The following is a 144179-nucleotide window of genomic DNA, read 5'->3' on the forward strand; positions in this document are numbered from 1 at the left end:
GCTGCAATCAAGGAAGATGCAAATGGTGAAATGTATGAGAATGAAACTGCCCTTATTTTACATGTTACTAATAATGACTCATAGATTATTGATAGTGGTTCTTCACATCACAAGATTGGGTATCTAAGTAAGTTTGATAAATTTGAAGAAATTGATGATGGTAGAAATGTTAAGTTTGGAAGTGATGTTCCATACTTGGTAAAAGGTAAAGGATCACTAATGTTGAATGATAATATCAGATGTGATATTGATTCATATTGGGTTTGAGGACTTAAATATAATATTTTGAGTGTTTCTCAGTTGAATAATTCAGGTCACAAGTTGGAATTTGAGAAAAGGAAGGTCAAGATCTTTGATGGTGAGGGAAATCTGATTAGGACATGAATGGAAACAAAAGGAAACTTATTCTACATTGATCCTATAGTTGTGACATGTTTATTTGCTAGAGTTGAGGATGTATGGTTATGGCATAAAAGATTATGTTATGTAAATTTTGAGAATATGGTGAAAATCAATAGAAAGAAAAGAGTAAGAAGCCTACCAAATTGCAAAAACTTGAGAATGTTGTGTAAAGAATGTCAGCTTGGTAAGATGATAAAGTCAAGATTTTCTAGAAAGGAACACATGTCAAATGATATTCTAGAATTAGTGCATGCTCATTTATGTGGTCCAATTTGTGTTGATAGTTACTATGGTGATAGATACTTCATATTCTTTGTGGATGATTATTCAAGAATGATGACTATAATGTTCATGAAAGTGAAGTCACATGCATTTGATATGTTCAAGTGGTATAAACCTAGAGTTGAAAAGGAAACATGTAAATATTTGAAATTTGAAAGATCTAATAGAGGTGGCAAGTTTATGTCTACTAAATTCACTAACTTTTGTATTGAGAATGATATTAAAAGATAATTATCTGCACTGAGGACACCACAACAGAATGATATTCTTGAAAGGAGAAATAGATCTAGCATGGATTGTGCAAAGACTTTAATGATTAAGAAGGAGGTCTCTTAGATATTCTAGAGAGAAGCAATCAATACTATTATTTACACTCTCAACCAAGTTTAATTGAAGAAAGGAACAAACAAGACACTTATGAACTATAGTATGGTTATAAACCAAATGCATGTTATTTCAAAATCTTTGGAAGTAGGTGTTACATTCATAAAGATACTAGGAATAGTAAAATTGATGTTAAAGGAGATGAAGGTATATTCTTTGGTTATTCATCTAAGAGTAAAGATTACAAATGTTGAAACAAAGCTACTAACAAGATGATTGAAAGTGTAAATGTATGATTTGATGAGTTTTCAGAGAGGAATGGTATGAAAAGAAAGAAGGAATCTGAAGATGACAACAATTTTTTTTGTCTATGAAGAGACACCTGATACTCTACTTGAGTTACAACACATAGCTACCAAGAACAATACAGTTTATACCGAGCCACAAACATCTATACTTGAGCACTAGATAGTACAACCCAAGCAGGAAGCTAAACCTCTATCGAGAGGAGGAAATATTGAGAATCAAAGAATTGAACTTGTATTGGCCATATATGTGAGGAAGAACCATGCACCTGAAAAAATAATTGGAGATAAAAGTGTTGGCATACAAACAAGAACCAAAATAAGAGAAGGTACTTGTTTACTAACTGATTTTGAACATAGAATAGTAAAAGTTGCATTAGATGATGATTGGCAGATTAATGCAATGAATGAAGAGATTGATCAAATTGAAAAGAATAATAATTGGATATTAGTACCGAGACCTCATGACAAAAATGTGAATGGAACCAAGAGAATTTTTAGAAATGAGATGAATGAAAATGGAGAAGTGGTAAGGAACAAGGCAAGATTGGTTTACAAGGGATATGCACAAGAAGAAGGAATAGATTATCGTAAAACATTTGTACCTATAGAAAGATTGGAAGGAGTGAGAACACTATCAGCTTATGATACATACAAAAAGTTCAAGGTCTATCAAATGGATGTAAAATCTACATTTTTGAATGGAATACTTGAAGATGAAGTATAAGTTCAATAACCTAAAGTATTCATTGAACCTGAAAAGAAGAATATGGTTTGAAAGTTGAACAAAGCATTATATGGATTGAAACAAGCCCCTAGAGAATGATATGAAAGACTAAACTCATATCTAATTAAGATTAGATTTGATAGAACAAGTGAAAATAGTAATCTATACTTGAAAAATGAATCTAAAGATATGGTGTTGATTTATGAAATATTTTTTGATGACATAATATTCGAAGGAAATGACATGTTGAGTAGAAAATTTGATGAACAAATGAGTACTAAATTTGAGATTTTAATATTTGGTGAGATAAAGGTTTGCAGGTTCATCAAATAATGAAAGGTATATATGTTACTCAGGCTAAGTATGTGAAGGAAATATTGAAAACTTTTGGGATGGATGAGTCTAAGCTAGTCGGTACACATATGGCAACTGGAGTGAAATTGTCAAAGGAAGACACTATTAGTGAAGGTGATCAAACAAAATACAAATCTATGATTGGAAAAATATCACGTGTTGTACATAGTAGACTAGATATTGCCCTAGCTACTGGAATTGTTGTAAGGTTTTGATGTAATCCAAGGGAAACACAAATGACTATAGTGAAAAGGATGCTTAGATATCTGAAGGGAACATAATATTATGGCCTATGGTCTAAACAAGAGGATGACTTTAATATTAAAGTCTACACTAATTCTAATTGGGCTAGAAATTTTGATGACAAAAAAAACACAAGTGGTGGAGGTTTTTTTAGGAGAAAGGTTAATTGTAACATCTTGCTTGGGAACCGAAGAGGGATCAACCTACTATGTTACAATGTTTTAGTGAATATTTTTTTAAAATTTTAAACAACATCAAATTAATAATGTGGAGAAATTTACGCAAAAACATTAAGTAAACACATAAGTAATTATAGATACAGTTCCCATTCCTCAAGGGTTTTGTTCATGTTGAGTTATATTTTAGAAGTTATATTAATTAGTTTAAGTCTCAAGTACAAGTTCACAATCATAAAGAAATAATAGAGACATTATCTCATAAGAAAATGCATAAGTACAAATGATACAATGAAAATATATCTAATGAATAACATCCATTGCACATGTTGTAGGGTATGCAAGAATATATACAAGTACTTCAGAATACAAGATACATGATAACACATATACATAAACCAAATAGAAGTCTCCAAGATAGGAATAAGAATGATAGTGGTACAATTGCATCAACAAGCATCCAACATCTAAAAATATGAGGGGGACCCAAATAGTAAGAAGACACTACCTCCTGACCGCGTGATCACCTAGTTAGGTTCCCACTCCCACCGTGCAGGGAATATAATGAGCGATCCACATATGAATAATCAAACCATAAAATAGACCTATGTAAGGAATCCTAATAGATAAATCTACCTCAAGGGTATTAAACTACCAAAGAAAATATAACAAAATAAAAAAGATACTCATTCCAATACCAACATCACATACCAAGTCAACATCTAGATATCAAATACAATTTATATAAAAAATAAGATAAAGTCAATGAGTGATATCTACCTCAAGTCAAAAATTGTGTGACAAATAAAATTAACCAATAGATAACAACCATCATTAATAAAAGTATCTAACAATATGTAGATCCAACAACAAGCACACCACCAGAGGAAAATACAAAATCTATGGACGAGACTCAGGCTACATTCTAGGGAGTGTCATCACATTGTCAAACTGCTTGAGTTACCCTAGACTAATCACTCTAGACTATCATTGGAAACCAAAATACCCTCTCATGAACATGAGGAAATCCAATGATGCCTCTCATTAGGTATCGCCCCATTCCCATCCTTAGCTTATAAAAACACGCAAGACATGGGTGAAGCAATATCTCTAACTTATCTTTTTAGTGTGTTTCCCAAATATTAATTATGAGATTTTCACTTATTACATAACTTACAATTGGTTACCCTATTATTGACTACTTTGGGTCCCAGACCCCTACTGCAAGACACTCCCAGATACATGCACCTAGACAACCTCTTCTAAGCATACAAGTCATAGTTGTGTCCCATACCACAATGCCCATAATGATCAACTCGGTTCCTTAACAGGCAACCAGAAAATAGGTTGGTTTTTCCAACCCAAGTAAGCATAAATGCATCACAAAGAAAAACTCATAAATTTAACTTTCAATTTAAAAATATAAGATCATTACAACATCTAAAATAAATAAGCATCATAGAAGAATCACTAAATCCTCTTGTGTATGTCCTAATTGGCCAACTAAACACTCGTAGGAAAAAGGACCTTCAAGAAAAGAACAACATATAAGTCTAGGTAAAACATCAGGAAGAACTAGACATTCAAACCACATGGTTAAAATCACTTGTTTGCAAAGTTTGGTTTGACCAATAGAACATCATTCTTAATCACCAAGTTATTAAATGATATCCCTGCAATTGAATATTTAATCCATTCAAAGTCTCATTCCTCAACAAAATTAAATGTTATAGGTCAATAGATCATCATGTTTAATTCGATGCATTTAAATACCAAACTTCTTTAGAATAATATTGATATTTAGTTTTAATAATTCTAAGTATAGAGTATACATTTTATAAATCCTAACTAAGCTTAATATAAACTCATTTCAATATTTAACAAATCCAAATTTTAAATAAATAAAATATAATTTGAAATGTATTTTAAATATAATATAACATATATTTATATATCGTTTAAATGACAAAATAAAATAATTTTTAATTAACAAATTTAATATTTAAAAACATAAAAAAGCTTATTTATAAACTTAAATAAAACAAATAAATAAATTTATTTTTATAACCTACATCCATTATGGGGCCCACGTTCATAGCCCGTTGGGCTTGCGTGACCTTCCCTTTGGGGAAGGGGGCTGCTTTGGCAACACTTTCTACCTCGAAAATGTGTGCAAGGGTTGGGGGTCATGGTCCAACCCTATTTAAAAAATTTAAAAAAAAAAAAAAAAAAAAAAAAAAAAAAAATATATATATATATATATATATATATATATATATATATATATATATATATATATATATATATATATATTACTATCTTTTTTTGTACAGTACCCTGATAGATGAGTTTTTCCAGCAACCCCCTCGCCCCTCCCCATCAATTTTTTTTTAATGAGAAGAATATTAAAACATATTGTCAGTTCAATCTAAATAGATTTCAATCAAACCCTATCCCAAAAAATTCGTTTTCTCCCTAAATTTTCTTCTATAGAAACAAAGAGGAAACTAATTTCATTCACATAGTTTCGAGCTAATAAAACTAAATGACAAATCAAGATTTAAGCACCCAACAGACATGTGGCAGATATATATTTTCCAATGAAACACACTATTATGAGTTTCAAAACCCTACCTCATGCTGATGCTAACAACCTGACAATCTGGTGAAACCCTTCAAAGCGTCCAAAATTCCTCTTGCCCAAAATCTAAAAATTGCTCCCCAAGAACTTGTGTGTGAAACAATGACCCAAAAACCTCTAATATAGAGCCCTAACTCCCTTATAGGGTTTTTGTATCTGAAAGCCCTAAAATATAATTATTTAATTTAATTATTCCATTCATGCATTTTTACTCACCTTTTTAATTTAAAATATTCTTTTATTTTATTTTTCACTTTATTATTATACATGCACATTAAAACCAATTTATTTATTATTTAATCAATAAAAATAATTATAATTCATTATTTAAAATCAACTTTAATTTTAATTAATATTAATTAAATAATCACACTAAATGATCTTTTAAATATTTTCCCTTTTTAATTTAAATAACATTTAATAATTCAAATATCAACGATTGGTCCAAATATCATAAACAAGCATTCAACCAAGAAATTAGGAAGTCAAACCACATGAAATGCATATGGAAAATTATCCAGAGCGAAAATCAAACCACATACATACATAAATACTCATGTATTTAAAAAGGGTGGACAGTTAGTCACAAGTCCTCCTTGTAGGAAAATTATTTAGGCTATGGCTGGGATTGGACTTGATCATTATCTTCTTCTTTTTTTGAAAAAGGAGGGGTAAAAATTTATTCAGTCAAGTCCAAGTTATAGAGCAAAGGCCAAAGACCCAAAACACCACTATATACTCTTGTCTTCCAATAACAATTGATCAATGATCTCACAATACTCAGAAGGTAACTCATCCCTACCACTAATATCCCATCTACCCACAGTCTCTGAAGCCCACTTTGCCAAACAATCTGCCACTCTGTTCCATTCGCGAGGGATATGGCAAAAGGAGACAGAGTCCAAGAGACTACAAAGACTAAGAATTTGTTTGGCCAAAGAGGTTAGTTGCCAACTAACATCCTCCAAACTCTAGTTGTTTAGTATATCCACAAAAATTTGAGAATCAGAATCACAGATGATCTTCCTCCACCCTAAAGAGCATCTGCGCTCAACAATAATCTTAATAGCAAGGGCCTCCATCAGATTATTAGAATGTTGAGCCTTGTAAATAGAAAAGAGAAAGATTGAATCACCCTTATTATCTCTACTTATAGCCCTAATACCAGCATGACCAGGGTTCCCCTGAGATGAACCATCCGTAGTAATCTTCAAGATCCCAGCTTGGAGAGGAGTCCACCTCCCATCCCAACAAACCCACTGCTTAACATGGCGAGGTTTTTTTCCAAGAGTGTATCCCTGACAGTTATCCCCTATGTTCAGATTCCTCACAATAACTTGATCACCAGGATCTATAGAAACATACATATCACACTTAGCAAAAATAGTCTCCTGGAGCCTATTAAGAATCAACTTCCAAAGTTGAAAGCTTCCTAATTTAGAACCACAAAAAATTTTGTGGTTCCTTTCCAACCAGAGGTTCCAGAGAATGAAAACCAGTCCAACTATCCAAGCAACCTGCAAGAAAGAAGTCTTCATTGGAGGTCTGCCCAAGCTTTCCCAAAAATCAATTATAGAGATAGCATGAAAACAACCATGACACCAAGCCTTCCACCATCTATGCCATATCTCTCTTGAAAAAGGGTAGAGAGAAAAAAAGTGGTAGGTACACTCCTCATTGTGTGAACAAAGGAAGCAAATAAAAGGTCCCTAAAAACCTCATTTGCAAAGATTCTCCCAAGTGAAGCATTTCTTCTGAGCCAATAACCATTAGAAAAAATTACATTTGGGCCAAGAAAAGGTGCTACAAACCTTCTTCCACTAGTGCACCTCTGCCAGGACATGTAAATTCTCATCAAGTATAGCATAGCCTTGAGCCACAATAAATTTACCTTTTGGGCTAGGACTCCAAGACAAACTGTCCCTCCCATTAAGGGAGCTACATAACCTATTCTCCAAAGCTTCAGAAAGAAGAGCATGATCCTCATTAGAGCCACTAGCAGACCACTCCTAAGGATCCTTCTAGCAAGTCTCCTCAACCTGGCCCAAATGCTTGATAGTATTAAAATGCTCTACCTTAAACCATCTAGCATTAGTAAAAGTATTGCAAAGGGGTTAAAGTTGGGGAAATCTTGAGAGAATGGGAGGGTGGCCATCCCAAGAATTCTGCCAAACCTGAGCATTTGATCCTTTCTTACAAATCCAGAAGAGACCCACCTTAACAAGTTGGGCTCCCTTCTTAAGAGTATCCCAAATATAAGAGCCTTTACCCACTAGAGGAAGCCATGGCACATCAGAGAAATCAACACCAGGAAAATACTTATGGGTAAGAATCTTGGCCCAATATTGATCATAAGTGTTGCACCATTGCTAGTATAACTTGGTAGCCAAAGTTGTAACAACAAGAGCCATCGATCTAAGACCAAGGCCACCAGCATGCTTTGGCCTACACATAGACTCCCACTTGACCAGGCTCCATTTTGAGGATAGAAGGCTACCCAACCAAAGGAATTGCCAAGATAAAGCATCAAAGTCCCTCACAAAATTAAAGGGGGGGACCTGAACACAACACCTATAAATGGGGAGAGACTTCACCATCATCTTTAGCAAGACCACTCTCTTAGCAAAAGATAACCATCTGTAAGTCTAGTGACTAACCTTACTCTAGAATTTATCCAAAATCCCTTACCATTCATCCCTCCGCTGAGTACCCAAGGAAAAAGGGACCCCAAGGTACATCAAAGGAAGAGACCTGATTTGAAATCTAAGAATTCTAGCAATCTTGCTCTGAATAAGCTGAGGAGTATTAACGAAATAAATAGAAGACTTATCATCATTAATTCTCTGACCTGAGGCTTTCAAATAGGTATCCAAAGCTTTCCTGATATTCACTGCCTCACTGATTCTAGCCATTCCCAACAACCTAGTATCATCCATACACTGAAGATGAGAATAGGAAGCATGACCATTTTTTCAACTCTAGCCTTGGATAAGACCTTGCCACACCTGAGAATTTAGAAATTATCCAAGACCCTCTGCCATGATGATGAATAAGTAGGGAGATAGAGGGTCCCCTTGTCAAAGTCCCTGAGAGGCACCAAACAAATCTGAAGGTTCTCCATTAATAAGAACTCAGAAGGAGGGCAAGGCCACACAACTAAGAACGCAATTCAACCACTCCTCGTCAAACCCAAAAGTCAAAAGAATTTTATGTAAGAACTCCCAACTCACTTGATCATAAGTTTTGGCCATGTCTAGTTTAATGAACATAGCTTTCTCCTTAGAAGTAGCCATAGAGTGGACTTCCTCCATTACTATCACAACCCCATCCAAAATTTGTCTTCCTTCAACAAAGTCACCCTGTTCAATAGAGATCAAAGAACCAAGGAGTGGCTTGAGTCTCTCAACAATCAATTTGGTGATGATCTTGTAGACAACATTACATAACGCTATAGGCCTGAATTGAACCAACTGATTAGCCCCTTCCTTCTTAGATATGAGAGCCAAGAAGGTAGAATTCAAAGACTTCAACATCTGTTTATTCCTATGTGATTCTTGGATCACATCTAGGAGATCATACTTTATTATCTCCCAAAATTCTTGGAAACACTCAATCGAAAAACCATCTGGGCTAGGGGCCTTACCTTTCTTCATATTAAACACAACTTTCTCCAATTCAGGTAGCAAGATAGGGCTTAAGAGGGCTCCATTCATCTTAGTAGAGACAAGGTGGGGGATACAATCCAAAATGTCTTGCTCCTAGTCCCAGCAGAAAGATCCTCCTGAGTAAGAAGATTAGAAAAGTAATTAATAGATTCCCTAGAAATATCTTCGCAAGAAAAGATCTAAGCTCCATCTGTTGAGACAAGAGAGGAGAATGAATTCCCTTGCCTCCAGGCCTTAACTGAGTTATGAAAGAAAGCAGTGTTCCTATCCCCCATCCTGAAGCCAATCAACACAAGATTTCTACTTCCAAAAAATCTCCTCTTGAAGCTCCCATTCTTCTAGTCCCTTAAGAGCCAATGACTTAGCTTTAGACAGGTTAGAGGTCAACCCTTGGTCATGAATTTGATGGGTAATATTATCTAGCTTATTCTAAGTAGCAATCTTTTGAGCATGTAGATTCCCAAAAAAATGTTTATTCCATCTCTTAAGCCTAAACTTCACATGTTGAAGCTTCTTACTGAAAGTGAACATGGCCGTACCATGGGCAGGCTTCCCCTCATACCACCAATCCAACATAAGATCAAGTAGAGACAAGTCTCTTAACCACATCAACTAAAATTTGAAAGAGGGATTTTTGGTGACTTTGTAAGAGGTGATGGAGAGCTTAATAGGCCAGTGGTCAGAGCCCCTCCAATCAAAATTTTTAGAATTGGTGATCCACTTGTTGTTCATCCAATAGTAGGAAATAAAAATTTGTCAAGCCTTTCTGAGATAGCCTCGTCACCACTTCTCTGATTATTCCATGTAAAGACACCATTGGTTTGCTTCATAGCAATGAGATTCAAGGAGCCAATCATATCCCTGAGTAGATTTGAAGACAAGTCTAGCCTAGCTAATCCTCCTCATTTTTCATCCATACTAGTAATAGCATCAAAATCTCTAGCCATAATCCATGGGAGATAAGGGTCCAGGGACTGGATGAATCTGATATGAGCCCATAAATGGGACTTTCTTGAAAAATTAGTAGGAGCATAAATATTGGATAAAAGACACCTTTCTCCAGTCTCAAAACTAGAGGCAACTAAAGAAATGGAGGACCAATCTAAAAACCACCATAGCGAGGAAACTTTCCTTGAGTTCTAGAAGTAAGCCACTCCCCCTGAAGTATACAAAGCACCCACCCCCTGCCAAGAGCCTTGGGGCTAGATCCGTGAAGCATAGTTAGCCAAACCATCCATTGTAAGCTTAGTTTCCTGAATAAACACCACATCAGGAGACTGAGACTCAATTAATCTACGAACAACCTTTTGTTTGGGGATGTTGTTCAACCCCCTTACATTCCATGACAAAAAAATCATTTATGGGGTTGGGAGAAATGAGAATCAATGGGTTTCATAGACCCAAACTCAACCAAATTTTCACCCATTATCTTCACCTTCTCTTGATTAGTCTTCCTGCCACTCTTTGACTATTTATCTAATGACCCCTTTTTGAAGGCTTTTATCTGTATGCCCAAGACAGGAGGAGCCTTATTACACTTTGCAAAATCTGAGTTTATGACCCTCGAAGGTCTCCAATATCCTGAATAAGAGGTGGCAACTCAATATCTACTTGTTTAGCCTATTGGTTCCCTGGGGACAATGTCTAATCCTCCTTCTACATATCTTCAACTAGAATTTCATGCTGACCTTTGGCCTTAGAAGAGAGTTTAACTAGATTACCTTCCTCTTGGACTAGGTCCCCAAGAGCATCAAACCTATTAAAGGTGCCATCAATCCGCCTATCTGTCTAGGTTCTCTTCTTACCCTTGCCTTTGTTACGTGACTTAACTTGAACAAATCCCTCACTATCAATAGGTCCATTAGATAAAGGGGCCTTTCCCTTTTCCTCCTTATGGGGGCCGAGGGTAGCCAAGGAGGGGGACATATTTCTGGGACATCTGCAATGTAAATGACCATATTCATGATAAATTCTGCATCTAAATGGAAGGGTCTCGTAATCTAGCTGCTGGATCCAGGAAGAAGAACCCATGCAAATCTCCATAGTATCTGGCAATGGATTATTTAAATCAAATTCTACACAAATATGGGCAAAAGAAATTACCTTAAGGTCCTGAGTTTGAGTAGCCAAACCCATAGGATTTCCAAGAATCAAAGAGATTGAATGAATGATATCTTCACTCTAGAATTTTAAAGGAAGCCTTAGCAAGTGAACCCACACTAGAACTCGCAAGGGGATCTCCTCAGCAAAGTTGAATCCCATGTGCCAAGTCTTGATGAAGAGCCCCATCTGGTTAAAGAAATAAGGGTCTCCTTCAAATGTCTTATTCCTGTCTGTCATGCTTTAAAAGATAACCATAAAATAGTTATTAGCTGCTAAAAAAATCTCCATATCTCCTTCTGGGTTCCACACTTGCCATGCCCAGGATTCCAGCACATGCAAAGAAAGGCGAAGGCCCAAAAAATTTGCAAATAAGAGCATGATTTCTCCAATATTCGACATCCTCTAAGACTTTCTTTGGTTGAATAACCAAAACTGGCCAGTCCTATGATCTTTGCAAGCATCTTTTAACTTTTCTTAATTGAATCATCCCTTTTGGAGAGGAATCACCTTCCCCCAAATGGGGTTTACCATTTAGTTCCTTATTATTGACATGCAACAAAGAAGATGGCTCACCCATTTCCGTATCTCCAATTGAGAGCTGAGATGAGACTATACTTTGGTCCCCCATTCCAAAATGGATTGGGACATAGCAAGAAGGAAAGGAAGACAAAGTAGAAGCCCCACACTCACAATAAACCATGAATCCTCCTCCATGGACACACCCAAGGTGGTGTTTGATGCAAAAAAAGCCCACCTACGGGCTTGAAACTAGCTGGGCTCACCACCCAACTAGCAAACACCCTCAACGAGATTACTCCTACTCCTGTCACAATAGAAAAGTCCCCCCAAATGCCCAAGCACCTCCCCAAACACCCAATCACCTCCATCGTGGATCAGGCTAGGGCACACAGGCCCTAGCGCAGACCAAAGCTACACTCGCCATTCACCTCAAGCTAGATATGTATTTGCAACATTAATTCACTTGATCATTATCTTACCATTATTACCATTGAGTTATTGCAATAGGACATGCTCATAGTGGCAGTTCAGGGAAGTTGATGATCGGTACTTGCATCCTACATAAAAGATGAGCATATATATATATATATATATAAACTGAACATGCAATGGTAGGGAGTGGTACATCATGTAGATCCCAACTAGCAGGTGACTATGACTCCCTCCCTTAACCACATCAGACACGTCAGACAAAAAAGTAAAACATACACACTCACCATACACATGCAAGTATGGGGTAAGTACCATAATAGATCACAAGTCAAATCATCAAATGCTTAAGGTGTACAATTCATCACTATGAATGTAAAATAATCATCATTAAAGAGATATCATATGACATCATCATGAGAGCACTCACATTTACTAACTAAGAATCATTAAAGCATCATTGATGCACAAGTAATCATAATCATTAATCAACAAGTGAAATATAATCAACTAAGAAATCATTACTAATATATATGTAATCCAAGTCATGAAACAATCTCATATAACTATAAATCAAAATATCTCTAAAACTAACACATGCATAAAGTAGGCGTAAAAGAATTTGTGAAATCAAACATAAAAGAAAACTATGGGTGAGCATTACATTGATAATATGGATAAGAAAGAAACAAAAATGTATTTCACAATCTACTATTGAAGTTGAATATGTTGCTGTTGCTATAAATTGTTCAAATATTGTATGGGTCAAACAATTATTGGAAGAAATGTGAGAAGAGGTAACTGAGCCTATCACTATTTACTATAATATTACAAATGCCATAAATATTTCAAAAAATCTGACGATGCATGCAAAAAAAACACACATATCAATCAAGTATCATTACTTAAGGGAGCAAGTACAAGAGAAGAAAGTGAGACTTGAGTATGTGAACTCTAAGGAACAAATTTCTGATATGTTTACAAAGCCACTACTTAAGGATGCTTTTGAGTATCTAAGGGGTAAACTAGGGTTCGTACCCCTCTCTAGAATTTACTTGGTGAAAAGGCATGATGCATAAATTTATGGATGAATTGTTATATCTTTATGGAGTTGATGCATAAGTGTTCACACTTTAAGAGCATTTTTGAAGTTGTGAAGTTGACTATGATTTCCCTGAAGTAATCTATACATGCAAGGTACATGGATAAATACAAGGCTTTATAAGTTTCATATTGAAATTTATAATCACCTTTTCCATTGCCATCAAAGGGGGAGAATATACTAAATGGGGAGAATATACTAAATTCTAAGAGAAATGTATGTAAAAAGGGGAGAAGATTATTGAAATGAGATGATAAAGGGGAGAAAAAAACCTAAAGAGGAGAAGTATGGGAATAGGAAAAGGAAGAGAGATTAGCCAAAGGGGGATAAATACAAAAATGAATATGAGAAAGAAGATTGAACCTAAAATAAGAAATCAAAATCCAAGAGGGAGTAATGTTGACATAGTGCAAGGCAGAGAATCCCCAAAAGAGATGTCCTAGCATCCAGTAATTAACCACACAACATAAGAATAAAAATAATACAAAGATTTAGATACGAACAAAAATATCAATTCTTATACTAGAATCATAAAATTTACATCCAATATGCCCAGTTGTAAGGCCATTTGGGTTAAGACCAAATACATAAGAAAATAAAACAAAATTTTTGCAAGATCCAAACCCTAGCTAGCCTAGATCCATAATCTAGTAGAAACCTCCAAGGAAGATCTAAACTTGTGCTTGCAATCCCACCAATAAATCTCCTTATTTCCCAAGCCTCAGCTACTAGCCCTTCTCAAACTTTTATCCTCTACTCCATCCTCTTCTCCAAGCTGGATGATTTTGACTAAAGACTCCACAAGATACCCTACTTATACCCAACTAAGCCACAGGTTGGCCTAGTATGTTACAAATTAAATAAACCAATACATGTAGAAAAAATAACCAAGATCCAAATAAGTCCACACAATCTCTCATGATCGATCCACACCATGATCATATGCTACACACATTAAATATGCCAAGTCGACCAATCTAATCTACAAGAACTATAGTTGAAAAACCATGCTGCCGAGCATTAGAGAAATCCACCAAGCAATGCAAAGAAAAAACACCATAGCATAAATGGAGCAAGCCAATATGTGCTGAGTCCACCAACAATTGAGCCCCTTCATTGATCAAGATACTCAATCAACACTATAACCAAGCATCACCAAGCTCCCAATGCATACCAAGTACCTTCGATGATTGAGCACCTCTTCTTTGATTAAGTAACACTCCAAGTACTCTCCAAAGCAACTATTGAGCATTCTTCCAAGAAATCCAAAGTAGGTACCAAGAAAACCCATGATGCTCCTACATCAAATGTTGAAGATTGTTTCAATTGAAGATAAAGACCAAGTATTATTTTGAAGGCATATAATTGCAAAGTTTTATTGTTGTCAATGCATACATTTTATTATTCTATGTAATGATTTGTAATATAAAATCTTATGTAATGTGTTTCCATCAATGCCAAAGAGGGAGATTGTTAACCTCAATTGATAATGTAATTGATAGTGGGAGATTGTTAGGTGATGGTGCAATGTATTTCTGTAAAAGAGTCATATCAATTGTTATATTTTCATTGATGTCAAAGTCTTAGTTGGCTAGGTAGTATGCTAACTCAGTAAAGTAGCTTTTAATTAGATTGATGAAGAGGATTTGAAGAAAGCATGATGAAGACAAAAGTGATATGTAAGGTATTCAATGAGTACTTGAATGAGTAGGACAATGATAATGTATTATTGGTTTGATTGTTTTACAATCATGTATTATTTCAAAGTATTGACGAACACAAGCTTAACTAAGTTACAAGGTTAATGAAGGGAGAATGTATTCACTGATTGTCTACATCATTTTCCAAGCGAGTCATATAAAAACTAAGTGTTATGTAGATTGAGTAAATGTTATGTTTACCAAGTGACAATTGGATGAACTAGTTTGGAAAATTGGAATTTGAGGCTAACTTTTGATGGAAATTTAGAAAGCTCAAGAAGGTATAAGGAACGGGTCAAAGTTTGTTGCAATATCTATGGATGAGAAAATTAAAGAAGGATCTAATGAAGCAAATTGAATAAAGATAAAGATGGACACAAAGTTCTATGCAAGTTATATTTTCTAAGCATCTAAATTTATTGTATGAAGGAATTCTATTATAACCGTAAGATCGACGATGTTGATTAAGTGACAAAAGATGGAAGGATATGGAACCATTAAGAAAACCATTTAAGGAGATGTTGGAGATAGTTTTAGATTGTTGATCAAGAGATGATAATGTTGGTAAGGATTTGATTTAAGGTTGTTGTGAAGTGCAAAGTTGTTGAAAGAAAAGGAGTAAAGGGTTGTGCAAGGATAACATAGAAAAGAAAAGAAAAGAAAAGAAGCATAATTGGTGAAAGAGTGAATCAACCAAGTGAGAAAAAGATAGAGGAAGAGGAAGAACATAGATCTGAACAAGAAAAGGTAGTTTCTACTCTAATAGGTCATATTATACTATTACTATTTAATAATTGTAGCAAAAAATCTCAAAAGTACCAAGTGCACCTAAAAAGTATGTGAAATCCTATCTATTAACATTGATTAGTGGTGTTTGTAAGTCCTTTAAATCATACCACTCTTTTTAGTAAAGGATAGTGAGTGATAAGGTCTAGATGATATTTTGGTGAAATCCTCTAAAATGGTTGCATTAACAATGCATATGTAACCTTTAAAAAGGTTGGCTCCTAATAGAGCTCACTTTAGAAGAGTGAAAATTTTGGGTTGTTGGTCCCAAATGTTTTTTCCCTTCACATGGTTTCCACATTAAAATCATTGTGTTAATTGTGTGAATGTTATTTGTGCTGCAAGTTGTTTTACATATTTTTAGAGTTTACTACAACTCAGTAATAACTAAGATATCACTAGGTAATAACTAGAATTTTATTGTTAGTTGGTAATGCAAGGAACAAATTTTTAACAATTTGGAATGAAGTAAATGAATGAGTTAAGTATTAATTTGGATGTTTAAACCAAGTGATTGAAGTTAATATTTATGATGTTTAGTTGGCATTGAAATGATTGAAGGGACTGTATGATAACTAGACATAATTTATTTATCCCCCGTCTCAGTTATCTAATAGTAGCTACCTAGTGCCTTGGTGCTCTTGTACCACAAGTGACCTTTAAGTGCCTGACCTACTTTCCTTAGGTCTTTGTATTTTCAAAAAAACTCTATACTTTGATGTACACTTCAATATTTATTCACCAATCCTCTTGGTGAGGTCAAGAACTAATTATATTTATAATCTGATTGCATCTTCATCTATTCACTCATTGTTAGGACCAATCACATGCTTAAAATATCTATAGCTATCATGTTAAGACCAAGTATTTTGGGTTTTGATTTTTTAGTAGATATCAATCATAACCATAAATTTATATACACATATTTTTTATCTATTTATATAAATTCTATATGAAGTTTTAGTCAACTTTACTAGAATGTGAAAAACTACAAACTAGAGTCCAAAGATGAAGATATCCAAAAATATTAACAAGACAATCCAAATACAATAAAAAATTTGCATGATGATAAGGAATATGAAATTTTCTTTAGTACTTAAAAGCATAGATTATAATTATTTAAAGGAGATACACTGATTTTGTGAGAGTTAAAACCAAAGTGTTGAGCATATCACTAAGTTTTTAAGTATCCTTTTAGATGGAGGAATCAATTAGTATCAACATATGCTCCATTTTTCATCATTAGAGACATATGAGAGGATGTTTTTTAATGAGAAACATAGAATAATCCTTTCTTAGGAAGAAAATTATGGATACAATAAGTAGGAAGTTAGTTTAGGATATGGTATGGTGAACTCATTGACACATGTCATAGTGGCCAATATAAGCATTGTCAAAATTAGCTTTGCATTGCATATAGTTTTTGTTTATAATTGATAATTCATTCTTGTACTATTATGGCTTACCTCTGGTGCACAACACAAAAATTTCTTTTGCCTATATTTGAAACCTCACAACCTTCTTATACTCTATTGGAAACTATAATTGGAGCAATCGTTATGTTGTCATTGATGTAAAAACCTAATGGTAAGATAGAATGACAAAGCTACTGGAGAGACATTTACTAAAAATGAAAAGTGCCATATCATTTGATTAATGAAGAGGATTTGAAATGAAGAGATAGCAAGGTGAGCTAGTATTGATAAGTGATGAGAAAGTTAAGTATCATGGAATTACAATGGGCACTTGATAAGTTAGTCCTCGATAAGATAATGTGTTATTAAATCAACACATGAAGTAAAGAAGACATTTGGATGAAGCTTAGAGTTGGAAAAAGTCAAAAGGATAAGCTTGATTGAGTACCAGTATTGGTTAGTCAAAAGATTAAGGAACTTAAGTAGGAGCTGAACAAAATACTTCAAGCCAAGTGATAGTTATTGCCAATCAAATGTATAAAGAAGTGTTAGTAGTGATTGAGTAAGCCTATTGATGTTGAGTGATACAATATAGTGTATGCCAAGATACATAATAATGATCTAGCATAACAACACAATGATTTCCAAGTGACAACCAAAGTTACAACTTGTGAAATAATTGAATTTGAGGTTGGCATAGTTGGAATTTTGAATTAGACAAAGTGCGTGGATGATAAGGAATGACGAGTTTTCATATTTGATGCACGAGGAGAGTGTTTTAAGAGATCAAAGGTAAGGATTCAATCAGAGGTTTCTAGAAGAAGAAGGAAAACAAATGATGGAAGGATTAAATGAATGTGACCTAACCCTAAGATCAATGGTGATGTTTAAGAGACAAAATATCAAAATTACCTATTTAAGGAGGCATACACAATGTTTTTAAAGGTTGGTTCATTGTTGATTGGTAATTTTAAGAATAATTTGTGAAGAAAAGAGTAGCAGAAGAGAAGTGTGAAGAGTTTGCAAAAGAGTGATTTCTTGAGGAGATGCCATGCAAATTAGTGATGAAGATGTGAATAGAGGCTAGTCAATGAACCTATATTGCATAAAATTGTAACCAAGATTATGCAAACCTCAAACTATGAACAAATGAATAAGAAAATGACAAACAAAGACCATTCCACCTCTACAACTCAACAAAGGCATCCATAAGAAGCCTTGGTGGTGTATCTTAGATGGAGAGTATGTTTGGTATGCTCTTAGGAACACAACAATGGATGAATCTCTTGGATGTGTGAATGCAAGTGTGAGTGATGGAATATGTACCTAGACTAGATGATATTAGAAATCAAAATGACAGAATGATGATGCAATGATAAGAGATTCTAATGGTACCTAATGGATGATAATGACTTCTAATGACTCCTAACCTCGGGGAAAGCTTGAGACAAGCTGTATATTTAAAGTAGATGGAGGAAGCATCTAGAATGTGCTTAGAAACCACTAGGAGATAAGGATAAGGATTGACAACTAAGCACAGGAGATAAGGATAAGGATTGACAACTAAGCACCTTATCTCACATTCTAGATAGATGGATAAGACTGATGAGGTGGCATGTGTGTGTAGAAGGTTCCTATGGTGTAGACAACATGTGCTTAAAAGATATATGGACCCATGTGATGACAACTCATATGAATGCACATACTTCTAGGCAGTTTGGATAAAGATTAAATTAAATGAAATTTAATTTAATCAAGGTCTAGAAGAATTAATGGGAATATGGAGGATTTTAAATAAATAAAATTTATTTAAAAAAGGAATATGATCATGTGTTAATTTAAATTAACACATTAGAGCTAGGAGTATTTAAATTAAATTTAAATACTTAGGCAAAAATGAACCTATTTAATTAAAATAATTTAATTAAATAAGTAGAGGAATGTGACTAGTATTAATTATATTAATATAGTCATTTGGGATGATTTTTGATGTCTACAGAACCAACATATGAGAAAATGGAGATATGAATTTTCAAAATGAGTTTTACTTTACTGATCAAACCTACTATTACATTCTAACCATTATGGTAGTCAAAATTCTTTAACCAAGGTTGACCTAACAATCATTTTATAAATCCTTTAATCAAGGTGAAATTCTAATGAAATGATCCAAAGTCCTCTAACAAGGCCACTCCTAATAGAATGATGAAATCATTTAACATAGTCACATTTAACAATATGTTGTATAACCTTTAACAGGGTTGACTCTTAACCAAACTCACTTCAAAGGAGTGAAAAATTGGTAGCATGTTAATTTGTATTTTTTCTCAAATTGGGTTTCCACATTAAATCCTGGTGTCAAAGTGTTATTTACATGTGTGGATGTTATTTTTATGCATGCCATATTTTCACAATAGTTTATTTTACTAGAAGTTGACACATATAGGAAATAAACAGTTAAGTAATTGCATAAAAAAGTTAAATTGCTGATGATATGTTGTATGAACATAGCTGATTTATGACGATGACTAAGTTCTTTGAGATTGGAAAAAATTGAATTGGTTCAATTGGACTTGAGGATAATTTATTCACCCCCCTCTCATTTATTCAATATCATTATAACAATTGGTATCAGAGCTTTGATGCTTGCAAGGGAAGTTTGAAGGGACTTATAGTCAAAGATCACGATGTAAAAGAGAGAGATACCTAAGTTGAACAAGGAGAGTCTCCCAACATGGAAAACACTAATGAGATTTCACTTATCTAGTATTGGAGATTCCACATCATACTACCTAGACAATGAGTACATTGAGGTTCCTAGACCTATGATAATTGAACAAATGAAAGAGAAGCAAAAGCACAACTAAATGATGATTGAACTTGGTGCAACCCTAAGCTATGCATAATTTGATGATGTGAAGGAATGCATTACAACAAAGAAATGTGGGTTATGTTGGAAAAAAATCATGGAGGAGATAAATTGTATTGAGAGCCAAAGAAAAAATCTTGAGAAGTTTGATGAAATGAAAGAAGATGAAATTGTTGCACAATATTGTGGCCAAAAAATAGAAGTGGTGAATTCTATTAGAGGAGCTAGAGGAGACATATTTGATGAGATTGTGATAAGTAAGGTATTGAGGAATTTAATCCCTATCTATGCAATTAGAGTATCTACAATTCAAGAATTAAGATGTACATCTAGTAATGATTTGATATTGGATAGTCTAATTGCTAGACTCATTGAATTTGAATTGTCAAATTTTAATAATGATTCCCCTACTAGTGTTGAATTTTTATTTAAGGTACAACTAACCCTTGATGGATTTAAGAAAAAAAGAGAGAAAGTATGCAGAAAGTGACAGTAGATTTGATGATGACCTTGATGAGCCTAAAGTATTATTGGCTGAAAGACTGCCTAGAGGAAAAGGCAAATTTACATGTAACAAAGTTGGTCATATTGATGCTGGATTTCTTGACATTGATGAGAAAGAGGAAAGAAAATACTTCAGGTACATAAGAAGGAGAGATAATAGAGACAAGAAAGGTAACAAAGACTACAAGGAAAAAGGTAATAAATCCTGTTATATTGCCAAACAAGATAGTTTTGATAGTAATTCTGATGATCATGATGAAGAAGTTGTTTATGTTGTAATGAAAGATGATTATGATGAGGATGAGAAAACTACATTGATTTCACATGTGAGTTAGAATGATAGATGAATAATTGATAGTGGTTTCTCAAATCATATGAGTAGTGATACAAGTATGTTTTAGAAGCTAGAACATTACAATGGGAGTAGTGTGAAGTTTGGTAATGATGCACCATGTGTTGGAAATATTCAAGATATAACAGTTTACTGAGAGGGGAGGGGTGAATCAGTAAACATAAAATCTTAAATCAATTCATATTAACCAGTAAAATATTTAATCACCTAATCTGCAGTATGTAGACATTCATAACACATAAGCATAGAGATTTTGGTGACCCAGAAACCTTCCAAAATAGAAAGTAAAACTGGGGTGGGGATGAAACCCACAAATCTTCTTTACTGCAGTAGGAAGTTAGCCAGTTAAGGCATACAATGATCACTTCTGGTGATCTGCCCTATTAGGAGCATAAAGGATTGTTATATCCACCTTGTTAAAGGATTTGAAACATACTTCATAAGTATGCACTCTGTTAGGAGATTTAGTACAAAGACTGTTAAGTCTACCCTGTTAAAGGATTTATAAAAACTGATTCACCTGTTAGAATGAAACAGTGGATCTGAATACAACTGATTGCTGATAAGATCCGCTATGCTCTGATTGTCCTTGATATGACAGATAAAACATTTCTGCTCCAATGCTGACCTTGCTAAAAACCTTCAAAATTCAGCTTACATGCTTTCGCACACATTCTTCACATTACATTTAGAATGATACAATACATTACATATATATACCATCCAAGTTAAAATTACATGCAATGGTCGGCTGAATAAAAGTAGACAAAATTTAACTGAGTCGGCCAAATAGCAAAACAAACTCGGTAGAACAAACTTCTTTGTTTATCGACTGAGCTCGGTTAACACTGAGTCCTATGTTAACCGATCGAACTCGGTTAACACTGCATCCGTCTTTACTTAGTTAATATTGAGTTCTTAATTAACCGACCGAACTCGGTTAATGCTGAGTTCTTAGTTAACCGACTGAACTCGATTAATACTAAGTTCTATGTTAACCGACCGAACTCGGTTAACACTGAGTTCTTCTTTACTCGGTTAATACTGTGAGAAAAGTGTTGTCACTAATGGAAAATAACTTTATGCCAACAATCTCCCCCTTTGGCATTAGTGACAAAAACAATTATGTATCAAAGTTTATGTACAGAAATTGACATACATTTCAAAAAGTTTCCAAAATTGTAGATCTTATTAGATGTATGTCTCCCCCATACAATATGCACAGTATTTACAGATCAATACATATATCTTTGCACGGATAGCTCTGAAGTTCTGAAGTTTTGTCTCCCCCTTTTTGACAATAATGCCAAATAACATATATTTACACTGAGATTTCAAAATGAGAGAGAAATTCTGAATGTACCTTGAGAATAAGAGCCAAAGTCTTATCCCAATTTTTTTGCAAAATTTTGCTGGAGGAGAGTGCAATTTGAATTTCTGCAGAAAGTTCAATCATATGATCTGCAACTGAGAAATTGTTGTCATGAATCAATGTTTTGGAATGAGCAATATGCTTTTGCATTGAAGTCATGACAGGAAGAATCATATTCTAGATATCTATGAGAGTAGACCTGATTCTTGCTTCCTCTCGCAGCAATTCTGCCTGTTTCTCCGACAAAAATCTTATTTTATGATGATGGGATGAACTTGTACTGAGGTCAGATTGCAGCACTTGGGCACTGACCTTCATATCCTCATCAATTTTATTCAACTTTTCTTTTATATCCTTGGTATACTTAGTAACATCACAGAGTTTTCCAAAAAGTGAAGTTACATTATTAAAAGAATTCTCAAAATTATTCAAAATTGTAGACAATTCTACCTGATTTAATGCAATATGCTGAGCAATGTGCTCAAGCACCTTATTGTCAAATTTCTTCTCTGCCTTTTCAATCAACTTTTCTTGGCCGGAGGTATCCTCATTGAATTTGTTTACAGCCTCTTCCAACTGAATCAAAATGTGTTGAGTAGAATCTACTTCAACACCTATAGCCTCTGTTATAATATTTTTAGCACTCTCAATGATGCTATATTCCAGATCTCTTTCATGCCGTAGCTGTTTCTGCCTAGCCTTCTGCTCTAATAGCTGACTGAGCATTCTCATTTCATCAACTGATGCTGTATCAAGATCTATTTTAGGAAGGATAATGTCCTTATCCAAATCAATTTCCTCATCTAGTGTCTTGCTGGAAAACATGTATCTTTTTGCTTTTCCAGCAAAGACTTCATCTTGACCCTTGTGAATTGAGACTATAGTTGATGAGGCAGGGCTGGCTGATAAGACTGGAATAGGACTATGTAAAGGAAGACTAAGAGATGTGCAAATGGTATCAAAAATTGATGTTGCTGTACAGGATGGAGTGGAAGAGCTAATAGTTTCCAAAATTTGATTAAGAGAAGTCAAAATTGTAGTATCTGTAGGTACACTTATTATACATTCTGCAGTAGAGGTTGATGTGCATGATGAACTTACTGCAGAGACTGATGGAAACTCGGTTAATGAAGGTGGCTGCAGCTTGGTTAATGAAGTGATTGGCACTTGCATAGATGGTACACGGAGCTGAGAGGACTTACCAGTAGAATCTATTTCCATAGTTGATGTAACTGTCTTGGATGGAGAGTGTGGAAGAGATGCAATGACTTCAGCTGCAATTTGTACTGGATCTTCTTCCACCTTTGCTTGTTCATCTTCTTTCTCCTCCATTTCTTTTTCAGTTTCTTCTTCCTCTAATTCTTTCTCAGCCTCTTCTTCCACTTCTAACATGATTGAATGAAGATCCCCTGGAATATCTTCAATATCATCATCATCTTCATCATCATCACTGTTGTCAATGTCCTTGATTTCAACAGTATCATCACTGGATTTGTGTAGATGATAGATGTTTTTCCACATGTTTGTTGCATCATTTACCACATGCTCAATGTCTTTGACAAGTATCAAACAGGTGTGGAATCTAATCATCATATTGCCTTCGTGATCTTTCAATGATGCTTTCACTTCAGCATTAGTGAAACTCGGCAGGAGATTCTCCAGTGTCTGCTCATAGATGTCTTTTACAGTCTTGGTTGCAGCTTCCCATCTGATTTGCAACCTCTCCAATAGTTCTTTGGAGATCTAGGAGGCTATCTGGTCTGGTGAGTATTTCCATTTACCCATCTTGTTCAGTACCAGTTCCTCAATCTGCATCTTTTCTTGTTCTGTTCTGGTTTCAAACTTCAATGCTTTGAAGTTTGTGAAGCTAGCACCTGCTTCTAATTGCTTCAATCTATCCTCAAATGTGAGTGGAGGCTTAACAAGTACAGGTTCTTTCTTTCCTTGTCTTGTTCTCCTGGAGAAGACTGCAGAGGCTTGCCTTTTAGGTTTGGTGATGATCACCTTGCCTTTCTTTTGTTGAGGCTCCTTTTCCTTGTCTGACTCGGTTTCCTCTTCTTCTTCTTCGTCTTCTCCTTTGCCTTCTGTTATCATAAGAGAGCCAACTTCCGTCTTCAGTTGGGCTATCCTTCTCTTTCCTTTGCTAATGGCCTGAGGGATTTTAATTTGGAGCTCAAATCTGGCCTTAGCTTGATCATATGTTCCAAAAATTGGTTGCCTTGGGTCTACTGGTTCATTCACCAGTGCTTCTATGATATCCCTGGCTTCGTCAATTTTTACCTCATAGGGAAGAGGTTTCACCCATGCTACTCGAGGCCTGGCTGCCTGAATGTATACCTTGTCGCAATCTACCATGAAGCATATGTCTTCCTTGTATTCTTCAACCAGTTTGGGTGGAATTCGGAACCTATGATTCATCTTTTCCTTAAATTCTTCAAAATAGTTATCCAAAATACTATCAAAATTTTTACCTAGTTCTGCAATGAACTCGTTTATCTGATAAAGAATTGGTATATCTTTTCTCCATACTACTGATCCCTTTGATGGAAAAGATTTCTGAATATAGAAGAATAAACAAATCAAAAGCGAACCGAATTTGCAGGGATTGTTCTTGGAGGTTCTAATGCTTTCCATATTCTTATTGAATTGGGATAAAAGTAATTCTGATAAATCAAATTCTAAATTCTTCTTCACTATTTTGTACGCCAGATCCACAACTTCACAGGGTACACTGTTTGGACGGCTTGAACTATAGATTTTGTGAGCAATGACGTGAATGCCAAATCTCAATTCGACGTCAGCTACAGTATTCAGCTTAAGTCCCCTACCATCCCATTCTGCTTGGGTCAGTTTCTGCAATTCCTCCCGACCTAGGGTTTTAGTAGACTTGGCTTTGCTCAGCATGGAGAGTCCAGTAATTTTGTTAATCATTTTCTTTGTGATGAGCACTGGTTGCTCTAACCACAATTGGCCATTGTGAACTCGACTGAGTACATACCTAACCCATTTAACTTGAAATTTCCTTGGCAAGTGCGAAATGTGGGTTAACCCTTTTGTTTCAAGATGCTTATGTTCGAGTTTTAGGTTTCCATCTATGCTCATTTCACCTAGGGCATTATCAATTTCTAGGTTTCCAAGTTCTTGAATAGAGCATTTAAAATGAGATCTTATATCATTGACAAGAAGTACCTTTGAAGGAATTTGAGATTGGGCACCATTAGGGTCCAGTGATTCTGCAATAGCTGGTGCTAATTTGAAGTTCGGCGCCTTCCATTCCTCTCCTCTAACCAGCATTTTTGAGCCTTTCTTAGTCTTAGAGCTTCCACTTCCGGATGCCATTGTTACTTGGTAGGTGTAGAAAAATTCTGAATTGATTCTTTCGCTCTTTTTGAAAAATTCGCTCGGAAATGTCTTAAGCTCGCTCTGAAATTGCAGAAAATACCTTAGCTCTTTGTTCGCAGTAAAAATTTAGATCAAATTTTGCCCCTTTTGATAACAAATTTGCCATAAATGTTTTGGTACGATGGCAGAAGAAATGACAGGTTGTCATCCACTAGCTCGGTAGATATTATCAACTCGGCGATCGAAAGAAAATATTGAAGTACCAACCTTACTCGGTTAGGTCACGAACCGACCTTGCTCGGTTGACACAACATGGTCAATGAAACTTAGTTGTGACCGACCGAACTTGGCAAAGTCTCTTACCGACTCAACTCGGTAACTGCTACTCGGTTAATGAAGCTTTGTTACATCCAACCAAACTTGGTAAAGTATTGAACCGTCCTGGAGTTAGAGTGTATCTACAATACTAATTTGATCCATCTTCTTCCTTTGGAGCTGCACAGGATAAATCTTGGAAGATGCAGTTCCAATGTTTCTTATATGAATACTAATTGGAAATGGTAGAGTCACCCACCTCTTGAGTGACACTCCTATCTGACTTATCTTGTTCGGTAGATTTTGGAATCCATTGCTGCTTCATTTGCTTTCGAATGTTATCTGCTTTGATTTTCTTTTCATCTTCAATTCTTTTGATATTCATGCAATTTTTGGCTATATGACCGAGTTCTGTACATGTATAGCACCTTACAGTTGTGTCCTTTTTCCTTAGGTGATGTCTGGCACAATTCATGCCAGTATGTCCATACTCTCCACAATAGTGACATCTGCACCAGGTGTTGTAGTCCCATCTGAATATGGCTTTGACAAGTTGTTCAGCTGGATTGAATGATTTGGATTTGCACTGGAATGCCTTGTGACCATGCTTTTTGCATTTGTAACAATTGCCTTCAAATTTTGGTTTTTCTTTACACTCATTTGCCTTGTGACCATGCTGATTGCAGTTGAAGCACTTACCATTGAATTTTTCTTTCCCATTGCTCCAGCATTTGTTTGATGTATGACCTATCTTGCCACAATGATTACAAGTGGATCTTTTATTTCTTTGTTCACCTTGCTTGGAGGATTCACCAGCTTCCTTGTATCCAAGACCAGCTTTGCTTGTTTGTTTTTGAAGATTCTGCTCATTCAATTGATTTACGTCTACCTGAGATTTCATCATCCTTTCATTGACTTGCCTTTCAGAGATTAGGTCATTTTCCAAGCTTTCATTGATTTGTCTTTCTGATCTCAAGTCATTCTGTAGACTTTCATTGATTTGCTTTTCAATGTTCAAATCATTCCTTATTCTTTCATTTTGTGCTCTGAGAATCCTGATTTCTTCATTTGCATTGGTGAGTTGGTCTATGAGATCTTCATACTGATGAGTTTGATTGCGGATTTCATGACTTCTATCTTCCAGTTCTTCTTGTGCTTTGTTTCTTTGATCCAAAGCTTCACATAGCCTGATTGACTGTATTTCTTGTTCTCTCTTAAGCTTTCTTACCTCTTCTTGCAGAGATCCATTCTTTTCTAGAAGTTCTTTGATTGCTTGGTCAGCTTCTTCTGAATTGCTTGATGGTAACAGGTCTTCAATCTTCACTTCAACATACTGATGATCATTCATTTGTTTTGCAAGATCCTTTCTTCTTTTTAGGGATTGAGAAAGATGTTCCTTTTCTTCTTTAAGTTGAACCATGGCCATTTCAAGATCTAACTTTTCATTTTCTATAACTTTCTCCAATCTGAATATCTCCATTGACTTTGATCTTTGCTCAAGCTATCAAGCTTTGTCCTGAGAACCAAGTTAGCTCTGATACCAATTGTTGGAAATATTCAAGATATAACAGTTTACTGAGAGGGGAGGGGTGAATCAGTAAACATAAAATCTTAAATCAATTCATATTAACCAGTAAAATATTTAATCACCTAATCTGCAGTATGTAGACATTCATAACACATAAGCACAGAGATTTTGGTGACCCAGAAACCTTCCAAAATAGAAAGTAAAACTGGGGTGGGGATGAAACCCACAAATCTTCTTTACTGCAGTAGGAAGTTAGCCGGTTAAGGCATACAATGATCACTTCTGGTGATCTGCCCTGTTAGGAGCATAAAGGATTGTTATATCCACCTTGTTAAAGGATTTGAAACATACTTCATAAGTATGCACTCTGTTAGGAGATTTAGTACAAAGACTGTTAAGTCTACCCTGTTAAAGGATTTATAAAAACTGATTCACCTGTTAGAATGAAACAGTGGATCTGAATACAACTGATTGCTGATAAGATCCGCTATGCTCTGATTGTCCTTGATATGACAGATAAAACATTTCTGCTCCAATGCTGACCTTGCTGAAAACCTTCAAAATTCAGCTTACATGCTTTCGCACACATTCTTCACATTACATTTAGAATGATACAATACATTACATATATATACCATCCAAGTTAAAATTACATGCAATGGTCGGCTGAATAAAAGTAGACAAAATTTAACTGAGTCGGCCAAATAGCAAAACAAACTCGGTAGAACAAACTTCTTTGTTTACCGACTGAGCTCGGTTAACACTGAGTCCTATGTTAACCGACCGAACTCGGTTAACACTGCATCCGTCTTTACTTGGTTAATATTGAGTTCTTAATTAACCGACTGAACTCGGTTAATGCTGAGTTCTTAGTTAACCGACTGAACTCGGTTAATACTAAGTTCTATGTTAACCGATCGAACTCGGTTAACACTGAGTTCTTCTTTACTCGGTTAATACTGTGAGAAAAGTGTTGTCACTAATGGCAAATAACTTTATGCCAACACCATGTTATGTGAAAGCTAAAGACTTAATTAAACCAAATGATAAGATCAAATGTGACAGTGCATATTGGATTGATGGTTTAAAATATAAGTTGTTGAGTGTGACACAATTGATCACTTTAGGATATAGAGTTGATTTCCAAAATAAGAAGGAAAAGATCTATGATGCTATTGGTGAAAAAGTCAGAAGTGGAGAGAAAACAAGAGGTAAATTTTTTTATCTAGACCTATCTAAAGATACTTGTCTATTTGCACAATGTGAAGATATTTGGTTATGGCATAAGAGGCCATGTCATGTGAAATTTGATAATTTGGTAAGAATTAGTAAGATGAAAAGTGTTAGAGGGTTACCAAGATTAATAAAACCTCATAAAGTGATGGGAAAACAATGTTAAATGGCTAAAATGAAAAAGTCTAGATTCAAGAGTAAGACTTATTCTTTTGATGATATTTTGGAGTTGGTTCAGATTGACTTATGCGGTTCTATTGGAGTACAAATCTATTATGGTGACAAATATTTTATTCTATTTGTTGATGACTTTTCTAGAATGATGAGTATAATGTTTCTTAAAGAAAAATCTAATGCATTTCAATGTTTAAGTGGCATTTGGATAGAGTTGAAAAAGAAATAGGAAAGAGTCTAAAGTGCTTGAGATCAGATTGAGGTGGTGAATTCATATTAGACAAATTCAACATTTTTTGTAATGACAAAGGTATCAAGAGACAAATGAGTGTACCTAGGACTTCACCACAAAATGGTATAGCTAAAAGAAGGAATATATTAATTATGGATTATGCAAGAACATTGATGATGAAGAAGAATGTCCCGCAGAAGTAGTAGAGAGAAGCTATAAGTACTATAGTCTACACTCTCAACTAAGTTCAAGTGAAGAAAGGAACAAAAAAAACACCTTTTGAACTTTGATATGGATATGTGCCTATGTGGACTATTTTAAAGTGTTTGGAAGCAAGTGTTATATATTGAAAGATGCAAGAAAAGGTAAACTTGATGCAAAAAGTGATGAAGGTATATTTCTAGGTTGTTCCACTAAGAGGAAAGCTTATAAGTGTTTGAATTCTAACACTAACAAAATTGTGGAAAGTGAAAATGTTATATTTGATGAATTTTTAGAAAAGAATGAAGAAGAACACAAGAAAGAATCTACATACTACATATATTTTCTCTATATATATGAAGGTGAACCTAACACCTTACCTAAACTAGAAATGGTGGTTGTCAAAAATCAACAACCATACACTGAAAAGGTTCTATAGAAGATCTCTGTGGAGCATCAATAAATTGTTGAGAATCAAGCTATAGGAGCCAATTCATAAATAGAGACTAGTGACTATCAGAAAGAGGAAGCCAAGTTGCAGCCAAAGATAATTGAAGAAGTTGAACGTGCAGAATCCAATGAACAACATAAAGAAGAAAGAAGACTTGAACCTGTATTTGGAAAGTACATGAGAAGACATCATGCACTAGATTAAATCACTAAAGATAAAGATTCAAGAGTCATGACAAGAGAAAGACTAAAAAATGATACATGCTTATTATGTGAGTTTGAGCCTAAATCTATCAAAGACTATTTGGAAAATGAAGATTGGAAAGAGGAAAAGAATGAATAAATTGAGAAAATAAAGAAGAACAAGACACAAACATTGGTACCAAGACCAAAGGATAAGAATGTGATTGGAACTAAGTGGGTCTTCAGAAAAAAGTTGAATTCAAGAGGTGAAGTCACAAGAAACAAGGCGATATTAGTTTGTAAGGGATATGCACAAGAAGAAGGAGTTGAATATGATGAAACTTTCACCCCAGTTTCAAGGTTCAAAGGTGTGAAAACTTTTCTTGCATATGCTTCTTACAAAAGGATTCAAAGTGTACCAAATGAATGTTAAATCTGCATTTTTGAATAAAATTTTGGAGGAAGAAGTCTACATTGAACAACCTGAAGGATTTGTTGATCCAAACAAAAAGCATATGGTATGTAAATTATAAAAAGGTTTATACAGTTTAAAGCAAGCCCCTAGAGCAATGTATGAAATGTTACACAATTATTTGGTGAAGATCGGTTTTGAAAGAACTAATGACAATAGCAATATGTATCTCAAAAGTGAGTTTGAAAACAAGACATTGCTAGCTAATTTTTTTGTTGATGATATCATATTTGGAGGAAATGAATCATTGAGAAAATCTTTTGCTAATGAAATGACGAAGCAATTTGAGATGTTAATATTTGGAGAGATTAAATTCTTTGTTGGATTGCAAGTTTATCAGATGAATAAAGGTATTTTTGTTTCCCAATCTAAGTACATCAAATAAATTTTGATGACTTTTGGTATGGAAGAGTCAAGACTAGTTGGAACACCTATGGTGTCTGTGTTAGGATAAAACCATAGACAAAAATAAAAACTACATGCAAATATAACCAATAACAGAAAAATAATAGATCACACAGAAATGAACACAAGGCACCGAGATTTAACATGGTTCACCCAATCCCTGGGCTACGTCCACCAAACAACAAGTTCGATCTTATTACAATCAAGTGATTACAACCTGATTACAATCCGTAATCCCTTACAACTCAATACCACCATAAGAAGCAATTTTGCATCACACTATTTTACAATCCCTAACCCTAAGCCCTTTTATACAAATATCAAACCACTTGAGGGTTATAACATGTCGGCCTGAATCTACGAATGACGAATATACAAATCCCAAACCCCACTAATTATGAAGTATGTATAGTACTTTCCTAATCAGTCACCATAATCTAACAATCTCCCACTTGGGGACTGATCAGGCTCCACAGTAAACAACAATATATCTCCCACTTGGAGACTGATCTTATAGCAATACCACTACCACATGGGGCTCCCACTAGATCAAACCAACCTGGACTTTGCTGTTCTTTTATTCATGTTCAGTCTAAAAGACCAACCGAAGCTGAAGAGGAGTTCAACTTCTCCCTTGTTACAACCTTTGCCAACATATCTGTTGGATTGTCATTGGTATGTATCTTCTCTAGCTTTAACTGTCCATCCTTCAAAATTGACCGAATGAAATGGTACCGCAACTATATGTTTTTGGTCGTAGAATGTAGAGCTGAATTCTTTGTAAGATGAATGACACTCTAACTATCTGTGAACAAATAATTATCCTTCTGAGGATGTCCCAATTCTTCCAAGAAGAACTTAAGCCATATCATCTCCTTGGCTGCCTCTATAGGAGCAACATACTCTACCTCTGTAGTGGACAGAGCATTAATCTTTTGTAACCTAGAAACACAGCTCACGATTGCCCCACCAACAGTAAAGACATAACTTGTAGTACTCCACCGGGTATCAATATCCCCTGCCAAATCTGAGTCAACATAGCCCTACAAATTAGTAGTAGAGCCCCCAAAGTGTAAACACTTATTGGTTGTGCCTCTCAGATATCTGAGAATCCACTTGACATCATTCCAATGCTCAAATCCTAGATGACTCATATACCTGCTAATGACTCCCACTACATGGGCAATATCTGGCCTAGTGCATACCATAGCATACATCAAGCTTCCTACAACTAAAGCATAGGGTACCTTGGACATCTTATCCTCCTCTTCCTGTGTCTTAGGATACATCTCCTTAGTCAATTTCAAATGACCAGGTAAAGGTGTGCTGATAGCTTTAGCATTCTCCATAAAAAAATGTTACAACACCTTCTCAACATAATCAGCCTGAGATAGTGTCAATGTTCTGTTCTTCCTATCTCTGCAAATATTCATACCAAGGATTTGTTTTGATGCCCCCAAATCCTTCATAGAAAATGCATGTGCTAACTGGCATTTTAGCCCCTTAATATGATCCATGTTATACCTAGCTACAAGCATATCATCAACATATAAACATAAAATAATGTAGCTATCATCATCCAACCTCTTAAAATAAACACAATAATCTAAATGACACCTGTTATAGCCATGCTCATGCATAAACTTGTCAAATTTTAGATACCATTGCCCAGGTGCTTGCTTCAAGCCATATAAACTTTTCTTCAATTTGCACACTAAGGTCTCCTTACCTTTCACCTCAAATCCCCGTGGCTGAGCCATATATATTTCTTCATCCAAATCACCATGAAAGAAGGCTATTTTAACATCCAGTTGTTCTAAATGAAAATCTTCAGTAGCCACAAGACTTAAAATAGTACAGATAGAAGTCATTTTAACAACAGGAGAAAATATCTCATAAAAATTAATTCCTTTTTTCTGTGCAAATCCTTTTACAATTAACCTAGCCTTAAATCTTTGCTTACCTCCTTCCTTTTCTTTCAACTTGTATACCCACTTATTATGTAAAGCTTTTTTACCTGCAAGCAACTTGCACAAATCCCATGTCTTATTCTTCAGCAAAGAGTCCATTTCATCTTTCATTGCAGACTCCCACTGAATCTTAGCATCCACCTACACAACTTCATCATAACTTTTAGGTTCACCAACATCAGTAAGTAAAATAGAATACAAAGAGGGAGAAAATCTCTGTGGAGGTCTAATTTGCCTTGTTGACCGTCTAACATTCACTGTTGTGTGTGGTATTTGTTGTTGCACATCATGAAGAATGGCTGGAACATTAGCTTTTGGAGTATTATCTAGCACTAAATAATCATCTTCTTTCTTCTCATGTTGTTGCAATAGATCTTTGTACAACATTTTCTCATTGAATATGACATCCCGGCTTCTAACAATTTTATGATTTTCAAAATCCCAAAGCCTATAACCAAATTCATTAATGCCATATCCAACAAAGACACATTTATTTGATTTAGCTTCTAGCTTGGTTCTATTTTTAGAGTCTATATGAGCAAAAGCTTCACAACCGAAGGTCTTGAGAAAAGAATAACTCACCTTCTTACCAGTCCATGCTTCCTCTAAACTACCACAACAAAAAGGAGTAGAGGGACCTCTATTAATCAAATATACTATAGTATTGATAGCCTCCACCCACATGTGTAAGGGCAACCCAGCATGCAACCTCATGCTTCTTGTACGCTCCATTATAGTCCTATTCATGCGTTCAGCCACTCCATTTTCCTGTGGAGTCCTTGGAATAGTTTTCTATCTATGAATACCATTAGTGGAGCAATAATCTTCAAATTCATGACTGCAATACTCACCACCATTATCAGATCTGAGACATTTTAATTTCTTACCAGTCTCATTTTCAACCAAGCATTTCCATTTCTTAAAAGTTTGAAATACATCAGATTTCTGTCTAAGGAAATAAACCCATACTTTTCTAGTTGCGTCATCAATAAATGTAACATAATAATGAGAGCCACCAAGGCATGAACTAGGTTAGGGTAAGATCAAAATCATCTACATCCCATACTAATGTATAACAATGTGTAATCTCTTTTCTCTAAATAATGCATTTATCTTCTTTCAAGATTTGAATAAATTTACTTTCTTTTAGCTTGAAGACCATTATTATCTATAAAGAAACATCAAAATATATGAGTCTCTTCAAAGGCTTAGTAAGGTTCCTAGCTTTACCTTGAAATACATAATTATTACTATACTTCCAAATAAGCTAGAGCAAGATAGAAGGTAGTATAGACCACAAAACATTATACCATTTGTTGTCTTTAACAATAGTACTAGGGATAATATTTTCAATAGTAAAATTGTTGTCAAGAATCAATCCAAGAAAACTCCATACTTCCTGTGCATGAATACACTTGAAAAAAAACATGGTGAACAAACTCAAGTTTCTTACACATCGAGAAGACATTGTGCTCGCCCTTGGGTTTCTTGAAGGGTAATTTATGTAAAAGAAGCCTCCATAAGAAACATGACATCTTAAGCTCTTGTACTATACATTGACAAGAAGTTTATTCCAAATGAGTGGCTAGAAGTTTAAGTCCTATTTAGAGTTTAGATGGTCTAATATAACAAAACCAAGAGGTTGAAGTAGAGTATAAAAATTTGGACTTAACACGACAAAAAGGGGAAGAATCAGAATAAAAAAGTTGGAACAAGGTTTAATAGTTAGGTAATCCAAAGCCCCCTTTATAAATAAATATGTCCTCTAATGAGAAGTTGGTAGCTCAAATTTTTCTCTTAGCTTTGACCAATGAATATGATCCCCATTATTAAATATATAATTGAATACACATATATGACTTTGGCCCATTTCTTTGTAGAGCACCCTTTCACAAGGATGAGTGGCTTGTCACCACTCTTTAGATTCCATCAATGGAACCTTGACGACACCAAATATTTCCTTGTTATGTCTTTAATGTATGAGGTCTAAAAAATCCCCATCTTTTCCAAAGTGACTTGAACACATTGGATCCTCCTACATCAGTGTGAACTTCTAGAGTGAGAAAGTCTAGCCTACTTTAGAATTTAGCTCAGCAAGGACAACCCCTTCACAAATTATTTTTGATTAAGACTTTCCATGGCTCTCTACCTTGAATTTTTTTTCCAATTCATTTAATTATCGAAGCAATCCCTTGGGTTCTAAGGTCTTTTAGCCCTAGTTCCACAATCTCCTTGCTCTTGGAACACCAATCCCACCAAACTACATGTGTCTTTTTGCCATCTTTTCCATTAGAGCACAACAACTCTCTAATTAATTTCTAAATGAATCCAAATTTGTTCAAATTAAGTTCAGCCAGGTAGAAGAAAAGAAAATTGTGTGCAAGGAAATATTTTTATGATAAACATGGATTTTTCTAGCCATAGTTAGATAGTGGGAATTCTATTTGTTGAGTTTAACACTGATCTTATCCTTAATCCAAATCCACATATCATTAATTTTTAGATTGAAAACAAATGGAATCCCTAAACACCTTACCGCATGGTTATCCCCTACCCCCCCCATCTAGTTTCATGTTTACCACACTAGACTGGGGGTAGGTCATTCCAACCTAGTAGAGTATACTTGGAGATAGAGATTTTTCTACCTAAAGTAGAGAAAAAGAGATCCATCTACATTAAGTGATTCATATTATCTTTTTCCAAAACAAATAGTATTTTTGTGTCATCAAAAACTTGTACATGAGAGATCTCACCATTACTAGGAATAATGAGTCCTCTGGCTTTAGGAGATAACAAGTTATCCCTAAGGAGATAATGCAATGAATCAACAACTAGAATAAACAAGGTAGGAGAAAGAGAACATCCTTTTTTGATAGACCTAGAGAGTTCAAATGATTTAGACCTATCCCCATTAATTTTCACTACATCTCTAGTACCAACCATTAGAGTGGAGACCATATGACATAACATGGGAGAGAACCCAAGTGCTTGAAGCATCATCAAGATGAAACTCCATTCAACCCTATCATATGTTTTTTTTCATAATCTATTAGAAGCATGCCTATATTATATCTTGAAACTTTATCCCCACTCCATAGTCTCTCAATAGGTAATCAAGTTTTCAATTATGTATCTTGCCTTAATAAATCATATCTAAGTGGGGTTGATAATCATACGTAAGATTCTCTCAATTTTGGATGCCAAGACTTTGGAAAGGATCATGTATGTTCTATTTAGGAGGTTGATATGTCTCTAATACTTAATAAGGGTTCCCCCCATCCCTTAGGGAATATTTTAATGAGCCCAACATTAGCCTCTTGACCCAATGCTAATTGGATATCCAGTTGATAGTTTGGGACATCTATTTTTGGTGTAGGAGCACCTTAGGGTAAGGTAAAACCCTAACACAAATTTTGGTTTGTAAATGGTCTAACTAACCATTTAGTGAATAAGGACTAAATTTAAGGTCCCAAGGTAGGTTTTAGATGTCTCGTTAGGTAAGATTCTAGGTTGAGTCATGTTGTTAGCATTTAGGTCCTGATTGTTAGGATAAACCATGGACAGAAATTAAAAAAACTACATACAAATATAACCAATAACAGAAAATAATAGATCACAAAGAAATGAACACAAGGCACCAAGATTTAACGTGGTTCACCCAATCCCTAGGCTACGTCCACCAAATAGCAAGTCTGATCTTATTACAATCCAGTGATTACAACCTGATTACAGTCCGTAATCCCTTACAGCTCAATACCACCGCAAGAAGCAATTTCACATCACAACATAATGAAAATACCCAACCTTAAACCCTTTTATACAAGTATTAAATCATTTTAGGGTTATAACATGTCAGCCATAAATTAGCCATAACTTTAGTGGCGAATCTACGAATAGTACCAATTTTTTTCTTTTTTCGGGGCAATGCCCCGAATCCCACTAATTATGGAGTATGTACAATACTTTCCTGATTAGTCACCACAATCTAACAATCTCCCACTTGGGGACTGATTAGGCTCCACACTAAACAACAATCTCCCACTTGGAGACTGATCCTATAGCAATACCACTACCACATGGGGCTCCCACTGGATCAAACCACCCTCGACTCTACTGTTCTTTTATTCATATTCAGTCTAGAAGACCAACCAAAGCTGAAGAGGAGTTTAGCTTCTCCCTTGTTACAACCTTTGTCAACATATCTACTGGATTTTCATTTGTACGTATCTTCTCCAACTTTAACTGTCCATCCTCCAAAATTGACCGAATGAAATGGTACCACAACTGTATGTGTTTGGTCTTAAAATGCAGAGTTGAATTCTTTGCAAGATGAATGGAACTCTGACTATATGTGAACAAATAATTATCCTTCTGAGGATGTCCCAATTCTTCTAAGAATAACTGAAGCCATATCATCTCCTTGGATGCCTTTGTAGCAGCAACATACTCTGCCTCTGTAGTGGATAGAGCATTAATATTTTGTAACCTAGAAATCTAGCTCATGGCTGCCCCACCAATAGTAAAGACATAACCTGTAGTACTCCGCCTGGTATTAATATCCCCTACCAAATCTAAATCAACATAGCCTTGTAAATTAGTAGTAGAGCCCCCAAAGTGTAAACACTTATTGGATGTTCCTCTCAAATATCTAAGAATCCACTTGACATCATTCCAATGCTCAAATCCTGGATGACTCATATACCTGCTAACGACTCCCATTACATGGGCAATATCTAGCCTAGTGCATACCATAGCATACATCAAGCTTCCTACAGTTAAAGCATAGGGTACCTTGGACATCTTATCCTCCTCTTCCTATGTCTTAGGACACATCTCTTTAGTCAATTTCAAATGACCAGGTAAAGGTGTGCTGACAGCGTTAGAATTCTCCATAGAGAAACATTGCAACACCTTCTCAACATAATCAACCTGAGATAGCGTCAATGTTCTATTCTTCCTATCTCTGCAAATCTTCATACCAAGGATTTGTTTTGATGCCCCCAAATCCTTCATAGAAAATGCATGTGCTAACTGGCATTTCAGCCCCTTAATATGATCCATGTTAGACCTAGCTACAAGCATATCATCAACATATAAACATAAAATAATGTAGCTATCATCATCCAACCTCTTAAAATAAACACAATAATCTGAATGACACCTGTTATAGACATGCTCATGCATAAACCTGTCAAATTTTAGATACCATTGCCGAGGTGCTTGCTTCAAGCCATATAAACTTATCTTCAATTTGCACACTAAGATCTCCTTACCTTTGACCTCAAATCCCTGTGGCTGAGCCATATATATTTCTTCATCCAAATCACCATGAAGGAAGGCTATTTTAACATGCAGCTGCTCTAAATGAAAATCTTCAGTAGCCACAAGACTTAAAATAGTACGGATAGAAGTCATTTCAACAACAAGAGAAAATATCTCATCAAAATCAATTTCCTTTTTTTGTGCAAATCCTTTTAAAACTAACCTAGCCTTAAATATTTTCTTGCCTCCTTCCTCTTCTTTCAACCTGTAAACCCACTTATTCTGAAAAGCCTTTTTACCTACAGGCAACTTGCACAAATCCCATGTCTTATTCTTCAACAAAGAGTCCATTTCATCTTTCATTGTAGACTCCCATTGAATCTTAGTAACCACCGGCATAGCTTCATCATAACTTTCAGGTTCACCAGCATCAATTAGTAAAATAGAATACAAAGAGGGAGAAAATCTATGTGGAGGTCTAATTGGCCTCATTGACCATCTAACATTCACTGGTGTGTGTGGTATTTGTTGTTGCGGTTGTTGCACATCATGAGGAATGGCTGGAACATTAGCTTTTGGAGTATCATCCAACACTACATAATCATCTTCTTTCTTCTCATGTTGCTGCAACAGATCTTTGTACAACACTTTCTCATTGAATATGACATCCCGACTTCTAACAATTTTAAGATTTTCAAAATCCCAAAGGCTATAACCAAATTCATTAATGCCATATCCAAAAAAGACACATTTCTTTGATTTAGCTTCTAGCTTGGTTCTATTTTCAGAGTCCATATGAGCAAAAGCTTCAAAAATGAAGGTCTTGAGAAAAGAATAACTCACCTTCTTACTAGTCCATGCCTTCTCTGGAATACCACAGCCAAAAGGAGTAGAGGGACCTCTATTAATCAAATATATTGTAGTATTGACAACCTCCACCCACATGTGTAAGGGCAACCCAACATGCAACCTCATGTTCCTTGCGTGCTCCATTATAGTCCTATTCATGCATTCAGCCACTCCATTTTCCTATAGAGTCCTTGGAATAGTTTTTTGTCTACGAATACCATTAGTGGAGCAATAATCTTCAAATTCATGACTTTAATACTCACCACCATTATCAAATCTGAGACATTTTAATTTCTTACGAGTCTCATTTTCAACCAAGCATTTCCATTTCTTAAAAGTTTGAAATACATCAAATTCTGTCTAAGGAAATAAACCCATACTTTTCTAGTTGCATCATCAATAAATGTAACATAATAATGAGAGCCACCAAGGGAAGATACCTGAGCTGGTCCCCATACATCTGTATGCACAAGGTCTAATTTCTCCTTTTTGTTTTCCTTCCCAATCTTTACAAAACTCACTCTTTTTTTTTCCATACATACAACTTTCACAGAATTCCATATTAACACATTTTAGACCTGGTAAAATTTTCTTTGAATGAAGTACTTTCATACCTTTCTCACTCATGTGCCCAAGTTTGTTGTGCCACAACACTATATCAGAATCTATAGTAGCTATTTGTTCTCCCTTCTCAACTAGAACAATTATTCTTGAACATTCATTTTTCTCTGAAACAATCAAAGTAGAAGAAACAATATGACTTGTACAAAGATATAGGGTGCCTACTTTCACACCTTTTCCTACTACAAGGGAACCTTTTGAAACCTTCCAATTTTTATCATTAAAAGTAACTACACAACCCTCATCACCGAGTTGCCCCGCTGAAATTAAATTCCTAATCAGCCTTGAAACATGTCTTACCTCATCTAGTAGCCAATGATTCCCATTCTACAACTTAATCTTAATTTTTTCCTTTCCAACAATCTGACAGGATTCATTATCCCCCAAATAAACAAGCCCAAAATCCCCTTGGACATAATCAATGAAATAACCTCTATGAGGTGTTGCATAAAATGAAGCACCAAAATCTAAAACTCATGAATCATCAACATTTTCTAAAGACAAAAGCAAAGCATCCTCTTTGGATTTGTTACTTACCACATTTGCCTCCTTATCTCCATTTGATTTATCTCCTTCATTTTTCTTTCGATTCCAGCAATCTTTCTTTTTATGACTTGGTTTCCCATAGTACCAACAGTTGTTCGGTCCTCTTGATTGAGACCTCTTCCCCTTTGACTTTCCCCTTGATTTCCCACGATTTCCAGAGTTACTTCCTCTCTCAATTGTTTTGCCCCTGCTTTGTGCATTCAAAGCACTTCCTAATGTAGATCCACTTGAGGATTTCCTACAAGTTTTCTCACTCAAAACAACACTGATCACATCTTCATATTTTAGGGTACTAGATCCAGGAATAAAATTACTCACGGCCATTACCAAGCCATTCTAGCTTTCAGGCAAAGAACACAAAATCAAGAGAGCCCTAATTTTTTCATCAAAATTGATACCCACAAAAGATAACTGACTAGTAATAGTATTAAACTCATTTAAATGATCTTCAATAGATCCACCTTCTGGTATTTTCATATTAAATAAATGCTTCATGAGAAATACCTTGTTTGAAGCAAAGGGCTTTTCATACAGTGTCATTAGTGTTTTCATCAACTCTTCTGTCATCTTTGCTTTTGTAATATTAAATGCCACCGATGGTGCCAAGCATAACCAAATGCTTCTGAGTGCCTTTCTATCCAAAAGATCCCATTTAGCATCTAACATAGATCCTTGATTCTTGGCTTTGCCTTCCAACGACTTCCATAAATCATTCTGATAAAGACAATCTTCCATTTGCATCTTCTATAATTGGAAGTTCTGCCCATTAAGCCTATCAACCCTCAGCTTACGCTCATCTCCCATCACTCCAACTCAACCATGAGACTCCCACTTAACCATAAGACTTTCTTGCAGAGGATAACTGAAAGACAACTTTGGCTCTGATACCACTTGTTAGGATAAACCACAGACAGAAATAAAAAAAACTATATGCAAATATAACCAATAACAGAAAATAATAGATCACATAGAAATGAACACAAGGCACCGAGATTTAATGTGGTTCACCCAATCCCTAGGCTACATCCACCAAACAGCAAGTTCGATCTTATTACAATCCAGTGATTACAACCTGATTACAGTTCGTAATCCCTTACATCTCAATACCACCGCAAGAAGCAATTTTGCATCACAACATAATGAAAATACCCAACCCTAAACCCTTTTATACAAGTATTAAACCGCTTTAGGGTTAAACATGTCAGCTAAATATAACCCTTTTATACAAGTATTAAACCACTTTAGGGTTATAACATGTCAGCCAAATATAACCAATAATAGAAAAATAATAGATCACACAGAAATGAACACAAGGCACCAAGATTTAACGTGGTTTACCAAATCCCTGGGCTACGTCCACCAAACAACAAGTTTGATCTTATTACAATCCAGTGATTACAACCTGATTACAATTTGTAATCCTTTACAGCTCAATACCACCACAAGAAGCAATTTCCCATCACACTATTTTACAATCCCTAACCCTAAGCCCTTTTATACAAATATTAAACTGCTTTAGGGTTATAACATGTCGGCCTAAATCTACGAATGTAAAATCTATGAATCCCAATAAAATAGGGCCCAAATTTTTTTTTGGGCCGATGCCCCGAACCCCACTAATTATGAAGTATGTACAATACTTTCCTGATCAGTCACCATAATCTAATAGTCTGGACATAAGTTGTCAAAGAATGCTGCTTTAGCTAAGGTGAATCAAAAATTATATAGGTCAATGATTGGAAAGCTATAATATATTGTACATAATAGACCTGCCATTGCATTGACAATTGGAATTGTTGCTAGATTTTCTACTAATCCTAAAGAAAATCATATGATGACAGTAAAAAGGATACTGAGATACCTAAAAGGAACAAAAGACTATGGATTATGGTACATGAAAAATAACAAATTTGAGTTGAAGGTTTATATAGATGCTGAATGGGTAGGAAATGTTGATGACAAAAAAAGTACAAGTGAATGAGCTTTCTTTTTAGGAAGAAGATTGATTTCATGGACAAGCAAGAAGCAAAACTATATCTCATAATCTATAGTAGAGGCTGAGCATTTTGCTATAGCAGTAAATTATTCAAATATTGTATGGATTAAGAAACTGTTAAAGGGTATGATGAAAGAGATCACCAAACCTATTGTGATAACACAAGTGATATAAATATATCAAAGAACCTTGTGATGCATACAAAGACTAAACATATTGAGATCAAGTATCATAACTTTGAGAGAATTGGTATAAGACAAAGAAGTGAGATTTGAATATGTGAACACAAAGGAACGATTAGCCAACATATTCACAAAGGTACTACCTAAGGATGCTTTTGAGTATCTAAGAGGTAAGTTAGGGGTCATTCTCATACCTAAAGAAATTTGAGCAGAGAAGCTGCATTGTATCAATTCTTATGAAAAAAATATCTTACAAGATTGATATTGGAGATCACACTTTAGGAGTTTCCTAAGGGTGTGAAAAGAAAGATAATAAACTATGAGTGGATGAAGCTACAAAGAGTTAATGATGAAGTTTCATTTTTGTATCAGTCAGAAGAGTGACATCATGATGTATGTGAATGGTTAATGTCTTTGTGATTATTGTTAAAGAGGAAGAGATTAGTGTGATGAAGTTACCATAAAAATAAAGAGGGATATGTATGGTAGTTACCATTCATATACTAAGGGAGAGAGTATGCAGGAAGAGTGAGAATCTATATGGATTGATTATTGTCAAGAGGGAGACATATGTTGCCAGAGGTGTTGAAGTTATCAATAAGAGGAAGATATGATAGAGTATGTACTGAAATGATAGAGGAAGCATCCTGAGATTACATGGATGAGAATTAGAATTAAACTAAGAAAGAGAGAACATAAACACATAGAGACTTGACAGTACAAGTATTGAAGATTTTGGATTGCATGGTAACTAGTGAGATGTTGCTATCAATGCCAAAGAGGGAGATTGTTGGAAACTATAATTGGAATAATTGTTATGTTGTCATTGATGTCAAACCTAATGGTAACATAGAATGTCAAACCTACTGGAGATACATTTACTAATAGTGTAGAGTGTCATATCATTTGATTGATAAAGAGGATTTGAAAAGAAGAGATAGCAATGTGAGCTAGTGTTGATAAGTGATGAGAAAGTTAAGCATCATGGAATTATAATGGGCACTTGATAAGTTAGTCCTTGAAAAGATAATGTATTATTCAATACATACATGAAGTAAAGAAGATAGTTGGATGAAGGCTAGAGTTGGAACAAGTCAAAAGAATAATCTTGACTGAGTACCAGTATTGGTTGGTTAATAAAGGAGCTGAAGCAAAAGGTTAAGGAACTTAAGTAGGAGCCAAACAAAATAGTTCAAGCCTAGTGATAGTTATTGTCGAGAAAATGTATGAAGAAGTTTTGGTCATGACCGAGCGAGCTTGTTAATGCCAAGAAAGATAGTATAGTGTATGCCAAGCTACATAGTGATGACTAAACATGAGAACACAATGATTTATGAATGATAGAAAAAGTTACAATTTGTGAAAGAATTGAATTTGAGGCTGATATAGTTGGAATTTTGAATTAGTCAAAGTGTGTGGATGATAAGAATTGATGAGATGGCATATTTAATGCATAAGGAGAGTTTGTTAAGCAATAAAAGGAAAGGATTTGATTAGGAGTTTCTAAAAGAAGAATGAAAACAAAATGATGGAAGGATTCAATGAATCTGACCTAATCGTAAGATCAACAGTGATGTTTAAGCAAGAAAAGATAGAAATTACCTATTTAAGGAGGCATAAGAGATGTTTTTCAAGGTTTTTTCATTATTGAATGATGATTTTAAGAAGCTATGAAGAACAAAGAAGAAGAAGAGAAGTGTGAAGAGTTTGGTGAAGAGTGATTGCTTGAGGAGATGCCAAGAAGATCAGTGATAGAGATGTGAATAGAGGCTAGTTAGTGAACCAATAGATGAGTGAATGTAGATCTAAATTTTCAAAGTGAATTGTACTTTATAGATCAAACCTATTTTTACATTCTAACCATTGTAGTAGTCAAAATCCTTTAATCAAGGTTGAACTAACAATCATTTTGTAAATATTTTAATTAAGATGACATTCTAATGGAATGATCCAATGCCATCTAACAAGGCCACTCCTAATAGGGCGATGAAATCTTTTAACAGGGTCACATTTAACAATGTATTCCATAACCTTTAATAGGGTTGGCTCTTAATCGAGCTCACTTCAGAAGAGTGAAAATTGGTAGCATGTTACTTCGTGGTTTTTCCCAAATTGGATTTCCACATTAAATCTTGGTGTCAAAGTGTTATTTACATGTGTGGATGTTATTTTTATGCATTCTATATTTTTACAGTAGTTTATTTTATTGAAAATTGACACATATAGGAAATGAAGAATTAAGTAATTGCATGAAAAGTTGAATTGCTGATGATATGATGTATGGATAGAGCTAATTTATGAGATTGATTAAGTTTTTTGAGATTCGTAAAAGTTGAATCGTTACATCTAGACCTGAGGATAAATGATTCACCCCCATCTTAGTTATTCAAAATCATTATAAAAATTGGTATCAAAGATTTAGTGTTTGCAAGGAAAGTTTGAAGAGACTTATAGTTAAAGATCAAGATGTACAAGAGAGAGATGTCAAAGTAAAACAAGGAGAAATCCCCAACATGACAAAGACTAATGAGATTGCACTTATCTAGTCTTGGAGATTCCACATCACACTACCTAGACAATGAGTACATTGAGATGACTAGACCTATGATAGTTGAACAAATGAAAGAGAAGTAGGAGAACAACCAAATGATGATTGAACTTGCAACAACCCTAAGTTATGCAAAATTTGATGATGTGAAGGAATGCAATACTGTAAAGAAAATGTGGGTAAAGTTGGAAAAAATTCATGGAGGAAATAAAAATGTGTTGAGAGCCAAAGCACAAAGCTTTTAGGAAATTTTGATGACATGAGAATGAAAGAAGGTGAAACTCCTGCATGCTATTGTGGTCAAATCATAGAAGTGGTGAATGCTATTGGAGGAGCTAGAGGAGACATATCTGATGAGACTATAATAAGTAAGGTATTGAGGTCTTTAATCCCTATCTATGAAATTAAAGTATCTAAAATTCAATAACTAATATGTACATCTGGCAATGGTCCAACCTTAGATAGTCTAATTGGTAGAATCAATGCATTTGAATTGTCAAATTTTGATGATTATTCACTTGCTAGTGTTGAATATGCATTTAAGGCACAACTAACCCTTGATGGATCTAAGAAAAAGAAGAAGAGAAAGTATACATAAAGTGATAGTGGATCTAATGATGACCTTAATGATCTTGAATCATTATTGGCTAGAAGACTACCTAGAGAAAGACAAATATAAAGGTAAGCTTCCTATTATCTATTTTACATGTAACAAAGTTGGTCATATTGATGCTAGATGTCTTGATAAAGATGAGAAAGAGGAAAGAAAATAATTCAAGTATAGAGGAAGGAGAGATAATAGAGACAATAGAGGTAACGAAGACTATAAGGAAATAGGTAAGAAATCTTGTTACATTGTTGAAGAAGATGGTTTTGATAGTAATTCTAATGATCATGATGAAGAACTTGTTTATGTTGAAATGAAAGATGATTCTGATGAAGATGAGAAAATTGCATTGATTTCACATGTGAGTAAGAATGATAGATGGATAATAGATAGTGTTTTCTCACATCATATGACTGGTGATACAAGTATGTTTTAGAATCTAGAACATTATAATGGGAGTAGTGTTAAGTTTGGTAATGATGCACCATGTTATGTGAAAGGTAAAGGATCAATTGAACTTAATGATAAGATCAAATGTGATATGTATATTGGTTCGATGGTTGAAAATATAACTTGTTGAGTGTGGCATAGTTGATAAGTTCAACTATAGAGTTGATTTCCAAAACAAGAAGGTAAAGATCTATGATGCTACTAGTGAACTAGTTGGAAGTGGAGAGCAAACAAGAGGTAACTTGTTCTATCTAGACCTATCTAAAGATACTTGTCTATTTGTAAAATATGAAGATGTTTGACTATGGAATAATAGGATATGTCATGTGAACTTTGATAATTTAGTAAGCATTAGTAAGATGAACAGAGTTAGAGGGTTACCAAGATTAAGAAAATCTAAAAAAGCAATGTGCAAACAATGTCAAATGGGTAAAATGACAAAGTCTAGTTTCAAAAGCAAGACCCATTCTTCTAATGATATTTTAGAGTTGGTTCATATTGACTTATGTGGTTCTATTGGAGTGAAAATCTATTATGGTGACAAATATTTCATTCCATTTGTTGATGACTTTTATAGAATAATGACTATAATGTTTCTTAAGGAAAGATCTAATGCATTTCAAATGTTTAAGTGGTATTTGGATAGAGTTGAAAAATAAATAGGAAAGAGTCTGAAGTGCTTGAGATTAGATAGAGGTAGTGAATTCATATTAGATGAATTCAACATATTTTGCAATGGAAAAGGTATCAAGTGAAAAATGAGTGTACCTAGGACTCCACCACAGAATGGTATAGCTGAAAGAAGGAATAGATCAATTATGGATTGTGCAAGAACATTGATGAAGAAGAAGAATTTTTTACATAAGTACTAGATAGTTCTTGTAAGTACTATAGTCAACATTCTAAACTGAGTTCAAGTGAAGAAAGGAATAAACAAAATGCCTTTTGAACTTTGGTATGGATATGAACATAATGTGGACTATTTTAAAGTTTTTGGAAGCAAATGTTACATATTGAAAGACACAAGAAAAGATAAACTTGATGCAAAAAGTGATGAAGGAATATTTATAGGTTATTCCACTAATAGGAAAGATTATAAGTGTTTGAATTCTAACACTAACAAAATTGTGGAAAGTGCAAATGTTCGAGTTGATGAATTCACAGAAAAGAATGAAGAAGAATGCAAGAAAGAACCCAAAGACTACATAAATTTTATCAATATCTATGAAGGTGAACCTAACACCTTACCTAAAATAGAAAAGGTGGCTATGAAGCATTAGAAAAAAGGCATTGATGAGATTCTATAGAAGAGATCTACTAAGTATCAACAGGCTCTGAAGCATTAGGCTATAGGAGATTAGTTATAGATAGAGACTGCTGACCATTAGACAAAGGAAACAAAGTTGTAATGAAAGACATTTGAAGATGTTGAACATGTGGAATCCAATGAACAATAAGAAGAATAAAGAAGTCTTGAAACTTTATTGGAAAAGTATGTGTGAAAACATACTACACCAAATCAAATCATTGGGGATAAAGATTCATGAGTCATGACAAGAAGAAGACTAAAAAATGATACATGCTTATTATGCGAGTTTGAGACTAAATCTATCAAAGATGATTTGGAAAATGAATATTGGAAAGAGGAATTGAATGAAGAAATTAAGAAAATAGAGAAGAATAAGAAATTGACATTGGTACCAAGACCAAAGGAAAATAATGTGATTGGAACTAAGTGGGTTTTTAAAAACAAGTTTAATGAGAAAGGTGAAGTCACCAGAAACAAGGAGAGATTAGTTTGTAAGGGATATACATAGGAATAAGGAGTTGACTATGGTGAAACTTTCACCCTAGTTGCAAGGTTGGAAGGAGAAATAACTTTGCTTGCATATGCTACTTACAAAGGATTCAAAGTGTACCAAATAGATGTTAAATCTGCATTTCTAATTCTTCTTACAAAACTTGGTATATATTCATTGTTTCTTCATCTTAAGTATTTGAGTCCTAGTTTGGTATGAAAATAAATTTATCTAATATAACATGATTAGTCCTGATTGCTTGTGCTTCTTCTTTTTATACATCTTCTTTCATTTTAATTCTATGTGACTTATGCTCAAGGATACTTATAATGGAACTAGAGCTATAGACTCTTGATAAGTCTATTTGGTTCACTCAATTTTTTTGTTTCCTCTTCCTTTTTTCCCTCTATCTGTTCACCTTGTACAATACTAGAAGAAGTAGAAATATCTAGTGGTGGAACTTGAGGCATCTCTTGATATTGTCTCGATGTAGTAACCTTTTATCCTCTTTCTTTTGTTCTTCTAATTGATGTGTAGAGAGTGGATATAATAACATTAAATTGAATAAATAATTTTGTGTATAGGGAGATAGTGATAAATCTTTTGGATTCTTTACATTTTCATAAACTTATTGGCCTTGCCTAATAACTCCCTCACTTGGAGGTCTGTGGGCTGATGCTTCTTCACCTATAGCTACATCATCCACTTTTTTTTCTCTATGGAGAATCCTCTAGTTTGAACATGTTCAACATCAAAAATTATGTTTCCTTGTTCAGTGTTTGTAGTTCTAGTCATTTCTCCCCCTTGTACCCCTTACATTTCTTGAACCTACTACTCGGTATTCACATCTTTTTTTTCTTCACCAGTAATCATAGGAATAGTATCAATAAGTGTATGTAATAATCCAATAGACATGCCATTCTTATTTTTTTATATCTCTTGTGTCTCAAATATAGGATATGGTTTGATTTTTTCAATAATAGGTGGATATCCTAGTATGTACATGAATGCTAGATCAATAGATACATGACCTTCATCCTTCTGCTTAGTTCAAGTCATTACATCTTCATCTTTCTTTAGGTTTTTAGATGGGTCTTATTCAAGTGTGTCTTCAATGGTTATAGTTCTTCCAATTATGCTCTAACTATTTCATGAACATAGTCTGACCATTGTTGTGGTGAAATATTAACAAACTCTTCATTTTTTTTCAAGTTTAACATTTTTCTTGGGCTCGGTGTTGTCAACTTAAATTACTTCTTCTGGATCCTTGATATTATAAACTTGCTTCCAGATCATTTTTGAGTCTTCATCAACTAATTGCAAATTTCCTATCAAAATATAAATAACTATTCCATTCTAAACAAATATATCTTTGTAATTTTCCAATGCTTCACTTATATCTTCGAGACCAAAATTTGGCAATAGAGTAGCCAATGTCCTTCCTCTCATTTCCTTCTCGGTCTTTAAAGCATAGTCCCTTTGATTGTAAATTCTTTGGTATAGTTCATTAGGAATTTGATTTCCAATTTCTAAGGGTGTGTATTTAATTTTAGTCATCATGACTATCATGTGACATATTCAAACTTTTTCTTGTCCTCTTCACTTATAGAATCATACTTGTATTTAAATGTAGAATAACTTATACTATTTTTCATTTTTTGGATTATTTCCTCAATATTATCAGGTCTCTTATTTACAAAAACTCTAAAATGACTTCCTTCATCTAATTTACTTTTATTACTATCCTCTCCTTCATCATCATCATCTTTTAGAACCAACTTTCTTGTCCTTTCTGTGAGCTTCTTAACAATTTTTCCTTATAGACTCGAGGTCCTTCATATGTCTTTTCTTTTCTTTAGCTAATTAAAATTTTTTCTTTCAGATGATCTATTATGAGATGATACTTTCTTTAGCTTCTCATGAATTCTCATAATCCATGGGTTCAAGCTATACAACTTGATTATTCATTGCTTTCACAAGCGTATTGTTGGTGTCAACCAAAAAGAAAATATCATCATGCTATTTTTTGACTAATTGTGGGGATTTTTGTACCTTTGATACATCCTTTCCATAAAATATTCAAAATATTCAATCATCACACTATAAAAGTTGTCTCTTAGCATCCAAATAAATGTTGGAAATACAATAGGGAAAGTAAACTCTAAGAGATGGGGGTGGGGGTGTTGAATTAGTCCTTCAAAAATTTAACCATAAAATCATTCACCACACATCCATCTCACAATTTGTATGTAAACTAAAATAGCTAGGTAAACATATTCATCCATAGCATGAAAGAAAATAACATTTAACACATATATGACACAAGATATTTGGTTACCTAGAAACCCTCCAATGAGAAGGTAAAACTGGGGTGGGGATGATAGCCACAAATCTTCACTACTACAGTAATAAAGTGTATACAATGAAGGCTAAAATGTTTGATCATAAACTATGATCTACCTCATGAAAGGTCTACCTTGTTAAAGGATTACAAGATTATTAGATCTTACCCTATTAAAGGATTTCAACACTCTATTAGAAGTGTGTCTAATTAAAGGACTTCAAACTTACAATGAAGTAAGCACCCTATTAAAGGATTTACAACAACCTATTAGGACTACTTTTTAAAGAGATTTAACTGATTCACCTACTAGAATGTCTCAACAATGATCTTGTGGTTAACACTCTACTTCTTGATAATAGATCACCTCTTTACTTATGTGTACTTGATCCTCTCTGATCAAATGTATCACTTCTATCCTCTAACTCCTTTCCTCTATTCTCCTCTAATTGATTTTGCAATGTATTTCAATCCACAACTCCTTAGCCACAATGAATTCTCTATTTGCACATGCAAACCTCTCTCTTCTCACATTCCACTCTTTCATCTTTTAGGGTTTTTTTTCCTTATGAATACTTAGGTGAATTAGGGTTATGTATGAATCAATGATTGTGATTCACCCATTTTTCTGCTTAAAACATCCCTTCAATTGATTGGTTACATGTAATACATAGGGATCTATAATATAGATATGTCCTTATCATCTTAGAATCACAAAAAAAATCCTTAAGTTAACTCAAAAATGGTTTACATAGAAGTTTGTGCCATTACAAACAACTATGTCCAAAATTGTTTACTCGGCACTTGAAGTGTTTGATGCTCGATATCCACCGTATCTTTAATGTTGTAACTTGGCTTCTAAATAACTCAACATCCATTAATCACCCGACATCTGAATAACTCAACATATACTATCTGCTTGACTCTTGAGTGACTCAACACTTACTAGTTACTTGGCACATATTGCATATCTAAAAACTTACACTCCACATACACTGCTTGTTCAAAATGAACTAAGAAAATGACTTAAGTTTTTGTCACTCATATGTCAAAAGAAATCTTAGATTAATAATCTCCCCCTTTCACATGAGTGGAAAAAATACTTGGTCATGGATGAATAACCTTAGCCATTAAGCATAACTCAAATAATATCCATTTTAGTACTTGGCTTACATATAAAATTTCAAAATTTCAAAATTTTGCAAAACACTTATGACTTAACAGTCATACCTCAAAAATTCTATAATCCCCCCTAAGTTGATTATTTTATTCTGATTCTAAAATTGAATACTCCTACTAATTAGATCACTTTGTTTCTGGTTCTATACTATAGTCTCCATCTATTTTTGGTCTTCCCCAAAATTTATGCTCTTCTTTGGTTCATTCTCCCACTTGCTTCATTCTCTCCCCCTTCGTTCATTCTCCAATCTCATTCTCCCCTTTTGACACTTATGTCATGGGTGGTACACAAATTGTGTGTTTTTCCAATAATGGTTTATGGACCTCCATTATAATTTTTAGTGATGCATCCCAGTTGTCACACACTACCTCCAGAGATTTGACCTAAATGTCTAACTCAACAACAAGGGCGACTAGACCTTCATGAGTAGAAAGATGGGGATCTTTCTTCATCAATGTCTCTGCATAGGCTAGTTCCTTGTGTAAAACCTCCATGCGAGGGGTTAACATGGGCTGGATGTTGATCAATGTAGCCCTAATATTTGCATCTTGATCTTGTAAAGCTGCTAACTAACCTTGTGTTGATAACAAATTTCTAGAATGAGACTGACCTTGACTAGGAGATTACTATAGAATGTTATCTATTTTCTTTAAATCTCCCTCCAGATGGTCAATATGTCTCTACACTTCTTGTGTGAATAGGGGAACATCACACAACTTGGTGTAAAGAGAGAAAATGTTCTCCAACATCTTCTTTACACCCTCAATTTTGGTTGCTAACTCAACCTAGTGGAGTGTAATAGCACTTGATATTTTTTCATTCACCTTAGGTTGAAATTTCTTCTCAAACCACTCCAATAATTTAGCATTAGTATCTAAGTCTTCATCATTGATCTTTTCCATAATATTTGCCAATTGCTCAATGATTGGCTTGGCTTCATCAAGTGTAGGGAGGATGAATGTATCAAGAAATATATGCTTGATGTCATGAAGTGCTTATTTCTGCCTATGCTCCCTTTTGAGTAGTTCTTGGTGTTTCTTCCTTGCTAGAGCATCCTACAATATGCTCATTTGATCTATTGTAATTGATGTAAGATCAAACTTTGGTAACTCAATCACCTCATCTAAGTTGATATCACCATAAGGTGTCACCTCATCAACCTTATATGTGCTAGGACTGGTCCTTGATGCTTGCAACGGGGTAGCTTATGTACTCAACCTATGAAGTGCTTGACTAGGAGTAAAGGTAGCAATATCTGGTAAGGTAACTAGTGTTTGAATAACTATTAATTCCTCTAGTTTTGTAGTCAAGACTAAATATTTAGTCCTATCCTTCTCCTTTACTATAGTTTTTGCTCCACCTTATGCTTGTGGTGTAGATGCAAGACTGGCTTCTTGACTTGTTTGGATTAGTGTCCCTTCTTTCTCAATTATTTTAATTGCTAGTATTGAAACCCTTTGTACCTTGGTGTCGATATGTGAGGACATTGTGTCATTCCTTTGGTATACTACAATAGACATTGTAGGTTGCACCTCTATAGATTGAGGGGGGGAAATGGATAATGCTTGTGTTTTCTCCCCTGTAGATGCCAATTCCGCCTTCTCAATTTCATCCACACTCACCAAAACAAGATGGCTACATAGTTGTGCCTTGGTGGTGGAATTGGTAAATATTTTTTGCAAATCCTCCTCGAGTCGGGGATTGATGTTCTGAACATTGTTGTTAGAGACATCCTTAATCTTTATTATATCTTCTTGTGGACTGGCACTCAACATTTGTACTTTTTTTACACTCTACTCTTGTTGTTGCTCTTCCTCAGCTATTGCCTCTGTAGTGCCTTCCCCATGTACTTATTTTATAGATTCATCATTAGTTACTTCAATTACCTCTTTTTGTTCTTTGACTTGACCTACTTCCATAGGTGCCTACTCAATAGCTTTTTGTATTGTCAGCCCATAAATCACCTTTCATATTTGTGTGCTTTGCTACACAATAGCTTCAATTTTGCTCTATAAAATATCAAAGGCTCTATATCTTGGAGAAAATCTTCCCTTATACTTGTTAATAGCCTTTTTCATCTTATATTTTTCCAAGATTGGCATCAATCTTGCAAGTGTAGTCTCTCTAATGTTTCTCTCTGTCGCGAGACTACATTTCCACCTTTGCTCAACTCTATCATATAGGCTCTTGGGTAAAGAGCTGGCAATCTCAATTGGAGTCATCTTAAAAGTTGCCATCATGACATATATAGAATCTTCTACTTTATCTATATCTAACTTCCCAATCTTATCAAACTCAACATGTGTAAATCCACTAAAATCAACATTATTCTTGATATTTTCACACAAGTTGTCCAAATCAAAAGAGGACTATGACTTCCACATTGAATTGATTATCATCATTTGACTCAATCCTCTCCTCATCTGATTCAGCTAGGGTAATATATTTCCTTCTTTGCTTCTGCTTAAGTTCATCTTCTTTTATAGCTATTCTTTCTCTTTTTCCTTTAGGCTTCTAAACTTCCCGAGTCTTCTTGCAAGTAGCTCTTGTGCTAGACTTGGTAACAGGAACTATAGGATTTTTTTGTGAAGATTTCACAACCTTTTTAGGTTTTCTAGTGGTTGGCTTCTTTTCTTTCCTCTTCTTATCTTCCATGGCAATAGGTGCTTCATTGGCTTCTTCTCCCTCAACACCTTCATCAAATTATTCTTTGAGTTTCTTCACAATCTTATTCTTCTTCCTCAACACAGATGCTATCTTCAAATCTATTGTTATCTTTGAGTTAGCTACATCATAATTTCCAAAAGCAATAGCATCCTTATCTACTTCCTCTACCAGTAAAGTAGTGATGGCTACATATGCCTCATCAACATTAATCTCATAAAGCAATGGTCTGAGACATCTCACCCTTGGAACAACAACTTGTACATATGTGAAATCAACATCAACTAGAAAAAAAACATCATTGAAATGATTCTCTACTAGTGACACTAGGATCCTTTGTCTTTGTTTCATTGACTTCTTAAAGTCTTCACAGTAGCTAATCATCATAGATTCAAAATTATCTCCAAGTTGCTCTATAAATTCACCAATCTACACTACAATTAACTAGCTAGTCTTCCAAGCTATTTTCCCAAATGTGGGAAATGTGTTCTACACATAGAAAAATATACAAAAAAGTATTGAATTGAATTTGCATTGTGCACTTTTTGTCTTTCTTATGGCTCCCAAGTTTTCAGATAACTGCTAGAGTTGTAACTTAGCAACTAAATCCACAACCATACAAGGTACACTGCTCGACTTGCTAGATTGAAAGAATTTTTGTGCAATAACTTTCATTGCAAATGTAATTAGGGGATCAGTAATTGTGTCTATGGTCATCCCTCTCTTGTTCCATAATGCCCCTGTATTCTTCTCAATTTCTTCCTTTGCATCACTCCTCATAGCCTTTGGTCTGTCTAGGGTTGGATACCCTATCACTATATGAATAATCCTAACTAATAGGGCCATCCTCCAACCATACATAATTGTCATGTATTCTACTAAGCACAATCTTAATCCACTCTGTCTTGAATACGTTCAAAAAATCTAGGGCATGGGTTAACCCTTTTCTCTCTACAACCTTGTATTCCTCCTTCAATACTCCATTCTCACATAATTTTCCATATAAATCTCTTATTTCCATGTCTTCAATGCTTCCAACCTTACAAGTGTAGCAACACCTTACATCTTGTATCATTAAAACTTGTGGTGGTATCATAGATAACACACCAGAATAGTCTCCTTTATATGTAATGTTAGGAATTGCCCATAAATGTGGTTGTTTGATCTCACTACTTATTAATTGAATATTCAAAACTTCCTTTCCTTCCCTAACCACAATAACAAAAGAGTTAGATACGATAATGACTAACTGGGGTTTGCGTAAATTCAAATAGCATAGCTCAGCACACGATAAATACCTTGAAAAATCTGATGTTTGGTGTCAAGTAGTAGTTGAATTCAATTTGCAAATGCTTGAATTGATTTTTCCAATTCACCTTAAGCTCTTTGAGCTCTCATAAATCTCAAATAATAGAAAATTAGTCAAAAATTGACCATATAGCCCTTGAAACTTTGCAATAAATGCTTAGTGCTTACACAACTGTAAGCTCAACTCTAATACCACTTTTGACTCACTTGGCTTCCATGTAATTCCTACTATGCTCAACAATCACAGTGTACTCAACCAACACTATCACCTTCAATAGCTTGGCAACCACTAAATTTTCACTTCGCAACAATAGTGAAAGTTTTCATGCATGATAGTAGCATGAAAACTTATAGATTTATTCTAAGCTCTAACCAATACTTTGCATCTTACTTCATGCTTATATGATCTTTTCAGAACTCAATCCTTGGAATTGATGTATAATTGAATTTTGAAATATCAGTCCAACACATACCTCTTTATTGCCTAATTGGGGGTGGTGTGATCACCTAATCCACCAAATGAAGTGATCCCATTTGAACTAGATGTACTGTAATCTTCCTTTTTCTTCCATGTCTTGTTCATCTGCACTCTTAATTCTTCAACATCAACCTTTCCTTTGCCTTTATTGAATTCACTACTATGTGCTCTTGACCTCGTTAGACAATTTTTGCTAATGTGACCAACCTTCAAACAACTAAAACATGTAGTTTGACTCAACCATCTACTATAGTCACTTCTGAAATGTGTTCTATTGCAATATTCAACAACATGTCCATAATCTTGACAATAGTGACAACTAGACCTTGTATTGTAATCCCAATTGTAGAATCTATTAGTATGGTTTACCTTGGCTTGCTTGTTTGATGACCAGTTAGGCTTTGATCTACACTCATATGATCTATGTCCATACTTCTTATAGTTGTAGTAGTAACCTTCAAATATTTGTGTGCTTGATGTCTTGCTCTTGTATTCAAGTGCCTAATGTCCTTGATTATTGCACTTGTGATGGTTACCCATGAATTTCTTCTTAGGGTTCTGATTTACATTGTTGCTCCTACAAACATTTGTTGTATGATCTTATCTTTCCATAATTATGACAAGTGTTTTGTATTTCTTAATAACCTTTGTTTCTTCTTTATTCACCACTTTAGATGATTCTCCTTCTTTAGTGCTAGTGTAACCCAATCCAGTAGTATCACTGTTAGATCTAGGAGATCTCATCAATTGCTCAAAATACTTGATGGCTTCACTAGGTCTATTGAAACTTTCAATAAATTCTCTTTCTCTTTTCAGATCATTTCTTAGTTGTTCATTCTACAACTTTAGTGTTGTGATCTCATATCCTTTCCATTCAATTCATGATTGGCAATCATCATTTGATTCAATGTTTCTAGTTTCATGTGAACAATCCTATTTACCTCTGATGTCTTCTCTTCTAGTTTTTTGGTCAATATCCTTTTGTCATCTTCAATCATGACTTTTTCCTCTCCAATTTTCTTTTTATACTCTATCACCTCACATAGCAATACTTATTGGAATTCCTATTCTATATTAAGATTTCTGACCTCTTCAGTTAAGGCACCATTCTTTTCCATTAGATCTGTAACTACTGCATCAAATTCACTTGAGTTTCCATCTACAAACAATTCAATAGTGTTAATCTCTTGGTAATGTGTGTCATTCTCTTCAATAGCTATCTCTTTCCTTATCTTCTATGACCACTTCAAATCATTGCTTGCTTCATTCAACTAATGTAGGGAAGGCTAGATCTCAATCACCTGATTATCAATAACCTTTCCCAACTTGTAGACTTACATCTTCAAGATCTTTCCTCAAAGCTACAAAGCTTTCCTTTCTAGAGAGCTAGTGCTCTGATACCAATTGTTGGAAATACAATAGGGAAAGTAAACTCTGATAAGGGGGGGGGGGGGGGGGGGGTGTGAATCAGTCCTTCAAAATTTTAACCATAAAATCATTCACCACACATCCATCTCATAATTTGCATGTAAATTGAAATAGCTAGCTAAAAACATTCATCCATATTATGAAAGCAAATAACATTCAACACATATATGAGACAAGATATTTGGTTACCAAGAAACCCTCCAATGGGAAGGTAGAACTGGGGTGGGGATGACACCCACAAATCTTCACTATTGTAGTAATAAAGTGAATCCAATGAAGACTACAATGTTTGATCATAAACTATGATCTACCTTGTGAAAGGTTTTCCCTATTAAAGGCTTACAAGATTGTTAGATCTCACCCTATTAAAGGATTTCAACACCCTGTTAGAAGTGTGCCTGATTAAAGGGCTTCAAACTTACAATGAAGTGAGCACCCTATTAAAAGATTTACAACAACTTGTTAGGAATATTCTATTGAGAGATTTAACTGATTCACCTGCTAGAATGTCTTCACTATTGTAGTAATAAAGTGTATCCAATGAAGGCTACAATGTTTGATCATAAACTATGATCTACCTTGTGAAAGGTTTTCCCTATTAAAGGCATACAGGATTTTTAGATCTCACCTTGTTAAAAGATTTCAACACCCTGTTAGAAGTGTGCCTGATTAAAGGACTTCAAACTTACAATGAAGTGAGCACCCTATTAAAGGATTTACAACAACTTGTTAGGAATATTATATTGAGAGATTTAACTAGTTCACCTGCTAGAATGTCTCAGCAATGATTCCACAGTTAGCACTCTACTGCTTGATAATTGATCACCTCTTTATTGATGTGTACTTGATCCTGTAGACACCTAAAAACCTTTATAAAATAAAGTATTTTTATTTTCTGAAAAAGTCCCGATGACATCATCATTAATTAATTAATTAATTAATTAATTAATTTATTTATTTTTATGCCATTAAATCCCTTTATCTTAATTAAAAATATTTAATTAAGGAATCCCTCCCAAAAATGTTTAAATCTTATTTAAACATTATTTCCATATTTATTAATTATTTAATTAATAAATTGACCAAAAAATCCAAAATAAATAAAAAATTTATTTTTTGCCCAAAACTTAGCCAATTTCCTTAAGACCACTAACCTCTTCCAAAATCTTCTAATCCTTCTTTAATTTTTATTAAAGGCTAATCACATCATTTCCTACCCCTAATCTCAACTCAAAATATTTAATTAAGATTAAATATTAATCCTCATGTTTATTAAATTTTTTTAAATAAATATCTCCTCAACCCAAACCCTTGAAATAAATAAAACTTTATTTATTTCCTAAAAATCTAATTTATCCTCATCCTAAGAAGTTCTAGACTCTTCTAGAAAGTCTTCATCCTCATCCTAAGAAATTCTAGACTATTCTAGAAAGTCTTTATCCTCATCCAAAGTCTAGACTCTTCTAGAAGATGTCTTTAAACCTAATCCTAATCCCCTCCTAACCTTGTCACATTCCCTAAAAATGGGTTAAGACTTACTAACCCAAGCCAAAGTTAACAAATATCTCCTCCTTCGCCCACCCTCATTAAATGCCATCCACTTGCCTATCCCTAAGCTAATCCTAAACCATCCTAATCCATCCTCTAATAATTTGCACAATCCTAAGCAAGCTTAAAACCCTCCTAATCAAGCCCAAGTCAAAATTGCTCTTATCTCCCTCAAAATATCTCAACCATAAAACTTTATGAAGCCCACTAGGCCATAAATGACTCTTCAAAGCCCTTTTATTGCTCTTACAAGTCATTATGAGGGTCTTTATGAAGATTTTATCCCTTGAGCCTCCTTTGTTGACTCATCCTTCCCCTTTCCTCCATCCTCTCACCATGTGACATGTGTCACTCTTTGATTGGCTGTAAAGAAGCACAATTCATGTGCTCTCCTCTCATGCAATCTGAGCCCTCCATGAGCTTTTTCCCATCCTTGCATCTTAGCCCTCAATCCCTCAAGCCTCTTTCCTATAAATTGGATCCTTCCCCTTTGCAAAATAACACAATCCATGAAGTAAAGTCATAATGCCATTTTACATCAAAACCATACACTCACACCCAAATTCCAACTCCATTTGAAGCCCTTTTTGAAGCATAAGCTTGAGCATACATCCTATCTATTTAGACAAAGCCACTCAACAAGAGAGCTTCTTATTGAGAGAGCCCATTAATGGCTCATATTCTCAATTGAGAGCTCATCTTAGTCTATCTTGAAGTTTATGAATTTTGTTTAGTTTGTAGAAGCTTTATTTAAATTTGGTTTCTATTAGCATACTAACATTACTCATATACATTTTGGCACGCCCGGTGGGACCCTACATGGGTCATCTTCATTAGCTTTTTTAGTCAAGTTTTGTATGTCATTTGCTGATTTTGGCTAATTTTGCTTGTTTTTGTGATTGGTAGGATTGTATAAATTGGTTTTATAGGTCCACATGAGCATGAAGAAGACAAAGGAACTCATAGTATATCTCATAGTGTTTGCAAATTTTTCAAGCTTATAGGTGGACAAATAACTTGAAATTCTTCTTTCTCTTCTTGTCTATATTCTTCTTATTCCATCTACTTCTTCTTCTTCTTCTTGTGGGAGATCTTGGCCATTTTTTTTTAAGGAAGCAAAATCATACACACTTCTTTTTAGTGCTTAAAATGAACCCCCAAATCATACTTAAATCCATTAAAAACTAAAAATTTGCCAAAAAAGAAAAAATCTTTTAACAAGTGAAACTAAACCAATCCAATCATTTGCATCCTTGCAACATCAGGGTTTTAGATGCATTCATGCAAAGTTAGGAACACTTCATTTTTGGGAATTTAAAAAGAACTTCAAGTTTCCATTTCAAAAGGTTCAAAATCAACACTAAGTGCACACTAAAATCTAAATCAAACTCAAAGCATCAATCAAGGATAAAATGAACCTCATTTGCAAATATTTTAAAGTTCTTTTAAAAATCTCATGAAAACTAAGAGTCCTAAATGGTTGCCAAAATTGTCCTAAAAAGCTTTGTTATTTGTTCCAAACAAATGTCTTGTTGCAAAATCTTGAATGTTTCTTAGGTTTTTCATGCATCAAAACAATCTAGGAATATCATTTTTGGGCTTAAAATATGCAAACTATAACACAAAATCTTGAATGAAAACCAAAGTCCAAAGAGTCATTTTCACTTTTGAGTCCAAAACAATCTTGAATGATCTAAGGTTAAAACAAATCACTTCAAAGTTCTTAAAACAACACACAAAATCTCAATCTTGAATGCTCAAAGGAAAAAACTTGAATGTTTAATCACTTGTCTTTGAATGCATGTTGCTAAACACACTCTTGAATGTCATGGATTAAAATCAATTTTTCGTTGAATGCATGATTAAAACAACAAATCCAATCTTGAATGCCAAGGATCAATTAACCATTGCAATGTCAAACACTTCATTTGGAGCTTTTAAAATTGAACAAAACAAATCTCTTTTCCACATGCAATTTAGGTAAAGTTTGATTTTTGGACATTTAAGAAACTTTGTTAAGTTAAATACAAATTTGAAAAAATCAATTTGAGTAGTTCCTTGGACTCACCTCTTTTCTAATCACCCATCAATTCAACCATTGGTTGCAATCTCAGCTCCATTTATGGGGATGGGTCTACTTGAAAAAGGTGTTAAATGTTCCACAATCTAACTCACTCACTTGGTCTTTGAACGTTTGCTTTAACTTTATCAAAATTTTTAAATGACCAAAACTCTAGATTAAATCGATCACACTTCAAGTTTGGGCACTAAAATTGAACAACTATTGACGTGGAGAGCCTCCGGGCGCGCGCTTGACAAATTGAGTCTCACACATCTTTGCTTTGGGCTTAAAACAAAATCACACCAACTCTTGAATGCTTTAAAGGAAATTAATCGATACTTGACATGGAGGGCCTCTGGGCGCATGAGTTTTCTTTTGTTGACAAGATCATACTTGTGATCCTTCTTCAGTACTTTGTATCCCAGGTCAACTAGTATGCAAGACACACTATTGGGTTTTCTTGATTAAAATATTTTATATACCATAATATAAAATCCAAATTTCAATTCTAGGTCATCAATTAGTACAACCTTTAATCCTTGATTATCCCACTAGGATTTTGCGTTTGCTTTAATTTAATTCTCGGAAGCTATACACAATGCTTTTTCTTTCTCTTTTATGGTATACTCAGTAACCATAGGAATCACATTTCATGTAATCCTAAAAGGTTCAGCCAACCATATTTTCATGTCATGAGCTTGGTTTAAGACAATGTAAATCTAGTCATCTTTGAATTCCTTTAGGAAATGAAGGTCACATCTGAGACCCTTGGTCTCCAGATGTTTATATTGATGTTTCAATTTTCCATCCACACACAATTTTTCATACACTTCTCAAAGCTCAAAGTCACAAATTTCTCCAATTTGACAGTGATAAAATGAACAAATATCAATCACCAATAAAACCCTAGATGGAATGGAAGACAATTCACCCATCTTATCTATTTGCATAGTGACTTTTGGATGAAAGTTTTACTTTGGTTCCTTGCATGTCTTATTGTAGATCAATATTACTAATTTTATCTTGGCATTTCTCATCATGGTTGTAGAACTTGAAGCCATTGTTACATGTTAAAGTTTTTTGAAAATAATGCTTCAAACTTCACTCAGTTCACATCAAATCCTCCTTCACACTTCAACTCTCAAGACAAATCATATTCACAAACTTCTAAATTTGTCGGCTCTCACAAATTGATCAAATTCATTCTATGCTCTTGAAATGTAGAGTAAACAAAATGAATTACATTTTCCCATTAAATATAGAAAAGTTTACCTTCTAATGTATATTAGGGCATATTAAATTCTTTTTACCCCATTTTCTATTGTCATTAATAAAATTAGTTAAAATATTAACTCTATCACACGCTCAGTTATCATATTAAATTTGTCTTAAACTTGGGTAATACACCATCTCTCCTTAGAATAATTCTTGCTCAGTCAACACTATAGGTTTTAGTTATCAACCATCTCAGTATGACTCAACAACTTTGGAAAACTTTCAAACTTCATAAATTGTCCTTGTGCATGACACAATATGCATATATGGACTTACTTACATTACATTCTAGGAATTGATGTAAGATATATCAATAGTAGTGTAGTTCCATACCTTCTTATAAGGTTTAGTTGGAGGTGAAGGTTTTACCTAATCTATTGGATGACGCGACACTATTAATTGCATTTGATGTCTCATTCTCTTATGTCTTCCTTATTCATATCTTATTCATTTGTTTAAGAACTTCATCCATATTCACTTTTCCTTTTCCATTTGGAGTTTCCTCTTTCGGTGCTGACACTTAGTATCTAAAGTTCCTACTTAAGTGACTGACCTTGTGGCTATGATAACATGCCATACAAGATTTTCTCCAATTACAAGTTCTACCTCCAAAGTGAAATCTCATGAAATTAGAAACAATATGACCATACTTTCCACATGGAGTGCAGGAATACCATGTATTGTAATTATAATTGGTTGTACTACCTTTTTTCTAGGTGTCCAGTTAGACTTCATCTGTGATTTGCATTCTTGTGACACATGTCCAAACTTGTTCCAAGTATAGGAATACCCATTGAATGCATACTTCTTAGGTGACTAACTAAAATTAAATATATATTCATATGCTTGGTGACCATACTTATTGCAATGATAAAAATAATCATCAAACTTGGGAGTAACATTGGTTTTACCAATTTTGCTCCTGCAAACATTTTTGTGTGTATCTAGGCTTTCCATAGTGATAACATGTAGGTTTCTTTAGATTTGGATTGGTATACACATTCCTATGTTTATCTTTCTCTAAAAAATTTCTTTGATTGGTAGTATAATGCTCGACATAGCCTAGTCCAGATGTATCTCTCAGTTGCCTGTATCCTCTAAGTTTCTCATCTAGTATCTTGATGCTTTCCTCTAATCTCCCCAATATTTTTTTCTTTCTTTCTCAAATTTCAGTTCATTTTGTTTTGTTTTGTTTTTCATTCTCAGTTCTTAAGTCAACAATCTCTTCTATATTTCTATTGGTCTCATGATTAGCATTGAGAATTTGATTTATCATATCATAATGATTCTAATTCAGTCTTGAGATTTCTTCATCTTTAGCATCCGGTCTTGTAGTGATTTGTCTCTTATCTTCCTCAATTATTATTTTTTCATCCTCAAATTTTCTCTTTTGTTCCATTACTTCACACATCCTAGTAGATTGTTGTTATCTTTTAAGTGATATATGTTGGAAACTACAATTTGAACAATTGTTATGTTGTCATTGATGTCAAACCTTACTGGTAAGACATTTTATAATACTGTAGAGTTCCATATCAATTGATTGATGAAGATGATTTGAAAAGAGAAGATAATAAGGCAAACTAGTAGAGTTGTTGAGTAAAGAGGCATAGGTATGATGAAATTTACAATGGGGGTAAGTATTTGACAATATTTTGTGTTGTTTGACCATTGTATAAAGTGTAGAAGAGAAGTTTAGTAAAACACAAGCTTGATCGAGTACCAATTTACAAGGTCAATGAAGAAGTTGAAGTAGAAGATTAAGGAACTTAAGAGATAGCCAAGCAAATAGTATTAGCCGAGTGATAGTTATGGATGAGCAAGATGTAGGAGAAAACTTTAGTATTGAATAAGTGTAGTAAAGGCTGAGTGAGCCAGTGTAAGCTAAGAGAGATAGAGAAGTAGAGACCGAGCTACCTAGTAGTGACCAAACTAAAGAACATAGTGATGACATGTCAACCAAATAATAGTTTGTGAAAGAATCAAGATTTGAGGCCAAAAAAGTTAATTCTATGAATCGGTCAAAACGTGTAAATAATAAGGATTGATGAGATGACATATTTAGTGAATGAATGAAGGTTTTTAAGAAATCAAAGGAAAGGATTTAAGAAGTTTCTATAAGTTTCAAGAAAGGAGAAGAAGGACAAAATGATGGATAGATTCAATGAATCTGATCAAACCCAAAGATTTATGGTGATGTTTAAATGGAAAAAAGATCAAAGCTACCTATTTAAGGAGGTACAAGAGATGTTTTATGGTTATTTATTGGTGAGTTTGTGGAAAACATGTGAAGAAAAAAGTAGCAAAGGAAAAGTGAGAAGTTGGTGAAGAGTGATTCCTTGAAGGGTTTCCAAGCAGATCAAAGATGGAGAATGTGATGAAGTCTAGTCAATGGACTAGAATGAGCGAAACAAAGATCTAAACTTGTAAAGTGAGTTTTATTTTATTAGATCAAACCTCACTATTACTTTCTGACCATTGTGGTAGGTAATTTTTTTAGTTAAGGTTGACCTAATAATCATATTGTAAATCCTTTGATCAAGGTGACATTCTAATAGAATGATCTTAAGACCTCTAACAAGGCTACTCCTAATAGGGTGATTAAATACTTTGATAGGGTCACACCTAATAGTGTGTTTTGTAACCTTTAAGAGAGTTGGCTCTTAACCGAGCTCACTTCAAAAGAGTGAAAAGTGGTAGCATGTTACTTGGTGGTTTCCCTCAAATTGGGTTTCCATGTTAAATTTTGGTGTTATACATGTGTGAATGTTGTTTTCATGATGCATGCTATTTACTATTATATATTTTTGTTACTTAGTATACACTAAACTTAGAGAAAAGTGTTGGATGAACAAGTTGAATTGCTGATGAATTGTTATATTGGCCTAGTGGATTTATGGGTTTGTTTAAGTTGTTTGAAGTTGTTAAAATTTTAATTGGTACATCTAGACATGAGGATAATTGATTCCCCCCCCCCTCTCAGTTTAATTATTCTAATAATTGGTATAAGATATTTAATGCTTGTAAGAAAAGTTTGAAGGGACTTGAGCTAGATATCAAGATGTACAAGAGAGAAGTACCCAAGCTAAACAAAGAGAACTTCCTAGGATGGAAATATTTGATGAGATTACATCTATCTAGAGTTGGAGATTTTGCACTATACTACATGGACAAGAATACATTGAAGTGCATAGACCCATGGAAATTGAGATAATCAAAGAGAAGCAAGAGCAGAATCAAATGATGATAGATATAGCATATTTCGTAAGTTATGTTGAGTTTGAAAATGTGAAGGCTTGCACTACTGCAAAGAAAATGTGGGATAAGTTAGAAAAAATCCATGGAGGAGACAAAAATGTGATAAGAGCTAAAGCATAAAGTTTGAGAGGTAAGTTTGATGACATGAGAATGAAAGAAGGAGAGACTGTTTCTTAGTATTATTGCCGAATCAAAGAGGTGGTGAATGCAATTAGAGGAGCTAGAGCTGACATATTTGATGACTTTATGATAAAAAAATATATTGAGGACTTTATTTCCCTTCTATGCAATTAGAGTATCTACAATACAAGAACTGAGATGTACACCTAGTAATGATTTGACCTTGGATAATCTAATTGGCAGATTGTCTGCATTTGAATTGTCAAATTTTGATAATTATACACCTTCTAGTGCTGAATGTGCTTTCAAGTCTCAACTAACCCTTGATGGATCTAAAAGAAGAAAAAATTCAAAAAGTAAGCTTGTGGATAGTGATAGTGAATCAGATGATGATCATGATGATATACAAGCATTATTGGAAAGAAGGATACCAAGAGTAAAAGGGAAATACAAAGGTAACTTCCTATAATGTTTTACATGTAACAAAGTTAGTCATATTGCTGCAAGGTGTCCCAAAAAATATGGGGAGGAAAGGAAATACAAAAAATACCAAGGAAGAAGAGACTACAAAGGAAAAGTTAAGAAATCTTGTTACATTGCTGAAGAAGATGGGTTAGATAGTGATTATGAAAATGATGAAGAAATTGTTTATGTTGCAATGAAAGATGAATTTGATGAAGATGATGTTTAGTGGTAAAATGGAAGCACTTTAAATAGGATGTATAATTCCACTTTACAGGGATACTAAGCCATTTAATTATAATGTGAAAGGGAAAGAGGGGAATTTATAAGGTTGATTCCACTTATGATTTGAATTAGATTAGCTAGGACCCAAAGGAAGAGGGGTTCTAATACTAAATTTGGGTTTTAAAGAGGAATGCAATAAAAATAAATACACTCTCTTAGGCCCTTAATAGGATAACACGAATGTGAAATTAAACTAATTTCTTAGGAAATGTAAATATAGATGCTATGTAAATACAATCAACTCAATTAAGATGCAAATCTAGGGTAAACATATGAAATGAAATGAAATATGAAACAAACCTTGAAATACGTAGAGGAAGATGTGTTTTTGATCAATAACTTTCATATCTGAATCTTTTCTAAATTTCCATCTACCAAAAATCAGAATGAAATGATGAAAATAACAAAACCCATAAATCTCCTTGAAATCCAAGAATGAAGGACTAGGTCGAATTAAAAAGAACATCCTACAACCAGGTTGACATAGTCCATGACTCTAAAATTGACAACTCTAGAAAGCTTGCGAACTGTAGGTTCTAGATCTGCAATTCTTTTTGCTCCCAAGCTGCAAATCAACACAAAAAAAGAAAGGTTTGGGGGTTGGGGTTTGATAAGGGCTTACCTTGGTCAAGCCCTAGGTTAAGGAATTAACCATAATTGAAAAATGTAAATGTAAATGAAATTCTTGCATGTAGTAGATCTAAATAATATCAAGTGAAAGATATAATTACCTTTGTAGATGCAATCATTTTTGATATGTGGTCAAGTATGTAAGTGTAATAGCCTTGACTCGAAGAAACCATAAGGAAATTAAAGAAGCCAAATATTCATGTGTGAAAATGTATGTGACATACCATGGATGAATAATGGAAGAGCTTGAATGTATTGGAAGTATGAATCTTATCCTTAGAGCCAAACTCCACTATGACCTTAAAGGAAGAAACTTGATGCAAGAAGGAGATGCTTATACTTGAATGCTTGAATAAGAATGCCTTGAATACTTGTTTGCTTGAGAGAAGATAACTTGAGAATAATATATAAAAATGAACCCCCCAAGCCTCATTTTATACTATTTTTTGAGTAGGAAAACAACTCAGGCCGACTAGGAAAGATTACAAACTAATTAAACCCTCAAGGCCTTTTGGGCCCAAAGCTCTAAAACTGTTGGGGACTAGGTCAACTTGGGTCAACCTAGTCCAAGAACATGTCAACCTAGGAGGACTAAGTTGACTTGGGTCAACCTAGTCTAGACTAGGTTGACCAAAGTTGACCTAGTCCAAGAGGACAGGTCTTGGGTGCCATAGAAAGCTCCAGAATGTGGTGCAGATGAGACATAGAGATAGTGAACTAAATAGGAGAAGTGGTCAAAAGGGTATCAATATGCTACCTAGAAGACCATGTCAGAAAGTAAGAGATGATGAAGGAGCATGAAATGGAAGAGGAGAGGAGAAAAAGAGACCAAAACCACACTAAGGAGGGCTAAAAGGTCTCAAAATAAAGTGTTTCCATTTCAAGATGATAAATTTAGCCCCCACTTTAGTAAGAGTATGAGGCAAGTCATACTATTGGTAAAGGAAGGAAGACAAGAGAGACAATGTCACATTGAGGTAGATCATCACTAAGCTTAAGGACATAAAACCTCAAACCTAGTATCCTAACTCCATTCCCATGCATAGGGCACAAAAAAAAAGAAAAAAGAAAGCCAAAGAAAACAAAAGGAAAATAAAGCTAAAAAGACACAAAAGGGGTTAGTACTAAAGCCCAAATCAACTAGTTAAAGAGACCTTAGCTAAGAAAATGTCTTATTCACTAATATCATATTTGGAAGGCTATTACAATACATTAGATACCATATAGGAAATGAAAGAGCACCACAAAGGAATGCGTCCCTCATGATTCTATCCTACCAACATGAAAGAATGAAGAGAGAGGGAGTAATTTATTAGTAAGGTTTGTGTTCCTTTCAATCTATCACAATGAGAAAGGATTGAATAGTCTAATAGATTTGTGTGCCTAATATTCAATCCTAAAAAACAAAAACAAAAACATGGATCAAATGGTCTAGTGGGTTTGTGTGTCTGGTAGTCAATCTTGTGTGCCCATTTGTGGCTTATGCATGCATGTGTATGTGTATGTGTGTCCACCCATGGATCAATTTACTTGTATATCCACATATTGAGAAATATGTATGTATTACCCTAGGAAGGATTTGAAAAAAAAACAAAAACAAAAAAAGATACATATCCTCGGGATGGGGAAGTGCCACTCATACCTGTAGACGATTTAGAAAATATCATGCACTACCCATATGTATGAGATTTAACATATGTGGTCATGTGTGAAAAAAGAAACATTAAGTGACAATGCATAGATTTGAGAGTGACCTAGAAATCATATCCAACAACCAAGGCTAAAGTACTCCAAGTCATAATCAAAATCCATTTTTGTACTTCATGGAAAAACTATATACAAAGAGGGTGTATAGAGGGTATATATATGACCCCTTCTTTAGGATGAATATGTAATCATAAACATTGTAAGGAAGATAATCAAGGATAACTACCTCTATCAACAAGGAGATATCCTTTATCAATAATGTATACCATAAACTTACCAAATAGCATGAACTATTATAAGATAATGAAATAGATAAATCATGAAAGGATATGTCACAAATGAGAAGAGACCCTTGAAAGGAAAATATATTATGTACAATACATATACCTTCAAGAGGAGTGTCGTGAACAAAGATACAACTTCAAAAAGGAACACAAATTCACATATTTAACCCCCTATTTAGGTGAAAATAGGGATCCCTGGAAGTAGGATGACAATCTTTAGAGTACATAGTAAGGGTAAATGTTTATAATGAATATAATTTTGCAAATTAAGAAGAGGTGATGATTAAGAACATGCACCTCTTGTATAAGAGAGAGTCATGATCAAAATACAATTCCTTATAAGAAAATAATGTCACATAATATATAAATGCCAATGTACTAAGGAAATATGACCCTTAGGCAAAAATAATAGACAAAGGCCTTGCCCCCCTTGCACAAGACAAGAAATAAAGTCTATGCAAACATTATAGAACAACATCTCATAATATATAAAGATGAATCGTAAGCAAGAACTGATATTTGTGCACAAATTGAAAACATGCCATATCTAACAAGAAGTATTATATGTTAATGCAACACCATAGATGATTAAAGAAAGAAACATCATAGGATACCTAACAACCTAAAATGTTTAGAAAATATATCACTTATGAAGTAAACTATAGATGATTATAAAGTAAGAAACATTACTACCCAAGATATAAAAAAATATTTTTTAGGCAATAGATACATGATCCTGCATGTAACAAAGATTTTTATAGCCACAGATAAAAAAATACCATAAAATAATGCAATTTATAAGGCCAGTAATGAAGATGAAAGGATGAAGGATAGTACATTATTCCCACTTATTTATCATTAAATGAATAACAAAGAAAAATGAACCCTCGAGAGAAGAAATAGAAAAAAAATCTAATATATGTCCAAAATGAGAGATTCTATTATAAACATGCACTTACAAACATAAGATTGCACTTGTAACACAATAAATGCATACAAGAGAACACTTTAAATTATAAGAGAATGAAAGTTCATAAAGGATATTAGAAAAGAGAAGAGAAGAAGAATCACATTACACCTCCCTAAGTGGTTTTAATTTATACTAGACATGTGATCTAAAACAAACATAAGATTGCACTTGGGAGGTTAATCTACAAGTAATCACAATAAATGAATACATGAAAACATGTCATCAGATAAAATGAAAATAAGTCAACAAAGGGAAAAGATGGATCCATGATATAGATAGAAAAAAGGAAATATGGCCCTTTCCCCCAAGCCAAGATACAAGGGAAATGACTATTCTGTTACTCAAAAAATAAGACAAAGAACCCCCAAAAGATAGGCTAGAAATGTCACAAACCAAGGAGAAACATAATAGGGACACATATGTGTCAAGTAAAGTGATCATGAAAAAGATACAATTCAAACTTACAAGTCATATGAAACATAAGGTAAGCAATGAACTGAAAAGAAGGATGAAGCATATATAAAGAAGATCTTTTAGGTTTAATTAAATGGAAATATAGTATAAAGTCAAAAAATGAAAATGTTGGGGTGAAATATAGGGTTTCCCAATCTTTAAGAGTTGATAAATTACTCATAGAGTCAATGTGAATAGGATCTAAATTTGAATTCATAAAAATAAGTTCATATGAATCATGATTTTCAACAAGACCTAGATTGGAGTAAGATATGTCATGAGAAGGAGGATAAAATGTGTGGTCCTCTATCACTAAGGTACTCTTAGGAGAACGACAAAAATAATTCATCAAATCCTCATCAATAGAAGGAATGCCAATAGGATGCAATGAAAGAGGTTGATCATTAAGAGGAATAATAGTATCATCAATTTGTGTAAAAGTGTCCTCATAAGGAAGGGAATAATCCATGTCCTTAAATAAGGGTTCACCCCAAATAGTTGCATTATCATCCTAAGGTTGATCAACATCATCTTTACGAAGATGAGCCTCAATAAAAGAACACATCGAATCATCATCATATGCATAAAATGGAATATATTGAAGATCTTGAAGATAACTTTAAAATAAAGACAACAACCCCGTTGAAAGGAAATGCAATCTAAAAATGAACTAGATGCAATTTTTTTGTATTTTCAAAATGCACATATATGAAATGCAATCTATATAAAAATAATATTAAAGGAGATCTAAATACCACCAATACAAGCAATAGTAGATCTAGATACACTAAAATCTAACATACAAATAATTATAATGCAATCTAACTCTAATAAGAAAGGGGCACAAAGTCAGGTTCACCAAAATGTTTAGTGGTAAAATGGAAGCAATCTAAATAGGATGTAGACTTCTACTTTATGGGTACACTAAGCCATTCAATTGTAATGTGAAAGTGAAAGAGGGAAATTTTTAAGTATGATTCCACTTATGATCTGAATTAGATTAGATAGGACCCAAAGGAAGAGGGGTGCTAATACTAAATTTAGGTTGTAAAGAGGAATGTAATACAAAGAAATACACTCTCTTAGGACCTTAGTAGGATGATGGGAATGTGAAATTTAACTAATTGCTAAGGAAATGTAAATCTAGATGCTATGTGAATACAATAAGCCCAATTAAGATTCAAATCTAGGGTAAAGATACAAAATTAAATGAAATATGAAAGAATCACCTTGAAATTCATAGAGGAAGATGTGTTTTCACTCAATAGCTTTTAGATCTGAATCTTTTATGAAATTCTATTCGTAGATCTTGGAATGAAATGACGAAAGGAACAAAATCTAGAAATATTCTAGAAATATGATATTGAAGGACTAGGTCAACTTGGAAGGACATCCTAAAACTAGGTTGACATAGTCTATGACTCTAAAACTGATGACTCCAAAAAGCTTGAAAATTGTAGGTTCCAGATTTGCAATTCTTTTCACTCCTAGCTTACAAATCAACACATAAAAGAAAGGTTTAGGAGTTGGGGTTTGATGAGGGTTTGCCTTGGTCAAGCCCTAGGTTAAGGAATTAATCATAATTGATAAATGTAAATGTAAATGAAATGCTTGCATGTAGTAGATCTAAATAATATTAAGTGAAAGATACAATTACCTCTATAGATGCAATCACTTTTGATACTTGATCAAGTATGTAAGTGTAATATCCTTGACTCAAAGAAACCATAAGGAAATCAAATGAGCCTTCTCAAAGAAACCATAAGGAAATCAAATAAGCCAAAAGCTCATGCATGGAAATGTATGTGTCATGCTATGGATGAATAATGGAAGATATTGAATGAATTAGAATGATGTATATTCTCATTAGAGTGAAATTCCACTACCACCTTGAAGGAAGAAGCTTGATGCAAGAAGGAGATGCTTGAAGAAGAATTCCTTGAATACTTTCTTGTTTGAGAGAAGATAATTTGAGAATGAGATATAAAAATGAAGCCCCCAAGCCTCCTTTTATACTAGTTTTTAGGCAGGAAAACAACTTATGCCAACTTGGTAATGATAAAAAATTAATTGAACCCCTAAGGCCTTTCAGACCCTAAGCTCCATAACTGCTAGGACTATGTCAACTTAGGTCAACCTAGTCTAGGACTATGTCAACCTAGGAGGACTAGGTTGACTTGGGTTGACCTAGTTTAGACTAGGTTGACCTTAGTCAAGTTGGTCCAGGAGGATAGGTCCTAGGTGCCATAGAAATCTCCAGAATGTGGTTTAGATGAGACAGAGAGATAGTGAATTAATCATGAGATATGGCCAAAAGGGTATCAAGATGGTACTTAGAAGACAATGCTGAAAAGAAAGAGATGATGAAGGAGCATGAAATCGAAAAGGATAGGAGAAAAAGATACCTAAACCACACTAAGGAGGGAAAAAAAGGTTTCAAAATAAAGTGCATCCATTTTAAGACGATATAGATGATAAACTTGAAAAAACTACTTTAATCTTGCATGTGAGTAACAGTGATAAAATTGATAATTGATAGTGGTTTCTCACATCATATCACTAGTGATATAAGTAAGTTTTAAAAGATATAACATTATAATGGTAGTTGTGTTAAGTTTGGATATAATGCACCATCTTATGTGAAAGGTTAAGGATCAATCATATTGAATGACAAGATCATATGTGACAATGTTTATTGGGTTGATGGAATGAAACCTGTTGAGTGTGGCATAATTGAACAGTTTAGGCTACCGAGCTAAATTTCAAACCAGGAAGACAAAAATCTATGATGTTACTGGTGAACTAATTGGAAGAGAGGTAATTTGTTCTACCTACACCTATACGAAGATACATGTATATTTGCATAATTTTAAGATGTTTGGTTATTTTATAAGAGGCTATATCTTGTGAACTTTGATAATTTGGTAAGCATTAGTAAGATGGAAAGAGTAAGAGGATTACCAAGATTGAAGAAACTTGATGAAGTGACTTGCAAACAATGTCAAATGAGAAAAATGACAAAGTCCACTTTCATGAGAAAGACCTATTCTTCTAATGATATTTTGGAGTTGGTTCATACTGAGTTATGTGGTCCTTTTGGAGTGCAAAGTTATTATGGTGACAAGTACTTTATTATGTTTGATGAAGACTTCTCTATAATGATGTTTCTAAAATAAAAATATGATGATTTTAAAATGTTTATGTGGTATTTGGTTATAATTGAAAAGGAAATAGGTAAAAGTCTAAATTTCTTGAGATTAGATAGAGGAAGTGAATTCATAAACAAGGAGTGTAATACATATTGCAATGATAAAGGAATCAAAAGAAAAATGTTAGCACGAAGGACTCTACCAAAAAATGAAATAGTTGAAAGAAGGAATATATCAACCATGGACTATGGAAGAACATTGATGATGGAACATAACATTTCACAAAAATATTGGAGAGAAGTTATAAGTACTATTGTTTATACATTGTGTTGGTCTGACTTTTTGTGCAACAGAGGTTTTTGTTAAATTATAGAAAAGTCAAAATTTTTATTTCTAAGTGAAACATAGGGTTTCTGGATAATCCATCCATAAGAAAAAACTCATGAAAACCCTATGTTCTATTTGTTCATAAACTGTCAGGCGCGAAACTTTTGAATTTTCAAGTGAGACGAATATTCTGTCCCTTTTATTTTCTGTTTCCCCGAGATCCCCTTTTTTCTCAATCTTTCCAACCGTCAGATCCAAGTTGATCTACCGCTGTTGTTACCTCGCTATGAAGAATTGCATGCTTTTTAAGCCATGCGAGGTAGCGAGTGCTGAGTATTTTATGAGGCGGGACCGCAAAGTGAAGATACGGCGGTCAGAGCTTTATTTTTTGAATGATTTATTGTGCAGGTACACGTTGCAACTACCATCCAAACAAGAGAGGGGACCCAACAGGATATCTGAAATAAGAGCCGGAATGATGATTTTTCCGAAGCATTGCCATCTCGTTATCGAAAAAATTAGACACTTCACCGTTAGCAAACTAGCGAGGCCTCGTAAAGTCTGAAGGGGCGGTGACGTTGCATTTTTTGGGTGCCTCGACTTCACCAGGTGGCGTGACAAGTCATAAATGTCATTGTCAAAAGCAGTTTAAGTAACATAAGTTATTATCTTCTGCCCCTTGCATTTTTCGGTACAGAATTCATTAAAACGTCAGAGCTCGCTACCTCGCTATCAAAAAAATTAGATACTTCACCATTAGCGAAGTAGCGAGGCCCAATAAAAAAGAAAGATCGACGGTGACCTTTGGTGATGTGGAATGATAATTAGGACTACAGTAAATTTTTGACAGGCGCCAACTATGCATAGATCTTTGTTTTCATTAATGCCTTTCTGATCGAATGTGCAAAGAGATCCTAAACGTCAGCTTGGAACAAAATCAACGGTCCTCGCTACCTCGCTATGCAAAATTGCATTTTTTTTAAGCCATGCGACATAGCGAGTATGAATCAGAAGACCCCGCGTAGTTTCCTCACCCTTGATTGAGTATGTGATCAACGACTGTCGCCTTCTCACTATGAAGAGTTGTGAGGGAGATAATTATAGCGACATAGCAAATAGGACCCACTGCCTTCTTTCTGAGCAAACCCAGTAGCATATCATTTGATTGATTCCGAATCAGATCGACGATTGTCACTGCTTCGCTATGGCAAGATTCTTGTTTTTTATGCATAACGAAGTAGCGACATGCTGACACGTGTCCTTAGATGTCAATGGGTCCAGATACAAGCACCATCAAGGAAAGAATGATATACGTGGTAAGTTCTCATTGGGTAAAGTGACTGATATGTCAAATGCAACTCCTAGTTGTTCTCTCCATATAACATGATCGTAGGATCTTTAAAGATCGACAGCGCAATTTTAAACACAAAATGTAGTGCCACTCCTTGTATTAATTAGACATGAAAGCATCGTCTGTGAGAAAAAATAGAGTATAATACAGAGATATTTCATCAGTTTCATCTTACGCGAGCAAAGATTTGAAGCCATTCTTGTGCAGAAGCAATTACTGAAGGAAAGTGTGCCAAAGCCTGGTAGAAATTGTGAAGTTGTCTGTTCGCGAAAAGTTTACAGAAATATAGAGGAAAAAAAAGACAAAATTTAAGTAAGTACTACTACCATAATCCTCGTAGGCTTTCAGTTATGTGAAAAATAAGTCCAAGATGCCTCCAAAGAAGGGATTTTCAGGTGCAGTAAATTATTTGGATAGGAATGTGCATGATGAATTGCTTGAGTTGCTTCCTGAGTCTACTGTAGAGACAACACAACTTAAGAGGTTAACCTCATTGAACCCTAGGCTAAGGATAGCTGATGGACTGTATGATAAGGGTAATTGGGTTCAGGATGCTCAGACTTCTCAAACTGGTTTGAGTCTGTTCAAAAAATGGTTTACAAAAAGGAAATTATATGCCCCTCATGCCAATATATGGAATTTTGATCTTGGGAAGCTTGTTGTTCCCAGTGTGTTTATGGATTATGACCTACTTGAAACTGTAGCGAAAAGCTATGATCCAACCACTAAGGTAGTGAGAAGAATGGATGGTGAGGTTTTAATTACCATCAGTCCAGAAGAAATTAGGAAGGTTTTCAGTTTGGGACCTCTCACTATGTATCATGTGCCGATTAATTTGATAGAGTTAGAAAAAGAATATATGTCCAAAAGGGATATAGTTAGACAAGGTGCATTGAAAGCCCACATAGGCAAAATTGGAAACCTACCAACAATAACATCATCTTCTAAAGAACCTTTCAAGAAATCATGCTTTAATGCCAGGGCAGTAGAAATATACAGGACCCTATGCAGAGTCTTCGGAGAGGGTGAAGAAGACTTTATTCCAGTGAGCTTCATGTATATGATCACCCAAATCTCTTCTTTTGGTGTAGAAATATTTTTTGATTTTGCATCCTACTTGGCTAATGAGATTCACAATGGATTAGTGGGGATTGCAAAGGGCAAGGTGGAAAAGGTTTGGGGTCAGTACTCCCTATTGATGCATATGTTTCTTTTTAAAGGGGCTACATATTTTGCTAAAGAAATGGTTTTAAATAGGGAACAAGAGGGGGAGGCACTACTAGTTCAATTATGGAGTGCATACATGACTTGGGAGGCAGAAAATGCTAGTTTTGTCAGATTTGATAGGCATTTTGCTTCTAAACTAAGATGCCTCATATTAGGTGACAATCCCAGAATTCCTAAGGCACTAATGCATCTTGTTAGGCCTATGGATAGACCCCATAGTTTAAAAGTGTCACATAATTGGGGAGATATCATCCCATATCCAATCTCAACTGTCATTAGGGTCTATGGTTTCAAAGGGACACCCCATGTACTACCCTATCAGGTACCTTTAAAGGTAGGGGTAGCTAAATTTTTATGGCAGTTGGGAGGAGTGGAGGAGACCTTTTTGCACAAAAGGGGAACAGGATCAATTTTTCCTACTTGCACTATAGCTCACCAGTTTGTAAAAACTAAAGAAGGGTGGATCTTCCTCTATAAATTTTTGGATTGGTATAAGATGGCAGTATCTCATGCTCGTATTTGTGACACATAAGTCTTCTTTAATTCTGCTCTTAGACATAGAATCAAGCTTCGTCCAAGTCAGCATGAATTTTATTTCCCTAAAGATATAATAAGGAATGAATATTCTCTCCAGGAACAAGAAACAAAGAAAGAAAAATGGAGAGTCTATTCAAAAGTTTTGGAATTTATTAATTGTTTTGACAAAGATTACAGTCCTCTTAGTAATGCTGCAACTAATGCAGATAGGATAAATAAGCTCATGAGTACATTCTCAGAAATAATGGAGGTAATGAATGAAAAGAAACAACATTTTATTGATTCTTTTCTAGATAAAGCCAGAGAAGTTATGAGGAAATTGGGTTTCACCCCTAACATAGGAGTAGGTCCACTGGTTGTCTGAAAGAGGACAGGATATACTGTTATTCGGGAGCAGATGCCCATTGTAAACAAAGAAAAATAGATAATTGAATCTACTGGTACTGTCCTTGAAGAAAGACCCCTTGAACCTTCTCCCAAAAGAAGAAAAATAATAAGGGAAGAGGAATCCCATGATGAAGGTTACTCACCTTTCCAAACTCCAATGAGAATTGAGGAAGAGCAACTCACCAATGAGAAAATTGAACAAATGGGGTCGCAAGGAGGAGTTTTTGTTACTCAAGCAGAAATTGATGAAGGGAACCCCCAGGAACCTCCTGTGCCAAGTTTTGAATTGACTGTAGCAGATTTCAGAGGAAGGGAATTAGACCCTATTTTGGAGCAGGCCAGTTAGCAATTTTTGTCTGATAATAGTTTTGTAAAATCTAGGGCTTTCCATCAGTTTGCATGGAGGGAAAACATGCACATTTTTGAACAAAGGTGTAGGAATATGAAAGCAGAGCATCTAGAAATGGATGAAACCTCCATTCAAAATCAAATAAAAGAACAAATGATACAAGAATTCCAAAATATAACCCCTGACGAGGGTAGACAGATGGTAAAAAATGCAAATATTTTATTATTGCCCAATTGGGATATTGCTGATGCCTTAATTTTTAATTCTGTGTCAAATAATTTAGGATTACAGGATCCAGATAAAAAGGAATTCTTAGGAACAACATTCAGTAATGATCAAGCTGCCCTTGTTATGTGGTCACTAAGAAGAGGATCCAGGACTAACGGGGAATATCATTGTGAGGAGGGTCGCTGATACTTCAAATGTACAGGTAGCCTACATGAATGTGGACTATTCTAAATTTTCCTTGGCCACTACAGAGAGAGAAGAAAAGGAAATGACTGATTTGCAGAATAAGTATGAAATAGTGGTGGATGCCTACAATCAAGAAGTAAAAAAGAGAATTGAGCTGGAAAATAGGGTATCTCAATTGGAGAAGATACTTGGGAAAAGAAAGGTGGGAGAATCTAGTACACTTAGAATTGCATACCCTTCACAGTCATTTTTTGGATCAACCCCTATCATTGAAATACTTGACACCCCTAAAAGGCCCCAATTCTATACTGCAGAGGACTTTGAAGCAGAAAAAACAAAATTGCATGAGTTGTAGATAGAATTGAGAAATCAATATGAAGAAAAGTTGAAACAGGGTATAATATATTTGAGGGATAAAATACAATGGTCAAAATTCTTTGATCAGTTGGCCAGAATTGCAGCCCTCATGGATGAATTGAACAGGGATAAGGATAAGCTGACTCTTCTTGCACAGAAATGGAGGGAAAGAAATAATGATATCACAATCATATGTATATCTGCAGTTCAAATGCCCTATCATCAAGTTGAGAAGATTTTTGATTTATTAAATAAGCTAGAAATTTTGATGATGAAAGGGATTCTTTACAGAGAAGATTAACACTCTGCTTTTCCCAATACATCGCTGAAAATTTCACACTTTTTCCTTGTGCTTTAGAATCTGTGGATATGCTAAAAGAAAAAGAAAAGTGGAAAAGGGAGATGGATGAATTATTAAATGAAAGAATGATAAACATCATGAGCGAGACTGGCCACTGGTTTTGGGCTAAGACTAATGAGGAACTAGTAAAAGTACAGTTATTTTATACTGATAAGGGGAAAGAATTCAATGTTTTAGAAGAAAAAGCAAATTCCTTAATAATGATACAAAGAGAAGTTCTGAGCTTTGATTGGCCAGATGATGATGCTTTTAATAAATGGAAAAATTAGTTTCTAGAACAAATATCAAAAGATGATGAGGAAGAAGGTGAAAAAGTAACAATCACCCCCAAAGTTAATACTGAGGACACAGAGACTCCCCAGGTTGAAGTAAATTTACAAGTAACTGAAGACAACACATCACTTTCAAACCTCATGTCTACTTACTCCAAGGATGAAGATTGATTGTAAGATCAGATCATTTTTATTTGTATCTCAACAAATAAGAAGCATAACAGAAAGGGACCCACCAAGAAATGTTTGTTGTAATTAGCCTTTCTGTTATTTTGTTCCTGTCTTTAGAAGGACACCTATCATTTGTCTAGCCTGAAGCTTGTTGCATCTCACATTATTTAAGTGAAATCCCAAGGCTAAAGAGAGGGTCTGAATTCTTTTTCTTCTAAGTATTGTGCTTAGTCTAGTTTTTGGTCCAAATTTTGAAGGCAAGTTTGTAATGTGTTTCTCTGTCAAATTTTCTGAAAATACATGAAGATAGAATGAACTGTGTTTATTTCTGAAGGCTATTCTGAGTTTATTGTAAAAGATGTACCATTTTTAAAGGAAATGAATACAAACTATGAACTGTCCCCATATCAGTTCTTTCTGAATTTTGTCTCCTGCTCAATACTTAGCTACCTTGATGTTGTATGAGTAAAAGCCTGTGCAATTGAATGCAATCTAGTTAGGTTGTATATCCATCTATCATTGCTGTTAATTCAATGGATTAAGTAAAAGCTTTAATGAATGTGATAAGATTCCTTAAGTATTGAAAAGGATTTTGAATGATAAATTCTGATAAGAATTGCTGATACAATTTGTTGTAAGGCAACAAATTAGATCTTAGATTTTGCTATAGACTCTAAAACCCCAATGGATTAGGCACTGATCAAGTTATTTCAGCTGAAAGAGAAGTATCTTACAAATGGTTGTTCAAATACATCATCAAATAAAATTTTACTTTTATTTCCTGTAGATCTTCAAAGTTGGCCAGCACTTGTCTGCATGAAATCTTTTTAGCTTCAGTTAGCCATTGTTGTTGAAAACGTCTGCAGATCTATAGAAGATTTCTTGGCCATATCTGTTTATGGGATGTGTTTTGGAAAGTTAGTAAGAATTATGTATATATTTGAGGATTTTGAAATGAGAATCAGAATGAAACTAAGAATAATCCTCATACAGTAGTTTCATATTTGAACCATCCCTGGGTATACCCACCCTGGTTGTGCAGAGCCAAAAGAGTAGAAAACCATTTGTGGTTTTGTTGAAGTTGGGTCCAAATACCTTACATATGCAATTTTTGATAAGAATAGGCTAGTCTTTAGATTGTGTATGTACTATCATTCTGGTATTAAGCTTTTTGTCGCTTAGTAGTTTTAGTACCATTTAAAACACCAACACACTGAACCGAGTTCAAGTAAAGAAAGGTACAAATAAAACCCCTTTTGAACTATGGTATGTGTAATAATTTGGCTTAGACCAAAATTCACCCAAGAACTAAATGATTAGAATGATGATATTCATTCAATAACTGTATGAGTGTACACTAGGAGTGCCTATATATAAAGGCCTCAGGAGAGCTTTTAGAATGCATAGAAGTCAACATCATGATATGTCATACAACTAGGCACATGTTCAACAGATATGGGTTATCCTCCATTAAGCATGAGATTAAATGTGATGATGTGAGGATAAGCCTACAATGGTGTAGCACACAAATCAGTGGTGTAGACAACATATGCTAAATGAGGAGTGCGAATAATTGTGTTGTCATCATGACAACTCAATGAATGATGCATAGTCTTGTGTTGTAGACACCATGTGCATAATTAGAGTTGCGTAACTCAATGAGAGTATACAAACTCTTAAGTGTCTCACCTAAAATAATAATAAAATAATGTAAAATAATTAAATAATGCATTAACCTAAGTAAAAATTAAGTAAGTGTAATAAGTAAATACTTATTTACACCAACACCCCCCCTTAAGTCCAACTTAGGGGAATGCCCTTAAGATTACAAAATCTAGGATGAAATACAATATGGGTCCCAACTACTAGGCCATGTTAGGTACCCATGTACATAATGATATGCAATCTCTCATAAAGTGGGGAAAGAGGGAAAACCTCATGGGAAAAACCCTCCCCCAAAAAGAGAGATAAATAGGGATGCATGGATGGATGGATGGAGTAATCAAAACCCCCCCATTATGACATACATCCAGTATATACATAAGAGAATGATGAGAAGAGGTAGAGAGACAGGATGGGCTCCCCCCCCCCCCCCCCCCCAAAGAGGAATGCCAAACAATGACTGCTCTGATGAAGAAGTTGATCCAAGACTGTAAAATGGTGTTCCTCCCCTTAAGAAGAAACAATGCGAAGGGTACAAATGAGATGCTTCCACTGTGTGTGGAAAGAATCCTATGGATAAGTGATGTCTCTAAAACCTACTGAACTGGCTAAAGAACTTGTTCCAAAGAACTATCTGTCTCTACAACTGATGAAGAACCCTGCTGCAACTGCTAATCATAAGTATCCACAATCACTTCAACCTATGATGATTGTTCATGTAGAGAATGAACAAGAGAGTTTGGAACCCTCGTGACAACTAAAGAAGGTAATTCTGCATCAAGAAGAAGAGGCAGATCATGAATACTATCCCCCAAATCTGTCACTGAACCTATATTTGGAAGAGTATATGTACCTTGCTATTCTGGACCTATCACTATGGCGATGTATGCATGTGGACTGAATTGATGAACTGACCTCTCACTACAACTGTCGATAGAACTCCACACGTCTGAAGCTGTTGAAGCACTATCACTGAAATCACTATCAATTTCCACACTATATGATGTGCAAAGAGGAGTAGAGGACAAGCTGGGTGAAATTTCCTCAAAATGTACATCCTTCTCCACAAATATCTGATGTGTCTCAGGATCTAGAAGTCTATATGCCTTTACACCGTCTTCATAACCAATGAAGGTACAAGGCTGAGGTGCCTATGCCTTACATCCCCTGAAAGATGTCTTTGCCCATGCAGGACAACCGAAGACTCTGAAGTGTGTCACAATAGGTTTTCTGCCACACCATGCCTCAAAAGGAGTTTTTCCATCTAAGGTTGGATGAGGAGAATGATTAAGAATGTGAGTGGCACTAGAGAGTGCTTCGACTTCTAATGATGGATCAAGAGACTTGGCATGAATCATGCAACTTGCCATAGACTTAAGAGTGCGAATCCTCAAAGCTGCAACATCTATCTTATGCAGACTAAATGCTATTGGAGTCTGAAGATCAATGCCCTCATGTCTGCAAAAGTCTTTAAGTCTTTTGTTCACATCCATGTTTCCATTGTCCATTCAGAGTACTTTGATGGCTTTCTTGGATTTCCATTCTACATGAGTCTTGAAGTCTAGAAACTTGTCCAACACTTCATTCTTACTATGTAGAAAGTAGACCCAAGTGAACCTTGAAAAGTCATCAACAAAAGTGAGTATGTAGCGACCTTGGCTAAATGCAAAAGGACCTGCTAATACCATGTGAACCATTTGAAGAACACTTTTTTCTCTAGAAGACTTCCCTCTTTGTAAATTCCCCTCTAGATGCATATCCACTGAATCTGTTGAACATTCACCCTTAGAAAAGTTGATTTGAGGTAGACCTTTCACCATTCGGTATGTGTAAAGTTGCTGAAGATAGTGGTAGTCAAGATGACCATATCGCTCATGCCATAATTGCATGTTTGAATTGGATTGAGATAACAAGGCCTTTGAAGGAGACTTGGGTACAAAATGAGAGAAAGAGTACAACCTTTTTTTATCATCCACTTTCCCCATTGCAACCAAGGAATTGTCTTTAAGACTGTGCACTTTTACTGAGTCTGGAAGGAACTCAACTCTATGTCCATCTCCAAGGTGAGTGATTTGGTAGATTGAGAGGAGATTGGAACTTAGGTTTGGAAGATAGAGAACCTCTTGAAACTCTCCATTTTCCATCTCCATGTTTACTTTCCCTTCAACTTCCATTTTGCTATCATTCCCCATGAAGATGTGTGGCACCTTTGAGTGATTCAATGAAGAAAAATCCTCCTTTGAAGAACCCATATGATATGAGGCACCTGAGTCAAATATCCATTCCTTTGAAGAGTTTGAATTTTCCATGAGTGCTTGCCCTTTGCCCTTTGAATATGAAGAAGACCCTTTCTCCTTGTAAGCATTAGGAAATGGAACATTATGTTTCTTCATGATGTTGGTTAACTCATCAATCTTTTTAAGATAACAGTCATGCTCTTCATGACCCATTTTCTTGTGATAAGTGCACTTCTTCTTCTCCTTATTGTTGTTGTCCCCATTCTTGTTGGAATTCAAGGACTTGCCTTGTTGATTGGATTGTGGTGTTGTCTTTTCTGCATCCTCATATTTGTCCTTCTTCCACTTCTTCTTACCCTTTCCTTTATTTGAAGACTATCTAGCTAAATTTTGAGAACCCTCATTGGCCACCAATTCTTTGGATTGAGGTGTTTTGAGAATCCCCATTGATTTCAACTTCTTTTCTTCATCATCCAACAGTTTAACATATTCATCAAAAGTGACTTTTTTGTAGGCAGACCCTAAGGTAGTCTTAGAGGTGTTAAAAGAAGATACAAATGTGGAATACTCCTATGGTAGCTTGTTATGGATGAGATAGATCAGTTTGTCATCTTTGATAGAGCTCCCACAATCAGTATGATTTTTCCTCAGTTCATTCACCTTGATGATGAAGTCTTGTATGGAGTCATACGACTTAGGATCTAAGGATACAAGCTCATCTTTGATTTTGAACACATCCTCTTCAGACACTTTACAATATAGGCTTTCGAGGGTATCCCAAGCTTCCTTGGATGTAGTACACTTCTTGATTTGATACATGATTTTATCATCTACCCCCAAACATATATTACCTAGGGCTTTCCTATTCATTGCTACCCAATTTAAAATTTCACTTGTTGATACATTATCACCTACTAGTTTAGAAAGAGTACCATCTACATATTGTGAAACTCCATTATGCATTAAGTGATACAACATTTTGATTGACCATGAAGCATAGTTATGAGGGGTTAATTTAGGAAACTTAAAGTTGCCCATAATGTAGAATAATGAAAGAAAAGTGCAGAAAAGAGAGAACACAACACCAAGAACACCCCCCAATTTTCACTAAATCAAGAAACCCCCCCAAAATAGATGCTTTGGGCACTTTATCAGTAGTGCAATTACAGTGGGCCACTTGCCAATTTTGGCCTTTGTGGACTTCTAATTTTGCTTGTTACAACCTCTTAATGGAGTACAAATTTGAAACTTTACAATGTGCTACAATTTTGAAGTATTACAAAGCAAAGAAAGGCCCTATTGCTGAAAGTGAAATTTTTGTCCACACAACCCTATAATCTGATGCCAGATTTGGAAAGTAGATTAAAAAATACACACTTTCAAAAAAAATGAAACATGTTTTGGATTTCAGATATGCTCGTACGAAACTTTTGAAGTTGCAAAATGTAGGATTATCTAGGTATAGTTGCCAAAAAATGCAATTTTTGAACAATCAGTGCACCAAAACCAAAAAATAGCTGCACCACTAAAAAATATAGAAAATTCTATGCAATTTCAAGAAAAATTGCACTTGAATTGGAGTCCAAATGTGCGAGTTATGGCTTTTAAAAGTTGGACTACAAAATTTAAAATGAATTTGGAGAGGGGTTGCATTAGTGAATGAAGGGGATAAATTTGACGATCATACGACCGTCACATTAGTTATATTTGACCCATAAATGATGTTAAGACATGCGTCAAATTTAGGCTTTGGAGAAGATGACATCAGCAAAAGCTCACCCCTCAGATGACATCATCATGGTGTTATAATGATGTCATCATAGTATGACATGTAAGGATGGGTGATGTGGCTCCTGGTTAGATTACTGACTAGGTTACCACGTAGGCGAGGTGCTGTATAGGTGTCTGACGTAGACGTGTCCACATGGCAGAGGGTGATTTGATCTCATCATTGCTCACTTCGTAGGTATCTGATGTGGCTATTCACCATGTGTCTTGTCTTTGCACCCACATGGCAGTGAGCAAGAATGACACGTGTCTCAGAGTGGATGTGGGCACAGAGAAAATCATTCCCGAAAAATGAAATAGCGATAGTCGGTATATTCATTGAGATTGATGAGAATTTAAAATGCCTGGCGTAATCCATAATTGTCGATGCCAGATTTCCAAAGTTTAGTCCCATATGCGTGGGGATTTGGTTTACAACGCATTGTAAAAGGAACACCGTGTGGGTTCAAAGGAAATGAAGCTTCTGCCAGGAAGAGAGATGGGACTATCGAAATTGTTTTGGCATCGGTGGTTTAGTGTAGGGCGTGTGCTCGTGAATTATTATAGAGCCGAATGATAATGCCCATGACATAAAAAGCAATAACCCTACAAAATTAATAATTCCAAAATTCCACCACACCAAAATAATAGAGTTGAGCTAGGGTGTCGCTGCCCAGTTGGGCAAATTTTTTATTTTATTTTTCTCTGCCCTGCTAATGAATCCAAAAATAATTTTGAAAATGCCAAATAAGTAGAGATTAATTAATTTAGACCTAGAAAAAAAATTAATTAGATCCGAAAACAATCATACCCAAAATACAGATCGGGGCCTTTGGGTTTCGATTTGCAAATTTTTTTTGCCTCAAGATCAACTTTCACCAAATCTAGGCAAATTTATAGTCATTCTTCATCGAATCAATGCTTCGGATGCAACAACGAGGTCAGATCTGGCTCTAGACTCTCCCAATTTTTGTAGATCCTCTGGATTCATGTCGAGTTGCTGAAGCATGAACGGTCTCGAATGGCTACGTGTAGAGAATCTCCCTCAGCTTTGATACCATGTAAGAATTTGGCTTAGGCCAGAATTCACCCAAGAACTAAAGAACTCAACACAAGAACATAGTAGACCAAAATAGACAAAGTATGATCAAAATGACGATATTCATTCAATAACTGCATGAGAGTACACTAGGAGTGCCTGTATATAAAGGCCTTAGGAGAGCTTCTAGAATGCATAGAAGTCAGCATCATGATATGTCATACAACCAGGCACATGTCCAACAGATATGGGTTATCCTCCATTGAGCACGGGATTAAGTGTGATGATGTGAGGATAAGCCTACAATGGTGTAGCACACAAATTAGTGGTGTAGACAACATGTGCTAAATGAGGAGTGTGGATAACTATATTGTCATCATGACAACTCAGTGAATGATGCATAGTCCTGTGTTGTAGACACAATGTGCATAATTAGAGTTGCGTAACTCAATGAGAGTACACAAAATCCTAAGTGTCTCACCTAAAATAATAATAAAATAATGCATTAACCTAAGTAAAACTTAAGTAAGTGTAATAAGTAAATACTTATTTACACCAACAATATGGATATGCACCTAATGTGAAATATTTCAAAGTTTTTGGGAGCAAGTGTTATATACTGAAAGATGCAAGGAAAGGAAAACTTGTTGAAAAGAGTGATGAAGGTATTTTCTTAGGATATTTCACTAAAAGAAAGGCATACAAGTTTTTAAATTCTAACACTAACAAAATTTTGGGAAGTGCAAATGTTAGAGTTGATGAATTTTGTAGAAAAGAATGAAGAAGAATGCAAGAAGGACCCTAAAGATCATAGAAACTTTGTATACCTCTATGAAGGAGAACCAAGCATCTTACCTGAACCAGAGAAGGAGACTATCAACATCAGTAAATTAGCACTACTGAGCATCAACATACAAGCTTTGCCAAGCCTCAAAAAGCTATTGAGCATTAGGCTATAGGAGCCAAGTCACAGAGAGAAGAGATCAAACACCAAATAGAGGAAGTTAAGTTACAATATGAGATACCTAGAGGAGCTAATCAAGCTGAATAAAGTGAATTACCACAAGGAGAAAGAAGACAAAAACATGCCTAAGTAGAAAAATATATGAGAAGAGACCACACACCAGATCAAATAATTGGAGATAAATATTTAGGAGTCATGACAAGAAACAAGTTGAAGATGTTAAGAATATTAACCAAGATAAACCTACAAGTCTAATAGTAAAGATCGTACTTCCTCTTAATGGTAATATATCTCTAATGTTGACATTTAATAATATATATATCTCTCTTATAGGTGCTAATGATTTCTAATGATCCATCTATTTGATGCCTAACCAAACTAACACTTAATTAGTTAGTCATTACTAATTTGTGTCTTCTAGATTGCTGACTTAGGAAGAATATAGTTAGTGCCAAGTTAGGAAGGGTTATGTACCTTGAGGGACATACCCTTTAGAAAGGATATATAAGTAGGTTTTAAATGCAAATTAAAGGACACACAGTTGCAGTAGTCTACTCCTCTAAGCATTTTATATCATGTGATTTATATTTGAGATTCTCCCTCATGATAAAAGATTAAACATTTAGTATTGGATCTGCATTATAATAAGACTAACTTCGTCAATATTCAAAATACTTAGAAGATCATTCTCAAGATATAAGATTGGATTAAAAGTCTGATTAAGAGATAATGATTTAGTAGAAACTTTACATGGTATCAGAGCTCTGGTAATTGAAACTAGGCTCTACTAAATTTTATTAATCAGACTTTGTACACATCAAGTAACAATATTCTATCTTCCATGGCTTACACAATCAGATCTGAGGACATGTTTGATGGGAAAGAGCACTTTGAAGCTTGGAAGTTCATAATCATGATGATTCTTGAAGAGAACAATGTAAAAAAATTCATTGATGGAGCATCTAGACAACCCCCAATTGAACCTCACAAATCTATCTAGAGTAGAGGAAATAGAAAATCTATTCAAATCATCTTGGATGGAGTTAAAAATGATATTGTACCTATGCTTACAAAATATCAAACTACCTTTTATATGATGAATGCATTATGAAATGCCTATGAAGTAAACAATGCAACCAGGGTTCTTGCACTAAAAAGGCAACTAAATCACATTCAGATAAAGAAAGGAGAATTGATATTTTCTTACTTCCTAAGATTTGTCAGCATTAGAGATGAACTATCAAGCATAGGAACCATTATTAGTGATACATAATTGACACTTATGGCTATAGATGGATTGTTAGATTCATGGGAGACATTTGCACAAGGAATAAGTGCTAAAGATCAACTTCTGGACTTTAACAGACTCAAGAATGATTGACCTCAAGAGGAATCTAGAAAACTAAAGAAAGGAGGGAAACCAAAAGTAGAAGATGAATAACTTCACATTCTTAATACAAACTCCTATAAGGGCAAGAAGAAGCATTTCAAGAAGAAAAAGAGAAATCAAAAGAATGGAAAGCCCAAGAAAGATCTATCTAAAATAAAGTGTTTTAAATGTGAAAAATTTGGACACTATAGATCTAAATGTCTTGAAAATTCCAAACAATAGGAAAATTGTACAAATTTCATTAGAGAAGAAGATACTTATGATCTTGAGAACTGTGTTTTGCATTCCTCTCTATCAAATGAAATCTCAAATGAGGCATGGGTAATTGATAGTGAATCTTCTAGAAATATAATGGGATACAAAGAAACTATAGATTCTTTATTAGAAAAGGTTAACGGTGAAGTTACCATTGGTGATAACTCAACACACTCCGTTGAAGGAATTGGAAATTGTACTTTGAAACTAAAATTAGGAAATACTCATCTTCTTAAAGGTGTACTCTATGTAACAGGGATTAAAAGAAACCTAATCTCAGTTGCAAAACTTGAAGATGATGGGAACAATGTTGCATTCATGGATGGAAAAGTATTAACTTGGGCTAAGAACTCCTCTATCAAGAAAGAAAAATTAATTGGTCAAAGGAAAGGATATTTGTATGAATTGAATATAGAATCTAGTTGTTCTATTCAAGCCTTAGTTCATGAAGTTGCAGATACAAATGAAATATGGCACAAAAGTTTAGGGCATCTAAATTCCAAAACTTTATCAACTATGGAGAAGATGGTCACTAGATTATCTAAACTAAATAAAGATCACCCAAGTATTTGCAAAGGTTGTGCTTTAGGTAAAAGCACTAGAAGTCCCTTTCATGATAGTGCTAGGAAAATAAATAATGTACTAGAATTAATTCATTCATATTTATGTGGACCTATGTTTGTTCCTTCTCTTGGAGGATTCTGGTATTATATCTTGTTCATAGATGACTTCTCTAGGAAAACATGGATTTACTTTTTAAAATGCAAGGAATAAGAAGAAATCCTACAAAGATTTAAAGAATTCAAAGCATTAACTAAAAATTTTTCAGGACATAAAATTAAAACCCTCAGAACTAATAACTGAGTAGAATATACCTCAGACTAGTTTAAAAAGTTTTTGTAAAGAATCATGGATTAAGAGGGAGTACACTGTTCCATATAATCTAGAACAAAATAGGGTAGCAGAAAGAAAGAGTAGGACAATTATAGAAGTTGCTAGAGCCATGATTTTTGACCAAAATCTAGAATATTATCTTTGGGTAGAAGCCTCTTGTACTACTATATATATTCAAAATAGAAGCCCTCACTCCTATCTTAAAGATAAAACCCTTGAAGAAGTATTTACTAAAGTAAAACCCAATATAAGTCATCTTAGAATTTTTGGGTGTCTTGTATATATTCATGTTCCAAAAGAAAAGAGAACCAAGTTAGAACCTTTTGGGAGGAAAGGCATTTTTGTAGGGTATAGTGAAACATCTAGGGCATATAGGATTTTCATACATGGAAAAAAAATTATTGAACTTAGTAGGGATGTAATCTTTGAAGAAGATCTTGCATTCAAAAGAGCCATAAGTTTTGATGAACCTTCTCTTTTATCTAGTTCTGAAAGAAATAGTGAATCTGGGTCCCAGAGGGAGAACTTAGAAGAAATTGAAGATGAAATTTAAAATATGAACCTTGAAGAAAATTTGAAGAAATACCACTTTGGGCCATAAAAATAGTTGAAGCAACTCAAGACTTTGTTGCACCTTTTGAAACAGTCAGAGAAAGCAAAAGACCTAATAGATTATCTAGTTATTCAACAAACATGAGTGATTTATCCAAAATAGAGCCAACCAATCCTTTTGATGCTATTAAACATATAGCCTAGAAAGAAGCTATGACAAAATAATACTAATCTACTATGAAAAATGATGTTTGGGAAGACCTAAAGGAAAATTTGTTGTTTCTTCCAAATGGATATTTAAAATAAAGCATGCTACTAACATTAGTATTGAGAAGTATAAAGCCAAATTTGTAGCTAGAGGATTTTGTCAGAAAGAAGGGATTGATTATGAAGAAACCTTTGCTCCTATTTTCAGATATACCTCTATAAGAGCAGTCTTAGCAATTGCTACATCAAAAGGATGGAAGGTACATCAGATGGATGTGAAAACAACATTCCTAAATGGACAGATTTCAAAAGAAGTATATTTGGAGCAACCTAAAGGATTTGAAACTCATGATCCTAATGCATTTGTTTGTAGGCTCAAGTAAGCTCTCTATGGGCTTAAACAAGTTCCTAGGGCTTGGTATGAAAGAATTGATAAGTATCTCACCAGTTTAGGATTCTCCAAGAATGAAGCTAATCCAAATTTATATTATAAAAGAGATAAAGATGATATGGTAGTTCTGATATTGTATGTCGATGATTTACTAATAATAGGTGATGATTATCTCATAGATCAATGCAAGAAAGATCTAACTAGAGAATTCAAAATGAAAGATTTGGGACTCCTTCATTACTTCCTAGGACTAGAAGTATGATAGAATTTTGACAACATCATACTTAATCAAGGAAAGTATAAATTAGACATTTTGAAGAGATTGGGAATGTGGAACTATAAACCTATGTCTTCTCCAATGGATACTAATCTACATAAACTTAAGGAAGCAACAACAGAATCACCTTCCATAGATTCTACTCTCTACAAATAGATGATTGGGTCCCTTATGTACTTAGTAAATACAAGACTAGATATTTGCTATGCAATTAATGCCTTAAGTCAGCTTATGTGTGAACCAAAGGAGATTCACCTAGTTTTAGTTAAATAGATTATGAGATACTTACAAGGCACTCTTAATTATGCACTCAAATATGAGAAATTTGCTTTAGACTTGCATGGATTCATTGACTCAAATTAGGGTGGAAGTGTTAAAGACAGGAAAAGTACTTTAGGATGCCATTTCAGTTTAGGATCCGCTATGATATCTTGGATATCCAGAAAGCAATCTTCAGTAGCTTAGAGTTCCCCATAAGTCAAATACATTATAGCAGTGATGGCCTCTCATAAAGCAATCTGGCTGAGGAAGTTACTTGTAGGATTATTTGGGAAAGCCATGAATCCTATGATTATTCATTGTAATAATCAGAGTTCCATCAAGCTCTTAGTGAATCCAATTTTCCATGATAGGTCCAAGCATATTGAAATTCCTTACCATTATGTAAGAGATATGGTACACAAGAATTCTATAAAATTGGAATACATTTGTATTGCAGATCAGACATTAGACATACTCACCAAACCTCTATCTAGATTGAAGATATAACATTTCAGGAGGACACTTGGTGTGGTTGAGTTGTAATCCATTTGTACTCTTTTGATTATTAATAAAATAATTTTATTTATTTGTTAGGCTATTGACTGCTATTGGCTCCACTATGTGTAATCATTATTTAAAGAGGCGACGATCTCTAAAATAATGAACACTTGTATAAAAGGCATTATGAGAGATGATAATCTCTTAGATAATGTACTAAACAATAGATTTTACTATAATATCTAGATGAGTTTTAGATCATATTGTGATGTTGACATTGCTATGTTCATGGGTCACAAATTGGATAAAGGAAGAATCTTAGTTTTCTCCAAGTTTATCCTCTATTTTGGTAGATCTTAAAACTTAGGATTGTGTTGTGATATGGAAATACTAGTTTCTATAAAATCATAACTTAAATAAATGAAGAGATTACTCTTCAGATTTATCCTGTATAATATCACTAGTGGCAGTGATTTATCATATCATAGGTTTAATAATATGACTTTGTATCATGTGTTCTATGACACCACATACTAAGAAGAGAAAAACATATATAGGGTATTAATTCTTGCTTATTCATCTATTTTCAGTGTTGCTAGGTATAATATCTCTCTGTAGGATTATCAGGTTAAGAGGGAGTGTTAAGAATATTAACCAAGATAAACCTACCAGTCTGATAGTACAGACCATACTTCCTCTTAATGGTAATATATCTCTAATGTTGGAATTAAATAATACATATATCTCTCCTATAGTTGTCAATAATTTCTAATGATGCAACTGTTTGATGCTTGAGCAAACTAACACTTAATTAGTTAGTCATTACTAATTTGTGTCTTTTAGATCACCGACTTAGGAAGAATATATTTAGTGCCAAGTTAGGAAGGGTTATGTCCCTCAAGGGACATACCCTTTAGAAAAGATATATAAATAGATTAAAGGACACAGTTACAATAGTTTTCTCCTCTAAGCATTTTATATCCTACAATTTATATCTGAGATTCTTCCTCACGATAAAAGGTTAAATATTTAGAATTGGATCTGCATTATAATAAGCACTAACTTCATCAATATTCAAAATACTTAGAAGATCATTCTTAGCATATAAGACTAGATTAAAAGTCTGATTAAGAGATAACAATTTAGCAGAAACTTTGCAAAAGAATGATACATGTTTACTATGTGTGTTTGAGCCAAGAATAGTCAAAGATGCATTGGAGAATGAAGATTAGATTAAAGAAATGAATGATGACATTGATCAAATAGAAAAGAACAAGAAATGGACATTGTACCAAGGCCAAAGGATAATAATGTGATTGGAATAAAGTGGGTATTCAAAAAAAAGTTGAATGAGAAAGGTGAAGTTACAAGGAACAAAGTAATATTAGTTTGTAAGGGATACACACAAGAGGGAGGAATTGATTATGGAGAGATATTTTCCCCACTTATAAGGTTAGAATGTGTAAGAACAATACTTGCATATGCTGCTTACAAAAGTTTCAAGGTATATCAAATGGATGTCAAATCTTCCTTTTTGAATGGAATCTTGGAAGAATAAGTATACATTGAACAACCTAATGGATTTGTTGATCCTAGCAAGAAGAACATGGAATGTAAGTTTCACAATGCATTATATGATTTGAAACAAGCTCCTAGATCATGGTATGAAAGGTTACATACATATTTGTTGAAAATTGGTTTTGCAAGAATTAATGACAATAACAATCTTTACTTGAAAAGTGAATATGAGAACAAGATATTGCTAGCTGAAATATTTGTTGATGATATCATACTTGGAGGGCATGATATATTGTGCAAATCATTTGCTAATGAGATGAAGAAAAAATTTAAAATGTAAATATTTGAAGAGATTAAATTCTTTGATGGTTTGCAAGTTTATCAAATGAAAGGAGGTATATACATTACTCAATAAAAGTATATCAAGGAGATATTGAAGACATTTGGAATGGAGGATTCAAGACCAGTTGGAACACCTATGGCTACTAGACATAAAATTTCAAAGAATTTTGATTCTATTGAAGTAAATCAGACATTGCATAGGTCAATGATTGGAAAATTGCAATTTGTTGTTCATAACAGACTTGACATTATATTAGTTGTTGGTATTATTGCAAGATTTTCTACTAATCCTAAGGAGAATCACATGATGGTTGTGAAAAGGATACTAAGATATCTAAAAGGGACAAAAGACTATGGTTTATGGTATAAGAAGTGTTGAAATAATTGTTCTATTGTATATTGTCTTTGATGTTACACAAAATGTCAAGTCTTTACTAGTTAGTGTCTGTCGAGCTCACTCATGTGATGAACATAGTTTCTAGTGTTTTCCAAGCATTCTAGAGTTAATCAAGTTAAGAGATAGTGTATGTCAAGTTCACTCGGGCACCAAAGTAAGTTTGTAGGAAGAAAGTGTCTGCCAAGTTCACTTGGGCACTAGAGGAAGTTTGCTAGAAGACAATGTTTGTCAAGTTCACTTGGGCACCAAAGAGAAGTTGGCAAGGAACTACTGTTAACCGAGCTCACTTGGTTAACAAAGGGAATTTAGTTTAGGATGCAATTTTAACCAAGTTCATGCAGTTAACAAAGGAAGTCTGAAGAAATTCTTTTCCAAGTTAGTTTTGATTGAGCTGGGTAAGCTAAGAAAGGATTTTCTTGAATTAGTATATTTAGTTTTATGAATTTATTTGTTAAGTCTAGCCAACTTAAAGGATGAATATCAAATACTTGAAAGCATATTCAAGCTGACTTGAAAAGTTAAATGATATAAGGTCAAGTTGTGGGATTGAATGAAAGTAGCATGGGATTGAAAAGATAAATAAAGGAAATGAATTGGAAGGATATCAGAGTATCCTAAGTTGACTGAGCTGAAGAGTTTTATCCAATCAAGGAGGATCAAGTATTCAAGCCAGAATAGAGATTTGAAATCAGAAATATAGTTGCACTAGCAATTAGGCTGTATCATTGTTACTCTCTAATAATTTTAGTAGTGTATTAGATCTCTTAACAGAGTTAGCTTAACAACTATTTGCCAAATCCTCTAATAAGGTGGCATTTCTAGATTGAAGTGTGTAAAGACCTCTAACAAGGCCACTCCTAATAGGGTGATTAAATCCTTTAATAGGGTACACCTAACATTTTTTTTTGTAACCTTTAATAAGGTTGGCTCCTAACATGGCTTACTTAAGAAGAGTGAAAAATAGTAACTAGTTGCAATTGGTGGTTTTTCCTAAATTGGGTTTCCACATTAAATCTTGGTGTCGTATGTGTTCACATTATTTTCTTTGTAATTCTACAACTAAGTTTATTCATAATCACATTAAACATCTTAAGAAGCATTTATTTCAGTGATTGTCGAGTATCATTACTTCTTAGTGTTTGTTGAGTTGATTCAATGCTAACCAAGTTACAACAATATTTTTAGTTTTAGTGGAGTTTGGTTTTGATTTGTATTGACATCTAAGGGATTTGGGATTTATTTTTGTGGTAACTGATTCACCCCTCCCCTCTCAGCTACTCTTATATTTCCAACAAAGAAGAATGGCAAGTTTGAGCTAAAAGTTTACACAAATACTGGTTGGGCTAGAAACATTGATGATATAAAGAGTACAAGTGGAGGGGATTTCTTTCTAGGTAAGAAAATTATTTCATTGACAAGTAAGAAGAAAAATTGTATTTCCCAATCTACATCATAAGTTCAGTATGTTGTTGCAACAATTATTTGTTCAAATATTGTTTTGATCAAGCAATTGTTGAAAGGTATGAAGGAAGAGATTACTGAACCTATGGTGATATATTGTGATAACACAAGTACTATAAACATATCTAAGAATCCTATTATGTGCACAAAGACCAATCATATTTTTGTTAAGTATCATTACTTGAGGGAATTAGTGCAAGACAAATAAGTGAGGGAGGGATATGTGAACACAAAGGAACCGATAGTTGATATATTCACTAAGGCATTACTTAAGGATACATTTGTATATCTAAGAGCTAAGTTAGGGGTCATTACCCTATTTGAAGAAAACTAAAAGGGATGCAAAATTACATCAATTGCTATGATTAGAATATCTTACAGATTGACGTAGCAGGTTACACTTTAGGGCTGCCTAAAGTTGTGAAAATAAAGTCAGTAGTATGAGTTGATGTAGCTGCATGTATAAGATGAAAGAGGGAGTGATATTTCAAAGATCAATCAGTACAATGATAAAGCAGGATATGTGTATATTGGATGATGTCTTTGGCATTATTGTCAAAGAGGGATAAGTATGGTAGTTACCATCCAGTACAAGTTGAAAATCAAAGAGGGAGAAGTATGTTAAGATGCATGGAGAGATGTCAAAGAGGGAGTTATTACAATTGGTATCATAGAGGGAGAAGTGTAAAGATTGCATTGGATAAGAATCAAAATGAAACTAAGGATATTAATGAAGATATGATATAGAATACAAAGGGAGCTAATAGTGACAAATCATGTAAACACTTTTTCCATTACATGGTAACTAAAGGTGTTCCCATCAATGCCAAAGAGGGAGATTATTGGAAACTATAATTTGAACAATTATTATGTTGCTATTCATGTCAAACCTTACTGGTAAGAAAATTACTAACAATCTAGAGTGCCATATTAGTTGATTGATAAAGATGATTTGAAAAGAGAAGGTAATAAGGTAAACTAGTAGAGTTTTTAAGTAAAGAGGAGTAAGTAAGAATTTAAAATGGGTATTTGATCAGTAAGTATTTGACAAGATAATATGTTGTTTGATCATTATATAAAGTGTGGAAGAGAAGTTGAGTAAAAAAAAGCTTGACCAAATACTGATTTACAAGGTCAATGAACAAGTTGAAGTAGACGATTAAGGAACTTAAGAGATAGTTGATCAAACAATGTTAGCCGAGTGATAGTTATGGCCGAACAAGAAATGTGAGAAAACTATAGTATTGACCAAGCGCAATGAAGGCCAAGTGAGCTAGTGTAAGCTAAACAAGACAAAATAGTAGAGAATATGCTATCTAGTGATGACCAAGCTCAAGAACATAGTGATGAATGAGTGTCAACAAAATAACATTTTGTGAAAGAATCATGATTTGAGGCTGACATGGTTAAATTTATGAATTGGTCAAAACGTGTAAATGATAAGGATTGAAGAGTTGGTATATTTAATGCATGAATGAAGTTTGTTAAGAAATTAAAGGAAAGGATTCAAGGATAATTTTATAGAAGTTTCAAGAAAAGATAAGAAAGACAAAATGATGAACAAATTTAATGAATATGATCAAACCCTAAGTTCTACAATGATGTTTAAGCCAAAAAATATCAAAGCTACCTATTCAAGGAGGTACAAGAGATGTTTTATGGTTGTTGATTAATGAATTTGAGGAGAACTTGTGAAGAAAAAAGTAGCAGAGGAAAAGTGAGATGTTGGTGAAGATTGATTGCTTGAAGGGTTGCCAAGAAGATCAAAGATGGAGAATGTGATGAAGTCTAGTCAATGAACTAGTAATGAGCCGAATGGAGATTTGAATTTTCAAATTGATTTGTATTTTATTAGATGAAACATAGTTGTTACTTTCTATCCATTGTGGCAGTAAAACCCTTTAATCATGGTTGACCTAATAGTCATATTGTAAATCCTTTAATTAAGGAAAAATTTTAATGGAATGATCTAAAGACCTCTAAAAAGGCCACTCCTAATAGGGTGACTAAATACTTAAAAAGGGTCACACCTAATAGTGTGTTTAGTAACCTTTAATAGGGTTGGCTCTTAATTGAGCTCAATTCAAAAGAGTGAAAAATGGTAGTATGTTCCTTGGTGGTTTTTCCCAAATTGGGTTTCTACATTAAATCTTGGTGTTATAAACATGTGAATGTTGTTTTCATGATGCATGCTATTCACTATTATATATTTTTATTATTTGACATATACTAAACAAAGAGTGAAGTTTTTAATGAATAAGTTGAATTGCTAATGCATAGTCATATTGGCTGAGTGGATTTATGAGTTTTTTAAGTTGTTAAAAGTTGAATTGGTACATCTAGACCTGAGGATAACTGATTCCCCCCTCACAATTATTCTAATCATTCTAAAAATTTAACCTGCTTGGTGAGACAATGATTTTTCTCCAGTAGATCAGCTCCAGTGGCATTAGATTCATCTAACATGTTTCCATCAAACAATTTTTCAATTACTTTTTCCTGATATGTGGTTTCATTTATTTTTTGAGTAATTTCCTTCCTCCTTTTTAATGAATGTCTCACCATGTCTTTCATCTCATTGATTTGATTCATGGCCATCCTTAACTCTAGTATTTGATTCTCAATAGTCTTGTCAAGCTTATACCTCTCCATGAGTCGAATATATAATCTCAAGTGGTAAACCCTTCAACAAGAGAACTAGGCCATGATACCAATTATTGAAATATTAAGAAAGGTAGGATGTTGGGGGGGTGGTGAATTAGGATCCTCAATTTTTTTTTCCTTGAACAATTTTAGTATATTCCCCTTCACTTCTATAACTTAGTAATCACATTACATTTACCATAATTTTTGTAAATGAAACTAACACAACTAATTCAACATGCATCAACCATAAACTCATAAAAATTAAACTATAACACATAAAACAATCATTTGGTCACACAGAAACTCTTGGTTGGAGGGAAAATTGTGGTTGGGATAGTACCCAAAAATCCATCACTACTGTATTAAGAGGGTGCCTTATTAGGGCTATAATATTTTATCACTTTTGGTGACTTACTTTGTTAGGAGTATACAATCAGATTTGCTAGGATCTATTTTTTCTCAAGAATTTTACAATACTCTTCTAAGTGTGTACTCAGTTAAGAGATTTACACAAAGACTGTTAGGTTTACCTTTTTCAAGGATTTAGAATGACTACACTAATTAGAAATTAGAAAAAAATAATCTTTTTAATAGCAACTTGCTTTTCTTGATTAGATCCCTCTTCTACTCACTAATTTATAACCTTATGTGATTGGTTTGCGATTCCTTATCAATTCTATCTTAACCTTTGATCTTTGAATTTATATTATATTCTACACTTTTCTATGTCATGAACTCTCATTTTTTCATTCCAATACTTCTCTGAACAACAAAAACAACCTTTAAAACTGTTCTATATAGGTCTTTTTATAGTTTCCTTTTACCTCTTTGATCTATGATCTAATTAGGGTTTAGGAACTTTCTAGAATGCTTCTTTGATCAAAACCAATGATCTAGAATAATTCATCATTTCATGCCTTCCCTTTCCTCATTTTCAATGGTATTTTCTATCTTGAAATCATAAAATAATCAATGCACATTCTTCAAGGAATCTTTGTAAATGTTTACCTTAAACTATGTAAACCATTTTTCCACTTGGTATGGTCGTGTCTCAATATATTTTGTGCCAATTCAAACTTTTATGTAGCTTCTATTTCACTTGATAAATGCTTAGTTATTTCTTCTATCATTTGATGTATTCTCTACTCAATGACCTCATTTTGGATTGGCTATGTCTTCTTCTCAGTGTATAGAAATGATCGGTAAGTACTAAGCTCAAGTATAATTGTAAAATTCATTCGTCTCTGCTTCATTTCTTAAGCAATGAAGTGAATCAATTAATATACTCACTTTCACTTAGCTTTTTAACACTAAATGGAAATATGATTATATATATGAGTAACAAATTCATATTGATTAAAATAATGCAAGAAGGAATATTATATTAATGGTTCAAATTGCAATGTATGATCGTAGTACAATGATTTCATTAAATGTTTACAAAAAAAAACTTGAAATTTTTGTTAGAATTTTGACAAACATGTCATTAGGGTTTCAAAAAATAGTCATAATGACAACAATGAGGTTGCTAAACCTATGACAAAAATGTTGTCACAAGTTTTGGCAACCTCATTGATGGTATGAATGATGTTTGTTTCCTTAATGATCATATCAACCACATCTTCTTCTATTCCAAGATCATCTTGAGTCATGTCACCTTTTATGGAAATCAAGTGTTGTAGCATGAATTTTTCATACATATCACCATGTTTTTTCTACAACTCCTTGAATATATCCATGTCCATAACCTAATAGAAAAAGAATATGAGACATTTCCATAAGATAAACATTTCTCTGAAAGAAAATTTTGATGTCCAAAATCTTAATATGAAAAATAAATAATTGCACTACTTATAAATAAGATGTAAGAAAATATGAGCTATATTTACTTTATTATTCAACCTATTGAGGGAAAGGGAAGAATCTAGAGCTCTGATTAGAAGAAAGAGCTTTCTCGCATCTGGTTGAATCCTCAAAATGCATTGTATCAGCACTACAATAGGAAAATGAGTGATTTTAATGGCATAAAAATAAATTTAGTAGATTATATCACAACATTATAAAAATGGAGTTTCATATACCTTGGGAAATAAACCATGTTGCTCGTATGATATAGAAGTTCTTACCATGTTGATTTATGATAGCATCAATTATATTCAATAATAAGTTGTTTAATGCAATTATATCAGATCACTATATAACCTGATATACACATGCTCACATACATGTTATTATACTATGTCATTATGATCCTTTGTTGAAAACAATTATTTAATTGTATATTGTTTTTGATGTTACACAAAATGTCAAGTCTTTACCAGTCAATGTCTGTTGAGCATTCCAAAGATAATCATATTTGTAGGAAGACAGTATCTACCAAGTTCACTTGGGCACCAAAGGAAGTTTTTTGAAAGACAATGCCTACTGAGTTCACTTGGGCACCAAAGAGAAGTTAGCATGGAACCAGTGTTAACCAAGATCACTTGGTTAAAAAAAGGAATTTAGTTTAGGATGTAGTGTTAACCAAGTTCACATGGTTAACAAAGGAAGTGTAAAGAAAGTCTTTCCTGAGTTAGTGTTGACCGGGCTGGGTCGGCTAACAAAGGATTTTCTTGATTCAGGATATTTAGTTTGATGAATTTATTTTTTAAGTCTAGCCAAATTAAGGGATGAATATTGAATATTTGTAAGTGTATTCAAGATGAGTTGATAAGTCAAAAGATATAAGTATATGGTCAAGTTGTGGGATTGAAAAAGAGAAGCATGGGATTGAAAAGGTAAACCAAGGAAGAAAATTGGAAGGATAATAGAGTATCTTGAGTTTACCGAGCTACAAAGTTTTATCTAATCAAAGAGGATCAAGTTTTCAAGCCAAAACAAAGATCTTAAATTAGAAAATTAGTTGCATTAGCAATCAGGTCGTATCATCATTACTCTCTAATAATTGTAGCAATGTATTGAATCTCTTAACAGAGTTAGCTTAACAACTATTTGCCAAATCCTCTAACATGGTGGAATTTCTAAATTGAAGTGTCTAAAGACCTCTAACAAGGCCGCTCCTAATAAGGTGATTAAATCCTTTAATAGGTTCACATCTAATAATGTGCTTTGTAACCTTTAACAGGATTGGCTCCTAACATGTTTCACTTCAAAAGATTGAAAAATAGTAACTAGTTGCAATTGGCGATTTTTCGCAAATTGGGTTTCCATGTTAAATCCTGGTGTCATATGTATTCATGTTATTTTCTTTCTATTTTTGAAACTAAGATAATTGTGGCTAATAACACTAAAAATCATAAGAAGTTAATATTTTAGTAATTGTCGAGTATCAGAGATTCTTAGTGTTTGCCAAGTGATTCAGTGCTAATCGAGTTACAATAATATTTTCAGTTTCAACAGAGTTTTTTAAAAATTTGTATTGACATCTAAGGGATATGGGATTTGTTTTTGTGGTAAGTAATTCACCTCTCCCCTCTCAATTACTCTTATATTTCCAACAATTGGTATCAGAGCTTTTGGTGCTTGCAAAGAAGGTTTTAAGGACCTAAGCTAAAGATCAAGATGTCTTATAGAAGGGAGATCCCTAAGCTAAACAAAGATAAATTCAAGGCATGGCAGGAACTCATGAGATTGCATTTGGAAACAATTGGAGACTCAGGTCTAAAGTACCTAGACACCAAGTATGTGGCACCTACTAGAACTATGATTGTTGAAGAAATTACAGAAAATAAGAATCATAATATTATGATGATTGATATTGCTTCAACTCTCAACTATGCTAAATTTGATGAAGTCAAAGACTATGATACTAATCATGAGATATGGATCAAGATGAAAGCCATCTATGGGGGAGATGATAATGTGAGAAGAGCTAAGGTAGAAAGCCTCAGAGGTCAATTTGATCAAATGATGATGAGAGAGGATGAGAAGATTGCAAAATACAATGATATAATCAAAGCCAATGTGTGTGCAGTCAGAGCCTTAGGAGGAAAGATAGACACTGAGATAATGGTAAACAAGGTTCTCAGAAAACTTCTTCCTAAATATGCAATAAGAGTTTCATCAACTCAAGGGATGAGATGCAATCCCAAGAATGATATAAAATTGGATGCAATAGTGGGAAGGTTGACAACATGTGAGTTAGTGATGCAAGGATGGAGGTGGTTACTATGCTCTTCACTTACTAATTCTTTAACTAGGGCTTCTTCCTAAGCCTACCAAACATAACATATGTTTTCCCTTTAGATTCTCCAAGGTTAGAGACAAGGTGAATGGCATATTCCTTGTGCCACTTTCATCTATTCTAGTTGTCTCTACCTATACCTTCACAAAATCCCACAACTATCTCCCACACCTCACCACATGACACCTCCGTCGCCTCACACCTCTAGGATCTTTTTAACACCATATCCCTATAAGCTTCCAAAGAAATTAACTCATTCCCAATATAGTACCTTCAATATTCTTAAGGTTCTAGACACCTTATAGACTTCAAAAATCCAATACAAACTACTCTATCTCATAGCCTACCTTGGAATGTAGGTTAGGTATTCATCTTATGTAAAACATCTCTCACATTATAAGCAAAATTAGATACCCATTATTGAAATTGACTTAATTCTAAAAAATATAGATTCCCCACTACTCAATAAGATATATAATTTGTAGGCCCATGTATAAACCAATGGGTCTCAGAGATCTTTACTCATCCCCAACTCACTTACTCTCCAAAGAATAATAACAATTAAAATCCAATCCATTATTACCTTATCAAAGCCTTTCAATTATTGATTTTTGGGCTCCATTGCCAATATGAATGTTTTATTGTTGAATGCTGTAACAACCTTCAAACTCCAATATGCATATGATCTAATCCTTCCAAAATTTTTCTCAACATCTCAAGAATATATATACTAACCCTGCAATGCATATGCAAACCTTAAAATCCTCTGTCACGGGTTTCCAGCCTGTAGATTTATTGCTATTATATACAACAACAAATGAGCTGGTGATTCTTGGTTAGTTCTTTATAAAGGGGTGGTGATGTGGTTTCAATGCCTAAGGTGGTTGTTTAAAATAACCAAAGGGGTCTTTAAATCTTCCACAACCTTTATAAAATGACAATAAATAGATATTGTGCTCAGTAAACCCAAGAGTGCCAGTATTTTACTGTTCTAACTAAGAATAATCCATACAACCAGGGGTGATGGATATACATGCTGTATTCATATTGATTCAAGCCTTCAATGAAATTCACAAGGAATTTTAAACATCACCAAAACCCATGAGATAGTAAGGAAAAATATAAGAGTGTAACCAAGGATCTGTGAATGTAGATTTTACTGTCCAAATGCCATGTGTTGATATCTTGGTAACAACACAAGGGTATTAAGATTATCTACAATATCTTTAAGATTTATTCCTTATTTAAAAACTTAAGAATCACCATAACTCAATATAAGGAGAGGATGATCAAACTATGAACTAAATACTAGTTTTTATTAGTAGTATTGCACAAATTAAGTGATTTTTTATACAATCACAAAACCCTTCAATTCTCTCCTCCATATATTCTCCTTTCCACTCTATCTTCTCTCGATATGAGATTACATTTCTTTATAAAATGACATGAATCTTTACCTTCCAAAGAAGTTCAAACAATATGATTGACTATCCACCTTCTACACTTTGTCAATTTTACACAAATTGCTGATTGCACTTTTTAGCAATTTTACACCTTTTCCATATTTTGCATTTTAATTTTTTATATACTTTCTTAGGTACCTTAAAATGTTTATCATGACATCTTGACACTATATTAGCTCCTATTTATGCCCTTTTATGGCATTTTCCCACTTTTAACTCACTTTGACCCATAATAATTAAAACAAGAAATATGGTCAACATGATGTTAATTGAACACTAAGCGACATGAATTAAAACAACTAATTCCATAACTATAAAGACTCAAAACATACTAAATAAGACCCAAGATTCCATGGGAGATGGTTAGAGTGCCCTGCACCATACTCCCCTTGTTGAAAAAACTCAAGTCCCTTGAGTTTGCTGCTGGGACTTTGTCTAGTGTTCTTGCTGCCTCCTCATCCAATAATTGTCCATTTTCTTCTACATCTTGACATTCTTCCAAATGATATTGAACTCTACTATCTTTCTACTAATTTTGATCTTCAATTCTTCAACTTTGTCTTGGTTTGAAGTAGTGATCAACATTATGCCAATATATGATGGCTTCTTTATCTGAGGTACCTTGGCTCCACGTGAACCAATCTTCTTCATTTTCACCCAAGGTTTGCCTTGCCTTGGTGACACAAATATGGTATATTGATTACTCATCATCCCCATTATCAATAATGGCAGTTTCTCCTAGCTTATCAATGGTTTCTTCATCAATCACCATCTTCATGCTATTCTAAATTTCATCTTGCTTGGAAGTTAGCTCTACCACTTCATTCTTCTTTTTGGCTCCTATTTGATTCCCATCTTTCTTATCAAGAAAATAAAAAAAATTAGCCTCTCCAATGGCTATGTCCCTATTCTTCACCCAAATTGAGGTCTCATCTACCTCTTATATTGGTTCAATCTTCAAATGATCTTCCTCTTTGCTGTTGTCATTATTATTTTCAGTCATATTGCTGACTATCTTCTCCATGTTTCCTTTATGCTGCATGGATTTTTTTTCCACATCATGTTTTACCTCTTCTTGTATGTATTATTCACTCTTTTTGTCCTCTATCTTAGACATTAGTTCTTCCTTTGGCTCTTCAATTTGGTCTAACTCAGTGACCATTTCTTTTCCATCTTCCTGATTCTTTATCTTCATATGTGTCTCAATTTGATTATCCTTTTGACTATCAACTTTCTTCTCAAATTCTTCCTACTACATTATTAACATCTCTAGTCTCCTACCTCTTTCTTCATTCTTTGCTAATGCCTCCTTCAAACCTCTAATTTCTTCTAACATGCTTTCCTCCTCTGCACTCTATTTTCTCTTTCTCTTTTCATCTTCCCTTTTTCTTTTAAAGGTATCTCTATAGTATACCCATACCTTCCATACTTCTTTCTACTTTGGTGTCATCTTTATTAAAAGTAACTACAAAACTTTTCATCATAAGTTTCACACAAACTAAATTCTTACTTGGAACAAATTCTTTCCCACTTCTACCAAACTTCTGCAATCAACATAATTATGCTCTCCAATATGGTGTAATCCTACCCTGATACCAAATATGATGCAAGGATGGAGGTGGATATTATGCTCTTCACTTACTAATTTTTAAACTAAGGCTTCTTCCCAAGTCTACCAAACATAACATATGTTTGTCCTTCAGATTCTCTAAGGTTAGAGACAAGGTGAATGGCTTATTCCTTGTGCCACTTTCACATATTCTAGTTGTCTCTACCTATACCTTCACAAAATCTCACAAAAATCTCTCACACCTCACCACATGACACCTCCATCACCTCGCACCTCCAGGATCTTTATTAACACCATATCCCTATAAGCTTCCAAAGAAATTACTAATTGCCAATATAGTAGCTTCACTATTCTTAAGGTTCTAGACACCTTAAAGAATTCAAAACACCAATAAAAACTACTCTATCTCATAGCCTACCTTGGAATGTAGGTTAAGAACTCATCTTATGTAAAACATCTCTCACAGTAAAAGTAGAAAATTGACACCCATTACTAAAATTGACTTAATTCTAAAAAAATATAGATTCCCCACTAATCAATAAGATATATAATTTGCAGGCACATGTCTAAACCAATAGGTCTAAGAGAATTTTACTCATCCCCAACTCACTTACTCTCCAAAGAATAATAACAATTAAATTCCAATCCATTATTACCTTACCAAAGCCTTTCAATTATTGATTTTTGGGCTCCATTGCCAATATGAATGTTTTATTGCTGAATGTTGTAACAACCTTCAAACTCTAATATGCATATGATCTACTACTTAAAAATATTTTCTCAACATCTCAATAATATATATACTAACCCTCTAATGCACACGCAAACCTTAAAATCCTCTGTCACGGGTTTCTAGCCTGTAGATTTATTGTTATTGTATAAACATCAAATGAGTTGGTCATTCTCGGCCAGTTCTTTACAAAGTGGTGGTGATGCGGTTTCAATGCCTTAGATGGTAATTTAAAATAAGTAAATGGGTCTTTAAATCTTCCACAACCTTTATAAAATGATAATAAATAGATACTGTGCTTAATGAACCTGAGAGTGCCGGTATTTTACTATTTTAACTGAGAATAATCCGTACAACCAAGGGTGATAGATATACATGCTATATTCATATTGAGTCACACCTTCAATAAAATTCACAAGGAATTTGAAACAGTACCAAAACCCATGAGATAGTAAGGAAAAATATAAGAGTATAACCAAGGATCCGTGAATATAGATTTTACTGTCCAAATGCCATGTGTTGATATCTTGGTAACAACACAAGGGTATTAAGATTATCTACAATATCTTTAAGATGTATTCCTTCTTAAACAACTTAAGAATCACCATAACTCAATACAAGGAGAGGATAATCAAGCTGTGAACTATGTACTAGTTTTTATCAATAGTATTGCACAAATTAAGTGATTTCTTATACAATCACAAAACCCTTCGATTCTCTCCTCCATATATTCTCCTTTCCACTCTATCTTCTCTTGATATGAGATTAAATTTATTTATATCATAACATGATTCTTTAGCTTCCTAAGAAGTTTGAACAATATGAATGACTGTCCACCTTCTACACTTTGTCAATTTTACACAAATTGTTGATTTCACTTTTTAGCAATTTTACACTTTTTCCATATTTTTCATTTTAAGAACTAATATACTTTCCTAGGTACCTTAAAAGGTTTATCATGACATCTTGACACTATATTAACTCCTATTTATGCCCTTGTATGGAATTTTCCCACTTTCAACTCACTTTGACCCATAATAATTAAAACAAGAAATATGGTCAACATGACCTTAATTGAACATTAAGCAACATGAATTAAAACAACTCATTCCCTAACTATCAAGACTCAAAAAATAATGAATAAGAATCAAGATCCCATGGGAGATGGTGAGAGTGTCCTACACCAGTTAGATAACTATGGTAACTATGTTCCTAACTCTAGCAACCTTGAGACTACATTTCAAGCCAAGCTATCATTTAAGAAGAAAGATGCAAAATCTAAAAGGCAATTTGATAGTGAGGATGAAGATGGTTCTGATGAAGATCTTGAAGTCATTGAAGCATTACTTGCAAGAAGATTTACAAAGGGAAAAGAGAAGTACAAAGGAAAAATTCCTTTGATCTACTTTTCTTGTGAAGAAGTTGGTCACATTGTTGCAAGGTGTCCAAATAGAGAAGGCAAAGAATAAAAGAAGAATGAAAAGTACAAGGGCGAGAAGGAATTCAAAAGCTATAAGGACTACAAAGAAAAAGGTAAGGAATCCTATTATATTTCTAAAGATTTTGATATTAGTGAAGAAGATGATGAAATGGTCTACATTATTGTTAAGGATGAATTAGATAATGAGAATAATAAGATGGTACTTATCTCACATATTAATAGGAATGATACATGGATTATTGATAGTGGTTTTTCTCACCATATGAATGGTGAAAAATCTAAATTTGATAACTTGGTACACTATGATGGTGGAAGTGTTAGATTTGGCAATGATGAACCATGTTATGTGAAAGGTAAAAGTTGTATTGCACTAACCAATGATCTTAGATGTGATAGTGCTTATTGGGTTGAAGGACTGAAGCATAATCTACTTAGTGTGGCTCAATTAAATAATATTGGATTTTAGGTAGAATTAACAAAAGGAAAGGCCAATCTGTTGGTTGGGACTGGCAAGCAAACAAAAGGCGATCTATTCTACCTAGATCTTAATGGAAGTCCATGTTTCATTTCTCAAGTAGAAGAAAGCTAGTTATGGCATAAGAGGTTATGTCATGTGAATTTTGATAACTTGGTAAACATAAGCAAGAACAAAAGGGTTAGAGGCATTCCAAATCTCAAGAAACCTGACATGGGCATGGGCAAGAATTATCAAATTGGTAAGAAAGGAAAGACAATTTTTAAAAGAAAAAAGTATCATTCTAAAGAAGTGCTGGAATTGGTTCATACAAACTTTTTTGGACCTATTAGCACATAAAGCTACTCTAGAGATAAGTACTTTATTTTATTTGTTGATGATTATTCTAGAATGATGTCAGTTATATATTTGAAGGATAAATCAAAAGCTTTTCAAAAATTCAAATGGTATCTAGCTAGAGTGGAGAAAGAAACATGAAAGAAACTAAAATGTTTAAGATTAGACAAAGGAGGAGAATTCAGTTCTAATGAATTCAATGAATTCTAAAATGAAAGAGGAATCACAAGACAAGTGTCTACACTTGGTACACCTTAGCAGAATGGCATTGTTGAAAGAAGGAATAGATCAATCATGGATTGTGTAAGGACCCTAATGATAGAGAAGAAAATTGTTATCAAATACTGGAAAGAAGCAATCAGCACTATAGTTCATACCTTGAACCAAGTTTAGTTGATGAAGGATTCAAATCAAACACATTTTGAACTATGGTATGGCATAAACCTAATGTGTATTACTTCAAAGTATTTGGTAGTAAATGTTATATTCTAAAGGAGTCTAGAAAAGGAAAATTTGATGTGAAAAGTGATGAAGGCATATTTCTGGGATATTCCAATAAGAGCAAAGCATATAAATGTCTAAATCTATCTACTTATAAAATTATAGAAAGTGCACATGTGAATATTGATGAGTTTGTAGAAAAGAATGAAGAACAAAGCAATAAGGAACTTGAATACTACAAAAAAATTGTTTACTATGAGCCTGATACTATACATAAAATTCAAGCAAGTGGCAATCAACAATCTTCACCACCCGAGTCCCCAAAATCTCCAGTTCAACCCAAGTTGCACCAAGTGGAACTTGAATCATTAGAAGGACACAAATTTACAAGTGGAAACTAAGTCTCAGTATGATGGACCTGAGTCATAGTCAGTAGGACCTGAGCATGATTCAAAAGATCATGGTGAACTTAGTGATTTCAAAAAGAAGGAGCCCAAGCTTGATGGATATGTCAGAAGACATCATGCACCCAAGAAAATCATTTGAGATCAGTCAATTGGTACAATGACAAGGAAAAAACTAAAAGGTACATGTTTTCTTACTGAATTTGAACCTAGATTTGTAAAAGATGCAATAGAGAACAAAATCTAGATTGAAATACTAAATGAAGAAATTGATCATATTGAAAGGAATAAGACTTGGACTCTTTTTCCTAGACCCAAGGATAAGAATGTAATTGGCACAAAATGAGTATTTAATAATAAGTTGAATGAGAATGGAGAAGTTTCAAGAAACAAGGCAAGGCTAGTTTGCAAGGGCTATGCTCAAAGGAAGGTATTGACTACGAAGAAACTTTTGCTCCTGTTGATAGACTAGAAGGTGTTAGAATAGTCCTTGCAACTCACAAAGGATTTAAAGTATATCAGATGGATGTGAAATCAACATTCCTGAATGGAATTTTAGAAGAGGAAATCTACATTGAGCAACCTGAAGGTTTCATTGATCATAGAAAAAGGGACATGGTTTGCAGACTACACAAAGCTTTGTATGATCTCAAATAAGCCCCCATAGCATAGTATGAGAGATTGCAAAAGTATCTCATACAGATTGATTTTCAAAGAACCAAAGACAACAACAACCTATACATCAAAGAAGGACCAGATAGGAAGATTGTGTTTATAGAAATTTTTGTGGATGATACATTGTTTACTTGAAATGATGATTTGTGTAAATATTTTTATGAGGAAATGAGTGAGGAATTTGAGATGTCAACATTTAAGAATTAAAATACTTTGTTGGCTTGTAGATTCAACAGAAGAAGGATGGTATCTATATTACTCAATCAAAATACATAAAGGAGATACTGAAGATGTTTGGAATGGAGGATTTTTAGACCATTTGGAACACCTATGTCTACTAGATATAAGATTTCCAAAGATGATGATTCAAAAGAGGTAGATCAAACTACATAAAATTAATGATTGAAAAACTTTAGTATGTGGTGCATACAAGACCTGATATAGCATTACTAGTTGGAATAGTGGCAAGATTCTCTGCTAATCCAAAAGAAAATCACACGATAAAAAGAATCATGAGGTATCTAAAGGGTACTAAAGATTATGGTTTTTGGTATAAGAAAGGAGGCAACTTTGAATTGAAAGCATTCACTAATGCTGATTGGGCATGAAGCATTGATGATATAAAGAACACTAGTGGTGGAGCATTCTTTCTTGGAAAGAGGCTAGTATCTTGGACAAGAAAGAAGAAAAACTATATCTCTTAGTCAACAATAGAAGCAAAATATGTTTTTGGTGAAGGAAACTAGGTTTTAATAGGGCCCTGAAACCCTTACATAACATAGAATAGACAAAAAATAATTCTTAAAGTAACAAGAGAAAATAAAAGCAACCGACTCAAAAAACCCTCCTCAAAAAAGGAGAAAACTAGTAAAAAGCCAGGGGGTAGGAAAAAAAACTAGGGCTGGCCAAAAAAGCCAAGACACTTAGGAGATTTCTCTTAAAATTTCTATTGCACTAATTTCCAGCTCCGAAAATCTACCAGCCACCTCCTTCATGTTTGAGAGTTCTTGGTTAGGTTCTAGAATGTCCTTCTTTATGCTAGATCTAATATGCTTCCTTGAGCTATCATTAGGTGTCCCATCCTTTGTGCTATGGGGAGTAGGGTCCTCCTCCTTACTAGTTCTTTGCTCCTCCACTTTGTTAGTGAGCAACTTAATATTCTCATTAGCCTCTTTGAGAATATTATAGCTTTGTTCCACTATAATATGCATTGAGCTCTCCATCATTTGGAACCTATCCTTGACCTCCTCCACTCTTTTGTCCATGCTCTTTTCTTCCTCCATTATCCTATTCTTCAAGCTATAGTTCTCCCTCTCCAAGCCGCTCACCCCATAGTTGAGCTCTTGGATTTCATGAAAAATCCACTTGGTGGTACAGAAGCTGTCCACTGTGCTATTTTTGGCATTGTTGAGGACATCCATTTGTGGATTTTCCTTAGTGGTGTCACTAAAAATCACCAGAGTAGGGTCGATCAACTCTTCCATTTAGATTTTACCCTCTTCATTCTCTTTGACTAGAGTTCTAATCAACTCTCTATTGATCCCCATTTAGTAGAAGTAGTGTTTAGATTCCTTCACACCACATTCCTATCCTTTCCTGTGATCGAGCATCTATATTTGCTGGTTCTAAATTCCTCATAGCCCTGCTTTTGCTCCTCCTTTTCACTCTAATTAATGTACCCTTCTGCCCCCTCCTTCTCCACCCCCTATTTATCTTCCTTGGAATTAGAGACTTTCCCTCTTTTCTGGCCCCAGGAGGTCGTGACTTCATCCTCTTTGCTTGTTGGTATTTTGATGGTGATGTTTCTCTTTCCCCTCTTCCTCTCCATGCCCTCCCCTTCTTTGAGATCCTCCTCACATTGTACACTTTCTTCCCCCATATCCATGCCTTTAGCCCTTTCATTATAGTCCCTATCTAAGGAGGTTCTCAAGGCCCTATTTGGGTTTAGGAAAAGATTTATTCTCCTTCCTTTCCATTTTGATGATTTTTTTACTAGAGCTATGCTGTGGAGAGTCCTCCTCCCTCGAGTTTGTGTGCATCTCAAGGCTATCCTCAATATTAGAAGGTAAATAATCCTCTCTCAACTCTTCAAAGTCCCCTCTACCCTTCTTTCGCTCCTTCCTATTCTTTATTTGTTTCCCCATAGCCCTAGCCTTAAAGAATTCATAGATTAATAGTAAAAGCCCCTCATAGAGCACCAGATTGCTAGTATGCTTCTTTTTATAATCATTAATGTTCTTATTCATAGAAGAGTAGAGGTAGAAGGGAATAGATATCTTTTCCCCATACCTAAAATGGTTGAGTAGCATGGAGTGGTGGGTGCAAAGGTGGTCAAATTTGGTGTCAAGGGAGATATATTTGATAATAACCCACAATACAAACCTTCACAATGGCTTGACATAGCTTAGAAGATAGTAAGTTCCTTTCTTCACCAATGCCTTTTTTCCCTCTTGATCCTTTGTGAATTCTACCACCACTTGCCTCAAGATCTTTCTATCTCTATAGAATTTCTGCCCCATGATGGGAATGCCATTCTCAGTAGAGATGACATCCTCCATCACTGTGAAATCCACCCCATTAATTTTAACAATTCCCTCATTCCAACTCTTTACCATACTCTTGGTAATGGAGGGTTTCCAACCATGAAGCCGTTCTATGAAATTCATGATTTTTTCTTTTTTTAGAATGTTCCACACCTTGGAACATTTATGCCACTTCTGGGCTTCATCCTCTAGTTCCCTCTTGTGTCTTTCCCCCACCATGATATCTTCCTTTGTGTGAGCTCTATTTCCAGTATCAAAGCCCTTCAAATCTAGAAAATCTTTGGTGCTCCTCATTTTCTTGGAACTTCTTTTCGCCTTGTGAACTTTCTACCCAAAATTGATCCTAGGAGTTAGTTGATTGATATTGTTGATGTGAAAAGTAAAGGTGCTATCGTACTTGCACATCACATTTCTACACATTTCCCATAACTCATTAATAATCATAATAAATCTAGACATCATACTTTTGACCACTCCTTGTAACTCATAAACAAGCATAATGGACTTTTTATGATACCCAATCTACCTGAGATCCTTTCCCTTTCGATCAACTCATTAATATCTGATGAGAAATTATATCCATCCGTCCACTTAGTCACTTCATTGTACTTGAGTACCTAATCAGCCAAATTTTTTGCCACTTGATTGGCTTCCCAGTACTCATGTGCCGAATAGGTTTTTTTGAAGGTCTTGAAATGTTGAATGCATTCATCAATGATATTCTCATTTGTCCATGTAGGCTTATTCTTCTCATTAAGGAAATCTATAATATTTTTTGAACCTCCTTCCAGGTAGAGAAATTTAACTCCCATTTCTCTTGCCAGTTTAATAGTATGGTGAGCCACAATAGCCTCCACATAATGATTAATTTGTATTCCAAGGGGGGTAAATACCATAGCAATCTCTTTACCAAAAACATTTTTGATGATGCCTCCCACCCTAGCCTTTCCTGGGTTGCCTTTGGCTACCCCATCAAAATTAGCCTTATGCCATCCCTCAGGCGAGAGAGTCCATCTACAACCATCCCTCTTGTTATTTTTCCTACCCTTTATAGAGAGAGGGGGGATAGGACCTTTTATTTTGGTGTAGTTTTCAATGAAAGCATTAAGGAAGTTGGGAAGACAATGTCTACCTTTGTTTCCTTTTCCCTAAAAATTATGTTGTTCCACTCTTTCCAAACCCACCAACACACATGGGGTAAGGTCCAATTCCACATAGCCATGGTATCACTCCCTAACATCCCATGGTGCCATTATTCAAAGATCCCCAAAATATTGGGAGGGAAGCACCAAGACATGTTGAAAAAAGATAGGAAAAGAGACCAAATGTTCTAATGAAAGGATAATGGATAAATATATGCTCAACAGTCTCATAGTGATTTTTGCATAGAATGTATCTGTTGGACATCATATTTTTGCTCTTGGTGAGGTTGTCCACCATAAGAATTTGGTTTTGGAGCATAATCCAAAAAAAAAATGTTGATATTTGGGATGAGCCCCAGGTAGCAGGCTTTGGCCAAAATAGGGGCCAAGCCAAAGTTTTGTAAAGTCTCATAGCCAGAGACCATGGTATAAATTCCATTCATAGTCTCCCCTCAGATAATGGAATCTTTGTTATGGGACAAGGGAATATGCCTGACCATGTCCATCAATGGCTTGAGTTCTTGGGACATCTCAACCATATCAATCCACTCATTATGGATCCTATAGTCACTCACCCTACCCCCAAATCTTTCTATACAAACATTAGCCCATGTGTTAAAAGGATCTATGTCCCAAAGAGGTCCAAATCTGAGCCAATCATCATGCCAAGAATTGATATCCTCACCCTTACCTAGTTTCCATTTCGCTTTCTCAAAGGCTAAGCTCTTCATTCTCAAAAAGCCATTCCAAATATTAGAGCCCCTAGGGTCAAGATACCTACTAATGAACTATTTGAGATTGAGGTTAGTAGCATACTTGAGGAAAATATGTTACTGCAACAATCAATTGTTCAAATATTGTTTCTTTCAAAAAACTATTGACATATATGAAGGAAGAGATGAAGGATCTAGTTATTGTTTTATCTGATAACACCAATGCAATCAACATTTCCAAGAATCCTATGATGCATACCAAAACCAAGCACATTGCAATTAAGTGTCATTTCGTAAGAGAATTGGTGCAAGCTAAGGAGGTAAGATTGGAATATGTGAATACAAAAGAGTAGATTGTAGACATATTCACCAAGCCATTACCTAAGGATGCATTTTTGTATCTAAGAGGCAAGTTAGGGGTCACTCCTCTATCTAAGCCCACTAATCATATTTTAATGATGCATCAACCAATCATGTTGAAGATTAGTCAAGTTGGTGTAGTATTTTAAAGGGAAAATTGCATATGAATCAGTACATCAGGTAGATGAAAGTTCATTAAATGTTATCTTTGGCATGAGATGTCAAAGAGGGAGAGTTTTTTCATACATCATAGAAATTTTGTCTGATAAGGAGAGTTTTCTATCATATATTAGAGATATTCTTTATATATGTCAAATATGTCAAAGAGGAATAATGAACTTGAGTTGATATCAAAGACGGAGAGTTTGATATTGCAGTCATTACAATCAGAGATTGATGATAGAGAGAGTTCACACTAATAGAGGGAGTTCTCATGGATGAGAATTAGAATGCAACTAAGGATATTATCCTTACTTTTATTTTTCTCTAAAACTTCATTATATTATGACATGTTGTGTTTCCAACAATACCAAAGAGGGAGATTGTTGAAAACAATTGTTTCAATTGTATATTGTCTTTGATGTTACAAAAAAAGTCAAGTCTTTACCAGTCAGTATCTACCAAGCTCACTCAAGCAATGGAGATAGTTTCTAGTGTTTGCTGAGCATTCCAAAGATAATAAAGTTTTTAGGAAGACAATATCTACCAAGTTGACTTGGGCACCAAAGGAAGTTTGTAGGAAGACAGTGTCTACCGAGTTCACTCGGGCACCAAAAAGAAGTTAGCACAAAACAAATATTAATTGAGCTCACTTGGTTAACAAAAGGAATTTAGTTTAGGATGAAATGTTAATTAAGTTCACACAGTTAACAAAGGAAGTCTAAATAAAGTCTTTTCTGAGTTAGTGTTGACTAGGATAGATTGACTAACGAAGGATTTTCTTTTTATAAAATACATTTATTTTTATGAAGTCATTTGTTAAGCCTAGCAGACTTAAGGGATGGATATTGAATATTTGTAAGTATATTTAAGCCAACTTGACAACGCAAAATATATAAGTATAAGGTAAAGTTGTGGGATTGCAAAAGAGAAGCATGGGATTGAAAAGATAAACTAAGGAAGTGAATTGGAAGGATAACAAAGTATCATGAGTTGACTAAGCTACAAAGTTTTATCCGATCAAGGAGGATCAAGTTTTCAAGCCAAAACAAAGATCTAAAATCAAAAAATTAGTTGCATTAACAATTAGGTCATATCATTATCACTCTCTAATAATTGTAGCAGTGTATCAAATCTCTTAACATAATTAGATTAACAACTATTTGCCAAATCCTCTAAAAAGGTGGCATTTCTAGATTGAAGTGTCTAAAGACCTCTAACAAGGCCACTCCTAATAGGGTGATTAAATCATTTAATAGGGTCACACCTAATAGTGAGTTTTTAAACGTTTAACAGGGTTGGCTCCTAACAGGGCTCACTTCAGAAGAGTGAAAATCAATAACTAGTTGCAATTGGTGGTTTTTCCCAAATTAGGGATCCATGTTAAATCCTAGTGTCAGGTGTGTTCATGTTATTTTCTTTCTATTTCTATAGCTAAGTTAATTGTGGCTAATAAAACTAAACATCATAAGAAGTAAATATTTCAGTAATTGCTAAGTAACAAAGATTCCTAGTGTTTTCCAAGTGATTTAGTGCTAATCGAGTTATAACAGTATTTTCAATTTCAATAGAGTTTGGTTTTTTATTTGTATTGACATCTAAGGATATGTATTTATTTTTGTGGTAACTGATTCACCCCTCCCCTCTTAGTTAATCCTCTTATATTTCCAACACCTTTACATTAAGTAGATCTAAAGACCAATTTAGGACTTGTAAATTAACTAATAATACTTGATTAGAATCAGGTGTCTTAAAGAGAGAGTATGAATTATATTCATGTATCTTCACCAAGAGACATATGGTTAATAGTCATTTCCACCCATATTATGTCTTTTGGATTGAATATATGTGAATTGATACCATGAGAATAATCATTGAAATTGATAAATACATTTTTCTCTTCTAATCTACAATATCATAAATTGAGTTTCATACATTCATAATTATAACATCTACAATAACATCATGAATTCAGATCTACATTTATTAGATCATAATATACAATAAATAAATAAATTATTAATATAAAAATCCCTTCATAGGTTGCACAAATCTAAAAAATAGCCATTGTTTCATCAGTATGATCATAGGTTGTATATTCTAATGTCTGAACTGATTAAAGAAGAATAATTATTTTCTTTATGTTTTTAGCACATACATTTTTATCACCATAATTAATTGGATTTCCATATATATATATATATATGGTTCTTATAAGATGATACTTGGATCTCTTGCAGAATTTTTTTTTTGGTTTGTGTTAATTTTCTCTTTCAAGAGCACATTTCACGTTTACCAATTTCATTTGGAGGATATTTGTAGAAGAAGATTTGCTTAGTTGGGTTAGAATGAGGAGTTTTTGATCTCTAATCACGTCAATATTACTCTTTTGTCTTTACATTCTCTATTATTAAGTAAGAAAATAGGATGATCATTTAGTACAATAAGGTGTTGGGAAAGATCAAAGTACTTTTTTGTTTTATCAAATCCATTTTGACTTTTTTCTATCATATTTTTGGACAATATGCCTTTTCTATTTCATCCTTACCTTTGATGGTGAGCTTACTAGTTTTTTGTTGTATTTATAGTTTTTTGATGTCTATGCTAGATCTTTGAGTGGGATCAATTCAAAACCTCTCTTTTTGATTTAGAGCTCTCTAGTAAACATTTGATAACAATAAAAAAAACTATATTGAAAACATTTTGTGCCATAGGATATTGGATTCCTAAACTTAAATTCAATAATGTTTTTATAAGTTCATGATTTAGGTTTAGAAAACATATGATGACCTCTAAATCAGTTCAACAAAGGTGGATACCCTAAAAGTTCACTTTGACACTTTTTCACCTCTCTTGCAAAGTTGTGTGATAGAAGATTCAACTTTTCTTTTCCATATTAATATCATGACAATCTTGCTGAAGAAAGAAAGGTTTTAGAGAGAGCTTATCTACAAGAATCCACATATCAAAATTTGAAAACACTTTAACATTTGAAATATGCTCATGAAAGAGAAAAACAACACAAACCAAAATAGTTATAAGAAAAAAATGGGACTTTAGTATAAAATGAACCCTTAAGTCCAAATTGATTGTGAAATAGTCTAATTAGAGATATTTAAAGATACTTTTTGAAGGTTCCAAGGATTGGGAGTAAGTATTTCATACACTTTCTTTGGAAAAGTGAGCTAGTTGAGGATTTAAAATTGCCAATTTTTCCATTTTAATGGTTTTAATCCAAAACACCATAAGGTAATTTTTTTGATATGTTAGAATAGAGGAAAATAGGTATCTAAAAGTGCATTTTTTTTCAAAGTTCTTTGGAATTTTTTTGAGATGGGGATTTAATATAATTATTAGAGGCCTAATAGGCATAATCAATGATGTTTTCTTAATAATTGTATATGGGACTTTGAAACTTGGCTGTTTGGATTGAGTTCACCTAGTTGAGACGTTAGGAGCCCTTTGGGTTCATAGAGAAAGGTAAATCAAAGTTTGGGCCATTTCAGCCTATTAATGTATTAAGGAACATTGGGGATAAGCCCTATTTGTTTCACACATGTTTCAAAATTAGTGAGTAGTGATAAGAGACTTTGATCTAGATGTAAGAGTTTTTGAAGGTGATTGACTTGTACAAAATAGTGGATCCTAGGAGTACTAGACCATTAATATGTCTAATAATGAGAATGATTTAATCTATTATATTATTGAGCTTCACTTTGTTTTGATAATAGTTTGCTATTATTTACTTAATAGGGACAACCACATGAAGGATGAAGCTCAATTGCACCCTGCCCCCTCTTAAATATAACTCTAAAATCCTTGTCAACATCCAACATTCATTCATTCTTTCATCCATTAATAAAATATACCATTCATTCATTATCGCATGAAGTAAATTTATAACATCTAAAATTCATTCATTCTTTCATCCTTAATGAAATATAACATTCATTAATTAATACAAGACACTCATTAACACATAAAACTCACTAAAATTAGCATATAAAATATTCTATTGTCCAACATCATCTTCCACATCATTTTTTCTATCCTCAACCTCATTTTGTTGAACACCCCCTAGAGTTGAAATATAAAAGATTATGTTAATCAAAATACCAATTCCAATCAAATTTGTTTAAATAGATTAAATATTAGTTTCATACCTCTACATTTCATTCATGCCATTTATCTTCTTCTTCATCCAACTCATCATCATGATCATCATCACCATTATCATCGTCATCCTCATTTTCGTCATCGCCATCACCATCACCATCACCACTACCACTATAATCATCATTGTCATCATCATCATTGTCGTCATCATCATCGTTGTCATCATCATCGTCATTGTCATCATTGTTGTTGTCATCATCATCATAATCATAATCATCTTCTTCTTCTTCTTGATTATTTCTATCAAGATCATCATCGATAAATTATCGATTGTGATCATCATCTACATCATTTTCTACTTCTTTGGTATCTTCATCTTCTATCACATTATACTTTTTTGGCCTTCCTCTTGGATCATATCTAACAACAAAAGAACAACCCAACGTATGTAGAACATCAGAGTAAAATACCTAGTCACATTGGCTTGGAATAACATAGGGCTCATCCCTTACCAACTCAAATGACCTTGTATTAACCATTGTAAATCTATATTCATGTCCAATAAAAATTCTATCAGGATTATTTTCATTGAGTCATTGCCTATACCATTTGATGATGAAGAGAACCATTTTGAAGGAATTGAAGTAACACTCAAGTATATTATCCAAAATGACATAGTATTTATTTTGAGTCTCTTGAGGATGTATGCCATTTTTGGATGAAATATTAGTAACCTCAAAGACTATAGTTATCCTAGAATCATTAGTTTTCTTCGTGTCATCCAAATTTTTGATGTAAATTTTTTAACAATTACACCACATAGCCTTGTGGTATTTGAGCTACATTAATATGCTAAACATGTAAAAAAAGTTACATTGTGACTTGATAAACATACATGTTATTAATAAATTTATACGTACCTCATGACCTCTTAATCCAAATGCTAAATCAATTTCCTTTTGTGTAACATTGGAATCTCCATTATGATACACTTCTTTAACCAATGAAGACACACCTTCCCATGCTACTGTATGACCAAATTGCCAACATTGTTCAATTTGTACCATCATCCAATGAAAGATTTCTTGCAAGATAAAATACAATGCATCCCACTTTCAACCAACTATACAAAAAATAAATAGATGACATAGAAAAAATTTATTTTGAAGATTGAGAATTAATTAACCACAATAATGTTCACATTTTATTTGAAGAGTCACCTTTTTCTTTGGTTCTCTTATCTTTTGAACCATTGGTTTGACCGTACTCATGTGTTGAATTGGTCCATTCTGCTGTTAATAATAATGCCCTCAAACCAAAGAACTTATTAAATCTTTGAACCCCTTTGAACCATTTCAAACCTTTTGAACCAAGTTCAAACTAGTTAATAATAGTTTGTGCTTTGAAAGTTGATATCAATAAATAAAAAGTGGGCCCGAGAATATTGTGCTAATGTGGGAGACAAGTAAAAATGATGGTTTAACCCTTGAAAAAGGAAAGAAGGTGATCATAGTGGGTGTATTGTATGTCTTGAGATCATTAAATGGTAAGTACCCACAAATCAACAGCCACTAAATCAAGCAAGCCACTCACATGTCAAGATAATCATAATCAAATGAATGGAAAAAAGGTGAAAAGAAGCTCATTTATAATATTTACTATCATAAAATTTACTGTACCTTTGCAATATGAGTAAATCTAGTCCATATATCTCCATTCCCACTAATCATTCTCAAACTTCCCTAAAGATCTAGCTTATTATGAACTATAATTATGCTTTCATTTGTGGAAATAAGCTATGAGGAAATGTTGAGGGCCAAATGTTCATTTAGATCATGGTCATAGGCAAAAGGTTATTCTCTCACATTTTTTGAAGTCAAGTTTCTAACAGAATTTCTGTTTGAATTTGGTTAAGTTTTGAAATTTCTTTCCTGGGGTTCAAAAATGAAATCATCTCTGCATTTCTTTGGAAATTGTTTGAGTATGGATTCTAAGGGTCCTATGATAATTTCTGGTTTAATGGGGGATAGTGTTGATGAAATTTATGATAAAATCTAGTCAGATGTAGAAGTCAAATTTATGAGTGAAATTTTAGATAGTGGGATACTGCAAGCTATAACCTTTTCTCAAGCTATAACAAGCCTTAAAATAGTTTAGGAGTGTGCCAACCATTATGATTTTAGGGCCTGTTGCATTAGAAGGAATGATGAAAGCATCTTTCTCTCTGTTGATAGAGATACCATTACCTATGTTTTTAAAATACCACATGAGACCTTTTATGATTTCACTCCAACTCACTCCCATGCCAAGTTCAACGAGAACTCTAAAAAAAATTCTTAGTAATAGCCCAAAAATGGACTAAAAAGTTCTATAAAGGAGATTCAGGACTTCCTAAAGCCCTAAATAAAGATAATATGAGACCTCATATTCATGATCTAGTGGTCTTGTTGTATAGAGTCAGAGGCTCTATTGAAGTATATCTCTTTGAGGACTAGATGTTCCATTTCATTCAAATTATTTTGTATGGGAAAAAATATCTTGACTGGGTTGAAATCATAGCAAGTTCATTGAGGAATCCACTAAAATTGACACAAACTATCAAAAAGGATTTCTTCATGTCCTCATAGCTCATCTATTTCCTGGCTTGTACCTAAAACCTTACTCAATTGCCACATGAACCTTGGAATTATGTGGTTTTTATATAAAATTAATACCCACTCTTGCAAAAGAATCAAGCCCTTAATGATTACAGGAAAGTTCATGATGTCTTCCTTGATAAGCTATGTCTTGAGTTAGCAGGCATAATGGAGGAAAGAGTTTCACAAGAAGCCTTATAGTTGGTCCAGATGTATGGTAGTTTATTTACTCAATTATGTAGGTTCACATACCTAAGAGTGGGAGGCTTTGATGAAGAACTCTTGAGGCTACCAGGATATACCTTTGATCATTTTATTATGGTTGAACTTTACCACTAGTTAGCTATGGTGACTATGAAATTCTTACCTAAAGAGAAAATAGATAACTTGTTCCTAGTAAAATTGAACAATCTCTCATGTATGTATTTAGATGATTCTCTAGATATTGAAATAGATGTGTGTGTTTTTTATTTTAAGTTTTATCTACCATGACATGGATTTGATAGTAAAGGATTTGCAAGAAAAATCTTGGAAATGGAAGAACATATTTCATTTATACCTCATGTAGAAGATTATTTGAATGAGATTGAAATTTAAAGGAAAGATAGTTTCTTGAATCTTTCCAACTATGGTGATTGATATTTCTTTTCCCAATGTGGGTATAGAGTCTATTTTTGAAGTAAGAAGTAGGGAGACAACTCTATTCACCAAATTTTTTTTGGCGATTCTATTGGAGGATTGAATGTTGGATAATCTGGTATATTAAAACAAAGACTATATTTGACTAATGATAAACTATGGTTTTTCAACATAATGAAAATTTTCTTGTGCTCCAACCAAACTTAGGTTTCTAGGATATCCAAGAAGATATTGTCTCAGATTTGAATATAGTTTCTTGGAACGTCATAACAAGTTACTGTCAATACTAACAAATCTTGAGACTCTTGCAAGAAGAAGAAATGCTAGAAGAAAGATTGAGAGGTATCCCCATTACTCAAGAAAGAGTAGATGTAGGTAGGGTATCCCAAAACCCCATAAGGAATTAAATCATTGTAGAAGTATTTGGTTATTGAAAGCTGGCTAAACTAAAATACACTAGGGCTAGGAGATATGAAGGTCTAACCGACCAAGATTTTGAGGTAGTAAAAAAATTGAATTTTTCCCTTGATCTCACACAAAGAAGGAGTATACAAATAAAATTCACCAGTAGGGCTACCTCTTCAGCCCTAGCCAATAAACCCTCTTTAGTTGTTCAAGCTTTCACTTCCACAAGAATAGTTACTCCTCTCTGCATAAACATTCAACCTTTGAACATCACATTACCTAACATGGCTTTGAATCCTTGGGGACATGCCAAGGGTCCTCTTAATTTAAGGAGAAATATTGGAGCCTTACCTAAAGGGGCTAGAGATGTACTTCCCATTTTTATAGGTGATTGTAAGATATCCACAAAAGATCACTTGAGTGCTTTTGTTTTTGCTTGTGGAATTTTAAATGTCCCTTTAGAGGATGTGGTTGTCCATATTTTTTTTATAATTCTTGTTGATGATGTTGTAGAATGGTTTCATCATTTGCGTCAACATCCATTACTTATTGGGATGAAATGGTGGCAGTCTTTGAATCTAGGTTCAAGACACCCAAAGATGAACATAGTCTCCTTCAATTAGCACAACTCAAAAAAGAGATACATCAATTAATGAGAGAGTTCATAGTGATATTTAACAAGATTGTACATAAAATTCCTGTAGCTTCTAGACCTAATGATGAGAACTAGAAAGGATTTTTCCTTAATTCAATGCCACCAAATGTGATTTTTCATTTATAAAAAGATGGTGTTCGAGATCTAGTTGCTGCACAAAGGTTGGCTATTTAGTTAGAATATGTACTGATAATTATTGGAAAATGGAAACATGATGCACACCATCAAAATGTGTCATCAGCAAATTTTACCGATCCAATTGTTCAAAGTTTGGCAAATGATTTTATTACCTTAAAAAGATAATGACAATCAAACTCCCCTTACAAAACCCTCATCAAGATTCTGGACGTAAGCAAATTAATACCCCACAGATGAAGACTTTGACATATCCTTAGCCTTGCCTTTAGATTGCAGCTACTCCAAGGAAAGAAATAATGTGTACATTCCATTTAACTACTGATCATGATGGAACTACTTTTCCAAATTGGTTAAGGTGTTTGTAGTTAAATTCTGTAAAGGATGAACTTGGAGAAGAAACCTTAGAGGGAGACCTAGAACCTTCTAGAAATTTTGGTTCTTTCTATGTGGAATATGAATTAGATGAAGAAGAAATGAGGGATATACTATCCACTCTTAATGATCCTATTTGTGTTGTTCTAAAAAGGAACCATATATCTCCCAAATTTTTTCCAACCAAGAATACTCAGACTACAGTGCCGAAGGAAATGGATTATGTCAAAAATCCTCCTGACTTAAAAGTAGGGATCAAGATCAAGATCAAGTCAAATAAAAAAAATATTGTGAGTGCTTCTACTTCTTCTAGTTCTTTTGATATTGTAGATTTTTTTAGAATATCCATAGTTATAATTCTATTTCTAATTACTTAAAGTCTAATCCCAAGGAGCTAGACCTATTGGTTTGATATGTTAAAGGTGACATAGAACCAAAACCACAAGCCAATCATGTAGAGAATACTACACCTTTAGTTTAGTCCCCTTTCTTTTTGTTCAAAGATTCCCTTGACACACCACTAAGCCCAGAAGGTTCACATATATTAGAAATCAATGAAGGATAAAGTAAACCAAATCCCTTCTATGTGTCTTTTTTTCTTAATGGTAGAAAGTTAAGTAATTTCATTATAGACTCAGGGGCTTCTAACAATATTACGCCTAAACCTATTGCACAATTTTTTTTGGTAAATATTATTCACCAGATGGTAACAAAGTTTCCTTAGTAGGACAAGTAAAAGATGCTCAAGCTATTTTAGCTACTTTCCCATAGAAAACAGTTAAATTTGACCATCCTAGTTGTTGATATTCCCACAAGTTATGGAATGTTACTCAACATGATCTTTTGTAAAGACATGGGGGAAGAAATTAAAATGGATTGGTCAGAAGCTATTGTATCTATCAAAGGAAAAAAAGTTAAATTAAAACCTAAACCTAAAAGTAAGTACATTGTCCCCTCTCTAATGATCCTAAAGATCAAAATTTGTACCATGAATGTCAGTTCGAGAATTATGCGAGTCTATCAGGACTTGAACCTAAACCTCTAATGTCACTCCTAAGTGAGAAACCTTTTATTTGGAAAATGGAGTTTGATGACGGTGCCTCAAGTATAGGTTCAGGCACTAGAGTGGTACTGATCTCTCCATCTAGAAAATGCATCCCCTTTTCATTCAAATTGGACTTCAGAAACACCAACAATATTGCAGAATATGAGGCCTTTCTCTTGGGAATGGGAGAAGCTAAATTGAAAAGGATATGATGTTTAGAAGCAAGAGAGGATGCTGAACTCATTGTGGACCAAGTAAGGAAATGGTACACCATGAAGAATTCTAGATTGAAGCATTACAAAAACAAGGTATGGGATGAACTTGATTTCTTTGAGGATTTTTCTATTGAAGCCATTCCTAGAATTTCTAATACATGAGTTGATTCATTAGTAGTATCTGCATCACTATTGTTTCCTCATCCTAATTTTAAGACATATACTTATAGGATTGAAATGATCCATCATTCGAGCATCCTTGATAATGTAGACCATTGGAAAATTTTCAATAATGATGCATTAATTGAATAATTTCTCAGTTGTGCTAGTTGTTTAGTTGACCTATACTTTGAAGGATCTAAGACTTCTTGTAAAGAAGTGTGCGTATGCTCAAGTAATGATCAAGATGTGATCTAGTTAAAAGGAAATCAAATTCCTAAGGGACTGATTTCATTAGAAAACCTATTCTCAAATAAAGATGACAATTTTTATGGTTGGACTCTATCATATACTTATGTTGTCAAAGAATATGATAAAGACAATATTGGAACATAGCATTAACCAAGATGGATCACAGTCGAAAAAAAATTCTCTCCATATGAGAAAGATAAGCTTAAATATCTATTGTTGGAATATTGGGATGTGTTTTCTTGGGGTTACGAAGATCTTATTTTTTTTAGAAATGGTCATTTCAAACATCAAATTCAATTGAAATAAGATGTTATTCTTTTTTGATAGAAACTAAGAAACTATAACCCTAAAGTTTTTGAAGCCATTATGAAAGAAGTAGATAAATTTTTTAAGAAAGGATTATCTACCCGATTCACTATTCAACCTGGATATCCAACATTGTGCCCATAAGGAAGAAGAATGGCGAGATCATAATTTGTGTAGATTTCCATAATTTGAAACAATAAATTCTTAAAGATAACTATGCCCTACTGGTCATGGAACACATCCTTCAAACTGTAGTTGGCTTTGAAATGATGTTTATGTTGGATGGTTTCTCTGGTTATAATCAAATAAGTATGGAAGAAGAAGACCAACACAATACAACATTTTTAACTCCCTAGGGGACATATTCTTATAGGAAGATGTTATTTGGTTTGATTAATGTAGGAGAAACTTTCCAAAGGGCCATGAATTCATCATTTAGAGACAAAGAATAAAAGCATAGTAATATACTTGGATGACCTCACTATGTTCTTGAAATGAAGAAAACATCATTTGACAGATCTAATAGTAGTTCTGCAGAGGTGCGAAGAATTCAATAATTCATTTCCCTTAATTTGAAGAAGTTCACCTTCTTCGTTGAAGAAGGTAAGCTCCTGGGGTACATTGTATCAAAAGAAGGAATCAAGATAGACCCTAACAGGGTAAAGGCCATTCAAAAATTGAGCTTACCAACTAATAGGAGTGGAATCAAGTCTTTCTGTGGAAAAATAAATTTCTTAAGAGCTTTATCCCTAAATTTTTGGAAATAACGAAACACATCATAGATATGATGAGTGAAAAAGAACATTTTAAGTTGAATGATGAAGGAAGAAAATCTTTCAATTAGATTAAAATGGCCATAGCTAATGCTCCCATGTTAAGTAGTCCAAACTATAGGAAGGACTTTATTATGTATTGCTATGTTCTAGAACACACTTTTTTTGAAATCCCCAATCAGAAAAATAATTGTTGCAGTTTCACAACACACACCCCATTTCTCATGGAAATGGAGACCCCCTAGTACTTTTTTCATGTCCCAGACCCCTAGTTTGGGGCCTGGGTCATTTTGGGACTCCCTTAAGAGTCTGAGTCTAGTCTCTGCCTATATCTAAGAAGTTCAAAATCTCAAAATTGATAATTTTGAGAGATTAAGTGTCCTCTAGTGCAAAAGGGTGCACTAGTGCACCTAGCACACACGCACACCCATTCTAGGTGTGCAGGTGTGCTAAATGCGCAAGTGCACACTTATCTTCCTTTGGAGATGCACACCTGCTCAAGCTTATATAAGCTTGGGACCCCTCCACCCTCTCCTCATTAGAACCACACCTCTACACATCCATATGTGCACCTTAAATTGCAAAAAGATATGGCAAACACTAAAGAAAGGTGCACACTTGCGCACCTATCTAACGTGTCCATGTGCACACCTTTCAATAGTAAACCCTTAGTTAATAAATACACCCAAGACAAGGTATGCATGTGCGAACCTCCCCAAGGTGCACACATGCACACCTTTCTTTGCATTAAATGCAAAAAATAAGGGTGCACACATGGGCACCCCACTAAGGTGTGCATGTGCACATCCTTTCATAAATCTTTGAAGAACTCTAAGTTTGCCACTTTTTTACACTGTCACATGCAGATGCATAGTAGAGCACATGTACATGTGCACACCCTATCAAGGTGCACACATGTGTAGGTGCACAACTATGCATACAGTGACCATTTAGGGGCCATTAAGTGCACCTAGTTCACCTATCAAGGTGTGCAAGGTGCGCTATTTTATATTCTTGGGCTACAGGGGGGATTGAGCTATTTTTTCTCTATTTTTCATAATTAGGGTTTGTGTTTAGGTTTAATTTCAACTCTTTGGACTAATGTCTTTCTTATGTGCAAATAAAATAGAATCTTCATCATCCTTGCTTGTAGAAAAGATGGCTCTTAAACTGGTAGTGTTCAAATACCAAGGTGCACCAAAGAAATCCCACTTTCAAGATAGACATGTAGAAATCTGAGATACCGAGTAGGGACATATCGATTGGAATGCATTCCTCACCATTTGCAACAAGCCTAAAGAAACATCCACAATGGTGTCAACGCTTATCAAATCAAGGTTAGTCAATGCAACATCACATCCTACATCCGTGTAGTCTTCTAAACTTGTTATGACATTGGTAGACCACTATGTTACTGAGGAAAAGGTTGTCAAGAGTGTCATAGGAAAGATAGTCCTAGACCTCTAACCTCACAATATTGAGAAAGTCTTCCATTTTCCTATAGTTGATAAGTACTTATAGATATTATATGAGGGAGTAGAAAGATGGTACCGAGAGAATGAGAAAGAGGCCCAAGAGATAATCCAATCATCATTTTTGATTGATAGAATGCTAGCAGGCTACAAAATTGGAAAGGTAGACATGACTCAGGGTTATATGAAGGATGACATTGAATATTCCATAGTGCTTTTGAGAATAGTTATGGGCTTACCAGTAGCTAGACATCTTAATATCTCGATGGTCCACTTCATTGAAACCATTAGGATGACCAAGATACCTATTGGGATACAATCCTCAGTAATAACCTAGATGAGTAGTTGGTGGGAGTCAAGACCAACCCCAAGTTCTATATGACATCATATTTGGTGTACTTAATGGAAACAAGGATAAATTATTACCTAGGACTTTACAAAAAGGGAAGCATGCAAGATAAAAATTCTTGTCCCTATGTGGTGTATCCACAGCTGGTGAAGAAGCTCTCATATCAGAGCAAGGAATATAGGATAGTTAATGATGGTTTTATATTTGTGATCATCCTATTTATAGAGGGTGATTATGCTAAAAGAATGTCACTATAGGCAGCATAGAGGATCACAGAAATAGGCACTTACTACATTCAATTGAAAACATTCATATACCCAAGGGTAGCAAGAACACAAGTAAACCCAAAGAAACTCCCAAGATATCTGTCAGATAGACTCATTTTGTTTGAGATTTCTAGACAACTAACATCTACATATGATAGAGTGAGATAAAAAAACAAGAAGATATGGATGTGGCCAATAACCATAGGTGCATTTGAGATCAAGCAAAAGCAAAATATAGCAACCTTGGATTCAGAATGGGATCAATATCCTTTGGAAGAGTACAACTCCCCTCACCCATATGTTGATAATATTGGGATGGTACAACATTTGGTAGGGAGGTAGTTTGTGCATGAAGATGCACTAGAGGGTCACTAGATGAATGCCATAGATGACTATGATGTCTAAATAAGGTACTATTGTAGAATGACTCTAACTTAGTAGAAAAGACACTTAAGATGAAGATAGAAGATGTCTTAGATCCACTGTACAACAAGGAAAAGATATATGATAGGCCTATAATGAATGTAGAGATTGGAAGGGATGAAAATGTTGATATAAACAATAGAGCTTGACACATTGTCTAGTTGACAAGGGAACGAATCGAGAAACCATTCTAACTTGATCTAGTTCTATAGGTTGTTCCCCTACAAACCATAACATGGCCTATGAAAGGTAAAGGTGTAAAGGTTACAGTACCAACTTTCTTGGCTCAATCCCTAGTGAGACTAGAAATGGTTTATAGACATGAGCATGAAATTTAGTATTTCAAAGCAGATAAGGGAGTTAAAAGGAGGAGAGCTCTAGCAAAAGCCAAGAAGCAAGAAGCTCAAGTACAACTACCTCAACAACTACAATAGAATCTAGTACAAGTACAACACCAAGATGAGTCAGTGGGTTAAAGAACTCCCTCATAATAGGAAGAGGAGGGACAAGGAGAGGAAGAATAGAGGGTGCCACCAGAAGGGAAAGAAGAGGAAGAAGCCTCCCCCTAAGCTCCTAAGAAGACTAGGGTTCCATTCATTATGGGAGAGCCACAAAAAATGAGAAAAATGAAGAAAAATAATACTCCTCCTCCATAGGTACCTAAAACCATTCATGAAGCTAAAGAAGAAGAAGAGGAAGAACAACTTGATAATGTTCCCTTGAGTCAAAGGACTTGATCAGATAGGGCCTTGGAAGAGGAAAGAAGGAGTTACACTCTAACATCGTCATCCAATCCAACAAAACTTGTTCAAATTACAACTTCAAAAGATGAACAAAAATAGTGGATCATAGATATGGAGAGTCAAGAGACTGGTGTCTTTAATTTCTCATATTTTGATTTCATGCATGTTGGCACTAAGATTGTGGGTGAGAAGATACAAGATACTTTGATGAGTCAATCCCTAGGAGAGGACTAGAACCAATTTCTACCTCTGCCTCAAGGACCTTTGGGCCTACCCCCATTACCATTTTAGGATCTATTATTTATGGACAAAGGATTTGTGACACCACTTCCTCTATTTATTGAAGCAAAAGAAAAAACACTAGAGGAAGATGAAGAGCCCCAATAAATACAATTCAATGAAGTATCAGAGTAGGGGAAAATATCAAAATAAGAACCCCAAAAAACTTCTCATGATACTGAGGCTAGGACCTTAGCCCAAGACAAAACACATACTCAAATTGGTGATCTTTCTTAATCAAAAAATACTCCAGATAGGAATGATAAGGGAAAGGGACCTACAATGAAAACCCCCTCATCAGTCAAATATATGTCTCCAATGGGAACTAAACTAACTTGGATGAAGAGGGAGGTAATGGTTTGACAAAAAGAGGTAGCTGAATGTAATTGCTAAGGAGGGAATGGATGAGCTAGTAAGAGCCATCAAGAAGCCTGAGCCACCAAGGGGTGTTGGTCCGTCTCACAATAGGTGTATCATAGTCATGCTCTAGGCCATGCTTAAGAATAATATATTCAAACTAAGGACTATTTTTCCCACTATGAGGTGCATTTAATCTTGTCAACCCAGAGATGTATACTTGAAATGGTTGGCATAGTATGCGCACTAGGTCTCTTAATGAGTCACTAAGCTTATGCTGCAGGAAAGTAAAGTGCAAGAAAAGGGACTTACACTATTGCTGTAGGAAACTAACACACTTAACTCTATGAATACTAGAAATACAAATGAAAAGATAAAAATTTAAAAATATTCCAACTCAGTTTATCCACTATAACTGTTCTCACATATGTTACAGGAACATTCATGAAGTGCAATGCTACATGAAGGAACTCACAACTTCTACTTACAATACTAAGAATGCTTGGAAATAAATCTATTCTATCCTTATCTAATCCACCTTCCAAGTGGGCCCCCTTGGTTTGCTTGAACTAAACTACTAATACAAGATAGAAGCCAAAAACTATTTCATTACATTTCATAAATTCATTACATAAAACATAGAACTGTAAAAACACAACTCACTATAAAAGTTAATAGTCTCTTCTCATAAAATCTTTCTTCTAACTAGCTAAACTAACACACTTGGGTCAATTCCTATATATAAGAGATCAACATTTATTCTCATAACAAAAAAGAAAATAAGCTAGCTTTAAATCCATAGGAGAGAAACAAGGAAAATAACAACTCAAGGGGGGAAGAAGGAATAATGGCTTAAGGAAAGAATAATAAAGTCTGAGCATCTGCTTGCCATAGGAATAAATGTAGAGAAGGCAATAAGTCTTCATAGCTCCTCCTTACTTGTTTCTGTGTCTTCTAGAACTATTACAACTTTCCTCCACCGTGGCTACTCCTTCGCATTCTCTTCTCCTTAAATGTTGTTGGCACTCATCTTTTGAATTCTTCCAATCATCTTTCAACTTCATTGCTAATAGGTTAGTTATTATGTAGAGACATGTTTGCAAATAAACATTTATCAAATTAAATTCAAATATAAGAACACACATTTTGATAACTATATGAAATACTGCATAATATATATAATACTAGCAAAAGAGGGCATAGTATCTACCCATAGGTTTATCATAGGTTTGGTAAATGTAGGTACACAAATGTTTTGACAAAGATAAAATAGAGTATCAAAAAAATTGTTTAAAAACTATCATGAAATAAAAGCAATATTTGGCCTCATCAGGAGCTACATGACCATTGGCCTTCATCATGAAGAACCAAGATTAGGACTTGCCTACACACATAGCCATCCCTCCTCCACATGATTATACAAAAAATTTGACTCATAGTAATTACCAAATCAAGGAGGTTTAGGGTTTCATAATGGAGTCAGATCTCAGATCTGAGGTTAGTTTGCCAAGTTTTGAAAATTATGAAACTGTGGTTAGTAATATTGCTATGTTGAATAAGTAAATCAATAATGTGATTTTTATTATAGTAAAAGGGGTAGTAGGAAGTACTTAGGGTCTAAGTGTTGAAAAAGTTTATATAAAGTTTAAATCAGTAATTAGTATAATGTCTTTTCATTCTAGACTTAAGGAATCTTCCCTACCTAGTGTTTTCCTAGATATTCTTATGCCTGATTCAGTTAACGGGCCAACACCTATAAGATTACAAGAGCTTATGAAAGCTGAAGAATTCATTAAAAAGATGGAAAGTGACAGCAATATCATTCATATTATGTCTTCTACTGATGATAGTACATGTGTTAAAAGTCAAGGTAGTAATGAATATAATGAATCCATGAATAATGGTAATCTATCTTCCAAGTGTGAAGAGATGGATTCAACTTTTAGTGAATTAGAGGATTGCAACCAACATAAGGAAGATGGATATACAATTGAAAATGAGTCTTGTGACAATGAATGTGAGATTAAAGAAGTGTATAACAGAGGTAGGGGTAATGATTTCCATGATGAAAATGAGTGTAGTGATGATTTTGATTTTTCAAATTATTGTACTAATGGTCCTATTGTTGTAAGTTCTTCATGTCATCCAGATAGTAATCATAGCTAGGAGAAGATTTGTGAGGTAGTTTTCTTGAACCCTAATGAAATTTTAGACTTGTTGGCTCGCAATTTTGAGAAATATGTAAGTACTTCTAAGGATGTTTGTATCCCTTAAAATGTTTCTTCATTTAGTCAAGGCACTTCCCCAATGTTTGATGTGGAAAAAGATACAAAATTTGAATGATTTGTGTCAAACTTTGGAGGTGCATATGATAGTACATCCAGTGCCTGTGTACATGATGACTTATTAAATGTAGGGGATGTGATTAAAGGGAAGTTTTCTACTATCTCAGTTTTTTCTCATGTTGGTAATTGTGCTACAATACGATTTGATACTTCAGGTGATGAGAAAGAAAACAGTGAAAGTTATATTGTTGATTCTAAGATTCCTTTTTATGTTGAAAAATCTTGTAATGATCAGTTTGATGATAAGTTTACTAAGTTCAAGGTTTACTCTAACAAGTTGTTAGATGAAGATGCTGCTTATGATCAATATATTTTAGATCAACATTTCTAGAACAATTTTTCAAGCTTGGTGACTAATTAGTTGTTTCAGTGTGAAGGAGTTTTAGTGAGTGGTAAATATTATTTGATGAGTAACATGACTGGAAGTAGGCAAGGATTAGATTTTATGTATTCTTCACATCCAGATACACAAGGTGAGTTGCATTTTCTTGACATGTGCAACTTTGTGAACAAAGTGGAATATGAATACTTTGTGTTTCGAGTTGACAAAATGCATCTTTCATATGCTCATGATGGTTTTTAGTTTGATAATAGTCTATTTGAGCACGTTGATATACATTTTCATAGTGAGCAAGATGAAGATAGTGATTCAAGTTTCTATATGCACTATGAGAATGGTTTTATTTCACCTAATTTGCGAATGAGAAATTCTAATGTGTGTGGTGAAATTGATGGAACTTACATCTTACCTTAGAGAGATCTAAATGAGAATAATGTGTTCAACTAAGGTAAGGAGTTTTGAGAAGTTTGGTGGCCCAGGGCCACCATGTTGTACAATTAGAATATATTTCCTATTTTCAATAAGTTGTTTGAGAAAGTTTTTGTTGGAGTGGTCCTTTTCCTCCAAAGATCTAAATCCTTTCCATGTCTACAAGGGGCATGCATCCCTAGATAGAGCTATTGATGGGACTCAAAATTGCATTCCCATTTTGAGTACCATTCCAAAATTTTGAGTCATTTTGAGCCTTGTAAATGCAATTTCTTGCTTGTATACCCAGCCATCATTTTAAGGTCTAAGAGGTGTTTTATGTTTCTAGAACCTTGCTTTCAGCATATCCATGCACCCTATAATGATAAACTAACATTCTAAGTCATTTTGTGAAGTTCTATTTTGAGCAATGTTCATTTCTGCATTTTTGCCCAAGTGTCAAATAACGATAGGAAGCCTATTTTGCATTTGAATATCTTGCGCCTAGTTATGTTTCATGAAAAAGTCAATGCAAACATTGAGTAAGTGCCACATGGCAGATTACAGGGACCTCGTAAGATCGCAAAGCATAGCAAAGGAGGCTACAATGTTACGATCTCATTGTATGATCAGGATTCTGATGTTGAAGAGTGGAGATGCTATGCCAGGTGAGAAAGCTATGAGGTCAGGAGAAGTAAAATTGAGAGCTACGATGTCATGATAAATCGTAAGAATAGAGGATGCAGAGTTTACCATAAGATCAGAGGGCTTCATATACTAAGTTAAGATGTCATGACAAACACGAGAATTGTAAGATTGCCAAGGTAAAATCTTAATGTTAAGATAATAAGATTTTATTATAAGTTCGCAGGATCATAACATTAGGAGGGAAAATTTTTAATTTCAATATTATATAGGATGAAGTGGGGCCCACCCAGGTGTATTTTGACAAATGAGAGATGGACAAGTGGTGATTAGTGACTAGACGAGAGGATAAGAAATGAAAATAAATTATTCAAATTCAGATATCCCTAATTTGAAATTGAAAGATTTGATTTAAATTTGATATATTATATAGTTTATACTATATAGCTTTTTAAATTTTTAAATTTAATGCTCAGTTCATGGCCCAGGGTCTAGATTTTCAAATCGACACTAGAGGCACCATTTTCATCAGAGATGTGCAGTATGATATACCATCGAAACCGAGAGAGCCTGAATTTTCAATTTCTACAATTAGTTTTTACATAGGTATCCATCAAAAGAAGCTATAGGAATATTTTTGATTTTGAGGAATCCTCAATGCAAATGCAAATTTGATGTTTTTAGACTAGAATAAGATTAGATTTTGATTAGTTAGAGATAAGATTTGATTCACTAGCGACCACCAAGGATGTATTGAATGTATTTAAAGAAAATGTAGAAGATAGTGTTTTGTTGACAAAAGGCAGTTGGAGTTTCATAGAAAAGGCAGAACAAGACAAACATAATCATATTGAATTTTTGCACATTTTATCAGATATTTAACATTCCTTCAAGAAAGGGGTTTCCTTATTAACTCTTTAAGGAAGATATTTTTAGACATTCTCCATCAATAATTAATGAGATTTGATTTGTTGCAATAGTGAGAAGATTAGTTTCTACAACATCAGGAAGAAGAAGATTTGGCATGACACATGTCAAAATCAAATTTTGATCCGAGCCTCTTCTTCTCTATATTCTTTCTTCTCTTCTCATTATACGGGTTCCAATTTTTATGACTGTGAGACCACAAGGTTGGCTTTAGTTCTAGAATTGTGATTCCACATTCTTAGCATATTTCCCTCTATATTGAACAAAAAAAATCTAATTATTTGAAGTATTTAGATTATACACTTATCTATTATGTATTTTTTGAGCTTTGTATACACCATGATGTATTGATTTTAAAGAAATGAATACAGAGCTTCATTGAAAGGTTCATTTTGAATTTGTCTCCTTGTTTATGGGTTTGTAGTTTTCTATTGATATATGCCCAAAGTGCATATTGTCTAGTTGCAACTTATTTTGAAGTTGTATGCCATTGTGTGTCTTGTTGCTGGGTCAAGGACCTGAGTAATTTTCTTGATATTGCATTGATAAAACTACATGGATCATAGGAGGATGTGATAAGTATGAATTTCATTTGAAGATGGATGTCTATTTGCAAGGTAGATAGATAGATTAGATATTTGAGTATACAAGTATATTTAGGTATCCATGTGTATGTTCTGACTTAGTTAATGCCCAATGGATAAGGGAATGATCAGCTTAGAGGTTACATGCTTTTTCTCTTGCATACCTACGTTATGTTGATGATTCAAATCTTTAATCGAATATCTTTTCCCTTTTTAAGAATTGAAAGGAAGTTTTCCTCACTTAGTTTATCAGGTTCATGTGCCTTATTATTAGCTATTTCATGTCCATGAATGCTTGCATAAACATAGAATATTCAAGGGTTATTATCTATTATCTAGATTCAATTATATGCCTTTACTCTGGTACCATATAAAGAATTTAAGGTCCACTTGCCTAGGTCTTGTAGAGCTTAAAGAGAAGAAGGAGAGTTAAATAGCCTTATAGTTGGCCCTAGTGTTTGAATAGGTACATTGAGGATGGGAGTTAGCTACCCTTAGGTGTAAATTATCTTATCACTAGGTTATTCAAAAGTTCTTAATTCAGAAGCCAATAGTGCACACATTGAGCTTGAAGATTTGAGATTCTGAAGTTTTGACTATCAAGGAACTTGAAAGCTATTTGGAGTATTTAGGATTTAGTTTTTATTTGACACATGTCAGATGAATTATTTCTTGTGGAGAAATGCCTATGTCATTTCTTCCTTTTTCTTGGGCTATTTTTTGTGGTTTCACAATGCACACCCCATTTCTCATAGAAATGGGGACCCCCTAGTAATTTTTTCATCTCCCAGACCCCTAGTCTTGGGCCTGGGTCATTTTGGGACTCTTTCAGGAGTCTGAGTCTAGTCTTTGTCTCTAATTAAGAAGTTTAGAATCTTGGAACTAAGAATTTTGAGAGATTAAGGGTCCTCTAGTGAAAAAGGGTGCATAGGTGCGCTAAATGTGCAAGTGTGCACTTATCTCCCTTTGGAGATGTATACATACACACATGGGCACCTCCAAAGGGTGCGCACTTGCCTGAGCCTATATAAGCCCTAGACCCCTCCAACCTCTCCTCACTATTCTTGCACTTCCATCCTCAACCGCACCTTTGCACATCCATAGGTGCACCTTAAACTGCACATAGATACAAAAAATACCTAAGAAAGGTGCACAAATATGCACCTAACCAAGGTGCACATGTGTGCACCTTTTAGTACTAGACCCAAAGCTAAGCAATACACCAAGGCAAGGTGTGCATGTGCATACCTCCCCAAGGTGTGCACATGTACACCTTTCTTTGCACTAAAAGAAATGCGCACATGTGCACTCCACTAAGGTGCACATGTGCACACCCTTTCACAAACTTTAAAGAACTCTAAGTTTGCCACTTTTTTACACTACACATGTAGATGCATAGTAGTGCACATGTGCATGTGTGCACCCTATTAAGGTGTAAAAATGCATATAAATTGACCATTTAGGGGCCATTAAGTGAACCTAGCACACTTGTCAAGTTGCACAAGGTGCACTATTTTCATACATTCCAAGGCTATGAGGGGATTGAGCTATTTTTTCTCTATTTTTGTGCCTTGGGCTAGGTTTTTGATAATTAGGGTTTGTGTTTAGGTTTAATTGCAACTCTCTAGACTAATGTCTTTCTTATGTGCAGATAAAATGGAATCCTCATCATCCTTGCTCATAGAAAAGATGGCTCCCAAACTAATAGTATTCAAATACAAAGGTGCATCAAAGGAATCCCACTTTTAGGATAGACATGCATAATTCTAATATAGCAAGCTAGGACATATCGATTGGAATACATTCCTCACCATTTTCAACAAGCCTAAAGAAAGATCTACTATGGTGTCAGCGCTTATCAAATTAGGGTCAGTCAATGTGGCATCACATCCTACATACATGCAATCTTTTAAACTCACTATGATATTGATAGACCACTATGTTATTGAGGAAAAGGTTGTCAAGACTGTCATAGCTGAGATAGTCTTGGACCTCTGACCTCACAATATTGAGAAATCCTTCCATTTTCTTAGAGTCGATAAGTACTTATAGATATCCTATGAGGGAGCATAAAGATGGTATCAAGAGAATGAGAAAGAGGCCCGAGAGATAATCCAATCATCATTTTTATTGATAGAACACTAGCGGGCCATATAATTGGAAAGGTAGACATGACTCAGGGTTATATGTGTTGATAATAGATTTAAAAGAGATTGTTCAAGAAGGAGATTGTCATAGAGGGAGATTATTTGTTTCAATCATTGTTTTGTCACTGATGTAAAACTTGCTATTTTCTGATAAGACAACTTCTTATATGATTTAAGTACTATAATTTATTTGATTAGTGAAGATGATTTGATCGAAAGATGTAACAATAGCACCTAGAGGAAAGGTTGAGTTATGATTATGTAAACGAGTACAAGAATCAATTAAGATAGTGATAACATGATGTATTGATAATCTACTTAAGGTTACAAAGGCTAGTTAGACTAAGAAAGTTTAGAAGAACAAGTTACACAAAATTTGTCTACCAAGCTTGATCGAGTGAATAGTAGGTGCCGAGAAAAGTCAATGCAAGCTGAGCAGAAAATCAGTTGGATCCAAGTAAATGTCTATTCTAGTGTATGTGGAGTAGAATAGTGGATGTCAAGTAAAGTTTAGTTGATGTCAAGCACCAGTAAAATTTAGTTCATGCCAAGTGATTTTATAGAGGATGTCGAGCAACATAGTATGTGCCAAGCATTAGAAGGTAGATAATGCCGAGTGGCTACATTATTTAAAAGATCATGAATTTGATGGATCTAAGTTGACAAGTTTATTTTCTTGGATTATGTGAACTAGGTGGAAGATAATATTGATGAGATGGAGGCACAAAATTTAAGGTAAACCATTTTTAGGCAAATTCAAAGAGGATTCAAGAAGAAGTTTCTAGAAAAGATATGGAATGTGGGATATATTCATTTTATCCTACCTAATCCATCCAAACCCTAAAGTGGATGATGGAGAATGAGTAGCAAAAGATCTTAATTTCCTATTTATAGGAATAGCTGGTCATGAAGCAAGGTTTCCATGTACGAGAAACTAAGGAAGTCAAGGAGACAAGGGTTTTACTTCATCAAGTGACCTAACAAAAGAGTCTACAATGGCATGTTAAGCAAGAAAACTTAATGGTATGAATGCTTGAAGGGTGAACAAGCTATGCGAGTTGCAATTAGTGACAGCAAGCATAATGGAGGACTAAAATAGAGATCTATAATCTAAAAATGGAGTTGTAAGTTTTTATTAGATCAAGCCTTACTATTACTCTCTAATAATTGTATTAGTCTAGGGTAAATCCTTTGGATTAAGGTTGACCTAACAGTCATTTGTAAATCCTTTAATTGGGTGACATTCCAGGTTAATGGTCTAAAGTCCTCTAAAAAGGCTTACTCCTAACATGGTGATTGAAATCCTTTAATAGGGCCACATTTAACAGTGTTTATTGTAACCTTTAACAGGGTTGGCCTTTCACAGGGAATCACTTCAGAAGAGTGAAAAAGAGTAGCATGTTACTGGTGGTTTTTTCCAAATTATTTTTTCATGTAAATCATTGTGTCAAGTGTGTTGATGAATCTGTTATGTTTCATGTTTATATGTCTACAAGTTGATTGAACAATAACCTACAAGTTTTAAGTGATTGTATAATCTTAAGGATGCATGCATAAAGTCAAATGTTTTATGGGTTCACTAAGCTGTGAAAAGTTTTATTTATACATCTGGACCTTAGATAACTAATTCACCCCCCCCCCCTCTCAGTTATTCTAAATTATTCCAACAATATGAAGAATGACATTGGATATGCCATAGTGCTTTTGAGTAGAGTCATGGGCTTACCGATAGCTGGACATCTTAATATTTAGATGGTCCACTTTATTGAAACCATCAAGATGACCAAGATACCTATTTCTTGTGCTACAATCCTCAACAGTAACCTGGATGAGTAGCTGGTGGGAGTCAAGATTGACCCCAAGTTCTATATGACATTATATTTGGTGTACTTATTGGTAGCAAGGACAATTAATTACCCAAGACTTTACAAAAAGGGAAACATGCAAGATACAAATGTTTGGCCCTATGTGGCATATCCATAACTGGTGAAGAAGAAGCTCTTAGATCAGAGCAAGTAATAAATTATAGTGAATGACAACATTATATTTGCGATCATCTGATTTATAGAAGGTGATTATTCTAAAAGAATGTAAGTAGAGGTAGCATCAAGGATCAAAGAAATAGGCACCTACTACATTCAATTCAAAATATTCACATACCTAAGGGTAGTGGGTACACAGGTGAACACAAAGAAACTCCCAAGATATGTGTTGGATAGACTCATTTTGTTGGAGATTTCTAGATAGCTCACATCTACATATGAAAAAGTGAGAAAATAGCACAAGAAGACATGGGTGTGGCCAATAACCATAGGTGCATTTGAGGTCAAGCAAAAATAGGATATAGTGACCTTTGATTTAGAATGGGATCAGTATCCCTTGGAAGAGTACAACTCCCCTCGCTCATATTTTGATAATGTTGAGATGGTACAACATCTGGCAAGGAAGCAGTTCATGTATGAAGATAGACTAGAGGATCACAAGATGAATGCCATAGATGACTATGATGTCTGAATAAGATTCTATTGTAGAATGACTCTATACTTAGCGGAAAAGGCACTTAATATGAAGATCCCTCTTAAGGCTATAAAAAAAGACATAGAAGATATCTTAGATCCACTATACAACAAGGACAAGATATATGGTAGGGCTATAATGAATGTAGAGATTGGTAGGGATGAAATTGCATATATCAATAATAGAGCCTGACACATTGTCTAGTTGACAAGGGAATGGATCAAGAAACCATTCAAACTTGATCCAGTTCCACAAATTGTTCCACTACAAGCCACAACACAACCTACAAAAGGTAAAGGTGTAAGGGTCATAGTGCCAACTTTCTCGGCTCAATCTTTAGTGAGACTAGAAATGGTTTATAGACCTGAGTGGGAAATTAAGTATTTCGAGGTAGATAGGGGAGCTAAAAGGAGTAGAGCTCCAACAAAGTCCAAGAAGCAAGTGGCTTAGGTACAACTACTTTAACAACCACAACAAAATTTGGTACAAGTACAACCCTAAGATGAGTTTGTGGCTTAAAGACCTCCCATAGAATAGGAAGAGGAGTGATAAGGAGAGGAAGAATAGAGGGTGACATCAGAAGGGAAAGAAGAGGAAGAAGCTTCCCCCTCAACTCTTAAGAAGACTAGGGTTTAGTTCACTATGGGAGAGCCACAAAAAGGAGAAAACTATAGAAAAAGAATAATCATCCACCACAAGTACTTAAAACCATTCATGATGCTGAAGAAGAAGAAGAGGAAAAAAAACTTGATAATGTTCGCTTGAGTCAAAGGACTCGATCAACCAAGGCCTTGGAAGAGGAAAGAAGGAGTTCCACTCTCACATTGCCATCAAATCCAATAGAACTTGTTCAGATTATAATTTTTGAAGATGAAAAACAATAGTGGATCAGAAATATGGAGGGTCAAGAGATTGATGTCTTTAACCTCTTATATTTTGATTTCATACATGTTGGCACTAAGGTGGTAGGGGAGAAGATATGGGATACTCTGAGGAGTCAATCCCAAGGAGATGACTGGAACCAATCTCAACCTCTACCTTAAGGACCTCTGGGCCTACCCTCATTACCATTTTAGGATCTATCATTTATAGACAAAGGATCTACAATGCTACTTCCTCTATCTATTGAAGAAGAAGAACAAGCACTAGAGGAAGATGAAGAGCCCCAACAAATGCAAGTCAATGAAGTATTAGAGGAGGGGCAAATACTAGAATAAGAACTCCAACGAACTCCTCACAATACCAAGCCTAGGACCTTAGCCCAAGACAATACATAGACTCAAACTAGTGATCTTTATCAACTAGAAAATACTCTAGATAGGAATGATAAGGGAAAGGGACCTGCAGTACAAACCCCCTCATCAGTCAAGTATATGTCTCCAATGGGCACTACACCCGCTTGGCTATAGAGAGAGGTAATGGTTTGAAAAAAGAGGTAGCTAAATGTAATTTTCATGGAGGGAATGGATGAGGTAGTAAGAGCCATCAAGAAGCTTGAGACACCTATAGGTGATGCGTGACCATTGGCCTCCATCATGAAGAACCAAGATCAAGACTTGCTTGCACACATATCCATCCCTCCTCCACATGCTACTATGAAACATTTGACTCATAGTGAACACCAAATCAAGGAGGTCCTATTAGGGAAGTATATGGTAGATACTGCCAAAGTCTTCATCATAATAGGTGTAAAGGAGGTATTCAAACACATGGACAAAAATGAGTCAGAATTGTTGATGCTAAGGAGATGAAATGAGATTATGAGAGGTTATCTACATAGAATAGTGGACCAAATAGAGTCAGACCATCTAAAAATCACTCTTGCTATGGCATTAGAGAGGAAGGAAAAGGGGACAATTCAGTTGGATCCATTTTTGGGAGCATGTCAGTAATGGCCCGAGAATTTTGAAAAGAAGGTGTTGGAATGTCTTAATGGGAAGAGATCTTCTAAGAGGGGGGGGGGGGGGCATGAATCAAAAGTACTAGCCTTTTAACCACTTTTTATACCCTTAATGACATATAACTAAAATTGTCATGCATGCATATAAACATTAAACAATCATGTGAAACAAACATGCATCACCACATAACACTTGAGATTTTGGTGACCCAGAAACCCTCCAAGAATAAGAAGGTAAAACTAGGGTGGGGATGATGCCCACGAAATTACTGTGGTAATTAATTTCAACCACTTCTGATGGTTTTCCCTATTAAAGGATTTACACTGTGTCAATAGTGACCTAGTTAAAGGATTTACAAACACTTTACATGAAGTGTTACCTTGTCAAAGGATTTAATCACCTTTTTAAAGGATCTACAAGATAGCTATTAAGCTAACCTATCAACATATGGTTTCCTTTCTAATACAATGGCTAAAGAGTATTAGTTATAATAAACCTGATAGCTTACAATCCTTGATTGCTGAATACATGTGCTTGATCTACTTTCCCTGATCTTGATCTCCTGAGATATGATATACATTTGTATCCCTTGCTTTGTTCTTATCAACTGAATGTCTAACTGCTATTCTTTCCACTTAATCTTTGACACCAAAGCTCTGCAACAACCTTAATAAAAGCCTCCTCTATTCCTTCTTGTCTCCAACTCTCTTTCAATGGTGTCAGGACTCTCTTATAAAGGTTAGTGGATTGTTATGCATCCTTGGATAAAGTATTCTCACCCAAACCCTAGAAATTCACCCATTGGCTGCATGCAATTCAAATTTTCTATTTGGCTGCATGAGGATTGCATAGGTAAATGAAAGGATTTGGTCTTATCTCCTTATCTTGTCATGAGTCATGCATAACCATTTTACATCTTGGTTTGTATTGGCACAAACTCTTATGCTAATCCTACGTTCCTTGGCTCATAAAGTAATACTGATGCTCGACACCATCTATTATGGATTGCTCAACATCCACTATGTTTCCTATGTTACTCGGCTCCTACTGATTCTTGAGTTACTCGGCTCCTACTAATTCCTGACTTACTCAACTCCTACTAATTTTGCAATGCTCGACACACACTGTCTTCTTATCTACTCGGCACATGTTGAATTCTGTATAGCTCGGCATATACTGAAATGTGTTCTGCTTGACATCCACTATAGTTTTCTTGGCACTATCTATGACTTGGCACATAAAGAAATTTTGGCTCGGCTCCCATTGTGTACTCAACATGTATGGTGAAAATGGTTAAGTGTGTTGACACTCATTTATCAATCTTATTTATTGGGTCAACAATCTCCCCCTTTGACATGAGTGTCAAAATAAAAAAAACACTTAACGGATCATTCATGATCTAAACCTTATGTCTACATTCTTCACTTACAAAATGTAAAAAAATAAAAATAAAAATATTACAGCTTATAACTCCCCCTGAGTTGATTATGCCTTGTCATGTCATGAATTCTGATGTCTTATGCCATTGTGCTTATCTTCTCCTTTAATATATCTTTCTAATAATATCTCCCCCTTAGATATTATCTCCCCCTTGTTGACAATGATGTCAAAGGGTCCTAAATGGTAATGCCATGCTTGGCCAAAAATGTCTTATTTACCTCAAGGAGTATTTTGAGAGCTACATCCTAGTTATTCAAGACAATATCCAATGACTTTTGTTGGATTGCAAGCTCTGCTGCTAGATCAAAAAGTCCTTCATGTGTAGAAATATTTGGATCCTTCTTCAAGACTATTTCTGCATACATTTTCTCCTTGTGTAATACTTCCAAGTGAGGAGTGATAGAGGCTTGTATTTGCATCAACTTTTCTTTAATAGTGGCCTCTTTTGCTGATAATGCAACTAATTCCCTCTGAGTGTGAAGTGTTTGAGCAAATTGCTTTTCACTTTGTGCAGGATCTGAGGGTAGTTTCATGCTAGAGAGCTTTAATTTACTCTTAAGGTTCAAAATTTTTGGATTTATTTCTTGTGTGAACCTGGAAAAATCACACAATTTGCTATAAAGGGAAAAGATGTTCTCTAAGACAATCTTTACATTATCCAATTTCTTACCTAGGTCAACCTGTCCCAAAATTATATTATTAGCTATCTTCTGGTTGACCTTACCTACAAAGTTCTTTTCTAACCATTCCATTAGTTTTACATTGGTATCATGGTCTTCATTATTCACTTGGTCAACTATATCAGATAGTTGCTCAATAATTAGCCTGTTTGCATCTAGAGGTTGTAGGCTGAAGGCATCCATGAATATATCTTTGATCTCATTCATTACCTACTTGTATTTTTAGTCTTTCCTCATTGCCTCTTGCCTCCTCTTATCCAAT

Source organism: Cupressus sempervirens, chromosome 3 (genome assembly GCF_028749045.1).
Source record: "Cupressus sempervirens isolate cs-2001-9-10 chromosome 3, ASM2874904v1, whole genome shotgun sequence".
In the NCBI taxonomy this organism is placed as follows: Eukaryota; Viridiplantae; Streptophyta; class Pinopsida; order Cupressales; family Cupressaceae; genus Cupressus; species Cupressus sempervirens.